The sequence below is a fragment of the Medicago truncatula genome, chromosome 7, assembly GCF_003473485.1.
Source record: "Medicago truncatula cultivar Jemalong A17 chromosome 7, MtrunA17r5.0-ANR, whole genome shotgun sequence".
In the NCBI taxonomy this organism is placed as follows: Eukaryota; Viridiplantae; Streptophyta; class Magnoliopsida; order Fabales; family Fabaceae; genus Medicago; species Medicago truncatula.
In genome coordinates, this window is record NC_053048.1 from 8,942,834 (window position 1) to 9,064,358 (window position 121,525).

Below are 121,525 nucleotides of genomic sequence, written 5' to 3' on the forward strand. Positions count from 1 at the left end.
TCATCATACGATCCACTTGCAACAGAAATACAAAAAAATAATATTAAATATGTAAATTAACTATAAATATTCTACCTAATAAACTTGACATAATAATAAACTATAAATATTCTACGTAAAATAAACTTGACATAATAATAAACTATAAATATTCTAAATAAAATAAACTTGACATAATAATAAATTATATATATATATACATATATATATATATATATATATATATTATACGTTAAAAATAAATCAATTATACTTAAATATGTAAAATAAGCATGACATATTCTACGTAGTTGTACTTAAATTAAATAAACATAACATATTCTACGTAAAATAAACTTGACATAATAGTAAAATATCATTAAATTAAATAAAGCAAATTATACTTATTGTTTTATCGTTCGAAAGCTTGCATGCGCCCACGTGTTTACCGAAGTCCGGTAAAAGAGACAACTCATAAAGCCCCCTTGGAAAGCCCCCATCCTCATCCTCTATAACAGCCTCTGCATGTTGCTGCTCAGGATGCTGCTGCTGAGGAGGCTAAACATACTGCTGCTCAGGCTGATACCCCTGGTGATACTCATATCCCTTCTGATACTGATAACCCGGCTGAAATCCAGGTTGCTCCTGATAAGTTTGCTCCTGATAATGCTGCTCATGCTGGTACTGTGGCGGGTCCACAATCTAGGATGCACCCGTCTGTGACGTCGATCCCTCGCAACATCAACAGTAGCAAGACTTGTGGCCCCCAGTCTCCTTCGACCTCGACCAGTCAGAGGTTGTAATGCTTGCTTCTCCCTCCATGCACTACCAGTAGGGGCAGGCCTCCCTAACCTAAGCCTTCCAGGCCTCTCCTGCTCAGACATATCTGCACAAAAATCAAACAATATTTAACACATTTGCACATAATTTCGTCAGCATCCACAGAAGCGAAAGATATGATTGTATTGACTCAGAAGATCAAAATTTTATCAGAGAAACCAACCAAAAGAGAGAGAGAAAGCTTCTTCAAGAATGGGTGATCAGAATCAAGAACCCATTGATGCGCAAAACCCGTGGAAGTTACAAAAAGCATGGATCGAAGAATATATTTAATTTGCTTTTTTTAATTAATTGTGCCTAAATTTCACCAGCCTAAAGAGGCTGTGCCGGGCTGTGCACTTTCAGCCCATCACATCAAGGTGACAGGATTCGAACCTATGGCCCTCTGTACCCAAAACAGATGCGCTGACCAGACTGTGTCATCTTTAACAATACAACAAGAACACTATAATGTCGACAGTGTCATTTGAATGCATAAACAACCACATTGCAGTCAAATTAACTATAATCAACATTAACAAACATAATTCTATCATTAACAATCCAAAAAAAACAAAAAAAAACATCATTGAAACATTTTACTTAACATGTAGTGCGCAATTTTCAAACAACTATGTAATCTAGCAATTTCTAAACCCTAAACTACCACATTGTACCCTAAACAACATCTAAACAACAATTCCTAAGTTAATTCGTCACTAACCATCATCAAAACTAACATGCAAGCGAAATTTAAAAAAACCTAAAAATGTCCAATTTCTACACAAATTTGAAAATTTCAACCAAAATAATGCAAAGAATTAGGATAATCATCACTTACATGATGTTGTGGACGAAATTTGCTTTGAATGGCGCAAGATTGATGAAATTCGAATTTTGGGGTGCAATTCTCGTGTTTGGAAAAGTTGGAAAATGAGGGAACTCTGCTGTTGTGTTGCTGATAACTGACCTAAGTAACGTAGCGTGGCTTAAGTCACGTGACGCTTATAACTGGCGTGAGTTAACTTGCGTAAGGGTAAAAATGTCATTTACTTTGGAAATGAGCGATAACCTTTGGGTAAAGAGCAGAATTCTTATGATATAGTACTGATTACTGATTGGGCCTTCCAACCTCGACTCATATCTCCGAGATATTTGCTATTACCACCACATTTTTCTTTAATACACCCTACCTTAATATGTTTTTGTTACTTTTTTTTCTTTCCAAATATTTTTTATCACACTTATCTATTATTATTCTATGAAGGGTTGTTACTTTGTCATCTTTGCTTATTGAACTATCTATCTATTATCACACTTTGTCATCTTTGCTTATTGAACTATCTATTATTCTATGTCATCTTTGTCAAAAGGTCAAAAGGATTGTTTTGAATTAGAAAGAAGCATAACTAATGTGCTGTGGATGTTTTTAGATCAAAATCACAACCCTTAGATTTTGTTATTACACAAGTCCTGACTCATCATAATTTTGTCTTTATGACTAGTCAAACTACATTGCATTAGTCCAACTAATAACAGATAACAAACCAAGAGGAATACTTACCGGTCACAATCACAAATAAAACATGTTTAGACACACATACATTAATGGATTTTTTTTTTTAAAGAGAACATAATTAAATGATGTGATTAAATTTTTTTTCATTTGTTTTTCTCCATTTACGTGAATGTGTTTAAACACTTTTTATTTATATTTGTGTCCATTTAAAACTTCCTCCTTAAGCCAAACCAAAACAGATAACAAAGTAGCCAAAAAAATAAATATAGGCACCAACCAAATCAGAAACAACCAAACAAAACCAAATGAAACCAAGTCGAACCAAACAAAATCAAACCAATCATAACCAAACAAACAAAACTAAACTGAAATCAAACCAAACCAACAAAGATAGGAGCAGCAGATAGGAGCATGCATATATTGTAGTTCACTTATTAATGTAGCCTGTTTTCTTTTCCATGGTCTTTTTATGAGAACTTCCCATTCCACCCATCTTTTTGGTAGAATATTTACTCTTACAGTTTGAACAAGTTGACAATAATTCATGGTATTCTTATACTTCTATTCTTGCCTCAGTGACGTCATTATTAAGTGAAAAATGTAATTGAGAAGCAGATTTCTCATAGATAATAAGAATGAGGGCGTACACTGCAAAAAAACACAAACTGAAGATATATGAGAGATCTGGAGAGGAAGAGTAGTAGATATGTCTCCCATATTGGCCATTACTCTACTATTGGTGAACATTATTTGATCTTACCTATCCTTTCCTTTTATTTTAGGCTAAATTTCACTTTTCACCCTCTAAGTTTCAAAATTTTGCAATTTTGACCCCCTATTAATAAAAATGGCAAAAATGACCCCCTATGTTTAGGAAAATATGCTCATTTGACCTCCTAACATAAGGGAAATATGCTTTTTGACCCCTATTTTTACAAAAAGTTGCAATTATGGCCCCTTTTTTGAGACACGTGGCATCTTCTCAGCAATTTTGGGATGAAGAGGGCCAAAATTGCCATTTTTTTAATAGGGGGCCAAAATCGCAACATTTTGAAATATAGGGGGCGAAAAGTGCACTTTAGCCTTTATTTTATTATTTTCCTTAACGACATTTTTTTTTCATTAATTGAGATTGCAGCTTTTTTTTCCTTTAGTTTTCATTGCAATGCAAATTGTTGGAACAACAACCAGTACAGAAATATAAAAGAAACGAAAGTCACAAGACTATGAGACACAATTTTTGTTCACACAGGTATATGGTGTCTACTTCTGGGACTATGGAGCAGCTATAATTCTGTTTATTTCTGTGATGACTTGGATTTTACAATGTCACAACGATGACTTTCAAACCAACTTCCTTTGCATCTTATGCGTATATATGAGCTATACTCAACACAACTCTTGAATATAATTCTTAATTTCAATCAACCAATGACATTCAAACCAACTTCCTTAGTCTCTTCAGAATTTTAACCAATTTCCTTCGCCGCTTCTGCCATAGCCTGCTTTCACAGTATTTCTGAACTTCTGAATTCTGATGGTTATCAGCAATGGAAGTCTTTGAGTTGCAGACCATTCACAAACTCTTTCGTCTAATGCCATCATAACTGGGACCCATCACTTGGCTATATTGTTTCTGTACTCTTGTCACTTTGTCCAAAAAAATTAAACTTGAACATGTTCAATTACAGCTTCTGGTTTGTATGTTCTGTTTCCAATGAAAAGGCCAATTGTTAGCTATAGCAGAGGAATATCGAAGGTGAAATGGGTAAATTTACCTCGTAGTTTCAATTTTGTCTAGCAGCAATGGTTTTTATATTACCAGCGACATTGCATCAACTAGTTGCAAAATTTTCATGCCAAATAATACTAATAAAAATGGCACCTTAACCTTGAATAGAGCAGGAAGTCTTGTGTCTTTGAACACCTCAGTGGCCTATTTCGCTTTCCCTTTATGAGAATTACTAAAGGTGAGAAAAAAATAACCCACTACATCAGATACCAAAGTTACTGCTATATGCATTCATTTTTTATTGGAGTCTCTAAAGTTTAGTTTTGTATGATTTTGCTGGTTGTCAACCAATTGGCACACAAAGTGATACCATTTACTGCCTAACATGTTAAGGTGCTGTCAGAGTTTGATTTAGATATGAGTCTACACTAACATCTTTAGTGGTAGTGGCCTCATTTGAAAATCAAGTCATCCAGTTATTATGTTCTAAAATTTGAAGGTATAGCTCAATTCCTGACATTTCTAGTACTTTTCCCACGTTGGATCAGATTCTAGGACGGCAACGGCAGTGAACAAATAACATTTTCGGCGTTTGGTTTGTGACACGACAGGCTTGATCTTTCTATGTGTTGGTATGGTCTAATATAGTTCAACTCATTTAGTATAATCTTGTTCAACGTAAAACACATCAAAAGACACGTCCTACAATTCAACGTAAAACAAAAAAGATAAAGTAATGCCTCATGTGAAAATCAATCTTATCTGTACATCTGAAATACAATCTTGTTCAGCACAACTAAAAGCAAGCATAAAAGCAAATATCTAACTCCATGATATGCACAAATAAAAGCTCTACTAGGCAACATAACCTGCCTCTGAATGTTAAAAAATTTAAATAAACGATAACTAGTTTTTCGTATACCCCATTAACAGCTCTAGTAGGTGATTTTCATATTCCTTTGCAGCTGAATCTCATGTTCCTTTCCTGAAAGAAACACAGTAAAGTCCTTGTCAAAATAGACCAGTTTGATGCAAAACCCCTATATTTCTCGAGGCTGAAGTAGTAGTTCAGTATAGTATACTTTTTGACATGGTTAACAGTTCTGACATGCAAAATCACTATCTCAATAAACAAACAGACAGACTTCAGATGGTAAAAAAAAATATCGAGAAAATTTAATACAACAAACCTCATGATGTCGATTTCTTGAGCAAACTCTATCTGCATTTCTAAACTTACATGCTCAGCCTTGAGAACTTTGATGTCTACTCCCTTGCTTCCATAGGTCAGCTCGGAAGGGACAATTAACAGTTGCTGCATAAAACTAAATAAATTAAAGTTTATGGAGCATATGATCCAATCCAAATCTAAAACTAAACAATTTTCACCCATTTTATGCAAAAGTATAGGTGCAAATGCTAATAGTGTACTAAAATATTTGTCTAAAGGTATAAAGGTAAAATACTTGAATAATTATACAGCAGTTAACTAAACGAAATGAAGTAAAACAAAACCAAAATCTTGAGCAAGATAAATTCCAATTCAATGCAGTTGCCCATTAGTATCACAAGTGAAGCTTCCATTTACTAATTGTAAGGATTTCATTGAAATTTGTAACAGAACAGAGAGACATGCTTGCTGCTATAATCACTTCTCACCTGGCCGTCAACTCGCATGCCTCCTACTCCCTTACTCCTAAATCCAAACCCTTTTAGGACATCTACTCTCTCAGATTAGCCTATATTAAATCCATAAGGCTGCATTAATTTAAGAATTTCCTCATTAATCAATCAACAACAAAATTTTACTTAATTAGGAACCTTGAAAAGAAAATAAATGTAAAGTATTAGTGTTATATTTATCAGAGTTAATCCTAATTATCAGCAGACAAATAATAATTATCAGCCTCTCAGAATGCCAAAGAGATATTAATATATTTGAAAAGCAGGTATATGGAAAGTACCAGTGTTATAGAAGAGATGAGTTAAATCTGCAGATCTACTGCAGCACATGAAAAGGAAAGGATAAGTAATCTAGATTCTAGGTCACTGTTCAAAGATATTTTCAAGGGCTAGGCATAAAATAAAAAAGCAAAACATTAGTGAATAAGACAAACTTTGAGCATCGCCTTTCAAATGGCACTCCTTCCCAATGTACCGTTTGAAGCTCAAACAAATTTTGCACTATAAAACTGAACTTAAAATGCAACAATCACTAACAAATCAACAATGCATATTACAAGATCTAAAACTTACCAAATAAAAATAACACTGATCAACTTTCAAAGTCCAGTAAAACTCATCATGTTTTCTACTAGTGTTTACAAGCCATATCTTCTTGTGGTTACTCTATAATGTCTTTGTCTGCACCATAAATAAAAGAAAAGAATAGAATAACGTCATCAATTGCATTCTAACAAATAACTCAATAAATCAATGTTAGCGGTGTATAAACAACAAATAGGTGATTCACTTTGTTAGTAGCAATATTTGAATTCCAAAGAAAGAACACTTTATTAAGAACTATGATAGAAAAGAGAGAATCTCTCATCCAAAGGTTTCCCCTTCACAATAGAGTTGATACTCTATTCCCAAACTTTACAATATTCAAAATATGCTCTACTCTATGAGTTCTCTTATTTATACACATCTCTCTAACTAATCCAAATAACTAACTACCTCTTTACAACATTAACTACTCTAATTGGCCATGATTCTATATCATAACAAACTTGCTTTGGCATCTCAAGCTATATTGAATAGGTGAAGCTAATTAAGTAAAACGATGTGAATGTGGGAACACTCCAACTGGGTTGCACAACACAACACTACCAATATACATTGCACAATAAAATCGCAAACTGAATCTCAATTCTCTTTGTTCGTAGAAATGATCATACCAACATATGGATCTCAATTCTCATGTAAATAATAGGTGAATATATAAATAAATGGTGTTTTAGAATATTAAACATTTTTCATGTGCAATATTCCCTCTACGACAGCATACCTAAATCTGTATTCATTATTCAAACTACTCTTACATGTAACAAAAAAAGTATAAAAGCTAAAAGGGGGCTGAAACGTTCAAATTGATAAAAGCATATAGTTGCATTCTTGCTTACGTTGACTCTTAGCTAAGGATCTATTAGCTCTTCAACTGTTATTTGTCTTTTAGCTGTTACAGATAATCTATCGTTCTTGCTTATATACTGTCTCTTTGGTAAAGGTCTATCACTATGGGATGTTGAATCAGATATCATGCATAGCCCAAAATCCTTCATGAGAAATACTGACGGCCCAATCTGTTAGGTGACGTCACTGGGCCTTAGCCCCAACCCATTGGTTTGCTTTCCATCTTTTACCCTGGTTTTTTTTCCATCCCCTACAACTCTCCATTCAGCCGTCCCACTCTTCAACCTTCTTCTTTTTCACAAGCGGCTGTATCACAGTTCAGTTTTGCTTTGCTGCTTGTCTGTAAGAAATACAAATGCATATAAATCACGATTATCTTCATCTTCGACATTCTTCTTCATAGATCTTTACTTCTTTCATTTCTTCTCCTTCTTCTCTTCGACCGTGAAAAATGTAGCAGCTGTTTTGTCCCCTGCACCGTCCGAATCTGTCACAGCAATAGCGGCCGCAACCACCACGTCACCCATCTGCGCTGCTCTGACGCGGATGGGCGCAGGGAATTCATTTTTTCTGTGCCGCGCCGCTATATTGGCCGCACAAAGTGCTTTTGATAACAGTGTGAAGGAGATGAGAAAAAATAAACCACTACATCGGATACCACAGTTACGGCTACATGCATTCATTTTAGCTGGAGAATCTAAAGCTTTATAGTGTAATATGATTTGCTGATTGTCATCCAGATATAGACACCAATTGGCATACAAAGTGATACCATTGTCTGCCCAACAACATGTTAAGGTGCTGTCAGTGTTTGACTCAGATATATGAGTTTACACCTAACCTCTTTAGTGGTTTTGGTCTCTTTTGAAAATCAAGTCATCCAGTTATAATGCTCTAAATTTTGAAGATATAACTCAATTCCTAAGATTTCTAGTATTTTTCCAATGTTGGATTAGATTCTAGGACATCAATGGCTGTGAACCTAATAACATTATCAGCCTTCGGGTTCTGACATGACAGGCTTGATCTTTAACTTCAAATGGGTTGGTATGGTCTGAAATAGTTAAACTATTTCTAAATCTTATTTTGAACATGCCTATCTTCTTAGAAACAACAAGCTCAAAGAATTTTGCATGAACAGATTACAGATGGGTCGCTATTCTTAAACTTCAGGTATTGATTCTTATGGAAAGAGTTGTTTTCATTACCAAAAGTAGTTTTCATCTTTGAAACAAAATTATTATATATTCATAATAACAAAATAAAAGAAGCTTATATAGCCAGAGCAAATTACCACTAGTGATTACTTTAATAACTTATCATACATACGTGCTAAAAATATCAACAGCATAGAACTTACCAAAGAACCACTAAGGAGGCCCTTTTCTTGGAAACCATAGCTTAATGCATCAAGTTACTTGAAGCTCGCCACTGCTTAACTCGGCTGTCGTTTACCTAAAACCAAAAACCTATCAGCAGACCAGGTGGAGTTTAGAAAGGTTTTCACTAGAGACAGGAACAGCGAAAACAAAATCACTTCCAGGAATGGAAAGTAAAGATTGCTAGGTATCGGGTGTGACAGAGAATATAACCTCTTGAGATGGTTCCTTCATGCTTTAATCATCTTTGTCATTGGATATGGGTCCACCATCACATGGACAGCATGGAAGTAGCAACATCTTGGGAATTAGGATACTGATCTAATCAGAAAGGAGGCAAACATTCATGGGATACGAACCTTCCTTCCTTATAGAGTAACCTAATTAACAAAATTTAACACAGAAGCCTATTAATCCATGATGTGAAACAAACTTGAAATTTTGAGGCTTATTGTAAATCAAAGTAATGTACAGTACATACTATCAAACTTACCATGATATGTTCAAACTCTGGAGTTCCAATCAAACATGTCCTTGAAATCAGCCACCACTAAATCAATGTGTGCAATCTTGCAAAAACCAGACCAAAAACAATGGCAAACAATAAGGGGTAGAAACACAGGATACATGAAGACACAGGCACTCCAACAGATTATTAGCCGGAAAATAATAATATGTATCCCTCCTTGCTGAAAAAATACAAATTAAGAATACAAGACATTATAAGTGATAACTAGTACCAGTTTGTGGATAGCTTGCTGAGTTTTATGATATACGGATTGAATGAACCTTCAATCGGACGTCGACTACAACATAGTAACAATAAGAGCTCAACAAACTGACACAGCTACATCTGACATATCTTCAGAACTGGAGTTGCATTCTGTATCAACTTCAGCACAATGTTTAGAATTTGCTTTTACATTTTCAGTATGCAACACCTTGGAAGATAATAAACCCAAATCTCTCATCTCAGTCAACAAATTCCAATTGCATTGAAATTTACGCAAGTTGAAGAAATTTCTGTCACTCAACTTGATCCTTGAATCAATCATATCTTGCAGCAACTGTTTAACCATTTGAAGGTCTTTTACTTCAAGCGAACGGAAAAGAATCATATTAAATGTCTGAAAATTAGGTTCCAGACCATTTTTCTTCATCTGGTCATACAATGTTCTGGCCTCTAAAGTTCTTCCACTTCTAAGATGTGCATCGATGCCAACACCATATGCTATACTGTCAAGAGGATATTTCTTAACTGCTTCGGATATAAAAACATCAGAAGCCTGTTCATACTGACCAGCCTTTTTAAGCTCATTCGATATCACAGTATGGATGTGAACATCATCTGTGTGATCCATCGTAACAGCACGCCACACTTTAACTGCTTCATCATTTCTGTTTTCAGCACAAAGTGCACTTAGTAGCCCAGCAAAAGTATATTTATCCGGCTTAAAACCTTCAGAAATCATACGTTCATAGAGTTCAAGAGCACGAGAAGAATACCCAGCCTTAACATAGGAGATTAAAAGAGCATTGCAGAACACTAAATCACGACTTATATGTTTGCAATGTTGAACTAATTTGGGTAAGAGATCAAACTGTTCAGACCGACAGATTGCAGACAATAATGAAGTAAATGTATACTTATCAGGTTTAAAGTTTTTTTGCTCAAATACTCTAATTGCCTCCTCGTGCATTCCGGACTTTGAAAGACAATCAATTAACATATTATAAAACACTAAATCAGGGACTATACCAACAGAGTTCATTTTTTGCTCCAAACGTAAGGCAAGAGTCACATCGTCGGATTCCATTACCGCCTTAATTAAAGGCGTATAAGTAACAGAATTAGGAGAACAACAGCTTTGAATCATTTTGTCGAACAAATCGTCAGCAACATCAAGCTTACCCAATTTACAGAAGTGATGAATCAGTACAGTCCAAACATTAACAGACAATTCAATCCCTAAACCAATCATTAAACCCAAAATCTGATAAACTTGCCGAAACGCATTCATCTTACAAAACGCATTCAGAACCGCACTAAAAGTAGACGCATTAGGACAATAACGCAACCTTAACATTTCTCTAAGAACATACTTAACATTAACAATGTCATTGAAATTGGAAAGGTGAAAAAGCGCAATGTTGAAAGTAAGGAAATTAGGCGATCTCGTTTCTCCGAAAATCTTAAAAGCGTTTTTCGGTTGAGAAGCTTTAAACAGAGACTCCATGAGTAAATTCGAAGCAAAGGTTTTACTCGAGATTTGAAAACCGTGAAACTCAACCATGTAATCACAAGTTTTGATAAGTAATTCGTGGTTACCTGAACGGGAGAAAATTCTTAATAAGTTTATAAATGGATTAGGGTTTATGTTTATTGTAGAGAGGTTTATTGAACCAATTGATACTAACTTGGAGAGGATTGTTTGATGGGTTTTATAGTGATGAATGACGCGGGCGAAGACCGGAAGCATTTGATTGATGGCGAATGAGTTGGGTTTGGAGGAACGAAGGAAACTGCCGAGTGTTATTAAATCAAAGGGGAGTTTTGGATTGACATTAGTTTGGAGAGGGTGTGTTGATAGCATTTTGAAGAAGAGTGGAATGAAACGGTGGTGTTGTGGCCGTAATGCTATTGAGAAAATGGTGTTCATAAGAGGGAATGAAAAAAAATGAAGAATAACAAGTTTGTAACTAACTAACTGCTGGTAATGACGAGGTCCGGAGGTGTTTTCCGGAAAGTGCGGTCCACGGCCAACGCATGACAGATTGGATGGACGGCGGTAGACAGTGGTCGACACACGACGTAAATGGCGGCGGCGGTGGCCACAACCAGGGGTTTAATTATTTGAGAGAAGGGGGTTTAGGAGACGATCTGCGGACTTGGATCCCCTCCCTTCTCTACTGCTCTCTCTCCTGTACAATTTTTATAATAGGATTTAAAACTATATGTTAATGAAATTGTGAATAAAAAATAAAGAAAGATATGTGTTCAAAATTTGATTATATTAAAATGAACCCGCAATGCTATTTTTTTTAAGCGTGTTAGATTATTTTTTTGCTAGATTTTTAGAAATAAAAAAAACTATTGAGGGACTAAAGCGTAGATTTTAATTTAAGAGGGGAGTGAAATGAAATATTTTCTAATATGTTTTGAATAAGAGGGGAGTGGAGTATATATTTTAACATAAAAGGGGAGGGGAGTGTAATTCAAACATCTTTGACGGGAGGGGAGTGTAATTTACTCAAATATTAACTCATAACTTATCACATTTTATCTAAATTTTACACATGTAATCTCAATTGAAAAAATAATTATGAATTAAATACAATTTTTTGTATGTCATTCCATATATTTGTTTGAGTGGATGAGAAAGTCTAAGTTGATCACTTGAATAAGAAATGTTTAAAGATAAAAGTAAAAAAATGGTGTGATTAATTTATTTCTCTTTTAATTTTTGTGTGTGTCCAAATACTTTTAGTTTGGTGTTGTGATTATGTTAGATTTTTCATTTTATCAAAACCATGAAATTGGTTTTATATATTCATATATGGTGAATTTCATATCAACCAATCTAGACTTATAGTGATTGATTGATCAATTGTAACAAATCTTTATATTGAACATAAGTTTAATATCAGGAGGGTTAACAGATGAAGGGCATAGCATAACGTCCCATGTTTGATTTTTCTCTTTTCCCCTAGTTATAGAAGTTTGGGTTTTATAGTTTCTTGCCAACGTTATGCTGTATAGCCTGTTTATATGAATAAGGATTGAGAACATATGCTAAAGTTGCTTTCAGAGATAAGGGTTTAGAATAATCATACTTCTCTGGTGGTTTACGATCAGAAGTACTGCGAGGTAAGATGGTTGGTTCTTGTTGAAATGTCGGATCAACATCTAGAGAATGATCGGGAGGAGGTGGTGGAACAAATGAATGTCTTTGATAGACCAACAGAGGTTGACATGTTTGTTCTCTTGTAAGACTATTAAAAAATAACGGCGAAAGAGATTTGGATATAGAAAAATGACCGTCTTGGTTAATAGAAAAAAAAAAATTATTTTAATGTAAGATGGCATTTCTTGAAACTCCAATCCTATGGAGATTAGGATCATAGCATAAAAATCATTTTTGATGGAAATTAGGATGGTCTGTACAAAATGGATTAATTTTCTGCAATTATAATCATGGAGTGTGCATCTGCAAATGAGTCGATTTGTACAGAACGATGCATGAACATTTTTATGCCTCAATTCGGTTTTTTCTGATAAAATATTACTATATGATTATGAATTCAAACATGGTCATGCCTAATTAATTAGCTTCATATACTCTATGCAAAATTATTACGAGAGTATAGCCTTTGGGATGATTCCTACCAAGGAACATTAGACAATGCCAATTGTCAACATTCAAAAATCAAAATCTCATCATGCAGACCAAGAACACTGTTGTCGAACTCTATTTCGGATGTAAATAAAATCAAAACCATATAATGAGATCCATAACATCAAATAGAATTCGGTTAGTTTGAAGATCAATCTCAAGTTTAATGATACTCAAAATAACAAAAGATAAACTAGCCCACTATAGCATATTTTACCAAAATGATAAAATATGTAATCAAAGAAACAAAATAAGTAGGTCCACAGTTATAGAAACGGATGCAAAGAAAATTGGTAAAAAACTACTAACTATAACTAAAACAGTATCTTAATCAACCTAACCATTTTTTTTCATGCCCAAAGTAGATTCAGTGATGCTCTCAAGCTTCTTCAACATGTTCACAAACACATATGTTTCTTCATTCTTGTCACCATCAAGCAAATATTCACATTTTGTAATTAGGGAAGTGATCTTATTTTTGCTTTGCGTGGGAAGCAAAGAACTAACATTCGTATCCTTCATAACTTTCTTCACATTGTAGAGATAGTCATCCAAAGCATTTATTGCCTCAGATTTCTTCTTGAACTTTATGTCTTCTGCTTTGAAATTCTCAGCTTCTTGAATTATTCTCTTAATTTCATCAGTTGATAATCTTCCAATTTCATTAGTTATGGTAATATCTTTCTTATTCCCAGAGGTTTCATCCTCACAAGAGACGTTCAAAATTCCATCAGCATCTATTGTAAAGCATACTTTGTGAGGAAGGCCTCGAGGTGCACGAGGAACTGAGAGATTAAAAAAACCCAACAAGTTGTTCTCACTGGCTTTCATTCTCTCACCCTCATAAACCTCATTCAAGACATAGCTTTGGTAATCATCACAAGTTACATATGTTTGAGTCCTTTTGACAGGAATGGAAGTGTTCCTTGGAATCAGTATATCCATGATATCTCCACTAACTGAGGTACCAAGAGACAGAGGTATAACATCTCGCAGCACCAAGTTCGGAACAGTCTTAATGCCTCCGCTCAACAAAGCAGCCTGGACAGCAGCACCATAAGCAACAGCTTCATCAGGGTTGATGCTTTTAAAAATATCCTTCCCCCTGAAAAAGTTTTGCAGCAGACTCTGCACTTTGGGAATCCTAGAAGAGCCACCAACTAGTACAACATCATCCATACTACTACTGTCCATCTTAGCATCATTAAAACAACTCTTAACAGTTTTCATACACTTTTCAAAGAGGTCCATGTTGAGTTGCTCAAACTTGGCCCGAGTGATTGATGAACAGAAATCAACACCCTGACATATAGCATCTATATCAATTGTGGCTTCAGTGTCGTAAGAAAGCGACCTTTTTGCCCTCTCGCATGCAGTTCTCAACTTCCTCAGAGCTTTTGAATTTCCACTAATGTCAACTTTGTTTTTCCTCTTCAATTCATTCACAAAATGATTCACCAACCGATTATCAAAGTCCTCTCCTCCAAGGTGAGTATCTCCGGCAGTGGCCTTGACTGTAAAGGCATTATTCTTCAATGTAAGGAGAGATACATCAAAAGTTCCACCACCAAGATCAAAGATGAAAACTTTTCTCTCTTCAACACAATTAGCTCTCTTTTGAAGGCCGTATGCAAGAGCAGCAGCTGTAGGTTCATTGATTATCCGCATTACATTGAGGCCAGCAATGACACCAGCATCTTTGGTGGCTCTTCGCTGTGAATCATTGAAATAAGCAGGTACTGTAATCACTGCATTTTTGACAGGTGACTCCAAAAATACTTCAGCGAACTCCCGCATCTTTGTGAGGACCATAGCTGATATTTCTTCAGCAAAAAAGTGTTTCTCTTCCCCCTTACACGTCACGACAATCATGGGTTTATCATTAGCATCAGCATTTACCTTGAAGGGCCACAACAGTAAATCATTCTGAATAACAGAATCACTATATTTTCTTCCAACCAACCTCTTAGCATCTGCATTAAATTTCGTAAATTTTAGGAAATAGAAACGAGTACAATAATTAAAAAGAACAAAAATGTAAACGTTATAGAGAACAAGAACATATTTAACGCTAACTAAAGAAGATTAAACAGTGCTGGAACAAAAGAATAAATGAATTACCAAAGACAGTGTTTGTTGGGTTAGAGGAAGCTTGATTTTTGGCAGCATCACCAATCAATCGTTGAGAATTACTAAAACCAACACAAGAAGGTGTGGTTTTGTTTCCTTGATCGTTGTGTATGATCTCCACACGATCGTTTTGCTCCTGCCACACTCCAACACATGAGTAGGTCGTGCCAAGGTCAATTCCGATAGCAGCTCCCTCATATTTTTTTGCCATTGTTTCAAGTGAATCAAACTGTTTGTACAGAAGATTTGAATTAAATTCATACTTTGGAAAAGATATAGCACTGTTTTTCTAATTGGTTTTGAATCTGTGGTATATGAACATTAGCTATGTGCATATGTGACAGGTGAATGTATCTTGTTTATATAAAACGAATTTAATCTTCCTATCAGAACTGAAAGCCTTCAAGTGATAGCTAATGTGATATGTCCTATCCATTAATTTTCCTTCTTCAATGCGACTAGTTTTTTTTTTCTTTTGAAAATGTTATTTTGACACAAAAAGTTGATGGTCGACATGGAATATTAAACGATTTTGAAATTTTATATTAGTTTCTTCTATCTCCTTCAATCAAATACACACTCTAGTCACTATTATAAGCAAAAATGTACACACTTAGATGAAAATGTTGATTTTTGCTTATAATAGTGACCAGATGGTGTACACACTTGGATTGCGTATTTTTTCATATACCGTGTATGACCACAATATGAATTTTTCTGATTAAATCATTGCTCATCATAGTTCTTACTAAAATGGTAAATTATACCAAAACTAGAGAGTAAACTGTTATTTCGATCCATGAATGTGTGAGGTGATGTCATGATGATATATGAATGTATCAAAATTGCAAGTACATTCAGAGTGTCTCCTTTGTTTGTAATTTTCCGAACTAAATAGACTAACTAAAGACGCGTTATATAACTAAAATTACTAACTAAAAAGATATCTGAGGACGTGTTAGCAATTTTGATACATTCAAAGAACTTTCAACACGTCACACATTCAAGGATCAATACGACGGTTTACCTAAAACAAGATCATCAATTTCAAACACGAGTTCACCAAATGAAAGTGACATATCAAAATAATACCTAGGTCAACCAGAGTTGCTTAAAATTCCAAAATAAATAAGAAATGATACAAAAAACTACCACAGACAGATTTAATGTATAATATGCATATTCTATTTAATCACGGCAATTTCGGTTTCTTGGAAGAAAAAAAGAATTTATTAAAATTCTTCGCTAATAACGTATGAAGAACTCTAGTAAGAGTGAAAGGAAGAAGAAAGGGTTTACCTTTTTCTTGTTGATTTCAACTCACGCTGAAGAGTGAAGGGTCAAAAATGTTGTTTTCTTGAACTTATGTGCACTTTGTTATGTTGTACGAAAAATGCGCAATCGTGACGCGCCGTGCCAGATTTTGATTTTAATTGTTTAGACTTTTTCAACACTCTTTTTAACGATTACTTTTTATTAGATGAAATTAATGTATGTTCCACCATTTAAGTCGAATTCATTTTTAAAGTGGAAGACTCACCTTTTTAACCAATAAAGAAGTGAGTGTTAGAAAAGAGTGTTGCTAGCACTTCTCATTCAACATTTTTATCTTATTTAGTCGTGCTAATCGGTACCTCAAACATTCGTTAAACATACCAAAAAAAGAAAACATTATTAATAAAGATTTTTTTTGACTTTTTATGAATTAATTACACCATTTTCAAAGCATTAATTACTATAAAATTTGATTTCTTTTTTATTATCTTCGGGGCACTGGTTAGCATTATTATTTTTTTCTTTCTAATTTGCTCCTATAACTATTTTTTTTTTTTTATTACAAAAGTTTCAATTTGATTCTTAATATCTATTTTTTGTCAATCATTTTGGTCCTAGTTAATTTTAACTTCTTCAAAAAGAAGATTGTTGGATAAATGACGTCTACGAGATCTGATGGTGTATCATCAACACTTAATTAATTTTTTTTTTTCCATCTTATTTCCTCATCTTCATTTTTATATAACCTTTATCATCTTCATAAAAAAAAAAAAAAACCAATTTTTTATCTCTTAAAAATTCATCAATTTAACTTTAACAAAAACCATATAATCAAACTCTTAAAACTAGAGTTGACACTACCACCATCATCTAACTCTGAATCAAAACTACCATACCACTTTCTTCAAAAAAAAAAAAAAAAAACTACCATACCACCATACATCATTATCAACACCATGTGGAACTTGAGCTAACTCGTAAGCAACCCCATTATCTTACCTCCTATTAAACTTGACATGAGAGTTATAAAATCTACTTTAAAACAACTATTTACACGCAAATATGATACAATCAAACTCACTAATATCATCTACGCATGTTCTAAAAGCATCTACAACCTTTAATAGTGAATAGTAGCCTTTAATGACAAAGATCTCAGACATTATCCTTAAAAAAAGCGATGATAATTCTAAGGCGATGATAATTCTAAGTTGTTTGGTTAAGAGTAGACGGAGGAATAATGTTATCTTAAGCATTGCAATTAACGAAGAAAGGGTGGAAAGGATGAATGAAATTAAAGTTGAGGTCTTCAACCAAATTAACAATTAGTTTGAGAAGAAACATTTGCATAGTCCTGATCATGTGTGAGATATTCTTTTATGGTCACAAGACCAAATCAATAATGTTTGAACACACACGTAAAAAGATTCTCCTCAAAATATTCAATCATTATTTTTTATCAATTTCCTCCTTATTATTAAAAAAATACTTCTTTATGTGTGTGACCAAACACTATTTCTTTGATCCTATAACCATATTAAAATTTCTCATCATGTATACTACATATTTCAAAAGTATATCAAAGACAAATGGAGTCTCTTTAACTCAACAATTTTTAATGGAGGAAATTAAACAAGCAGTGTGGGATTGTGATAACTTGGGAAGCTTAGGTCTTGTTAAAATGTGCTGCATATTTCTAGAATTCTCTAGAATGCATTAGTAGTTTATAGAATGCTAAGAATTGATGTACATGTCTAGATCTCTCTAGAATAGTTTAGTATGTTTTAGAATTAATTAATACTACACATGTAGTAGGAAATGTCATGAAGAATCTAGAAAGAACTATATAGAACATGACATCCACACTATAAATAGGCAAGCATGTACTCATTTGTAATCAATCCAAATCAATCCAATTTGGAGAGCAATGCAATCTATTCTTGCTCCAAGTCCTCACACTACTTACTATTATATTTCAACTATCAACTAAAGCCTTCTTCACTATCCAACTACACTCTTAAGTATCACTACTATTTAAACTACCAACAAGTCTGGATGAGATTAATTTTGGATTCTTAAAATATTTTTGGGTTCTTTATGGATTTTTCATATCCAAGGAAGGTTAGTCCATGATTTGAATAATGTTTTTATTGCTCTGATTTCTAAGGAGATGAATTCACACTCTTTGAACGTGAATTTTCATAAAAGTTTGCTGATGAGTGGGTATTAACGTCGATAATTCTTGATTGAATGACACTGCTTTAATGTTGAATTGTGTGGGTATGAATTCTTTTAAATATTCCGGGTTGTCAATTGGAGATAATCCTCATAAATTATCGTTTTGGAATCATTTGGTTGATTGTATAACATACATGTTGACTTTCAGAGAGTGTTGTAATTTATCTATTGGAAGTTGCCTTATTTTCTTGAAAATTGTAGGCTAAATTACCTTTTTCGTCTTCTAACTATTTAGTTGGTATCGGATTGGTCCTCTAACTAAAAATTGATTTATTTCAGTCCTCTAAGTTTCTCACCGTTACTACATTTAGTCCTTTCTGTTAGTTTTATTCAAATAAACGTCAGAGTTTGTGTTGTGTGGGTCTTCTAACTTTATTTATTAGCATCATTTTGGTCATATTCCTTGTTAAGGTATTATGATTAAATATTGACGGATATTACTGGTAACTGTTATGGTTCATATGTATGTGTGAAATAGGAGGTCAGATATCCATATAACACAAACCCTAACATTTATTTGAATAAAACTACAGAAAGGATTAAATGTAGTCACAGTGAGAAACTTAGAGGACCAAAATAAATCAATTTTTAGTTAGAGGATCAATCCGATACCAACTAAATAGTTAGAGGACCAAAAATGTAATTAAGTCAAAATTGTATTAACCTCATTGTCAATGTATTTTCTCTCCTTTTCAAAACTCCTTTAGATACCATCTTTAAAATTGAATCTTTATTTAAATCTTTTTTATAGTTTGGGAGTGAGTAGGCTCATAAAATTCATTGGGACAAAGTGTGTATAGCATAAAAAAAAAAAATAATAAAAAAAAAAAACGGGGTTTAGGTGTTAGAAATTTAAGAGCTTTTAGTTTAGTTCACTTAGAAAACCGGTGTTGGAGGAGGTTAAGGAAAGAAAATGATAGTCTTTGGCGTAAAATCAATATGGATGACTTGTTTGTGGATTATTTAAAAGTTGCGAAATCAAATTATTTTTGGTAATCATGAGAGATTTAAAGGTTCTCTTGTTGATTGATTTGGTGAAGCTTTTGGCATGGTCTTAGATTGTAACTCAAACTAAGGATCACTCCTACAATTTCTATCAACGGAGTACTCAAATGCTTAGCTACTTAAGTGTTACTATTTTTTAACTTTTTGTGGTTTGATTGTTCAGGATTACATATTCCCTTTTTGGGCTTTAAATAAAATATACAAAGGAAATATTGGTATGATTCACTTTAAAATTATTTTAAGAAATTAGTCTCACCAATATTATCCTTGTTTTCCATATCTCGGATGAACAAGCACGAATCTAGTGTGGGGATAATGGGTCAAGCGACCCCACTTGCCTTCATATTGTATTGTATTTTTAACCCAAAATAAGATATATATCGTTTGATCCCTTTTTATATAGGATTATTGTCTTCACATAGTCTATTTATTCGCTATAAAAAATTACAAAACTAAAAAGGATCCTAATTAGTGTTCTAAGAACACTAGTTAATAAATCAAAAGAAGTAGTTTTTTTTTTTTTTTTTTTTTATGAAAAGTTGTTATAATTATTATGTTGATACAAATAATGCTTATTTTTAAGATAAAATTTTCTTTTATGAAATCTTTAATCAATTATCTCAGAGCATATCGTTGGCAAGACCATACAACTACTATTATAATATAAACTATTCTTATATTTGTTGAAAAAGGTTGTGACTGACGCTACGTTGATGGTGAAAAAATAATTGATTATGGTTATATTTTTTATACTCTGCTAGAAATGGACAAATACTTTTCGTATGCTTACGTGTTTATAAAATTTTATATAAATTTTTATGATATAACTTGACCCCACTTATTAAAATTTCTGGACCGTCAATGCGGATGAATGAAACTCATAAGCAAGGGATTAGAAAGAGAAGGTAATTTAATTAATGGGAGAAACTCAATTTGTTAGAGTTTAGTAGTGATATTTTGAGGTTACTGTATGAGTTTTATAGTAATCCATAACATTAATTTTGGTATATACTTCAATGCTTAAAATTTATATATACATTATACCGCCATTCAAGATTTTTGGATCCGTCACTGCTCATAAGGGTATATCCCTAAGGTAATTGTTACAGGAAAGATGTGCAATTAGTGGCCAAGTAAGAAAATTAGGAGCAATATGAAAGATTTAAGTATCAAAATGTGACATCAGAAATTCAAAACAAGCAGAAGCAACTCCAACATTATACACAAGGAAACAAATCAAATAGCAAAAAATAACTAAAGAATCCAAATCACTTTCCCCATCAGATTAACCTTGGTTGATCTTGTTCATGGAAGATTCAAAGATGCTCTCAAGCTCCTTCAAAAAGTCCACAAACACAAATGCATCTTCCTGTTGGTTGTTATCAATCAAACTTTTTCCCTTTATCATTGCAGAATTGATATTCATTTTGTCTACAGGGGCGAGCTTGGAATTAACACAATCATCCTTCATTACTTTCCTCACATTGTAAAGATAATACTCCAAAGCATTTCTTGCTTCAACTTTTTTTCTGAACTTCATGTCTTGAGCCTTGAAATTGTCAGCTTCCTGGATCATTCTCTCAATTTCTTCCCTTGATAATCTTCCATTTTCAATAGTTATTGTAATTTCATTCTTACTACCACTGGTTTCTTCTGTTGCAGAGACGTTTAATAAACCATTAGCATCTATAGCAAAGCATACTGTAAAAGGAAGGCGACGGGGAGCAAGAGGAACTTTGAGATAAAATAAACCAAGCAAGTTGTTCTCACTCGCAATAATTCTCTCACCCTCATAAACATTAATTTGGACTGAAGATATATTATCTTCACCGGTAGAATAAACTTGTGTCTTCTTGAATGGTACAGAAGTATTCCAAGGAATCACCACACTCATAATATTTCCGTGTATAAAGATACCAAGTGACAAAGGGGTAACATCTCGTAGCACCATGTTTGGGACATTCTTATTGTCTTCACTCAGCAAAGCAGCCTGGACAGCTGCACCATAAGCAACAGCCTCATCAGGGTTAATGCTCTTGCATAATTCCTTCCCCTTAAAAAACTCCTGTAATAGCTGTCTCACTTTAGGAATCCTAGAAGAACCGCCAACAAGGACAACATCATCTACACTACCCTTGTCCATCTTAGCATCAACAAGACAACAATTAACAGTGTCCATACACTTTTCAAAGAGGTCCATATTCAATTGCTCAAACTTGGCCCGAGTGATGCATGAACAAAAGTCAATACCTTGATATAAAGCATCTAGGTCAATTGTGGCCTCAGTGTCGTATGAAAGTGTCCTTTTTGCCTTCTCACAGGCAGTTCTCAACCTCCTCAAGGCTTCTGGGTTCCGACTAATATCCTCATTGTTCTTCCTCTTGAACTCCTTCACAAAGTAATTCACCATTCTGTTATCAAAGTCTTCACCGCCTAGGTAAGTGTCTCCAGCAGTGGCCTTGACATCAAAGACCTTATTTTTAATTGTAAGAATAGACACATCAAAAGTTCCACCGCCAAGGTCAAAGATAAAAATATTTCTCTTATCAACCAATTAGCTCTCTTTTGAAGGCCATATGCAAGAGCCGCCGCAGTCGGTTCATTGATTATCCGCATGACATTTAGACCGGCAATTTCACCTGCATCTTTTGTGGATCTTTGTTGTGAATCATTAAAATAAGCAGGTACAGTAATCACTGCATTCTTAACAGGTGACTCCAAAAATGCCTCTGCAATCTCTCGCATCTGTGAGAGGATCACAGATGATATTTCTTCAGCAACAAAGTGCTTTTCCTCACCCTTGTAGTTCACAAGAATTGTCGGTTTGTCATTAACACCGGAAATGACCTTAAAGGGCCACAACAGTAGATCATTCTGAACAAAGGAATCACTATATTTCCTTCCAATTAACCTCTTTGCATCTGCAAAAAAAAAAGGGCACATTTACTTCCTATTTTCATTTTCATATCAACTAATAAACACATGAGAGCATAGATTCAATATTTCACTTGTCATTCTCTTCTACAATTTTTGTAACATATTTGACATTTTTGGAAGTTTTGAAAATGGTAAAACATAGTTGTTATGGTTTCTGAAAAAACATTTTTTCTAGTTTGCCTTCTATCTTTTATCTAGCACAATTATTAACTATGAGTATATCAAACCCATGTTAGCAATTTAAAATGAATACCAAATATATGTTTTTAGAAAGTAAACAAGCCCTAAAATGGTGATCTATAATATGTTGTACTAATTAAAGTAAAGAACAACACACAAAAAATCAAAATTATAATAATAACTAAAAAAGTTTAAACAGTGCTGGAACAAAAGAATAAGTAAATTACCAAATACAGTGTTGATTGGGTTAGAAGAAGCCTGATTTTTGGCAGCATCACCAATCAGCCTTTGGGAATTTGTGAAAGCAACACAAGAAGGTGTTGTTTTGTTTCCTTGATCATTGTGAATGATTTCCACACGATCGTTCTGCTCCTGCCATACTCCAACACATGAGTAAGTCGTGCCAAGGTCAATTCCGATCGCAACTCCCTCATATTTTTTTGCCATTGTGCTTCAAGTGAATGAAACCGTTTGTAGAGAAGATTTGAATTGGCTTCAAAATTTGGAAGATATATAGCACTGTAGTGTATAGTAGTATTTTGGAAAGGTTTTGAATCTGTAAAATCTGAATATTAGCTGAATCTGAATGTGCAAACATGAATGTATCTTCGTTACATAAAATGAATTTTTATCTTCCTGTCAGAAGCCATGACTTCAGTTCACCAAAATAAACTCATACACAATACATATACCAAATTAATACCCAGGTTAACCAGTTTACATAAATAAAATTCCAAATAGGAGAAGACTCCCCAAGATAATATGATACAAAAACTCTTCAAAAAAATGTGAAAGACTTCTCGATATTTTCATTTATTCCCCTTCCCCAAACTCCCAAAGAGTGCCTAGGAGACCTTAACACAAGTACTTTAACCAAAACTTAAATCATTAGGAATAAGGGTCACGTCTCTGATATATCCAACATTTTCTCCATTTTTAGTTGATGTGAACTAACCACTCAACTTTAATTCCAACACCCTACTCATCAAAAAATCCAAATCCACTCCGATGAATTTTTAATCCTTTTCAAAATCAACTTTAAAAAGATCAATGTCTTCTTCTTTTTTAAGCATTGCTTCAAAAATCAATCAAGTCATTTTTTTCCCCATGTAATTTAAATTTCTATTCCAGTATAATTTTACCCTAACATTTACATGCTTAACTAATAAGTGTAAATTTAATAGTTCCGTGACTTCTCGCTCTCCTTTTATTGCAATAATATATCTTTGATATCAACTGAATATCGACTGCGCGCAACCACAAAGAACAATCTTTCGTTCTAGATAGGACCGTAATAGATGGTAAAACATGGTATAATACTATTCTCGGGGTTAGATTCGAACTAGAATGTTTGATTAGGATGGAAAAAATTATTTACCATATCACTCTCCTAATAATTTATACACAGAAATGAAAAGAAAAAAAAAAACTATAGAATTTATTCAACATTCCGCGCTTTGGTTTTGCGTTGAAAATAAATATCATCAGATTGAGGAATACTAAGAACTCAAGTAACGGTAAAAGGAAGAAGCATGTTTTTCTTGGTTTTTTACTTGAGTGTGAATGAATGTGAAAACGAAAGTTTTGGATTTTTGTTCTTGATTTCAACTCACACGGACTGAAGTGTCAAAATGTAGTTTTCTTTGAAATCTTGCGCTCTTTGTGGTGTTGTAAGAATGCGCTCAAAACAATTCTTTATAAACAAGATTTTGTAGCAAAAATAAAAGAGTGAATTGGCTTTTTGTTATTCGTAAAAGATCATTAATTTGAATAAGAGTTTTGATGTAAATTAATTATTTATTTATGTGAAAAATTTTATTTGCGATATTTTAGACGATCTCAGTTATCTTATGTCTTTTAGGTGATAGACAGTTTAATATCATTGTAAAATTGAAGCGAAGTGATATTCTAAATGTATAAACGTTAAACCTTATTTTGGCAATTACAAAGTTTTTGTTGGAAATGGGCAAGCTTTACCTATAACGCATAAAGGTAAAAAATTTCTTAAAACTACACAAGGTAAGCTTCATCTAAACAATACTTTGGTAGTGCCTAATCTTAAAAAGAACTTATTATCAGTGAGTCAACTTACTAATGATAATGATTGTATTTTTGAATTTAAGTCTAATTAATGGTTTTGTTATTAACGATCAGAAACAAAGGATCTTAGCCGAAGGACATAAACAAGGAAACTTTTGAAGCTCTTACTACTGTTAAAGAAGCATCTCCCTAGATTTGGCATGCTCGCTTAGGACACCCAAATTTTAAGTTCTTGCAAACTTTAGACAACAAGCAAGTCATCAACGTTTCAAATTGGTGAACAAAAAATACTTTATGTACCAGTTGTCAATTTGGAAAACGTTGTAAACTTCCATTTAATAAATCAAATTCAACTTCACATTTTCCTTTAGAAAAAATTCAGTGATTTATGGGGACCAGCCCCCACAATTTCCTCTCAAAAGTTTCAGTATTATGTAATTTTTATTGATAATTTTACTTGATAGTCTTGAAAGTGCTCTCAGTCAGGATGAGAAATGAGAATGATTTCTTGTACATGGTTGACAGGTAATGGGCGAACATCTGGATATAGTTTCAATTGGATCTTGTGTTTTAATTTTGCTTCTTCATGGTAATGATTTGTATACACTTAATCTCGGTGACCGTAGAGCAGTATTGGCGACGTGCAGTGAGAAAGTCAATGCGATACGACTTACAGATAGTCACACCGTTGATAACGAAGCTGAAAGATTACCTGAAAAAGGTTTGTATTCTCTTTCACCTTTTAGAGTTTTTAGAGTGTATTTGGATAAACCGTTTATCTACAAACTCTTTCTTTAATCAAAGGGGAGATGCGGTTAAACGATTTTCACATGATTTTCATTTGCAATTATGAACAGTTTATGGAATATGTCATAAGGTATTTTCATAAACTCGTTCAAACACTTGTGCAAGTGTTTATGTCATAAAGTTATTCTGAATCTTTGTCCTGCCAAACATAGATTTGAATTTTATTATTATTTCGTCGCAGAAAAATCTGAATGATGCGTTGATGGAAATCCTTAGAGTTTGCAATCTTTCAAGCCCACCATATATTTCCTCTCAACCATCACTGAATGTCCATAAAATCTCAAATTCTGATCAATTTGTTATAGTAGGGAGTGATGGTTTATTTGACTTCTTCAGCAATGAAGAAGCAGTGAAGCTTGTAGAGTCTTGTATCTTGAACAATCCTTTTGGTGATCCTGCAAGGTTTCTCATAGAGCAGCCGATTCCGCTGGTTAACTTTTCTATATCTCATGCCAAATTTAATTTTATATGTATGGACATAGATTGTTATGGGTTGTATTGATGAGTAAAGCTCTTGCAGGTTACAACATGGAAGTATTGATGAATGTTCCGGACATGAGGAGAAGAAAGTACCATGATCATGTCACTGTAATAGTGATCATGCTTGGGATGAATAAGCGGAATGGGTGGGCAAAAATATCCAAAAACTGCAGTTAACCGAACCGAACCAAGCTCAATTAACTGAACCGAACCATTATTTTGTGACCCCAGCATAGGAACCTAAATTTTTGAAAATAACTTAACCATCACAAACAAACGCAACACACATGTTTCGTTTCACTGCACGCACAACACAACACAAATAAGCTGAACTGAAAAGTGCTTTTACTCTTTCTTCTTCTTCTCAAACAAACAAACCATTACGATGGCTTCTTCTTCACTACTTCCTTTTGCCTCTGGTTCTTAACCTTTCTTCCCCATTCTCTTCTATTTTTCATCATTTTTTCACTTTTTTTCTTTTTCAAATGTTTGGATTGTTGTGTAAATTTTTACAGCTTTCATGCATATGCAGTACCGTTTTATTTTATTATTGCGTTGCGATGTGTGGAATATATGTATATAGATATCGATTCACAGATGAAATTATTCTTCACAAATTTATTTACATATGCCACTTAGGGATACTTTTGATTTCATTGACCAATTGAATTATTCTTCAGTCTTCACAAACTGAACCGACTCAATAATTAAAGATGAGTGGTACTTTTGATTTCATTGACTAATTGAATTATTCTTCACAAATTTATTGGAATACTTACCTAAAATAGCTTATGAATATGATGTTATAATTTATAATTTTGGTTCGGTTAATATGGTTACATAAAATAGCTTAATTTTGGTTTTGGTTCGGTTTGGTAAATAGGCAAACAAACGGTTAACCGAACCATAACTTTGGTTCAGTTCGGTTAGTTTCAAACCTTAAACGGTTCGGTTCGGTTATTTCAAACCATTTCAACACTTCGGTTCGGTTCAGTTCGATTAATATGGTTAACCGAACCACACCCAACCCTAATCAGCGGACTTCAAAAGCTTCAACTTGTGGGATCTGCCGCAGTAAGACGGATACACAATTTTTGATCTTGGCCGTTAATATGAGATCAGACAGTTTAAATTACACGATAACATAATCAATTTAAAACGATATTTACCACTAATCTAAGATCGAAAAATTGCGTGACACACTTATTGCACCAAATCCAAATCCATCTAAGACTGCCCAAGGAACTTGGTATGTAAGTAACTTTTCAATGGATGCCCTTTGCCAAATATCGTTTTCTAGGATAAACTTGTAGTATTGAAAGTGTATATATGCCCTTTGTTTTCACCTGGCAATACCTTTTTATCTTCTCGGGCTTCAAGCTTCTGATAATGGACTACACTTGACACTTTATTTCATTGATGTTCACAATAGTTTAGGTCCACAAGCTGAATCTCTCACAATAGCTTATCACCCATTTATTATAAAACTATGAATGAATTTGTATATAAAGTACCAGCAACTAGAAATATTGATTAATGCAAGGGCTAGCTGCTTTATTCAAAGCAAACAAGTTGAGTTCAGGAATCAGGATTAGACTCAGTCAACAACAAAAAAGAATCAGTACAAGCAAAATACCATATATCCTTACATATGATTCTATTTTCACCAAAATGAATAATGTCAACAAAGGATAAGTCCTTTTGGCATGATAATGAAATATTAAACCATGACTACCAAATTTTGTAGTAAAAACAATTCAGTGTCAAGACTAAGATCTTCTAAATGTAAAACCAGCACCTACAAAACCAGCATATAAAAAAATTTATACGGTTTATTGGTTCACATCCATGAACTTTGATTAGCCTCACAAATCAACAAAAAAGGATGCACCCTCTTTTTAAGTTGTAATATCAAATCTCTAAGTAAACATGTTTATCACATGATCACAATAGCATTAAAATTCTAGTCTAAAGCTAATATCAGGAGTTGAAGAAATTGAAGACGATTCTAACAAGGTTTTAAAATCAACATTCTCATCAATTTTCATTGAGTGTGCGACTTTCAAATTCTTCAAGCCATGCCACCAACAATTGGTATCACTAGAGCTGCAAAAGCAGTCGTCTTTTCTTCTCATCAGAGTCTCATAGAAAAACTGTAGTTTTGGACAATTAATAAAATAGCGTTATAACTCAGAAGCTCCACATAACATTTGTGTTGATAGAAAAGTATAACAACAACAACAACCTAGCCTTAACCCACTAAGCGGCAATAAAGAAAACTTAACGTAAACATTTTAAATATACATGCAATGATTTTTCCCTATGTTATGAAATAGTTTCAATGACAACTTGAAATCAAGGAAACATGGGAGACAATGGAATACCTCGATGAATTCTCTGCTGCAAAAACAAGGATGCATGCGCATAGATATAGTTGCAAAGCAACAACTTGAAAGTAAGATACTTAGAAGAGACGAATACAAAGTTTCTTTTTTTGGGAAAGTGTGTAGATGCAAGTGTTTGACGCTTGGTGGAGGGGATGAAACTTGAAATACTGCTGGGTTGAATTCATCCTACGCAATACAGGACAATTACACAAATTAAATATGGAATTATGTAAATATGAAAATTGAATGAATGAAATAAGTAGCTATAATTCATACTCACCTCCGTTAGCTCAAAGATGAATAGAGATAGTGATGTCAAAACATTTTCAGGTTTGATGTTTTGGAGAAATTCCTTCAAGTTACCAAGATCCAAATAATCAATGTAGATTTGAACATCAACTTTCAGTTTACTAGAACTTCTTACAAAAGAAATAATAGGTTCTAAATGTTGAGTATCAATGATATATTCACATGACAATAGATTTGGAGCATCAATGTTGACCTCTTTCATGTTATGGCAACCAGATAACTCCAACACCTTAAGTTGAACACTTGAAATATTAATCGTCTCAGACATTGTGCATTTGACAAATTTCAATCTCTCAAGGAAAGGGAATTTCGAAAACAATTCAAGAAACCATTTGTCTGTGATAGTATTACCTTCCAAAGAGAACAAGTCTAACCCTTTCAAATTTCTGCAACTATCAAAATGAATCTTATATGGTGCGTTCAAAACATCATGACAATAATATAGATACTCAAGACTTGGGACATCTATATATACCTCTTGTATTCCATGAACATCAACTGTCTTGAGCTTTGGTAGACCATGCATGCTCAAAGACTTCATGAGTTTTACGCCGCCTCCCGGGCTCAAAACTGAACAATGCTTCAAAGTTATATGTTCAATGAAAGGACAACAAGAAATGAGATGCTCAATTGCATGTTCATCTTCCAAAAGAACAATCCACAATGACAATACTCTCAATGAAAAAAACTTAATTGACTGATTCATGAATGCTTGATCAACTCTAATCCCGCCCTTCAACACCACCTTGGTAAGTGATTTTGCTTCGATTACACCTGTCGGTAAAACATAGCATTTGCCATGACCTTCCTCAATGTAGTTGGGACCACATGGCAAACAAAGCTCTACTACTTCAACACCACTTCCACTTGCCGACTTCAACCAAAGATCAACATGCTTTGACATGTAATGAAGCTCAAAACGGTTCAATATAATCTTACATTCTTTGATAGCCAATCCTTGATCGCAAAACCTCGACAATGTTCTCGTCACATAATCAATGAACTTTTTTCTCTTCCTTTTAACATCATCTATTGATAGGGGAAACCAACCCGTGAATTTATTATCAGAAATAGATAATATAGGAAAAGTAAACCATGTATCTGCCCAAGCTTTCGACAAAACACTTGTCCTAGCAGCATCTTTCTCTGGCAACCTTGACAAAATGTGATGAAGAATGATTTTCGGTAGAATCGATAATCGGTCCTCCTGCTTCATTTCTGTAGTGAAAGCAACTAGAACAGCTGATAAACTAATCATAAATGTTCAGCAAAGGTTAATAACATACTATGAATCACCGATAATAATTTAAGAAAATCGAAGTGGTTGAATGTTACTAACTACATGTTTAGGTGTCAAATCTAAAGGGGATTGAAGAAGCACACAATTGAGATTATAACGAAATTTAATCAACAATTTTGTATGCAAATAATTAGATTAGATCAAACAACTAAATTCAATCAACAACGTATCACTTACAATTATTCAGCAGTGACCTATTCATTCAATCACAATGATTTTAACATCCCGATTTCTGTCAAACAGTTCTACACTGACCCTTCTCCCTCAGCGTGAATCTCAATCCCTAAAATAAAACACCCTATATTGCATTCACTTATGTACATGTGGGCTAGGCCCAGAAGATTTTGGGCTAGTCCATAGTTGGGCCCAACTACCACAGCCCAATATTCTTACACCCTGTTTATTCTGTGTCATCCTTCCATCAAATTTGTTTTTTAAGTTGTTTTTTTGGGTAAATTCATTTCTTTATTTATCTTGTTATGTATATATCTACTTTGGTTTCCTTTCTTTAAGTTGTTAATAGAAATGTGAAGTTTAGTATGTACTGCAAGATGGGCGCTACTGCTAAGAGGAGTTGGGGTAAAATTTGTTTCCCCTTTATTTTGAATCTGCAGTAGCACTTTGATGTTAATGTGACATATCATTACCAGATTTCTATGTTCTATTTAATGTTATGAAAGAAAAATTGTTTTCTTTTCCTAGCAGCACACACACGCTATATTACTTACGTTTGAGGATTATGAGAAATGTATGTATTCCAGCTTTTCTCTTGCTAGGAATTTCATTTGCACCAATATTTTGATTGCCTCTGTCTCTCACATGCCCTACCTATAATGAAAAAATCTTCTACGATTAAACTATAATAATCATGTAGGCTTTTCAAAAATGAGAAAAAAAATCTTTGTAATGGTATTGGAAGTGATAAAAATCATCAAATGTAAAATATTTAGTCGTCTAAACTCTCCTTTGTACACCCCATGTCACTCTACCTAATGCAAACTATATATGTTTAGTGCCACGACCCTCTCTAAGGTCATGACCGGCGCACAAGATAACACTCACTCAACATATGATTAGCCTGGCAAGCCTAACATATAATGCACTCATGTTGACAAATGAAAGAGCTAATGAAAATTTGGCAGTTTTTTTTCATTGTTCTATTCAATCTTGCAATAACTACCAGTTCTCACCAAATTCCATAATCATCAAAATTACGTTCTTGTTATTGAAAATGAAGAAAATAATTAAATCTTATTTTTGAATGAAAATGAGATTCTTTTCTCAAAAATTTATTTGCTTTTCCCATAAAACAAATTTGCAACTTAAAAAACTTGCCACAAGGTAAATTAGCTACTCACAACAATGTCGATTTAACTCTGTTTCAAGCAATGCCTTCTGGAGCAATTTCCACTGAATCTGAACATCAACAATCATATCATGAGAAAACTTATTTAAAGCTAACCTAACAATAGATAAAAGAATTAGACAAAACCCCAAATTTTCTATACTTAGGGTTTAAAGGAACTCATGAAAAATTTTAAGATTATACAATCTACACTAGTTTCCACTACTCATCAAAGCTAAATACAATCTCTAAATTCAATTAAAGTTTTACCTCAAAGAACACCAAATAGTAAATTCGGCGTGACTGGTTATTTCCACTTCTCGCTAAAGCGTGAACGTCGTGAGAAAAATGAAAGGAAAAGGTGGAATGGAAGAATTAGAGATGGGGTAAAGGGAATTTTTCGGGGAAGGTGGGGGAATGGGTTCACGCTAGAGAGACCTTTCTGTCTATTTTAGTTTTTAAACTACTGCCCCAGGGCACACGCAAGACCCTTGTTTTATTTATTTATTTATTTATTTTAGGCTAAAATATAGTTTTAGTTTCTGCAAATATGACTTGTTTTGGTTTTAATTCTTGTAAAAAAAAATTGTTTTTTGTGAGGGACTATTTTAAAAAACAAAAAATTTTGCAGGGACCAAAAACAATTTTTGTTTTTTACAGGGATTAAAACCAAAACGAGGCATATTTGCAGGGACTAAAACCATATTTTAGCCTTTATTTTAAAATATCATTCATTCCATAAACAATACTATTTTATACTTGAATTCATGATAACTATATACAATCCCATGATAGATATATGTATTGTCAGCGTAAATCTTTTTACTCTATCAACCAATCAGAAACCACTATTTGTATGAATTTTAAGGTAGATATGATCAAGGTCATTATTTTTTATAAATTTTTCAGTGTCAGTACATGTCAATATTTATATGATATCGTGTCGTAATTTTATGGGTTGCTTACTTGTATGTTATTTGATTACTTGGAAAGTAGAGGAAACATGTATAATTTGAATAGCATTGAATCAAATACATCACCAATGCACTGAGTTACTTCTACCTTTCTGGTATTAGGAGGAATGTTTGACGCAGAGGTTTGTGTGACAAAAACTTTGTTCATGATCATAATCATAAATCATATACTTTAATTTGACTTGGTTAAAGGTTTCTTAAGCACATTTTGGCTTAACTGAAGGTTTTTGTAGAAGATCAACCTGTGACTAACAGGAAACATTTCATCTTGTTTTCCTCCTTGCATTTTGTCGTTTTCATTTTTATTTGTGTAACTTATGTAATGTGTGAACACATGTTTTAAGATTTAGTGCTACATGTTCTCATATATCATACTAAACAAAATTTATGAGTAAACTAATAAATATTGGGTGACTGTCTTTTTTCGCCAGCAGACCATATATGTGCTACTGAGTAGGAAGTCAGAGCAAGAGCGAAGATTACTTTCTGCGCTTGTTAATAAAGTGAATTAACACTAAGCTATGACTTATTTAAAACATATTTGATATTTCATTCGATGGTGTTATAGGTTAAAAAGCACTTGCACAGATGCATAATAATTTAAGAAAGTGAAAATGATTTAGTGTAATATGTGTCAGTGTTGGATACCGACTTGTGTCGGACTCCAGACACTCTTCAATTTGTAGTGTCGGTACTCCGTAGGTTTTAGGAGCTGGTAAGTACGCTTCCCAGAAATCCAATTGGGGGAAAGTACCCTTGAAGAGCAAAATGGGTATCCAATTTCTTTCTAAGTTTGAACAATTTAGTCCCTTAGCATGGAGTTGACTTACATTTGAACTTGCCACTTACGCAGTTAACGTCCACATCACACCTTCTAACGGCATAAGTTAAGTAGAAGGACAAATTTATTTGACGTCATACAAATTCAGATACATTTTGTATATTCGCAAATTTTGGGGGGTAAAAAGATAGCCCCCTATCAACCGGCAAAATCCGTTGAGCACACCTTCCTTGCCTCGAAAAGCATAACTTACAAAATGTATTATCATATTAAGCACAATATGAATGTGAACAAACCCTGCTCACAAAACTATTATGTCACCGCACACAAGATGATCTAAAGTGTCCTGAGGTATATACAGCAATGAACAAGTGTTTCAAGGGAATGACAAAACAATAAGGAAGTTGAGTCAACAAAATTTGATTATTAAGTTACACAATCAAGTAAAATCACACTACTAAGTGTCATCCTTGTTATCTGCAACTGCAAGTTTAATTATTTCGTCGGTAGAACATTTCATAAACTTCTAGTTGACGCAAGATTCAGAATGTTAGGATAGTCATCTAAGTATATTGTTCTTAAAACATAAGAAAAAATTCTGTAGGAAATGGTAATCTCATAAGAAATAGCATTTGTTGAAAACTAGCAACCATGATTGAGAAGTTACACGCTTCATGAAGGCTTCTTCTCCATGCTATTTGCAAGATTAATTTTTTCCTGATATAGCTTCAACAAATGAGTAGAGTCCTCCTTAAACCATTTCACAAACTTGTCCAGAAACAACTTTTCTGACATAGCAAATGGTGTACTTAGTGCCGCATCCTTTCTTCTCAAACCTTTTGATAGAGGGAACTTCAAAACTGCAGCCCTTGGAATCACCCGCTTCTCGAGTCTCAATAGAAAGATTCCCAGAACCCCATATGATCCGGGTCTTGGGTTTGTCAGACCCAATCCACGTACACCCCGGCTCACGGCAACATAACACTAACAATTATTTTTTTTTCAAACTTTAAAAAAAAATATAATCAAGTGATTAATTATACTTTTTTGCTAAATTTATTAGTTATGTTTACTAAATTAATTTGTATCAAAAAGTAGTAAGTGAATTATTTTTTTTTTATGAAAAGTAGCAAGTGAAATTAGTGCACGAGATATCAGTACCAACCTTCTCTTGAAGTAATTAACTTTCTAAAAAAATTAATTTGTTGATCCCTCTACATCCAGTTTGATCACAATAGATTTCTCATTGTGTGTGAGTGGCATTATTATAAGACAATAATATGATATTTGGGAGATGATATTGATATTTTTTTTTTTTATTAAACTAGTGTGCCTAAGGAGGGCAACACTTAAAATATATTAAAGAAAAAGTGGAGTACAAAAAGGAGGGGGGGTCGAGCCAAACCCTCAAAAGCTATACAAATCTATAGAAGGGAAGGCCAAGTCTATTCTTGATCAAATCCTCTCTAATGTCCACAGGAGGAGAATTCCACCAAAGAAAACCATCTAAAGCTAACCCTAACCTAGCTAGCTTGTCTGCACAGTGATTTCCTTCCCTATAGATGTGAGTGATCATACAATTCATATTACTCATCAAGTGAACACAGTTGAGCCATCTATTCTTTAACTGCCAAGGAACAATATTAGGTGATTTAACTGCCAAGTTAGCAAGCTTTGAGTCACTTTCAATCCAAAGATTATTCCAATTTCTATCAATTGCGCATTCAACTGCCAGGATGACACCCATAAGCTCTGCATAGAAAGAATTAGAGATGCCTAGGTTTGATGATATTGATATTAATTAAAGTGATAACAATCATTGACCATGAATTAGAGAAATAGTTACCATTTTTGCGCTATTACCAAGCATAGGACTTTCAATTCCAGCTAAGACTCTAGCTCTTCTCATGCTGCTTTACACACCATGCGCATCACAACAATGTTGTCGAAAGCAGATCGCAAAAAATAGTAGTTTGTTCAAATTCCGCTATGCTACAATGTTATAGCTCCGCAATAGCCGTATTTTACAGCTTGCAACCATTTGCTCCAATTACTGAAACTACTTTGAATGGTACAGAAGTATTCCTAGGAATCACCACACTCATAATATCTCCGGTCACTTCAATACCAAGGGACAAAGGGGTAACATCTCTCAGCACCATGTTTGGAACATTCTTAGTGTCTTCACTAAGCAAAACAGCCTGGACAGCTGCACCATAAGCAAGGTTAATGCTCTTGCATAATTCCTTCCCTTTGAACCACCAACAAGGAATACATCATCGACACTATTCTTGTCCATCTTAGCATCTGCAAGGCAACTCTTGGCAATCTCCATACACTTTTCAAAGAGATCCATATTCAGTTGCTCAAACTTAGCCCGTGTGATTGATGAACACAAGTCAATGCCCTGACATATAGCATCTATGTCAATTGTGGCCTTAGTGATGTAAGAAAGTTCTCTTTTTGCCCTTTCGCAAGAATTCCGCAACCTTCTCAGGGATTTTGGGTCACCACTAATGTCAACTTTAATTTGTTCTTCCTCTCAAACTCTTTTACAAAGTGTTTCACCATTCTGTTATCAAAGTCCTCTCCTCCGAGGTGTGTGTCTCCGGAAGTGGCCTTGACTTCAAAGAGATTATTCTTAATTGTGAGAAGAGAAACATCAAAAGTTCCACCACCGAGATCAAAGATGAAAATATTTCTCTCTTTAACACAATTAGATCTCTTTTGAAGTCCATATGCAAGAGCAGCTGCAGTTGGTTCATTGATTATCTGCATTACATTAAGACCAGCAATTTCACCTGCATCTTTGGTGGCTCTTCTTTGAGAATCATTAAAATAAGCAGGTACGGTAATCACAGCATTCTCAACCGTCGACTCCAAAAATGCTTCTGCAATCTCTCGCATCTGTGTGAGAATCATAGCTGATATTTCTTCGGCAACAAGATGCTTTTCCTTGCCCCTGTATTTCACAAGGACCGTTGGTTTGTCATTATCGCCAGCGATGACCTTAAAGGGCCACAACAGTACATCACTTTGGACTATGGAATCACTGTATTTCCTTCCAATTAACCTCTTTGCATCTGCAAAAATTAAAATGGTCATGCATGTATTATTTGTTTTTCAAATGTAACAATAGGAAAATAAAATATAACAATAACAATTATAAAAGTATCTAAAAGAGCTAAATATGCTTGTAGATTATAATCATCTCAAATTTGACTGAATTTTGTTTTTAGTCTTTGTACTCTCACTATCTAGTCCTTACAAATTTTGAAATAGAAATAATATTTGTACAATCATTTTTTTGACAACTTTTATGACAACCAAAGTTTTAAATAAAGGTGTGGTCATGGTCGCAGTCGCGTTAAGATTTTCGTGGTTTCAGCTGTAATGGATGTTGCGGTACAAACAACAGTCTTCGTGGTGTTAATTATCACAATGTTGCACATATCTTATTAAAATTATTTATATTAACATATAAAGTATAATAACTTAGATTTTTTTTTTTTTTCCCATTGTTATAACATGTTTAAAGTAAATATTATAATTATAAAACTAGGCTACATTCCAAATTAAAAAAACCATGACCTCGTCCTATATTATCAAAACGCACAGAGCACATACAATCTAATTTTTCCAACACCACACATGTACAACAACACAAAACACACGCAGCAAACGTTAAACAACAGAGTTACAAACGGCAAAATAATGAAGCACACAACAACACAATGAGGTCACTCATTCATTCTCTAACTCTATCAATCACTAGTCATTTATTCTCTATTTTTCTTTCCCATCATTAATAGAGTCATATCACAATCAAAAGTTGTCCCTTATATTTTAAAAGTTTTAAGTTGGTCCCCTACATTTTAAAAGTTTCATGTTGGTCCAAAACGTTACTCACATTGTAATAAGTTAGTCCCTTTTGATCATTGTGTATGATTTCCACACGATTGTTTTGCTCCTGCCATACTCCAACACATGAGTAGGTTGTTCCAAGGTCAATTCCAATTTGCTGGACCTTCGTATTTTTTCAAGTGATTGAAGACTGTTTTGGAGAATATCTAAATTCAGAATCTGTAAATTAGGAAATAGATATAGCTGTGCTTATTATTACGGGCTGGTACTTGAGTATGAAAATTAGTGAAAATTAGTTGTATCCTTTTTTTCTTTTTCTTGAAGAACTAATTTAATAACTTCTCGGGGCTACCTCGGCACTAGGAGTACATAGAAAGAAAGAAAATTATGTTACATACATACACCCTACCGTCACTAATGTAACCAAAAGTTTGATTTTTAGGTTCATTAATTAAATGACGTATGTAGTCTATAATAAAGACTACATACATTATTTAATAAATGAATTTAAAAATCAAATTTTTATTTATATTAGTGACAGGAGGGTGTACATACACTCACGATGGTTTGGCTTCTTGGCAAGAGAATCGTTAAGTCCCCATTGCTCTTGTCAAATGTCTCATTTGTTGGAATTTTAGTTGTTTCATTATTTATTTTAAATATAGTATTTATTATTTTATCATACTCCCTCCGTTCTTAAAATAAGAAAATTTTCAAAAAAGAAAATTAAATCCTAATTATTAAAAGGGTTTGTTTAATATTTGCAACATTGTGCATGTTATAACAACTAATAAAAGTAACTTTTACTTTAAAAACAACAATTATTTATTCAAAAGTTTAATATTTAATTATAAATGTAAAAGTTCAAATACAAAATTTCTATTTTAAACGTCTTAACATGTCAAATTTGCACATGATAAAAAAACCCTTATAATAAAATGTTACAATTTTCAAGGCGGAGTCTTTGATTTTTTTTTTTCCACCTTTCATTTAATATTTGTCTTTTCACATTTTTTTACGAGGATATATTTATAAAAATATTTAAAAATTTAACATTAATTAATGATTGTATTGATTTTAATATTTTTTAGTTTTAAAAATATCTCGGATGAGCCGTTAAAATAAACAATGAAGTACAATATAATTTATTTTGGCGAATATTTTATCGTTTTATTTTAATTGTCTTCAACAAGAAATGTAATATAGTTAACCCACATATTCCTAACAATATAAAAATGTACTTTATCATTAATATAAGTAATTGGAATATATATAGAAAATGTCGTTTTTTTAAAATTTATAAATACCAAATTATTTGGCCACTTTGTTTTTACTTTCTTGAAACACTTCATCCTGTTCAAATAAATGAAAAACAAAAAAGAAAGGAAAAAACATCAAGAGTTAGCTGAAACATTTATCTTCTGTTGTATCCTTAATTATATTCTCATTTTGTTTCGTTACCAAAAGTTAAGAAATTAGTTTGCACTTTGCAATCAAGGTAAGTGAGAATAGATTAATCAAATTAGATATTCTAATGAAGGATGTTCGAAACAACAATGACGACGACGAAAAAGTAAATCAACAAAGACATGGATATACAACAACAAAACACCTATCAATTCAAAAATCAACAACAAACAAGAAATTAACTTTCAAATTCGAAGTGAAAAACCTAAGACAGAGAGTGAGAGAGACTGCGACAGGGGCTTTCACCTCGCCTACAACAACACGGATTGAATAGATAGAGAGTGAAACGGGAAGCGACATTAAAAGAGCTGAAGAGGGAAGTTGAAGTTTGAAATTTTGTGCGTTAGAAGGAAGGGAGTGCTTGAGTAGTGGAGAGGGTCAGTCATTTTTGTATTTTTCTTTAATAGCAAGGGTGTTTTTGTAATTTCCTAATAGAAAAAATTGTTTTGTTTTTCGGATGGGTGGGTCGTGGCCCACCTTAGCCCATACAAAGCCCTGCCACTAACCGCAGGGAGTATTAAATGTAACAGTCCAATTTTCGCTAAATTTAATTTTAATTTTTTTAATGTGTGTTTATTATGCTCGTATGTGATTAATTGCTTAAGTGTGTATTTTAAGGAGTTTTTGTGTTAGAAGGGTATTTTGGTCATTTGGTGAGTAAGGGTAAATTATTAATTTCATGGTGAGGATTATTTTAGTGCTTATTGTGAATTATTGTTTTACTAAGTTACTAGTGTGGTAATTAGTTGTGAGCCGGTAAGTGATCATTATTATTATTTTTACCGTTAAGTGAGTAGAAACATTATGAATTGGTTAATGAGTGTGTTGAACCCATTAAGACATTAAGGGTTAAGCCCAATAGTCGTGAGCCTATTTAAACCTTAGTTTTTGAGGAATTTAGGTCACCTAGTATCATTTATTAATTTCATAAGAATCTTGAGAGAGGTAGAGAGAGAAAACTCAAAAGAAGGAGCAAAAGGGTTAGAAGGAAGAAAGCTTGAAGAACCAAGACGTGATAGAGATTCTAGGAGCTAAATTGAAGCTTTTGCTAGGATTATTGCTTATTGAGGTAAGGGGGTTATATTTCATTCATAATCTCTTAGTTTATTTTCTTCCCTAATTCTATGCATAAGTGCTTATTTGATATAAGTGATTATTGTGAACTCAGTTGTTGAAATTTGTGCTCTTGTTATGATGATATGTTTGAGTATATGAATTTGATGATAATTGAATTGTTGTTGATGAAATTGCATGTTCATGATATATATAAATGAGTATATTGTGAGTTATGCTCAAATGGATGAATTGTGTTAGGTTGTTGTTGATTTGTGATTGAATATATGTTTAATTGATGTTGTTGTTGTTATGAGATGTTGTTGTTGATGATTCACACCTTGGGTGTTCATAATTTCATAATTGTAGTATGAATTGAGTTGTTTTTGAGGGTTTTTGTAAAAATGGGTTGATTTGATGAATTGTGTTGAAATGGTATTTGATTTCATGTTTGATGTGTTTTTTAAAGCCCCTTTGAGTATATGAACCTGTAAACAATTTTTGGGACGAGTTTGGACATTTGGGAGATCAAAATTTGGGTTTTTGGGTGAAAAATGGTTTAAACTCGTGAAAAATTCTGCATAACTGATGACTGTACGCTTAACCGTGCTCCAAGCGTACATCTACTGTTAGCTTCTGGAGTCAGTACGCTTAAGCGTACATGTGGAAGCTTAAGCGTACTACTCTTTGACTGCATACCCTGTTTCGGGTTCTCGCGTCTTTTTCACACGTTTCTATTTTGAATTGACCTTTGGTGTACACATGAAAGTTTTAGATAATTGTGTTAGCTTTTCAATGGTTTTCGTGTGATGTGAAGATGATTTTTAGATTTTAAGTTATGATGAAAATACTCCAAGTGGGTCTTGGTAAAACTTTATGAAAATTCAGCATAACCGTTTCTAAGTCAACCCAAAGCTAATGGTTTGTTTCCAAACTCCAAAAATTGTGTACTATGATTTCAATTAAGGTGTTTAAGAGTATTTAACCTATGTTGTAATGGATTTAACTTTGTTTTGAAAATGATTTGGTTTTGCATTATGAGTAAAGCGATGCGAACTTTGCGAATTTTTAAGATTTGAGTGAGTTGGCCTATGAAACGTTGATGTATACACTACTGTACTCATATGTGATTTGTGTATATACTTAGTTGAGGTTTCCCAACTTGTTTGTCGGATAATTTGGAAAATGGTAAAATGATACGAACTTGTCGCAACTTTGTGATTTTGATGATTTTGTCGTAGTCGGCCGGTGAAATGCACATGTACATTCAACTACACTCATATGTGATCTAAGTTTATACATAGTCGAGGCCCTAGAGTTTATTTTCTTAGTTTTGGTTCAATTGTCTCAATTATTTTAAAGTTGTAATATGAGAGACGAATTTTGTCAAAAATAATCTTTAAGTCCAAATACTTGGAAAATCTTATGTGGATAGTTTGCTATGATTATATGAAGATATGTGAATGCTTTCTAAGTGCTGAATATGATGTTTATCATTGTGTGTTGTATGTTCTCCTTTACTTGAATTGTGAGAAATCGTATGGAGTTGTTGAACTATATGATATAGTTGATGTTGATTAATGCATATATGTTAATTGATTGTGATATTGTCGGTGAATGCATATATGTTAAGTGATGGTGATTGCATATATGCTAAATGATTGATGAGGATGTGGTGATGACTCTTAATTGATTTATGACTTGATTGATTGTTTGGACGTAAATACTTGATAATGCAATTGTTGTTGAAGTGGTCAATATAAATGGAGGTTATCCTTTATATTGTTGTTGAATATTATGAGGTAATTTTGCATTGTCGACTCTTTGCTTGTATGTTCATGGATCATAGTCATGTTGAGACTTGATGTTGTAAAAGAGGGTTACTCTTTTACTTCGGTGATAATGTAAGACGGGTGTGAAATCTTACATATGATGTTTTTATTGCATCATGGGTGACGACCTTGAGGTGATTTGGTACCACATGCATATATTTGTCGGGATTAGGCGCATATCATATTGGCATAAGTCTTAATTGTTGCATGTGAATGATGATTGTTGATGATAAGTGTGTTTGATGAATACATACTTGTGACATTTGGAATCGATTGGTTGATGAATTATGTCATAATTGAATATGTGACTTGATGAATTTGTGCATTGGTGAAATTTGTTGAATGTTGTGATCTATGTGGATTGGTGTATATGTACAATTGTGGACCTTGTTGATGGTTGTAAATAATTGAGCTATGCTCTAGTTGCATTCCTTACTTTTTTTTGCTTATATACTTGGTGAATCAATTTGATGATAATTATTTTGATAATAATGATGAGGTGAGAATTGTATATGTATATATTTATGATTCAGTGATTCCTTTGATGATGATGATTGCTTGCTTATAACTTGAAATGAAGAATAAGGTGGGTAATCCTTTCTTTGATTGATATTGATAAATGATGAGCTTATGTCGATGACTTGATTAGAGATTGAATATGTTTGTCTCACTTTCTTTTTTAACAAACAAAAATGATAAAGGTTACTCCCTCCATCCCAAATTGTATGACGTTTTGTGTATTTTACACGTATTAAGAAATACAATTAATATTGTGTAGAAAAGATATATTATTAGTTGTTTTACAAAATTGTCCTTAATAAATAATATGGGAAAAATAAATGAAAGAATTGAAAGAAGAGAGTAATAAACGGCTAAAATTATAATAGAAAAAATAACATTAATTATGCATTGATATTGTAAAACGACATATAATTTAGGACAATTTTTTTTTCCCGTAAATCGACATACAATTTGGGACGGAGGGAGTATAAACTAACTCTCACTTTAATTATGAGTCTTGCTAACAAGTATCATACTTCCTATAAGAAACATTTAACTTTTTTGATTCATTGCATAAATGATGTATTTGGTCTATATTCTAGACAAGATACATCAATTACTCAATGAATCTAAAAAATCAAATTTTTCTTATAAATAGGACCGAAGGTACACTTAAGATATTTGTTGAAGATTTAAGAATATAAATAATTGATAAATTTTATGTAGAAAAATTAATTTTTTAAAGTTTCAATGCATGAACCATTTCTACGACAAAATTTCTTCTTTAAACTTAACAAATGCCCAATTTCTCTTATTATATTAGTGTGTGCTAAGGAATAGGCAAATAGCCATGACGGTCTTTGAATATTAAGACACTCAATTTGTAAGGACAATCTTCAACAGAAATTAAAATTATAATACTACTTATGTCATAAGGATTTACGTTATATATCAATCACAACTTCAAGTCTACTCAAACAAAAACAAGACTATAAATAAATAAAGTACCAGAAAAGAGCAGCTCCAATGTTTTTTTTGAAAAGACTAAAATGAGATATATATTACCACGACACAGGCCTTCCTTGGCTCAAGATGAGCCAAGGAAGTAATACCTTAAAGAGAGACGCCGAATATACAAAAATTACACAAACTAAAGTCAGCACCATAAAACAAAACTAGAACTAACCAGTTAAGTTAGCCTATGCCTAGAATAGAAAACGGACTTAGCCGCCAACCATTATAGTTAAAAGGAAGATTGGAAAACTTCACCTTTAACCAATGGAAAGTTAGCAACTTAATCCTATCCACCACCTGATTAAGAGAATTACTTAACGCGTTAAAAATCATGCTATTTCTTTCCTTCCAAATTTCCCAAACTGTAGCAAACCAGATAACCTGTAAAATAGATTGCCTCGATTTAGAGACGCCACCAAGATTTTGAAACTGGTGCAAATGACGAAAACCATCTTGAGGTAATGCCGTTGCAATTCCAAGCCACTGAAGAATATGATTCCAAACCGAGCTAAAGAAAGAACAATGAAAAAATAAATAAATGGGTGATGGATAATAAATAAGGATGCAAATCAAATAACAAAATTATCATTAATCAATTATAATCACTTCAACATCTGAAAAACCTTTGTCGACAAAATGTTTTGGACGATTATATCACTTTGAATGACATAATCACTATATTTTCTTCCAGTTAACCTCTTTGCATCTGCAAAAATTAAAATAGTGATGGATAATTTGTTGTTCACATGTTCATTAAAACAATTATAACAATTCACCAAAACATTAGTTACTTGTTCAAAAACATATTTTACTGATTATATATAACACCCTTAAAATATGTTTTTGTTATAATCAGTAAAATTTCATTTATAATCAATAAAATATGTTTTTGGTCTCTATACTCATTTTTTTTTTTTGAACAAGCAAAAATGAGATGTATTACCACAAGAAAAGGTTCTACCTTCTAGCATAAGATGTGCCTAGAAGGTTAGAACAAGAAACACCAAGTATCCTAAATATTTACAAAAAAGACAGTCAACCGATGTCCAAACAAGCAAAGGGTTGCTGCCACCACAAATGATAACCAAAGGGAAAAACAACTTTTTTTGCTTTAAGCCATTCAAGGAAGTAATTTTGATCTTTTCCATGAGCTGCATAATAGGATTTAATTTATTAGAAAACAGTCTATTATTCTTTTCGATCCAGTGCACATAAACTGTACATAACCAAATCAACATAAACTGTGCATAACCAAATCAGCTGCAAAAACATACGTCGGGGTTTGTAACTTCCCATGGAGTAAGCAAATTGGTGAAAGTGATCCATAATATGTTGGTCTCTATAATCCTTTTGAATTTTAGTGAATTATGTTTTTCACCTTAATAGGATGATATGGTTCACGGAAACTGTAATAGGGTGTTTAAAACTGAACAAATCCAAAAGAAAAATTGCAAACCGAACAAATTCAAATCGAAACTGTAAAAAATCGCATTTGGTTCGGATGTATTCGGATCATTTTTTTCTCAACCGAATGGTTTTGCTTGGTTTGCGGTTTAAATTTTACCAGCCGAACCAAACCAAACCAAACCGCAATATAAGAAAAACACTAATTAAATATATATCATCAAGACCAATGCTCATAGAAATTCAATGGAAACTTTAATAAAATGACATAATTTTTTTTTCTTGTTAAGTTTTTCTTCTTTGCTTTTTCTGTAAAAAAAATGTATTTATGTACAACTAGAACTTTTAGAGAATGATTAAAATTTCAGTCTTTTGTATTTCTTACAAAATAAGATTACTTTTTGCCCACGTTTTAATTTGTTGGGAACATTGTTGATGGAAATAAAATTGTAATGTTGGATGAAATTTAAAAAATTGTTTAAAATTTGTTGTGTTTTAGCTATTTAATTTGATATTAAAGTTGAAAACAATAAAAAAAATATTGTCTAAAAAAACCGCACCAACCGATCCAATCCAAACCGCATTAGTTTGATTTCATTTAGTTCGGATTTTATTTTAAAAGTCAACCGAACCGAACCAAACCGCATACTTATTTATCTTGCGGTTCGGATGACTTTTAACCTCAAAACCGAACCAAACCGCACCGCGAACACTCTTATGTACATATACTAAATAGTTAGTACAAAAATATTTAACCCTAACAAATACTTTGATATATTTATACGTAATAAAAAAAATTAAACTATGCTGGACAAAAAGAAAAAATGAATTACCAAAGGTAGTGTTGGTTGGATTAGAAGCAGCTTGATTTTTGGCAGCATCACCAATCAATCTTTGAGATTTAGTGAAAGCAACACAAGAAGGTGTTGTGTAATTAAGAAAACTACGAGCAACATAAAAAATTTCATTCCAGCAAAGACAGTTTACCCTATAAAGCTTGCAATTATTTGAATCCATATACTGCAATTACTTGGTAGGTAAAGCCATGATGAAATCTGTGAATTATTAGTGATGACTCTTCTTATGAGCATATAGTAAGACATTCAATTTCAAAAAGTCAAACAGCAACACATTAAAATTGGAAAATATCAAAAAGATTTAAGTACCAAATATAGCATACTATATCAAAATGTGTCATCAGAAAATCAAAACAACCAGATCCAACATTATGCTAAGAATCAAATAACAAAAAATTATTGCTAAGAATCCGAATCACTTTTCTCATCAGAGTCACCTTTGTTGATCTTGTTCATAGCAGATTCAAAGATGCTCTCAAGCTCCTTCAGAAAGTCCACAAACACAAAGGTATCTTCTTGCTGGCTATCACCAATCAAACTTTTTCCCTTGGTCATTGCTGAGTTGATCTTCTCTTTGTCTACAGGAGTGAGCTTTGAGCTAGTACTATCGTTCTTCATTACTTTTCTTACTTTGTAAAGATAATCATCCAAAGCATTTCTTGCTTCAACTTTCTTTTTGAACTTCATGTCTTGAGCCTTGAAATTCTCAGCTTCCTGGATCATTCTCTCAATTTGTCCCCTTGATAATCTTCCCTTCTCATTAGTTATTGTAATTTCATTTTTATTGCCACTGGTTTCTTCCACTGCAGAGACGTTCAAAATTCCATCAGCATCTATTGTAAAGCATACTTTGTGAGGATGACCTCGAGGTGCGAGAGGAAGTGAAAGAGAAAACAAACCAAGCAAGTTGTTGTCACTATCTTTTAATCTCTCACCCTCATAAACCTTAATCAGGACAGTGCTTTGGTCATCTTCAGTAGTAACATATTCGTTAGTCCTTTTGACAGGAATGGAAGTGTTCCTTGGAATCACCACACTCATAATATCTCCCCTAATTGAGACACCAAGTGACAATGGTGTAACATCTCGCAAAACCAAGTTTGGAACACTCTTAACGCTTTCACTATGCAAAACAGCCTGAATAGCTGCACCGTAAGCAACAGCCTCATCAGGGTTAATGCTGTTGCATAATTCCTTCCCCTGGAAAAACTCTTGTAATAGCTGCCTCACTTTAGGAATCCTAGAAGAACCACCAACAAGGACAACATCATCTACACTATTCTTTTCCATCTTAGCATCAGCAAGACAACTATTAACAGTTTCCATACACTTTTCAAAGAGGTTCATATTCATTTCCTCAAACTTGGCCCGGGTTATTGATGAACTGAAGTCAATTCCCTTATATATAGCATCTAGCTCAATTGTGGCCTCAGTATCATATGAAAGTGTCCTTTTTGCCCTCTCACAAGCTGTTCTTAACCTCCTCAAGGCTTTTGGGTTCCTACTAATATCCTCGTTGTTCTTCTTCTTGAACTTCTTCACAAAGTGAGTCAACATTCTGTTATCAAAATCTTCACCTCCCAGGTGAGTGTCTCCAGCAGTGGCCTTGACTTCATAGTTGTTATCCTTAACTGTGAGAATAGACACATCAAAAGTTCCACCGCCAAGGTCAAAGATAAAAATATTTCTCTTATCAACAAAATTAGCTCTCTTTTGAAGGCCATATGCAAGAGCTGCCGCAGTCGGTTCATTGATTATCCGCATTACATTGAGACCAGCAATTTCACCTGCATCTTTAGTGGCTCTTCGTTGTGAATCATTAAAATAAGCAGGTACAGTAATCACTGCATTCTTAACAGGAGACTCCAAAAATGCTTCTGCAATCTCTCGCATCTTTGAGAGAATCACAGATGATATTTCTTCAGCTACAAAACGTTTTTCCTTACCCATGTACTTCACAATGATTGTTGGTTTGTTGTTAGCACCGGAGATGACCTTAAAGGGCCACAAAAGTCGATCCATCTGAACGATGGAATCACTATACTTCCTTCCAATTAACCTCTTTACATCTGCAAAAATTAAAATAGTGATGAATCATTTCTTGTTCAGATGTTCAAAATAAAAATAACAACTATAATAAGAAGTAAAAGAGCTAAATATGTTTTTGGTCTCTATAAACAATTTGAATTTTAGTGAATTTTGTTTTTGACCTTAATAGGATGATATGCTTCCAGGCCAGTAATAGTAGCTGTACTCATTTATTGAATTTTGTTTAGTAGTTAGTACAAAGATATTTAACCCTAACCAATACTTTGATAAATTATAGGTAATAAAAAAAAATTAAAGAATGCTGGACAAAAAAATAAAAAAAGAGTTACCAAATATACTAAAAAGTGAGTACTGTGAAACATAGTTCTCAAAATCCCGACTTAAATCATAAAATCCAGGATTTTGCGACTTTCTTCACCTTTAACGACTCAAATCCATAGTAGAATCCTAAAATAGAGAAAAACCATCGATTTTGATTGCGATTTCTTATAAACTACACCCTCCGGTCACTAATATAAGCAAAAGTTTGATTTTTAGATTCATTCATTAAATGACATATGTAGTCTATAATAAAGTCTACATACATCATTTAATGAATGAATTTAAAAATCAAATTTTTGCTTATATTAGTGACCGGAGGGTGTAAGTCATTTATGACTATATACCATATACTAGACTGCGATGCACGGGTTTTTTAGAGTTTCATGTATAGGTATCAAATTAATTATATTATTATAAACATTTAATGGAATACAGTAGTGTTTTAAAAAACTAAATCCATTCATTAATTAACTATATGATGTATATATTCCATACAAAAAAAAAAAAAGAATAAAAATGAAATCAGACATATATATTCCCTAACTTGAAATGAGACATATATATTATTACTTATAGAAATGCTATAAGTGGTTATCTTAAAATAATGATCAATAACATATACAATTTGTCAAAATAATTTGTCGTTCACTCATTACCTGTTCAAATTCTTTTACAAAATGATAATGATAACACCCATATAATCCACATTGGAAGTTATTAACTTGACATTAGGTCTCCAAGAAGTCTAATCTACAACACCAATTTTCTGCAAGAATTGAAAGAATCATGTGTGGGTTGTGATAGTAGAAATTAACAGGTGGTTAGTGGATTTTGGATAATGTGATAGTGGAAAACGAAAAAGGGATTTAATGGTTTGTTAAAAAGGGCAATTGATATTGGATATCAATTAATGGAAACAAAATTAATTAAAAAATTGCTAGTGGCTTAGTGGTCAAAATGTTGAGAGGAAGCCATTAGGTCTCATGTTTGAATCCTAGCAAAGGGTTTTTCATAAATATTTTTTTAGCTAATAATAAAAAAAGGCGGAATTAGGGTTAATGAGGGCAACTTGGAGACAATCTAACATTTAGATATATAAAGATAAAGATTTGGTATTTTTTATTTTTTTTTGGGTAAAATCCATTGATTTTGATTGCAATTTTATAATTTCTATATCAATTCTACAAATGTCCTTGATTAACATCTTTCGATTTTGATTGCGATTTAAGAGTCCCAATATTACTATTCCCTTTCGACTTGAGATAAAGTCCCAATTTTGACAACCTTGCACTGTAAACATATCTTTTGTTACCCTAACTAAAATTTAAACGATACAGAGAATAAAATAAAAGAATTACCAAAGATAGTATTGGATGGATTAGTAGCAGCTTGATTTTTGGCAGCATCACCGATCAATCTTTGAGAATTAGTAAAAGCAACACAAGAGGGAGTTGTTCTGTTTCCTTGGTCATTGTGTATGATTTCAACACGATCATTTTGCTCCTGCCACACTCCAACACATGAGTAAGTCGTGCCAAGGTCAATTCCGATCGCAACTCCCTCATATTTTTCTGTCATTATGCTTGATTCAAGTCAAAGAAACAGTGAATTCAAACTTGGAAAAGGAATAACAGCTCAGTGTGCTGTCCGTTGACGTTAGATGCGTATGGAAATTGGGTAAAACTGGAGTCGAAATTGTGAACTGTAACTAGGGAGGGAATCGTGATCAAGGTGGAAATAGGGCAAGTAGGCCAAACTTGTCAGACTTAGACCTAGCTAGGTCAAACTCTTTCTTTATATAGAAGTTTGGGCTTTTTTTTAGACTATTTAATTAAAAAAAGTTAGGTTTATGTCATACTTTTTTTTTTTTTGAGAATTTCTTTTTTGACCCCACCAGCTTTTCACACGTCATTCGAATTTCCGATTTTATTCTTGTTCAAATTATGTAATCTGAACTACTTACTATATTTCGGAATATATAATCCGCATACACAAAAAAAAAAAAAAAAAAAAATCAGAAAACACCTACAAATTTCTCTACTTCCACCAATTCTTGAACAAACATGCTTCAATAAATATAATATGAAATCTCATAATAGTTGTTCGGATAATATAAACCGAAACGTGCACAACCCTCTCATCAGTTTAATTTCAAAGATCAATTGTAGTTTATAAGTTGAAACAGTTCGAATTATATATGGTGAACTCGTAGAATACAAGTTTAGATAATATAATTTGAATTTTGTCAGCACAGATATAGATCTTGTATTCACAAGCTAACATAAATATAATGGAATCAATATCCTGAAGTTACAACACAAGATCCAAACACAAATTAAAAATACAAATTAGGGAAAAATTCGAAAACTTCTAGAACGGGGGAGGATTTTGGGTTTTTCTTATATATAATCCGGACTGTGTTTTTAAGGTTCGGATTATATTTTTCGAACGGTAGGGTGGGAAATGAAGTTCTTAAATTTTTTTACAGCTAGAAGACTTGCTTACTTAGGCCCGTTTGTGGAATTTTTTTTTTAAATTTCCTAAAACCAAATTCAATTTCGAACATAATATAAAAATAAATAATATATTATATATCTTTAACATATTTTAATCCAAATAATTTATTTCATTAGGTTTGAAAAATACTTATTTAGTAGGTAATTTTTTTAATAATGGTAAAAAGTGGTGGTTGTCGGTAGACGCATGATAGAGTGGTCATTTTCGATGGTCGTAGTAGTGGTTAAAATGGTTGTCAGTGGTTTGAGCAATGGTGGTTAGAATGGCGGCTTTTGGTGGTCGAAATAGTGGAAAAAATGATAGTCCATAGTGGTTAGACTGGTAATTGAAGGTGGATGAATTGATGATCGACGTTGATTAGTGTAGTGAATGAAGTGGTGGTTAATGGCAGGCGAAGTGTTGGTTGGCGATGGTCAAGTGGTAGTCGACGGTGAGCAGATTGGTGACCAAATGTGGATGAAGTAGTGGTTGGCAGTGCTCGAAGTGATAAACATTGGTGGTCATAGTGGTAATCGGTGTGCGGCATTGATTCTTCTGATTGATTATTTCCCCCATTGATTCTTCTATTTGATTGTTTCACTCCATATAGTTTATTTTGATTGATCGTTTCTCCTCCTATTGATTATTCTGATCGATTGCTTCTCCATATTGATTCTTTTGTTTAATTGTTTCTCATCCTATTGATTTTGCTGATTGATTGCTTCTCTATTGATTCTTCTAATTGATTGCTTCTCTCCCTTTTGATTATTCTGTTTGATTGCTCCTCTATATGTTGATTAATATTTGTTTGTTTGGTCTTCTCCCTATTGGTCTTTTTCATTTGATTGTCTCTCTCTATTGGTTTTGTTTTTCTTTTAACGGTTGATCTATTTTGGCGGGTCTTCTCTTTCTCTTGGTTACGATATTTGTTGTTCTGGATTTTATGTGTGTAAGTTGATTTGTTAATTGATATTAACAGACAAGAGCTAAAGTTTAACTCCTATCATCATACATTACATTTTGGACAACTATAGCTACTACACTTTAAATTCCACTTTACATTTTGGATAAGATACATTTCCATCTCACCTATCTCCTTTTCTTTTCAACTTGGCAACTACTAAGATCATACAACTTGCAATTATATGTTCTATTACTGCAATTATTTTGAATGCTAAAAACATAAAGCAGTTTTATGTGCTAACAGAACAGAATGTCTCTTATTTGGTGCATGGCTTATCAAACATGAAATAAACAACACAACCAACAAAATCAAGGACCTACTAAGGCAAAGCCATTATGGACTTTACGAATTTTTAGTTACGAATTTATGAGTATATAATAAGACTCTCAATTTTAAAGACCGATCTCTAACTGAAATAAAATGAAAAGTTCAAGTTTACTGACTCAAACAATAACAAGATTAAAATGAAACAAAGTACCAAACATAGCATAGTTTATTAAAACATAGCCCCAACATTTTGCATGAGAAAGCTAATCAAATGAAATAACTAAAAAGTCATCAACTAGAACCCAATCACTTTCCTCATCAGAGTAGCCTTTGTTAATCTTGTTCTTAGAAGATTCAAAGATGCTCTCAAGCTCCTTTAGCAAGTCTACAAAAACAGACATATCTTCCTGCTGGTTACCATCGATCAAACTTTCTCCCTTTATCATTGCTGAATTAATCTTCTCTTTGTCGACAGGGGTGAGCTTTGAACCAACACCATCATCCTTCATTAATTTCCTCGCATTGTGAAGATAATCGTCCAATGCATTTATTGCTGTAACTTTCTTCTTGAACTCCATGTCTTGAGCCTTGAAAATTTCAGCTTCTTGAATCATTCTCGCAATTTCTTGAGTCGATAGTCTACAGTATTGATTCGTCATTGCAATACCTTTCTTATAACCACTTGTTTCTTCCTTTGCCGAGACATTTAATATACCATCAACATCTATTGAAAAGGATAAATGGATAAGATGGCCTCGAGGTGTAAGTTGACCTTTGATAGGAGGAACAGAGAAATTAAACAAACCGAGCAACTTGTTATCATAAGCTGTAATTCTCTCACCCTGGTACACCTTAACCGTGACACTGTATTTGTTATAGTAATCATAACACTCATAGTATGTTTTTGTCTTTTCGACAGTAACAGGAATGGAAGTGTTCCGAGGAATCATAACACTCATGAGATTTCCTAGCTCTGATACACCAAACGACAACGGTGTAACATCTCGTAACACCAAGTTTGGAACATTCTTACTGCCTTCACTCAACAAAGCAGCTTGGACAACAGCACCATAAGCAACAGCCTCATCAGGGTTGATGCTCTTACATAATTCCTTCCCCTTGAAAACCTCCTGTAATAGCTGTCTCACTTTAGGAATCCTAGAAGAACCACCAACAAGGACAACATCATCTACACTATTCTTGTCCATCTTAGCATCAGCAAGACAAATATTAACAGTATTCATACACTTTTCAAAGAGGTTCATATTCATTTCCTCAAACTTGGCCCGGGTTATTGAGGAACAGAAGTCAATACCTTTATATATAGCATCTAGTTCAATTGTGGCATCAGTGTCATATGAAAGTGTCCTTTTTGCCTTTTCACAAGCAGTTCTCAACCTCCTTAAGGCTTTTGAATTCTCACTAATATCCTCTTTGTACTTGTTCCTGAACTCCTTAACAAAGTGATCCACCATTATGTTATCAAAGTCTTGGCCTCCTAGGTGAGTGTCTCCGGCAGTGGCCTTGACTTCGAAGACATTGTTCTTAACTGTGAGAATAGACACATCAAAAGTTCCACCGCCAAGGTCAAAGATAAAAATATTTCTTTTATCAACACAATTAGCTCTCTTTTGAAGGCCATACGCAAGAGCTGCCGCAGTCGGTTCATTGATTATCTGCATGACATTGAGACCAGCAATTGCACCTGCATCTTTAGTGGCTCTTCGTTGGGAATCATTAAAATAAGCAGGCACAGAAATCACTGCATTCTTAACAGGTGTCTGCAGAAAAGCCTCTGCAATCTCTCGCATCTTTGAGAGAATCACAGATGATATTTCTTCAGCAACAAAGCGTTTTTCCTCACCTTTGTAGTTCACAACGATTGTCGGTTTGTCATTAGTACCGGCAATGACCTTAAAGGGCCACAAAAGACAATCCTTCTGAACAATGGAATCACTATATTTCCTTCCAATTAACCTCTTTGTATCTGTAAAAATTAACATGGTGATGTATTTTTTGCTGTTCAGATATTCATAAAATAACACAATTATAATTTTAACTAAAAGAGTTAAATATGTTCTTCGTCTCTATAATCAATTCGAATTTTGTTTTTAGTATCTATACTCACTTTTCAGTTCCAACAAATTTCCAAAGCATGTATTTATGTACAAATACTAAAAGTGAGTACTCTATACAAATATGTTTTGTTGGTTACAGTAAAAAATTCTTAAACCCTAACTAAAAGTATGAAAATTATAGGTAATATAAAGATATATAACCCTAACTAGAAATTAAACAATACAGGAAAGAGAAAAAAATAAAAGAAGTACCAAAAATAGTATTGGATGGATTAGTAGCAGCTTGATTTTTGGCAGCATCGCCAATCAATCTTTGAGAATTGGTAAAAGCAACACAAGAAGGAGTGGTTCTGTTTCCTTGATCATTGTGTATAATTTCTACACGATCGTTTTGTTCATGCCATACTCCAACACATGAGTAAGTCGTGCCAAGGTCAATTCCAATGGCAACTCCCTCGTATTTTTCTTCCATTGAGCTTGCTTCAAGTGAATGAAAATTAGCAAAACCTAGGTCAAACTTTTCTTTTAGTAGAGCAGACTAGGATTTTCTTTTATAAAACGAAAATTGGGCTTTATTTAACTAAAAAAATTAAAAGGAAAACTGGGCTTTATTTAACTAAAAAAAGTCACGCTAATGTTATTACACAACAAATCTCGTTACATATCTACTCCTCCTTCGCACGACCTATTTATATACAAAAAAAACTGTCCCAAAATTCTTTACCTTCTCAAATTTTCAAGCAAAATTTTATAAGTTTCCCCTAATAGATGCTTGTAGACTTTTGTGGTCTCCATGTAAAAAGTATATGTCATTAATTTTTTATTTTTTTTAGAAAAGAGGAAACTATAGTTAACATTTTGTCTTGTGGTCTCGTAAAACTAATCCAATGTCAATAGAAATAACCAATAGAATAGGGAAACTTCTATGGTACACCTCATAAATTGAGGTGTACCAATACTCTTACTTCATAAATTTATAAATTAACGATCATTTTATAAAATAAATAGGTATTTGTCAATATTATATTTTAAAAAATATCATTTCATAAGAAAAAAAAAACGTCATTTCATTGTTATAAGAGTCATATTAAATTTTGAGTTAATTAAGTTGTTGGTCCCTATAAAATTTTGTAGAAAAATTTATAATATTACAAGAATCTCTCCCAATTTTTTTTTTTTTAATAAAACATTAATTAAATATGTTTATATTTTTCGTGGTTAAATATTCATATTTTTTTGGGAGTGATTTTTACAATATTCAACACATACTTAAACTTGTAAAAAAAAAAACACATATTTAACCTTTTTTTCTTAAAAGTATTATTTATAACGGCATTTTTTTTAAGTAAACATTTGTTTAAACTTTGAAGTAGTATTTTTCTTGGTCAAATTTAAAGTAGTATTTATAACGGCATTTTTTTTTCTAGTCCATTTTCAATTGTTTTGGTCCAAAATATGACATATTTCGTAAAATACGTAACTTTTTTTTTTAAGGAGTAAAATACATAACTTTTATTAAATATATTTAAATTTATATATATATATATATATATATATGAATGACATTGTTTTATGAGAATGAATAATAACCTTCAGATTAAAAGGAAGGGATGAAATTAAAACATAACTTAAGTTAGTCATGTGTCATTCTCATTTCCATTTGACCCCCCCCCCCCCCCCCCCCCCCCCCCCCCCCCACACACACACACACACACACACAATCAGTGCTCATTACGCGCGCTTCTGCCCATCTCTTCTTTCATGCGGCCATCTCTCTTTCTGGCTCTCTCTCAACATATAAAAAATAATATTGGAATACAGTGTGACGTGCTTAATGATGGATCGAAAAAATAATAATTTGAACCCCATAAACTAGGCTCCTGGCAACATCACAGTGAATGAGAAACCTCGCAACTATGCTAATCATCTAGGAAGACACAACTCCAATTTCTTTTGTCTATGGATGCCTTAAATGATGTTTGTATCCTCTCTTCAAGTGGCATCCAAATAATAATGTTCACATGATTATTTCCAAGATGATAGATAATGGTGTAGTTTTGTCAAAGAAAAAAAGATAATGGTGTAGCTAATGTTGATTGATGCCTTGCATTAGCGTTGGTGGGAGTCATCTGAAGAATTTGTTTCAACGTCAAATCGGTTTTGTGGGGTTGTGTTAGTTCTAACCACAATTGTGGGGTTTTGTGAGCCTTCTCTAAGATTTGTTGGTCCACTTGCTATCAGGTTTCTCCTATAGGGGCACGCACCATATGTACCCTCCTGGGCGTGAGGGGGTGTGTTCAAGAGTCCCAGATCGGCCGAGAGATCTTATCCTTAGTGGATTTTTTAGGGTTGTGTTAAACTCAACCACGATATCAAAGAAGCACAACAAGTAATCCAGCATGCTCGAAGAGCTTGAAATTCTTCAATTAACAACCCGGTTTCTTCTTTAAAATCAGTTTTACAGAAGTCCATCAAATTTAACCATGATTTCTTTGGAAACATTTTTAAAAAAAATAGACACACACATCGAATCCAAACTTAAGGAATTCAAAAATTACAAAAAAAATAGACACACACATCGAATCCAAACTTAAGAGAATTCTAAAATATCTCAGAAAGAGTTGGCTCCCTTTCTCATGATCAGCTTGAATATTGCCTTCAGAGAGATTACAACTACATCCTCTACCAGGCGGAGATTCATTGGTATAAAAAAATTACCTGAACAATGGGTCAAATTTTGTGAACAAAATAGTGTATTTTTTCATGCTCAAATCGTCATCCGGAGGATGAGAAATCAAATTCACAAAATCAAATTGAAAATTCCCAAGATCAAATGACGTTAAATGGCCAATGGACGTTAATATGGCGCACGACGAGGTGATGAGAGAGGAAGAGGAACATGAATCTGTGCTGCAATGAGAGGAACAAAGATGAGTGGTTACGTCAAGCAAGGAAGAGGGAGGGTGATTTTTTTATAGAACAAATAGTTGTTTTTGGTTTAATTAAACTCCCAACCCTTGGACGTGTGTTTGCCAAATATCTGACACCCACAACTCTAAATGGACTAAATGAAGCATTCTAACTGGAGCATACATGTGATAAATCCAAAAACAGGACAAGCCAAATGAAAACAAACACGGATTTGTACCGTTGCTGGAACAAATGGACAATGGTACGGATGACATAGTAGAAGTCAAAAGTTATAATAAAACTTTCATTATAACGAGGTGGGAGCATGGAGTATTTCCTCGCTCCCTTCTTTTATAATGATTGTTATTCTTCAACCAAGAGATCTTTTTTTTTTGTCAACCTGCCAAAACTACTAAGATCAAGTTTACGTTATACAGCTTGCAATTATATGTTCCAATTACTGTAATTTCTTCCATTGCTAAAAACACAATGTCTCTTATTTGGTGCATGGCTTATCAAACAAGATAATAACAACACAACTTACAAAATCAAGGACTCCAGGAATTATTATTGACGAGCTTATGAGTATAAATAAGGTTCAATTTTAAAGGCAAACTGCAACAGCAGAAAATAAAATAAAGTAAAATAAACAACTTCAAGTCTAATCACTTAAACAATAACAGGAATAAAAAAAAAAATAAAGTACCAAACATAGAATACTTTATCAAGTAGAATCTAATCACTTTCCTTTCTTGATCTTGTTCATGGAAGATTCAAAGATGCTCTCAAGCTCCTTCAGAAAGTCCACAAACACAAATGCATCTTCCTGTTGGTTGTTATCAATCAAACTTTTTCCCTTTATCATTGCAGAATTAATCTTTTCTTTGTCTACAGTGGTGAGCTTTGAACTAACACAATTATCCTCCATTACTTTCCTCACTTTGTAAAGATAATCGTCCAAAGCATTTATTGCTTTAACTTTCTTCTTGAACTCCATGTCTTGAGCCTTAAAAATTTCAGCTTGTAAAATCATTTTCTCAATTTCCTCTCTTGAAAGTCTTCCATTTTCATTCGTTATTGTAATAGCCTTCTTACTAGCATTTGTTTCTTCCTCTGCAGAGACATTTAATATACCATCAGAATCTATAGAAAAGCATTCTTTGATAGGAATGCTACATCGAGGAGCAGGAGGAACAGAGAAATCAAACAAACCCAGCAAGTTGTTATCACTTGCTCTTGTTCTCTCACCCTCGTACACCTTAATCGTGACATAGGATTGGTTATCATATACTGTATGGTACGATTTTGTCTTTTTAACAGGAATGGACGTATTCCTAGGAATCACGACACTCATGAGATTTCCTTGTAATTCTACACCAAGTGACAATGGTGTAACATCTCGCAAAATCAAGTTTGGAACACTCTTAATGCCTTCACTAACCAAAGCAGCCTGAATAGCAGCACCATAAGCAACAGCCTCATCAGGGTTGATGCTCTTGCATAATTCCTTCCCCTGGAAAAACTCCTGTAATAGCTGTCTCACTTTAGGAATCCTAGAAGAACCACCAACAAGGACAACATCATCTACACTACCCCTGTCCATCTTAGCATCGGCAAGACAACTATTAACAGTGTCCATACACTTTTCAAAGAGGTTCATATTCATTTGCTCAAACTTGGCCCGAGTTATTGACGAATAGAAGTCAATACCTTGATGTATAGAATCTAGGTCAATTGTGGCCTCAGTGTCATATGAAAGTGTCCTTTTCGCTCTCTCACAAGCAGTCCTCAACCTTCTAATGGCTTTTGGATTTCCAATAATCTCCTCTTTATGTTTTCTCTTGAACTCCGACACAAAGTGATTCACCATTCTGTTATCAAAATCTTCCCCTCCCAGGTGAGTGTCTCCAGCAGTGGCCTTGACTTCATAGTCGTTATTCTTAACTGTGAGAATAGACACATCAAAAGTTCCACCTCCAAGGTCAAAGATAAAAATATTTCTCTTATCAACACAATTAGCTCTCTTTTGAAGGCCATATGCAAGAGCTGCCGCAGTCGGTTCATTGATTATCCGCATTACATTGAGACCTGCAATTTCACCTGCATCTTTAGTGGCTCTTCGTTGTGAATCATTAAAATAAGCAGGTACAGTAATCACTGCATTCTTAACAGGTGACTCCAAAAATGCCTCTGCAATCTCTCGCATCTGTGTCAGAATAACAGATGATATTTCTTCAGCAAGAAAGTGTTTTTCCTTACCCTTGTAGTTCACAACGATTGTCGGTTTGTCATTAGCACCTGCGGTGACCTTGAAGGGCCACAACTTGATATCCTTTTGAACAATGGAATCACTATATTTCCTTCCAATTAACCTCTTTGCATCTGAAAAAATTAAAATGGTGATATATCATTTGTTGTTCAGATATCAAAATAAAAATAACAATTATAATAATAAGTAAAAGAGCGAAATATGTTTTTGGTTTCTAAATATTTTGAATTTTGTTTTTGATCTAGTAGGAGGATATGCTTCCCTATAATAGTAGCTGTACTCTTTTACTGAATTTTATCGAATTTCATTGAATATTGTTTTGTAGTTATGTACATATACACTAAAAACTGAGTATACAGATATTAAACCCTAACCAAAGCTTTGATAAATTAATAGGTAATAACAAAATATTAAACAATGCTGGAAACAAAAAATAGAATAAAACAAAAGAATTACCATAGATAGTGTTGGTTGGGTTAGAAGCAGCTTGATTTTTGGCAGCATCACCAATCAATCTTTGAGAATTAGTAAAAGCAACACAAGAAGGTGTTGTTTTGTTTCCTTGATCATTGTGTATGATTTCCACACGATCGTTTTGCTCCTGCCACACTCCAACACATGAGTAGGTTGTACCAAGGTCAATTCCGATTGCAAATCCCTTATATTTTTCTTCCATTAGGCTAAGAGAATGAAACCATGAATTCAACTTTGGAAGAGATACCAAACTAGTGAGACATAGGTCAAACTTTATACTATTTTTATTATTTTTTCTATTTTTTAATACCGATATTTTATTTGTTCTAAATATCTTACTTTGATTTGATTCTTTTTTTTGTTGTACAAAGCTGAAACAAAATAAGAAAAGGTAAAACAAAAAAAAAGAAATAAAAAAGAGCTACTCTATCAAATAAAAAGTTCTTGTAGAATCACTTTGGAGGAGAATTTTGAGGTTTATCGGAGAAAACTCATGACGAAGAAACTCAATATTAGCACAGATATCTTTTTTCTAACAAATTAATTATTCGAGAACTACATTACATCAACGTGTAACTCTTAAATCCTTTTTTTTTATTTTTAAAATAATACAAAGATAAAATAGATATTATTTTCAACCATAAATCTATCAACGCCAAGGAAAACCATGATTTTTGCCATCCTTGCTTGATGTTAAATATTTAGTTCTTCAAGAACTATATATATATATATATATATATATATATCAAACCTTCATAAACAATGATAAAAATTGATTGTTTGCAACTTTTGATCTTCATATATATATATTTAGTTGTTCATAAATTATATTACACATGATCTTCATCATGATCAAGAACAATTCGTTTGCGCAATCCTTCAGGGATACTTGAATTATTCAAAAATTTATCAAAAATATCAAACATGCTAATGTGTTAACTGAATACAATTCAATAAAAAAAATCATTAAAAATATAAATTCAGTAGATGTTAACAAAGATCTAGTTCTTCAGTAATTTACCACATTGAGAATAACAAAGAAAAATCACAATATTTTTATTTTGCAATTTTTTACGGATATTTAATATTAAATTATTAGCTCTTTTAGAACTATATCTCAAATCAATGAAAAAATATACGTTCGTTCTTTGAGCAATCCTCCAAGGTTGCTTTAAAATTAAAAGGAAAAATTAGTTCTTCACTATATTATAAAATATCTTCATTGTTTGAATTTAGGAATGATTCGTTGTTAAATTCTTCTGGAATTTAACAAAAAATAAAGGAAAATATATATGATGATTATAAGTTAAAGAAACATTTTGTACATACTTAATTCGATTTTAAAAGACAAATTTTATTTGAAAAATGTTAACAAATGCTCTAAGGGGATTGTTTAAGCAACTAAAATAGCAACTTTTGCATTGGAAATTGTTTGGTTATAACTTTTTTTTTTTTTGGTAAGGTTGTTCGGTTATAACTTCAACAAGTGTTTAACTTATATTTTCAAGATATAATTTATTTTTATGGATTCCTTAAACAGTGCCGTTAGATATTTGTTAACGAGATCCATTTTATTTTATCATTTTAAAAAATGCTAAAATAGTAATTAGTGCCTTGGCAATGTGTATAGGCGTGCAGTGCAGTTGTGTTGTGTAACGTTTAGCAGTTAAAATAAAAACCCCGCTTATAGATGACACGCTGTGAACATAAAGAAGAAGAAGAAAGGGTTTCATTCAAGCTTCAAAGTCAGGTTGAGTTTTAGTAAATAAGCTTTACTTTTTTGCTTGAACGATCATGGCGAGGATATACGACGGAAATGCTGTGGGAATAGACCTTGGAACAACCTATTCTTGTGTTGGTGTTTGGTTGGAAGAAAAGAACAGAGTTGAGATTATTCACAACGATGAAGGCAATAAAATCACACCTTCCTTTGTTGCTTTTACCGATGATCAAAGGTTGGTTGGTGGTGCTGCTAAGGATCAGGCTGCTATCAACCCAGAGAACACTGTCTTTGGTATATTTCTATCTCTATTTTCCAATCTTTTAATATTTACTGTTGCTACAGCCAAGGTTTTTAAATTGTGAGTAGGCAAATGGTTGTTGTCACCAGATTTAAGCCGTGTACTGACACAAAACCAAAATGATTACGTTTAATTGTTTGATTTTTTGTTTCTATCAAATTACTACCGGATTCGACGAGTGCGTGAGTTTCATATCCGTTTATGTTCCAGTGCATCAAATAATTGGAATGATACGGCCACAATTGAACTTGTGTTGCGGTAGTAGTAAAAAAAAAACCTTATGTCATAGCTTAGATCGTTGTCACATAGATTTATTTATTTATGATGGAAATTCCACCTTAATTGCGGTCCGCCCCTAGTCATCTGCAACCTTTGGTTAGCTTTAATTGCAGCCTTCATTGTGTTGGCTTTGAAGGGGTGGATTTAGTCCCACATCGGATAGATAGCACTATTAAGAGGAGTTTATAAAGAGGGAGCACTCCTCACCTTACAAGCTGGTTTTGTAAGGATGAGTTAGACCCCAAATTTCAACAATTTATATTTATGATTATAGCTATGATAGCAGGATAAATGAGTTATGCTAAATAACTTTTTTTTTTTTTTTTTCAGATGCCAAGAGGTTAATTGGTAGGAAGTTTAGTGATCCCGTTGTTCAAAATGATATAATGTTGTGGCCATTCAAGGTTATCTCTGGTGTTAATGACAAACCTATGATTACTGTTAAGTACAAGGGTCAAGAAAAGAACCTATGTGCTGAGGAAATATCATCTATCATCCTCACAAACATGAAGAAGATTGCAGAGACATATTTGAAATCACCTGTTCAAAATGCAGTTGTGACTGTGCCTGCTTATTTCAATGATTCTCAGCGAAAAGCCACCATGGATGCTGGTGCCATTGCTGGCCTTAATGTTATGAGGATAATCAATGAACCCACTGCTGCAGCTATTGCATATGGCCTTGACAACAAAGGTAACTGTGATGGTGAACGAAATATTTTTGTGTTTGATCTTGGTGGTGGGACTTTTGATGTGTCTCTCCTCACAATTAAAGGTGATGTCTTTGAAGTTAAAGCAACCGCTGGAAATACTCACCTTGGGGGAGGGGACTTTGATAACAGAATGTTGAACTACTTTGTTGAGGAATTTAAGAGAAAGAACAATGTGGATATTACTAAGAACCCAAGAGCTTTGAGGCGGTTAAGAACGGCATGTGAAAAGGCAAAAAGGACACTTTCTTTCAAATTGGTCACTACTATTGAAATTGATTATTTATGTGAGGGCGTCGATTTCTCTTCATCAATCACGCGTGTCAAGTTTGAGGAAATCAATATGGACCTTTTTAATGAGTGTATAAATACTGTTGAGAGTTGTCTTACCGATTCTAAGATAGAGAAGAATGGTGTAGACGATATTGTCCTTGTCGGTGGCTCGTCCAGAATTCCCAAAGTACAGGAACTATTGAGTGACTTCTTCAATGGGAAAGATTTATGCAAGAACATCAATCCTGATGAGGCTGTTGCTAGTGGGGCTGCAGTTCAGGCTTCTTTGCTGTGTAAAGACTTTAAGAAAGTTCCAAACTTGGTGCTGCGAGATGTTACCCCTCTGTCACTTGGTATCTCAGGCCATGGAGATATTATGGCTGTGGTTATTCCTAGGAATACTACTGTACCTGTCAAAAGGCCACATGAATGTGGTACTGCTAAAGATAACCAATCCTCAGCCCGAATTAAGGTTTATGAGGGTGAGAGAGCAAGAGCTAGTGACAACAATCTGCTTGGCTTTTTTAATCTTTCGTGCGTCCCGGGTGCTCCTCGTGGGCATCCCTTTGAGGTATGCTTCACCATCGATGAAAATGGTATCCTAACTGTTTCTGCGAAGGAAATATCCTCTGGCAATACAAACGAAATAACGATAACCAATGACAAAGAAAGGTTATCGGCTGATGAAATTAAAAGACTGATTCAAGAAGCAGAGGTGTACCTCGCTGAGGATCAGAAATTCCTAAGGAAGGCTAAGGTAATGAATTCATTAGATGATTGTGTTTACAAGTTAAGGAATGCTCTAAAGAATAAGGATATTAAACTAAAGTGCTCTTCTCAAAAAGTTAAAAAGATCAATCATGCAATTACAATGGCTACAAATTTGCTTGATAAGAATAACCAGGAGAATGACATAGATGTTCTTGTGGATCATCTGAAGGAGCTTGAGAGCATGTTGGAAGACCTTTTGGTCAAGAGTGGCTAGTTTTCTTTCCAAGAAGTTAGATTTTTAAATGTTGTCTTGCTCTTTTTATGTGGTGAATGGAAACCTTTATGACAATTATCTGTTATATCTATTAGTTTTTTGAAGGTTGACTTGATAAAAAAAAGTATTTGAAGGTCGGATAAAATTTGCAGTGGCTATGTTTGCTGAGCTGTTACCATTACCATGACTTTTGAACATTCATGTTACCAATTCATTTAATTTATTTTTATTCGATTTCTTTACAAGTTTCTTTCATTAGTTTGCAAAGCCAACCACTTGTGCTCTGGTTAACTTATTTGATTTGGTTGAGAAAATCGTCAGCATGTTAAAAGGGTTTACAAGGGGTGAGAGTGTAGTAAAGCTAGATATTCCTCATGATTCAAGAATTGAAATGCCTTGAAATGTTGATATGCTTAATTAGAAAAAGAAAAAAAATGTTAAGTTAGTATCTTAATTATACAAAACTAATTCATAGAGTTGGTGTTTTGATTGTTGGCTACCCTTTGTTGCTGTGTTAATGCAAAAGGTTTGAGTGATTAGTTTATCAACATAAGAAAATATTTGTCGTTTGAGAGTTGATTGCAGCTTGAATTCAAAACATAACTCCAACACTATACAGCAGGCTGTCGGGGTTGTTGTGGGCTGTATTCTTGCATTCTTCTCTTTTATAATCAAGGCAGGCTGACCACAGCAACAAACAAAGAAATTTCTCCTTGTGGAGGCATGAATTTAATAGTCATCTGTTCATCGTTCTCCATGAAAAAATCGGAAAGTCCTGCATTGTAACTCTCCACGTTTTGAAACAAGTTTCTGCATTGTAACTCTCTTCATGTTATTTTATATATTTCAGAATTCAAATTCTCACCAGAAGAATTATCTTCTTCATTTGATTCATATTTAAAAAAAGTTAGTTGTTTGGTGAGAGAAGATGTTGTGGGAATTTTTAGTGAAGCTTGCGCACAGAACATTTATATTATATTAAGATCAAATCGGGGTTGGGTATGACAATCCATGTCAGTGTTGTGAAATATCGGCCATGGCGTTTCTACGAGGCTTAAAATGGAGGAATTTGACTTTCACTGATAACATTGCTCTTTGTATCATTTTGAAGTAGTGGCCACAACATCATATCATTTTGAACAATGGAATAACTAAACTTCCCACAGACCAACCTCTTTGCATCTGAAAAAGCAACATTAATAATTATATTTGATCACTCATTGGTCCTAAACCATAAAAATGCAATGGGAGCAACTAATATATAGAGTAGAGAAAAAAATCACCTTAGAATTATACGCAGGGTGAGTAAAATGATAAAATGATCTTGTATTGTATACAGTCATAAAACAAAGTTTATGCACAAAGGCTGACTCAACCAATTAAAGAACCGGTACTAACTAATTCAACATATTACTAATAAGTAACTAACTTGACTCATAGTGCACAAATCTTAATTATCTGATCCTGTATGCTCCAATATAATTTTATTATTCATTTTTGCACATGTAAATAATTTGCAGAATCTGATCTTTTGACCTAGATACTGAAATTCTAATATCACTTACCTAATTATATAAGTCCACTAGTTGAAGCCGTCACATACAGAAAATATTGAACTCTTACTGAAAAATCTCCTCAACTGTCGTCAACCTTGATTAATTCTTTCAATGTTTGACGATAGAGCCAAATTTCAATATACCATAAATCAATCACTTTGAAGAAGAGCTCAACCTATAAGAGAGGTAATCGTTACTGGATCATGACGAAATTGCAAGATAAAGGTTTTGTTTCCAAACAATTTCTTCTGTGCTTTAGTTTTCTTGCGGTTTCTGGTTAAATCACAGTCGATTTTGTTCTGTGCTCTACCTTTTTCCATTATTTGACGCTGGATTCTTTGATCATGTTATACACATCTTAAAGTTCATGAATACAAATCTTCTTAAAGTTCTGTACTTCTTTCCATTTATAGGAAATTAGCAATTGATTGTGTGAATCAGGAAATTCTCTTCAATAATACAGATGTTAGATTAGTTTATGATAAAAACAAATCAATTTTAACTAAGGTAAGAAATTTGTCTGTATTTGCACAAGGGCTTCATTTTTGGATTTCAATATCCTGGTTCTATCTTAAACAATTTATGTATAACTTTCTGTTACCTAATCTTAAGTATCTTTACTAATTTGATACCTCAATTTCTGTCACAAAAATTTTCTTTTTATCCGCACAAGTTTTATGTATATATAAATTACTTTTAATTAATTGTATCCAAATAAGAATCGTAGAGCGGGAATGCCATTGCTAAAAATATATTGCAGTTCTGTGTGCTAAGAAAAACATTTTGATTATTTTTTTTGGTATGTATGTATGGCTGAGAAAACATACAGGAGCATGCTACAGCGTAATTTTGAAAGGTAAATACCATTAATACAAGTTTTTAGTATTCTACAAATATATAAAATTTCAGTGTATTTCACGCTTAATCTCAAATCTACAACTACCTTGCAACAAATAAGATTAAAAGAAAACAAGCCCATAATTTCAGATTTTATCAAAATACATAACCAATAAACAAAACAAACAGCTCCAACATGTATACATATGAGGAACCCAAATTCATAAACACAAATAACTAAAAATTGATGGTAGGAATTATTCAGATTCACTCTCCTCATAGTAACCTATTTGAACTTGTTCAAAGCAGAATCAAATGTGTTCTTAAGCTCCCTCAAGAAGTCCACAAACACATATGTCTCCTTTGGCTGGTTGTCGTCAATTAATTTTTTCCCCTTTATCATTGCAGAATTGATTCTCACTTTGTCAACAGAAGTAAGCTTGGAAGCTACACTGTCATCCTTCATTACTTTCCTCATGTCGTAAAGATAATCATCTAAAGCATTCATTGCTCTAACTTTCTTCACATGCTTCATGTCTTCAGCCTTGAAGTGCTCAGCTTCCTGGATCATTCTCTCAATTTCTTCGCTTGTCAGTCTTCCATTTTCATTGGTTATTGTAATATTTTTTTTATTACCACTGCTTTCTTCCTCAGCAGACACGTTTAATATACCATCAGCATCTATAGAAAAGCATACCTGGATAGGAAGCCCACGAGGTGCACGGCGAACTTTGAGATTAAACAAACCAAGCAAGTTGTTCTCAATCGCAACCATTCTCTCACCCTCATAAACATCAATGTTGACACTGGATTGATCATCATAACATGTGACGTATTCTTGCTTTTTCCTTATAGGAATAGAAGTGTTCTTAGGAATCACTACATCCATGATATCATCATATATTGACGTACCAAGAGACAATGGAGTAACATCTTGTAGCACCAAATTAGGAACATTCTTAATCCCATCACAAAGCAAAGCAGCTTGAACAGCTGCACCATAAGCAACAGCCTCATCTGGATTGATGCTATTGTAAAGATCCTTCCCCATAAAAAAGTCTTGCAATAGCTGCTGCACTTTGGGAATCCTAGAAGAACCACCAACAAGTACAACATCATCTACAATGTTCTTGTCCATCTTAGCATTAGCCAAACAATTCTTGACAATCTCCAAACACTTTTCAAAGAGATCCCTGTTAAGTTGTTCAAACTTGGCCCGAGTGACTAATAAATGGAAGTCAACTCCCTCATATATAGCATCTATGCCGATTGTTGCCTCAGTATCATATGACAGTGTCCTTTTAGCCCTCTCACAAGCTGTTTTCAACCTCCTAAGAGCCCTTGCGTTCCCACTTAAATCCACTTTATTCTTCCTCCTAAACTCCTTCACCAAATGGTGAACCATTCTGTTATCAAAGTCCTCTCCTCCTAGGTGGGTATCTCCGGAAGTGGCTTTTACATCAAAGCTATCACCTTTGAGTGTGAGAAGAGACACATCAAAAGTGCCACCACCAAGATCAAAGATGAACACATTTCGTTTTCCGATGTTACTTTCTCTCTTTTGAAGGCCATATGCAAGGCCAGCGGCAGTTGGTTCATTAATTATCCGCATTACATTCAAGCCAGCAATGACACCAGCATCTTTGGTAGCTTTCCTCTGAGAATCATTAAAATAAGCTGGCACAGTAACAACTGCATTCTTGACAGGTGACTCCAAAAACTTTTCAGCAATCTCTCGCATCTTTGTGAGAACCATGGATGAGATTTCCTCCGCACAAAGACGCTTTTCCTCACCCTTGTACTTAACAATGATTTCAGGCTTGTCATCAAAACCGGAAACAACCTTAAATGGCCACAATTCCATGTCATTCTGAATTACAGAATCACTGAATTTCCTTCCAATCAACCTCTTTGCATCTGCAGCAGAAAAAGTGTTACTGATCTAAACATTGTTTTGTTCTCATCATTTCATGAAACCATAGACAAACTAAATATAATAACTACCACTACGAATTACTAATAAATAAACCATGCAGGAAGATAAAAAGATAAATTACCGAAGACAGTGTTTGCTGGGTTAGAAGCAGCCTGGTTTTTTGCAGCATCACCAATCAACCTTTGATCATTAGTAAAAGCAACAAAAGAAGGTGTAATTCTATTTCCTTGATCATTGTGAATAATCTCTGCTGTATTGTTTTGGTCCTGCCAAACTGCTACACATGAATACGTTGTGCCAAGGTCAATTCCAATTGCTGGACCCTTGTGTTTTTTGGCCATCCTCTCTCAAGTGATTCAAGTCTTTTCTTGAAGAATTATAATAATAATCTGAATTTATAAATGAAAGAGATATAGAAGTGTTTTATATTTCGGGTTGGTTGGTTCTTATAGATGCATGTATATTCTATAAAATTAATTTAGTTAGATATCTACAAGAGTATTAATTTGATTAATTTCGTGACTCCTCATTACTCTAGGAACATAGAGGAAAATAATATCCGTTACATGCACTCAGACGGTTTGGCTTCTTGGCAGGAGATTCGTTAAGTGCGCTCCTCTCTCTTTTTTCTTTGAAGGAAAGTGCACTTCATTTATTTAGCATTTCTTCCTTTGGTGTAAAATGAAATAATTCTCTGATTGTGAGCCTTCATTGTACATTATTTTATTTTGTAAAAAAATAAGTTTTATAGAATTTTAAATAAATTTTTAATAGAGTGCTAGTAATCATAATAAACTGTCTACAAAAAAATTAAATAATAAACTATAATTCGCATAAAAAATAATATAAACTATTGGAAATAATGATGTTCGTATTTGTTATCAATAAATACCAGGGAAACTTGACATTGCGCTAACAACGTATTGTAGTTGAAAAAAATTAAAAAGAACAGAAATACTAAATTCAATTTGAGGAAACTCCGAGAGATCTGTCTAGTGGTAAAAAGACAAGTCTTAAATTTTAGAGATCTTAGGTTTCAACTTCTCTTCTTTTTTTGAAGTGAGATAAATATAAATACATTTGTAATATTCTTTCAGCTGTTTTGGACTGGACACCATCCTTTCATCCTAAATTTTATGTAGCCAAAGGAATACTTCATCCGTCTCACAATATTAGCCGTTTAAGGTTTGTGCATGATTATTAAAGAAATGATTAATTGTGTTGATTTCAATGGTTAAATTAGTAGTATTTAATAAAACACCCTTATTAATTGTAGTTAGTGGAGTAGTAAAGTTAGATGAAATTTAATAAATAAGAGTATAATAGTAGGAAAAAATAATAAATGCTGCATTGATATTGTAAAATGAAAATTATTTTGAGAAAAAGAAAAAAATGCTAAAGAGACAATAATTGTAAGATGAATAGAGTATCAATTTGACAAAAAATCAATGATATGAATTGTATACCGTTAAAGGCTCTATGAAACATTCTCAGTCTCGGTGCATGATTATACTTTTTCTTTCTAAGAAAAGGTTTTAAAAATAGTTCTTTTAAAAAATATGTATTTATAAGTATTTATGAATTCACACTTCCGCTTTAAAAAATAATTCATGCCCCAGTTAATTATACTTTTTCTTTCTAAGAAAAGGTTTTAAAAGTAATTCTTTCTAGTTATTGGGAGCAGTGTTGAACTGATTCAGCAGTTCAAGGATGATATGATGCAAGTGTTTGAGATGTCAGACTTGGGAGAAATGTCTTATTTCCTTGTCATAGAAGTTGAGCAGAAAAATGGAGATATATTCATCTGTCAAAGGAAGTATGCAAACGAGATGTTAAAGAAATTCAATATGGAGAACCGTAAAAGCATGAGCACTCCTATGTGTCCAAAGGAGAGGCTATGCAAGGATGTTGAAGAACAAGTGGATGAAACACTATACCAAAGTTTAATTGGCTGCTTAATGTATCTTACAACTACTAGATCAGATATTTTGTATGATGTAAATGTTCTTTCAAGATTCATGAATTGTGCTAAAGAATCTCTTTTCAAAGGAGCAAAGAGAGTGTTGAGGTATGTTAAGGGAACCTTAAATTTTGGCATTAAGTTATGTCGATCGGAAAATTTCAAGTTACGAGGTTACTCAGATAGTGATTGGGACATGAAAAGCACTTCAGGCTACTGTTTTAGTTATGGAACAGGGATATTCTCGTGGAGTTAAAAAAAAAACAAGATATGGTTGCACAATCAACAGCTGAAGCAGAGTTCTTGCAGCCACAACAGCTGTTAATCAGGCATTGTGGCTAAGAAAAGTTCTAACTGATTTGCACTTAGAGCAAAGGGAAACTACTGAGGTAATGGTGGACAACCATGCAACCATTGCCATCTCCAAAAATCATGTCTTTCATGGTAAAACAAAGCATTTTAGCATCAAATTATTTTTCCTCCGAGATGTCCAAAAGGATGGGGATGTGTGTTTGAAGTACTGCAAGACTGAAGACCAGTTGTCATATATCTTTACAAAAGCTCTTCCAACAGGAAGGTTTGAGTTATTAAGGGAGAAATTTTGAATATCCAACTGCTGATTAGGAGTTAGTTACTCAGTATTTTTTATTTATTTAAGTTACAACTTTGTATTTGACAGTAGTTTTGCAACTAAAAAAAAGCTTTAGTTCTTCCCGTCCTATTTTATGAGTTACGTATAAACACCAACATATTGTTCTTTTAAAAATGGTGGTTTACCGGTGAGGGACTTAATTAATTCCCTCACCCTAGAATCCACCTTATATGTATTTATGAATTCACACTCCCGCTTTAAAAAATAATTGGCTTAATTAGTGACTTGGTTATTTGTTGATTATATTTTGGTCCCATAAGTTCTTAACATTACGTTTTGGTCCCTTAACTTGTAATTTGTTAGCCAATTAAATCCTATCTTTTAACTTTGGTCAGAAAAACGTTAATATTCATCATCAATCCAGAAATTCATCACATTCATCATCAAATCCAGAAAATTCATCATTTTCATTAACCTTCATCAATTAACCCAGAAAAATTAAAAAACTCAACAAATCCAATAATCCAATTTAAACATCAATATTCATTTTTCTCCCAAATTCCCCAAATTCATCTCACCATCACTAGTAGCGATGTCGTCAGCTTCCAAATCCACTATCGAAGGTGGAACATTGCATCTTATGATTCTAACCAGAAGTAGATAAAATAAAAATAATCCACTTCTAGTTCGTTCTCCATCTTATGATTTAACCCATAATCTGTTATAAACCTGGCATTTCTATAACTATGTCAATTTGATTCCCTTTTTCTTCTATAAGCCATGAAAGAATCAGAAAGACCAATCAAACTTTTTCTTTTTGTCTTGAATATGAACAGTTCAGAAAGAAAGTTGGATAGAGAAAGAAGGGGAGAGTGTCACGTGATTGCTTTAAGTGATGTTTAAATCCGAGTCATTATTTTAATTTAAGGGCTGCAATTTCTAATCCAATGGTTCATGTTTATTCATACTTTTTTTTTAAAGTTTCTTGAATTTTTATGGATTTGTTAATGAAGTTAAGGAAAATGATGAATTTTCTAAGTTTGGTGATGAATGCGATGAATTCTGGGTTCGATGATGAAGATTAACGATTTTTTCACAAAATTTAAAAGAAAGGATTTAATTGGTGAGATTTAAAACTAAATCTCCTTTTTAAATAATGGTTTGTCTAACATGTGCAATATAAAAAACACATGTCACTATAAAAAACACAAGTTCCAAGTTAAAGTCACTATTTAAACTTCTTAACATGTGTAAATTTGCACATGATAGAAAAACTCTTTAAAAAAAAGCATGAAAGGCCAACGTTAACCAAAAGTGTTTTAATGGTGTAATCATGCAAAATACACCCTCCGGTCACAAATATAAGAAAAAATTTATTTTTTAGATTCATTCATTAAATGATGTATGTAGTCTATAATAAATGCTACATACATCATTTAATGAATGAATTCAAAAATCAAATTTTTGCTTATATTAGTGACCGGAGGGTGTATATAGTTATTTGGCTCAATTGAAACACGGTCAACTTGTACCGAATAGAAGGATGAAGTGATTTCAAATGTCAAAATATAGTTGTACATTTTTCATAATAAATTATGGCTTTTCATGAAAAATATTTTCATGCAAAATCACTTTTAAATAAAAACCATTGAGTGTGTGATTTATTTTAATGAGAGCTTTTTCTACTACTTACAAATAGTCCTAAAACAAATAAAAATAAAATCCAAGACTTGAAGGCTTGAATCTTCTTTTCCGCTTTTTGCATTTTTGATCTTCTAGGACTTCTTTTGTCAATCATCAAAACCATTCTATTCATGTCAAGGCAGATATTCACATTCTCCACCTTTTTGATGATGACAAACATCTCATAGAGGGATTTGCTCAATGAAAGGGTTAGATCAATAATAATCAATAATAAAATATATGACAGAGATAAGCGCAGATTTAGCTTTCCCTCACTATATGCAAACAACTAAAATCTACTGCCCCTTAAACATGCAAATCACATAACTCTCCCCCATTTGGCATTATCAAAAAGCGGGAAAGAAATAATCATGGCAAGATAAATATTCAAGAAAATTGAAAGCATAAGCAGAAAAGGAATTAAGTGAAAAGAGTAAACCATGTTTGCTTCTCTTTAATTTAAAATTTCATTTTTGAGAAGAACTTTTGATAAGGTCGCCATATGATGCACATAGCCAATATTCTTGTAATAATAGGAGAACTTCTTTTTCTCCCCCTTTCATGTGCTTTGAATAGCCTCCATAATTTTGGTTCTTGGCCTTCAAGCGTACCATATTATTTTGGGTCCTTGTGAGTTAGTTATTTTGGCAAAGTGCCCTTTGGAATCCACTTACATTTATATCCAAAAATAATATGGGTACCAATAGCAGTGACGGAGGTGTACATGAGGGACTAAACGGAATTTTTTTAGAATTATGAAATCAAATTGAAAACAACAATTAAGTTATGGAACCAAACATTCAATTAAGCCAAATAGTTACTTCATAGATCTCATGACCAGTTTTTTTTTCTTCTTTTCCCCTTACATATCTTCGGTGGATTGTCAAATACAGTCAAGTCCACAATTCAACCGCTGTCTATATGAACAAACACAATGCTTCCCTTAATTTCCCCCGCATATATGGCTTTTTGTCTGTCTTACCTTACCCACTAGACTTCCCCAGATACGGATAAATCCTCTTCCGATTTTGCTGCAATCGATTCAATTTGAAGGCGACACCTTTTTCTCTCCTTTTTTGTTCGACTTCTTTTCGAGCTCACTTTGAGTAAAGTTCACCTTAATTTTCTTCCTGCATCCAAAAGCCTAGCAACACTGTTGTATCACACTTTTTATTATAAACTAATTTTTAAAATTTAAACAATCATATGAATACTTAATATAAAAATACAAGATCCTGTTTCATTAAATAAATCATATATGGTACCTGAATAGATAGATAGTCAAGAACAAATATTTCCACAATCATGCAACCCAACTTTGTGGCATTGCTTTCATAATCCTCTTCAGTAGGTGTAATTACCGTTATAGGTTTATACTCAGTACAAACAACCCTTTTAAATAGGGATGGAACAGAAGCTGCAAATATTGAAAAATCATATTAATTAGTTAATTAGCAAACAAAAAATTTTAGGGAGAGTTTGATACCCGTGTTTTTTGTTGAATAACAAAACATGGGTTCCAAAATTTCATTTCTCATAAATTAAGAGTATCACATTTAAATTCACAACATTTGCACAGTTAAGTTTCTCTAGCTCTAAGGAAGATAACTTTCTTTTTTATGTTATAACATATCAACAAGAATTGCACAGTTATTACTAATGACATGGGTGACAATTTTATACTGGTGAAATCAATTTAGATGTTATCAAGATATATTGAGATAGTGTATTATGCTTAGGTTGGTTTCATGGTATTGTTGAGGTCTGCTGTATTGCAGAATCCTATTGTACAGCTTGTAATTTCGCATAACTTATGCTCATAGTTTCTATTAATCAAAACAGTGAGTTACCTTAACATACAATTGATAATCCTATTGATGTCTGCAATCAATGCCAAAGCCTCTTTCAAAATGTGGACACTAGTTATTTAAATGTGGACATTACCATGAGCAAGATAACATTCTGCAAAATGCAATCAGAGGCAGAAGTGAATTAACATGCTGCACATTTAAAGCCAGAGGCACTTTTAGTCACTTTTGAATTAATTTTAATTTAGTCACTTCTCTTGAATTAGTCACTTTTGAATTACTTTTGATTTAGTCACTTTTGTGTCCTGGTTGCATTTTGGAGAATTAACTTGCATTTTGTATGAAACTGTAGGTCAGATCTGCTAGTTTTGTTTTGCTTAGAGTCCTGTTTTATGATACTTCACATCTCATTCGTCATGTTCATGGGATATACATATATTAAATTAACAATATCACGTAAGTTTGTGACTCTTTTGTCAACTCCATAATAATAAATAAAATATCATTTTCAACTTACTTGTAGAAAACAAAAGTAAAAAAAAAAATTAAAAAAAATACCTTGACCACTTATTTTTATCTTGAATCAGGCTCTTCAAATTTCCTCTCGTGTTCTCAATAAATCTAGAAAAAATTTTGTGCACAAGATCCATACGCGTCAAAAAAAGCTGCAGTCGATGCTTCTTTTTACAATGAGAGGCGGGAAGACATTTAGTCTGTGCATTTAGAACAATCATACAATGAGTTGCATGGAATTCAATGGCACCCATTGACTGTTATTGGTCAATATACTTAGTAATATGGTAAAAATTATATGAGTATATTATTGACCAACAACAGTAGAATGAGATTGAGATTTCTAATGCATAAATAACGACTTACCCAAACATCTGAAACTGCAATTCTACTTCAAGATTGCCCTTAGCATCAAGAAAACCATTTTCACAGGCACGCTCAAAATCATATACATACCCCGGGTGAGTCTTACAAACTGAGTGGAATCGATCTGATTAAACTCAAATGAAATACTAGTTAGTATTAGCAATTCTTTTTTAAAAACAAAAATTTTATTTTTGAAGAAGTTAAATTAGCCGACCCAAATTGGTACGAGGGAATCGACATAGACCACGAGGAGAAACACATTCCCACTCAGGTTCCAAGCCAATACCGCCAATCCTACCCAAGTGGGTTTAAAAAACAATAACTTTATTAAAAAAAAAAAACCTACCAAAACATACAGTTAGCTCGGAGTGAAGGGAGTGAATTATCGCTAATGTGTTCAGTCCATAAAATTCCAACCTTGGAATGTTGTCTTTGTCAGCAAATAACTCAAAATGCAACGAGGTTCTGAAGCGACCAACTTTGAAAGTCCTGCATAGGCATATCAATCTTTACTTATATCTTTAACACTCTTGAATATATAAAATAGAAAATAAAGAAAGTTGCATACCATTTATACTCTCCAAGTCCAAAGACAAATGAATCGTCAAATCCAGAAATCGGCTTTACTGTGAACGATTTTTTTGGATATAGTTTTGACGCATCATTACCATCTTCAACAACGTTACGAAAATATGAGAGAGAGAGAGGACAATAAGTATGATTATAAAAAGGAGATTTTGTTGCTGTGTTTAAAGAGATGCTTACAATTTTCTTTTTCCGCCTCCATCTTTCTATCAAAATCAAAAAATATTATGAAATTTTCTCCTGTTGAAACAAAACCCTATCTTATACCACCAATACGATACACATAAACACTATAACATGAAATTGATTAATAGAGATTATAATGAGATTCAATTCAAGAGCTCAATACCTACCTGGCTTCTCTCTCTACTCTTACGATCGGATTTGTTAAAAAAAAAACTAGTATTAGGTTTTAGGTGGATTTATTTATTTGTTTTATAATTTGGACTGGGCTACGAAAAAAAAAGTGTAATTATGGTGAAGAATGTTACGGAGTAAATGAAACAAAGTGAAACACGAGAAGAGACTGAACACCTTGACTCCGCCGCCACAGTATTCTTGTTCTGTTTCTATTTTTAAGGTTCTTAACAACAAACGGTTACAAATAGCAAAAATCATCTAGGGTGTCTGTCAAGTGCTTCTAATACAAAATATTTTCATAGAAGGCGAGTTCTTGGTCAAAATTCGATGGTGTGTGTGTGTGAGCGTGGCAAGGGGGGATTAATCGTGTCTCGATTTTTCTTTGAATGCCCTGTTTACACAAGGTATGGTATGAGATTTGTGTTTGGCTTAGAACATTGACGGCATTTCAGATAGACACATTAGTGCACACTTCGGTTTTGTTCCCTTATGTTTGGATAATTTAGAAGACAGGAAATGAGAAGTAAATCTAGTCACGTTCATTCTTGTGTTTCGTCACTCAGTGTTTCCGGGAAAAAGAGCATTTCCCTTTCTGTTAATATTTTCATTTTCTTCTCCAACACACACAAAAAAAGATATACTATTGAAACACTGAAAGTATCAAATTCTGTAAGTATGCAAACATTTGAAGAAAAAGAAAATATCAGATGAATGCTTTCTAACAACATTCTTAGAACCAACAACAATCACACTAATGTAGGTGAAAAAGAAAAATTTAAATAATTGTACAAATAGCTACGTATAGCTTAGTAAATTCCAGCAGATGAACCCATCAAATATAAAAATAGAACCAAGATATTGAAATCTTAAAATGAAACCCTTGCGCACATGCAGTCGATCAGGTATTAAAATTACTTACCGGAATTTTAATCTCAAACTGAAATCTCTAATCTTGAACAATATATTGAGCATTTTTTATTATAAACCTAATCCAAACACCATATTATAGTTTAAGACAAAAATTGAGAGATCAACCAATTGCAAACTTGCTATAAATGAACAGAATAAAATGTCCGGAAGATTCATATAGTGAAGAAATTGCAGATGTGTAACAAGATCAAAGAATCCAGCGAGAGTTTGGCAGCACAGAAGGAATTGCTTAGAAACAAAACCTTCATTTTGAAATCTGGTCATATGATCAAACAACGAGTATTTCAATGTGAGCATTATAGAAATTAGAAGTCACATGTGGTTGAGCTCAGAAACAAATATTAAGCTCCTCAGTTGAGATCGGCACCACTATCATAAATTGAAATTTCTATCACCTAATTGTATTTTCTTACGTCAGAAATTGATCAAGCTCAAATTCACCGATTACATTTCTTGTAAATATTTGTATCCAACTCCTACAATTACTTGTTAGATTAGATTACATTTCCTTGAAGAGCTATATTAAACGTTGTGTGCTAAGAAAAAACATTTTGATTGCAAAATTTGTATAAACATGCTACAGGATAGAAGTCATGATGGTTCGGTTCTGTGAAATAATGGTTCCCTCAACATAAAGTTTTCAATTTTGGAAAGTAAATCGTTAATAAAAATGGTTAATATTCTACTATTTTATAAAGATTTCAGTGTATTTCATTCTCAATCTGAAATCAGCTGGTACTTCGGGGAAAAGGAAGATTAATAGAAACAAACCCAAAATCTCATTTTTCCAAAATCAAAGAAGCAAAACAAACATCTCCAACATTATAATTGAGGAGGCTGAAATTCATATAAAACAGAATTGAAATAACTAAAAATTAACAATCAGAATCACTTTACTCATCAGAGAAACCTTTATTGGTCTTCTTCTCAAGCTCCCTCAGAAAGTCCTCAAAAATGCTTCATGATGCTGTTTTTCATCAATCAATTTCATTCCCTTTATCATTGCAGAGTTGATCTTCATTCTTTCTATTGAAGTAAGCATGGAACTAACACTATCATCCTTCATTACTTTTCTCATAGTGTAAAGATAATCATCCAGATCATTCATTGCTTTAACTTTCTTCTTGAACTTCATGTCTTCATCTTTGAAATTCTCAGCTTCTTGGATCATTCTCTCAATTTCTTCGGTTGATAGTCTTCCCTTTTCATTCGTTATTGTAATTTCTTGCCTATTCCCACAGGTATCTTCCGTCGCGGATACGTTTAAAATACCATCAAAATCTATGGAAAAGCATACTTTGATAGGAATTTGGCCCCGAGGAGCAGGAGGAATTGAGAATCTAAACTTACCCAACAAGTTGTTCTCACTTGCTTTTAATCTCTCGCCTTCATAAACCCTAACCGACACATATGACAAGTCATCTTTAGTTGTATAATAATTTTTTGTTTTCTTGACAGGAATGGGTGTGTTTCTAGGAATCACAACACTCAGAAGATCTCCTCTTACCAACGTACCTAAAGATAATGGGGTGACATCTCGCAAAACCAAGTTTAGAGACTTCTCAGTGGCTTCACAAAGCAAAGCAGCTTGAACTGCTGCGCCATAGGCAACTGCCTCATCAGGATTGATGCTCACGCAAATGTCCTTCCAATTGAAAAATTCTTTCAGTAATTGTTGCACTTTGGGAATCCTAGAAGAACCGCCAACAAGGACAGCATCATCCACACTACTCTTTTCGATCTGAGCATCACTAAGACAACTTTCAACAGTCTCTATACACTTCTTAAAGAGGTCCACATTGAGTTGCTCAAACTTGGCCCGAGTGATTGATGAATGGAAATCAATACCCTCAAATAAGGAATCTATGTCAATTGTCGCATTGGTATCAAATGAAAGTGTCCTTTTTGTCCTCTCGCAGGCCGTTCTTAACCTTCTAAGCACCCTCGGGCTCCCACTAATGTCCTTCATATACTTCCTGTTGAACTCCATAACAAAGTGGTTCACCATTCGGTTATCAAAGTCCTCTCCTCCAAGGTGTGTGTCTCCGGAAGTGGCCTTGACTTCAAAGAGATTATTCTTAATTGTGAGAAGAGAAACATCAAAAGTTCCACCACCAAGATCAAATATGAAAATATTTCTCTCTTCAACACAATTAGCTCTCTTTTGAAGGCCATATGCAAGAGCAGCTGCAGTTGGCTCATTGATTATCCGCATTACATTGAGACCAGCAATGGCACCAGCATCTTTTGTGGCTTTTCGCTGAGAATCATTAAAATAAGCCGGCACAGTAACAACTGCATTCTTGACAGGTGACTCCAGAAACTTCTCTGCAATTTCACGCATCTTTGTAAGGACCATTGATGAGATTTCCTCAGCACAGAAGTGCTTTTCCCCACCCTTATACTTAACAATGATCTCAGGTTTGTCATCATTGCCAGGAACAACCTTAAATGGCCACAACCGTATGTCATTCTGAATGACAGAATCACTATATTTCCTTCCAATTAACCTCTTTGCATCTGTAACAATAGAAGTGTTGGTGATATATAAATTTTTTTGTTTATTAATGAAAACAGAGAAATAAATAAAAATAACTATAACTATATAAAAATAACTAAACTAAATTAGTATGCAGGAAGAGAAAAAAAAGATAAATTACCAAAGATAGTGTTGACTGGGTTAGAAGCAGCCTGATTTTTGGCAGCATCACCGATCAACCTTTTATCATCAGTAAAAGCAACAAAAGAAGGAGTAGTTCTGTTTCCTTGATCATTGTGAATAATCTCTGCCCTGTTGTTTTGGTCCTGCCAAACAGCTACACATGAATAGGTTGTTCCAAGGTCAATACCAATCGCTGGACCCTTGAATTTTTTTGCCATTCTGTTTGAAGTGATTGATAACTGTTTTGAAGAGACTATCTGAATTGAAATAGCATTTTGTTAAGTACTTTGGGTTGGTTGGTTTTTATGCATGTATGTATCTTGATTCCATAAAATGAAATTAATTATATTTTCCTACCTATGACTTTTCACTATCAAATTAAATTTACAAGTGTGTTAATTTCGTGACTTCTCAGTACTTTCTTCTCACTTACTGTCATAATTGGTTACGTGCACTCCCAACGTTTGGCTTCTTATTATTGAAAAAGCAAAAGAATTTTTAACAAGACATACTTTGAGTTTGAGGTGGAAAAAATGTTTACAAGTAAAACAGTTTGGTTTCTTGGCAGGAGAATCGTTAAGTGAAAAAGATAAGTTACTGGTTGTCGGTCGCCATTAAATATTTTGGTAAAAGGAGTGCTATGAAGTAGAAACACTCTTTCCTATATCTTCCGAAAAAAAATAAAAACTCTCTTTTCAATAGACTCTTTTATTTTTTGAAATTAACGCCGGTCTAATATTTCGAAATTGGATCCCATACGATGTGATGAGCCTAGATAGACTTTATCCAGTTAAAAAAGGGTAAATGGTGTTTTACCCTTGTAATATAGGTCATTTTTAGTTTTTCCTCCTATAAAATATTTTTTTTGATTTACCTCCCTGTAAATTTTTTTTTTTTTTTTTTGGAATACCTCTTTTATAGGTCATAAAAAAATGAAAAAATTCTGAAAAAAATAAATAAAGTCGTTTTTTTATGACCTATTAGGGGGTATTCCAAAAAAAAAAATTTTACAAGGGGGTAAATCAAAAAAAATATTTTACAGGGGAAAAACAAAAAATGACCTATATTACAGGGGGGTAAAGCATCATTAACCCATTAAAAAATGGTCTTGTTAACAAGTGTTCAAAATTTATTTTTTAAAAAACGCATAAAAAAGAATTTTGTCATGAAAATACAAGTTAAAAACATATCTAAGTCATACTACTCCTAAGAGCATTTGTTACTCTCTCCGTTTTAAAATGAGTGTCGTTTTAGCCATAAAAATATTGTTTTAAAATGAACGTCACTTTCAATTTCCAATGCAATAATAACTTTTTCTTTTCAATGATACCCTTCAATTAATACTATATACACTACTTCCAAAGTATTATTTTTTCTTTTCAATGATACCATTCAATTAATACTATATACACAATTCACAAGTGTAACAAATTTGACCGTTGACGCTAACAAGTGGTTCTCTTTTTATCGTACACAGGATCGTTCCTAGAGTTCTAGGGGCTTTAGACATAATATGAGAAAAAGGCCCCTTAGATAATAGTACATCATAAAATTTGTTAAAGCATTTGTTTTCCGCTTTCGACTACCAAATAAATATTTCTTTTAGGCAACATCTGAAAATAAATCAAATGCTCCATAGACACCAACATGGACGGATCCAAATTTTTTGAGTAATGAGGGCCGTATTTAAAATAATGAATAAATAAATTCAATTTAAGTTCAAAAATATTAGACAAAGTTTGTTTTAAAAAGCGAAACCAAATAAGAGAAAAATAAAATATGAAAAACAAGATTATATGCAATCATTTAAATCAATTCAAGAAATTTGACATTACTTATTGATGTAATTTAATTTTTTGGAACCTTTGAAAGACAAGATTAAGATTAACTTATCTAGTAGGTCAATTTTCAAATAAAATATAATTTATTTAGTTATAAAAAATTTCCCAGTTTATTGGATAATAATTATGACCAATATTATTAATATTAGTGAAGCACATTATTAGGAACATTATAGTAAATTATCACCAATTTCTTCGATAATAATTTTTCTGGCACATTATTAAGAACAACCAAATTTTTTATAAGGAGGTGTACATAGAAATCTTTGTGCTATACGAGGCACATATAGTAAATCGTGCCAACTCTTCATAATGTTAATGTTTAGGGCCTTTATGTGAAATTTGCTATATATACCACCCCCGTAAACAAAATAATTCTATATACACCCCCTCCGTAAAAAAAATACAAATGATTGGGCTCCCAACCGGCAAGGGGCCCTAGGTCGTCGCACCCCCCGCTTACAGCCTATGGCCTAGGGCCGGCCCTGATCGTACAAAGTCAACCGCTACAAATTGTACCCTTTGGTCATCTTCCTTTGAGTTGTCCTTGTCTTCTTTCTTCTGTTCTGCACCGACAAGATTGTTCAGGGATGGTTCTTCTTGAGCTTGCTTCTCCATGCCTTTTTCATTCTCCCCAGGTTATCCTTGCTTGTCTTTCCCTTTTCTCTTGCATGTAGTTGTTGCTTTCGTATATGTTGTAGGTTTTGAAGGAACTCCTTGTTGGCTTTCTGACCCAGGAGAAGCTTGCTGAACCTTGAGTTTCGGAATGTGATTTGGGAACACATGGAAGTCTTCCAATGGGTAGATTGAAAAGTCATGACATATTTTCTTCCATGCTTCTCCACATCCCCTCATAAACCTCCAGAATTCATGACTCACCACCTTACGTTCTTCAAATTCTTTTATGGAGATCAAGTCTCGTGGTTGGGAGCTATAGCTTCCTATAGCTCCAACTGTCTTGGGAGAAACCAAACTTCTATTGGTTTGCATAAACCTTCTATTGGCGTACCTGTCTATCTTTCCTTTGTTAGTAATGATTTTGTCGGTTTTAAGCCCTTTGACACCATCCTCTTGCACAAGCTGGTGATTAGACAATGGCAGAACAACACACTTTTAGTGGTTAGTGTGCAACTTTTAATCTCCTACTCAATCACTCGACAAATGCTGATTTTCTTTTTGTTGAGCACACACTAAAGTAGCACCATCCTTGCTACTATGTTTTTTTTTTGTTTGTTGAAGTGGTCAATAGGCATGTAAAAATCATCTTGTACCCAATCTTTGCTTCTCCTCTTAAAATCATCATGTTGATGCTTGTTGGTTCTTCTCGTGAACCATACTTCTAGTCATCAATGTTCTTGTAGGCTAAGAACTCCTTGGTTGCTTCCTTCTCCTCGTGTGCCAGGTTAGCCAGCTTCTTTTAAAAATCATCTTTCAGTTCTTCATGAGGGCTATTTGATGATGGAATAACATATGATGTTTTAGCTATGTTTTTAGTTATTTTATTTGCGTTTAAAGGAAAATTAGAAATCAATTAGAGGAGTTTTCAATGGTTTGAGGAACTTTTGGCATTGTTTTCATTCGAGTCGTTGTAAATCAGTTCGAACTCTTGAAAAAGGGTCGAAAACTGCATATTTCACGCATGAGGTGCTATCTCATGAACCCTTGCGCTTCAGACCATGCGCCCTACGCATGGACACACGAAGGAAATGTTGTTTGCTTGTTTTCCAAACCGTTTTTGGTGGAAAACTCTATTTTCACTCTCTTAACCCCTATGTATTCATGCACTATAATTAGCTAATGTGTCTTTACAGGATTCTAGACCGAATGTTTGGCTTTGGCGTCCAAATGCAGGAGATAGCTATAATGTTCATGGTGTGTATCAAATGCTCATGAGGTAGGAGATGAATGTTCACGATGACATGTTGGATGCAGTGTGGCATAATAGTGTTCCTTTAAAGGTCTCTATCTGTGTGTGGCAACTATTCCGCAATAGGTGGCCTACAAAGGACAACTTGTGGCGTCGTGGCGTTATTCCCCTAGATTTTCAACTATGTGTTTCAGGGTGTGGTCAAAATGAAATAGCATCACATCTAATTATTCATTGTCTTACTTTTGATTCTCTTTGGCAACATGTGAAGAAATGGATTGGTGTGTACTATGTGGATCCCCAACATGTTATGGATCATTTTCATCAATTCATTTATTCTTCTGGTGGTTATACTACTCGCCGTTCTTTCCTCCATATGATTTGGCTCTGTTGTATTTGAGTTCTTTGGAGTGAACGGAACCATAGGCCGTTCTCTAATAAAGTTAAATCGGTTATGTAGCTTGTGGAAAAGGTAAAAATTACTTCTCTTACCTGGTTGAAAGCTAAAAATGCTTGCTTTCCTTTTGGTTACCATATGTGGTGGGAGCAACCCCTTGTTTGTTTGGGGATTTGGCTGACCGTTGTTCATTATTATTTTGACTTATAAGGACTTGTTATTGTAATATTTCTCTTCTTCTTTTTCTACTCCTTGTGCTAGGAGGCAGAGTTATTTGTTTATATATTTTATTTTGCCTTGTTCAAAAAAAAATTGTGAAACATTAAATAAACTTCCACTAATTCATCACGGGGTTATGGGTTATGTATTACTTTCTTAAATTCAAGCATAAGACAAGTTATAAACTAATGATTTCTCGATTTAATTTCTAAATAAGACGAAAGGGGATTCAAGAATTTCCTAATCACCGTTACATTTCTTAATCAACCAAACATAATCTCAAATAAATCATTATTATGATATTTGCCCTTTCAAAGACATAAACTTGTAATTTATAATACAAAAGTGATCACGTTATTTTTAGAAAAGCCACTATCAATAAGTTTAGGAAAATGCTAACCATTGATTTAGAGACACATTTGCGAAAGTCGCTGAATCACTAGTTGTCGTTGCTAAATCACTAGCCACTAATGTTAGTGACAACTTTAAAATTTGTTATCTAAATCGATCGATAAATCATAGGAATGATGCATGGATAGTTAGGATATTGCATAAGGTGTAGTGGTAAGCAGAAAAAATATGGTTTCTAATTTTAAGGAGCCTTGCCTCTGGGTGTTTTGTATTGAAGTTTTGTATAGATAGTTTTCTCTCTTTTATTCGCATTCCTTTTCCCAAAAGCATGAGGCGACGAAGAAGGCATTGTTGGTCGAGATTCATTGATTAATGAGAAGCACGACTTGTATGAGACGACCTCGCCCACTTTAGATGAATTTCATCTTTCAGTCAAGTAGTCTGAGCTTCCATCTTTCGATGTTGACAATCCAGTAGCATGGATTACGCGTCCATAAACTTATTTCGAGGTTCAACATATACCTGAAGAGATTGTATGAAACTAAAAATGCTCAGCATGGAAGGTCGATCAAACCGAGTTAAGATCCTCTCCATTTATAACTTTCTCCATTTGTTCCATTTGGAAAGATAGAGACACAAAAATTAAAAAATAATTAATGATGGTGGAACTAACATCGTGGTAGGACTCATTACCTAATTTTGGTGTCTGTCTTTCTAAATTGCATCTTCCGTTTATTTTTGTAAATGGAGAGGATCTTTACTCGATCAAACCATGCATTGATTTAATTTATGGAAGGACTGGAGTAGCATACTAAAGATAACCTCGAGAAAGCATGGAGGACTAGATTTGAAGGAGGTTGTTGGGATGATTGATTCGAAGAATTATTCTAAGATATACTTATCAATAGTCACTGGTGAGAGTGTTACCAGCCACAGCCAGTACCACTACTTTTCTGTAGAAGGGAGTAACTTATCTGATATTTCTGATTCAATTGAACAGAAATTTGAAAACAACCCTTATGACGAACTCCTTTACAAAGCATAAAATGGTGAAGGATAGTACTTATTTGATACTATACCTTCATTTCAGTCGTCAAATTGTTCTTGTTTTAATGCTACAACTTGGCTAAAGTTTTATTGTATAAACTGCTAGTAATAATTATTTTACTTAAATTTCTTCAATTAATAAGTATGTAACATCTAATGTTTTTGCATATAATATAAAAAACACGTTTCCAACTAAACATAGGACAGAACTGGAATACTAAAAGCATTTAGCACAACCACAAGCATGCTTCAAGGTAAAGGTTATGATAGATTATATGAAATAGTAATAGTTATACTGGCAAATAACAAGTTCAAAATGTCATATTTTCTGAAAACTTGTAACGAAACTAGCAAAATAAACAGCACCAACATAAGAAACTGAAATTCATAAACAAATTGAATAAGTAAAAGGTTTTCAATCAGAATCACTTTCCTCATCAGAGTAACCTTTATTAATCTTGTTCAAAGCAGATTCAAATATCTTCTCAAGCTCCTTCAGAAAGTCCACAAACACAAATGTTTCATGTTGCTCTTTGTCATCAATCAAATTCTTTCCTTTTATCATTGCAGCATTGAGCTTCATTTTGTCAGTAGAGGTAAGCATGGAAGTAACACTCCCATCCTTCATTACTTTCCGCATGTTGTAAAGGTAATCATCCAAAACATTCATTGCTTTAACTTTCTTTTTAAACTTCAAGTCTTCCTCTTTGAAATTCTCAGCTTCTTGAATCATTCTCTCAATTTCTTCAGTTGAAAGTCGACCATTTTCCTTTGTTATAGTAATATCTTTCTTATTACCACTGGTTTCTTCCTCTGCAGAGACATTTAATATACCATCAGCATCTATAGCAAAGCATACTTGGATAGGAAGTCCACGAGGCGCAAGAGGTACTTTGAGTTCAAATAAACCAAGCAAATTGTTCTCACTAGCAACAGATCTCTCACCCTCGTAAACATCAACTGAGACACCTGGTTGGTCGTCATCACATGTGTGGTATACTTGTTTCTTCTTTACAGGAATGATAGAATTTCTTGGAATCAATACACTCATCACATCTCCTTTTATCGATATACCAAGTGACAAAGGTGTAACATCTCGCAGCACCAAGTTTGGAACTGATTTGATGCCTTCACCCAACAAAGCAGCCTGGACAGCAGCACCATAAGCAACCGCCTCATCAGGGTTGATGCTCATACACAAATCCTTTCCATTGAAAAAGTCTTGCAGTAGCTGCTTCACTTTCGGAATCCTAGAAGAACCTCCAACAAGAACAACATCATCTACGGTTTTCTTATCCATTTCAGCATCAGTAAGACATCTTTCAACCGTCTCCATACACTTTTCAAAGAGGTCCATGTTAAGTTGCTCAAACTTCGCACGAGTGATTGATGAACAAAAATCAATACCCTCAGATATAGCATCAATATCAATTGTGGCCTCCGTGTCAAATGAAAGTGTCCTCTTTGCCCTCTCACAAGCAGTCCTCAACCTCCTAAGAGCCCTCGAGTTCCCACTGATATCTTTTGAATGCTTCCTTTTGAACTCCTTCACAAAGTGATTAACCATTCTGTGATCAAAGTCCTCTCCTCCAAGGTGAGTATCTCCAGCAGTAGCCTTGACATCGAAAGCATTGTTTTTAATTGTGAGAACAGACACATCGAAAGTCCCACCACCAAGATCAAAGATAAAAATATTTCTATTTTCCACACAATTAGCTCTCTTCTGAAGACCATATGCAAGAGCCGCAGCCGTTGGTTCATTGATAATCCGGATTACATTAAGGCCAGAAATGACACCAGCATCTTTTGTGGCTTTCCGCTGAGAATCATTAAAATAAGCAGGCACAGTGATCACTGCATCTTTAACCTTTGACTCCAAAAATTTCTCGGCTATCTCTTTCATTTTTGCAAGGATCATAGATGAAATTTCCTCCGCAACAAAGTGCTTTTCCTCTTCCTTAAAATGAACAACAATCACAGGATTGTCTTCAGTGCCAGCAATTACCTTAAAGGGCCACAACTGAAGATCGTTTTTTATAACAGAATCGCTATATTTCCTTCCAATCAACCTCTTTGCATCTGAAAAAATTATAAATTTTGCATTGTGTAATTTTATATTTTTCATAAAAAGCATAGCAGATAAACTATAGTATCTAAATCAATTTAAAAAACCATGCAAGAAAGAAAAAAAAGATAAATTAGTTACCAAAGACTGTGTTAGCTGGGTTTGAAGCAGCTTGATTTTTAGCAGCATCACCTATCAACCTTTGATCACCAGAGAAAGCAACAAAAGAAGGAGTGGTTCTGTTTCCTTGCTCATTATGGATTATCTCAGCTCTGTTGTTTTGTTCCTGCCATACAGCAACACATGAATAGGTTGTTCCAAGATCAATTCCAATAGCAGGTCCCTCATATTTTTTGGCCATTCTCTTTCTAGTGAATGAATAATGATTCAGATTCACACCTTAGAAAATATCGAAGTGATATAGATTTCTGAGTACTACTATCTCTGGTTGGTTTTTATATTCTCGGAATAAAAAATAGATTAGGTGAATAATGTTAATATTAAAGCTGCACGCATGTATGTTAACTTAATTACATAAAATGAAGGAAATTATATCTTCCTATCAGAAGCCACACACACATGTTAGTAGTATTATTGTTCTAGTAAGTAGTGTGTATTAATGTTTCGTATGGAAATTTGAAAGAAGAAGAAACTGAAGGGTTTAACTCTTCAACTTCATTTAGGTAGTACAACGTGCACATTATACTTATGTCCTATAAGTTTCCTTCTTTATGGAAGTTACTAAAGATTTTATTATTAATTTTAATTTATTATTATTATTATTATTATTTTTTGACAAAATAAAAGATATTCATTCATTCAAATTGAAAGAGTACATCGATATAATGCAAATACGCTAAGAACAAAAAGGATGAATATGTGAGCCTGGCTCACAACATCCATGTTAATAGCATAAAACGGCAAAGTACAAATACCTACACATATGACTATATTTAAATCTCTGGAATAACCATGTTTCCGGATCTGCAACGTGGATGACGCCAAAGTTATTGATTGGATCTGCACTGGATCGAAGCTGATATGACAATCTGAAGCGATCAAACACCTGAGAGAAACAAGAAAAACAAACAACGTCGCACAAAGACGACTAACAACCAACGTCGCACGAAGACGACGAAATCACAAAATAAAAAACAAAATAGATGTGAAATCACTTATTTCAATAAAAGGGAAATAGAAAAACGAGTTAGAGGGGTGATATTGGGTCAAAAATTGACCCTAAATCACCCCTCTTTCGTGGATGAAGGAGAAGAAACTAGGGTTTGTGTGACGACTCACAGGAGAGAAAGGAAAATAATACTTCCTCCGTCCCAAATTGTATGTCACTTTAGAAAAAATATTTGTCCCAAATTATATGTCGCTTTACAATACCAATGAAAAATTAATGTTACTTTTCCTATTATATCCTTAACTATTTATTACTCTCTCTTCTTTCAATTCCTTTATTTATCTTTCTCATATCATTTATTGAGGATAATTTTGTAAAACAACTTATAATATCTCTTTCCCACACAATATTAATTACATTTTTTAATATGTGTGAAATGCCCAAAACGTCATACAATTTGGGACGGAAGGAGTAAAAGATAAGTGTGATTTATTATTATTATTATTATCTTGTAAAACAAAAAAGAGTTTATCATATGCATACTCTTTGGCTCCATATCAGAGGAGAATCCACACTACTCCGGTCCTTTTTTTTTTATATACAAATGACATAAATCATCAAAATCAATTAAACACAATGAAAATAATTATCTTCATTTAATACTCCTATTAATTCAAATTTATTTTATAGTACTCCTTCCGTCCCTATATATAAGACCCTTTTGCCAAAATCACGGGAATTAAGATAGTGGATATTTGTATTAAAGTTGTTTGTAATCACTATTGTTTTTACAATTTTATCCTTTAAGAAAGAAGGTTAGTTTATGTTTTCAACATGTTATTTATTGTTGATTGAAGAAAAAGATGTATAATAAATAGGGGCATGTATGTCAAGAAATAATTAATGTAGTTGGAAATAACAAAGAGGTCTTATAAAAAGGGACAAAAAAATTTCTCAAAAGGGTCTTATAATTAATAAGGACGGAGGGAGTAGTAGATTTTTTTTATGATAAGGCAAGAAGTAGGTTAGGCATCAAGGAGCGCCAGAAACATCCCAACTAGGTTGACACCCAACCGAAGCTCCTATCCTCTACCGCTTACTCCATATATATTATTAAAAAAGGGAAAAAATATATATACAAGAGTGGAACTAGGCCAAAACCCTCATAAAAAGATGCAGAAAACGAAAACAGAAAGATACAACGAAAATTCAAGGGAGACGATAGATAGGCAAGTTAATCCTATCCCTAAAGAAATCTAAAGAAGAAAAATATTGCATCGTGTCAAACAAAATAGAGCAGTTACCCTCTCGATAAATATGTGAACATCATCATTTGGGAGGTGACGGGGGCGAACCCTTAGAACGGGTTAGGTATGTCGCCTTAACTACTTTTTTCTTCTGTGCCTTCGTCAAATGGAGAGTAAATGGAACTTCTATTGTGGCACTATTCGCTAATAAATCTTTCACCAAATTCATTTCCTTTTGTAATACCGGATCCATTGGGTCGTTAGGACCTGCCATTATCTTTTGAGTATCTGGTTCAGAAGCCAACGTGAGTATCAGTTGAACATCATGTACTTGAGACTATGGACTCACTGTCTCATCGGAAACATTATGCAACGACATATGAAAGGTTGTCCAGAACTTTTCCATATGTTGTGGGGCTTTCTCAACAAGCTGACTCTCTAAATGTGCATCTAAGTTATCTGCAATAACAACCTGCTCTGTCTCTACTGGCTGCGCAAGTTGAGTGCTAAGAACCTCGACTCTCTCTTGATGAATGGCGGTAATCTGAAGGACCTTCTCTACGTGTGACTCCTTTTGTTGTTGGGGAGCCATAACTTCAAAAGCCTTCTGGATTATCTTGTGGCTTCCAACCTTGTGTTGTACTGTTTCTGTGAGTTTACCAGCTTCTTCCCTTTCTCAACTAGATTTTCTTGTTTGTCTGCTTTTTTCGGATGTAACCATTTATTTTATAGATACTCTTATATTAATTACTCTTAATTCCACTAATTTATACTTATTTTAAATATTTTCTCTCATAATAAATAGGTGTATAAATGAAGAGAAGTCTAAATAGTGAGTATAGATAGTAACTAGAGCTGTCAAAACGGGTCGGCCCATGCCGGTCCGTTTAGCCCGAATAAATATAGGGCTTGGGCCTAAAATATTGAGCCCGAATTTTAATAGGGCTTTTTAGCCCGGCCCTTAAAAGCCCGGTACCCGTTAGGGCTAGCTCGAATGGGCTGCGGGTAGCCCGTTAGCCCGCATAACAAAAAAAATTCTATAAATTATATATATTTTTCAAATAATTATTTACTTAGTTGATTATCAAAGTAAAAAACAAAAGTGAAAAGTCAATGAATTAACACAAATATAAATGTAATATAAAATTATATTTTTTCATTTCGTTATTTATAGTTTTAAAGATCGAATATATAAATATCTATAACCATAACATATCTAATTTATTTAAAATAATTTTCCTCGTCGTTTTAGTTTACAACGTTTGTACGAAAATGATTACAATTTACTTTTGTGCTAGACATTATTTAAACATATTAAAAATATTATTTATAAAAAAATTATAGCAGTGTTTTATAGTACTTTTTTAAAATATAAAAATATATAATTTTTAATACGGACCGGTCCGTTTAGCCTGCGGCCCGTGTAGGGCCGGACTCGGGTAGTATATTTCAAACCCGTTTTGTCAACCGGGTTTTTCGGCCCGGCCCGCTAGGGCCGCCCCGTTTAGGGCCGGACCGCCCGTTTTGACAACTCTAATAGTAACTAAGATAAAATTGAATTAGTTAGTTAGGAGTTACGGAGTTAACTTGTGTTACAAGTTAACTCGGGTTAGTTAGAAAGTTGTTTTCATGTTTGTTATGCGTTGTACTACTCCTTCAATTCCGATTTTTTAGAAAATTAACATGAAAGTCTGTATTTTAGCACATTTGCTTTTTATTATACCTTCATTTTAATCCACCAATAAATTCCTCTTTTTTTTGCACACACTTTATCTTTCTAATAAATTAATATATTATCTTTCTCTCGTAACAAACAATTGTCAGTTATTATCTTTTTCTCCAACAAAATACTATTTTTTTGTGCACTCATCTTATTTATAGAATTTAACTTTTCTTAAAACCCTTATTTGTAACAAAATTTTGTTTAAATTTGAAGATAACAAGAAACAAATTTTGTTTTAAAAAAAAAACATTTAGTTTTTCAAATAGATAACAATAATTAGTTTTATTAAAAAAATAAGAGTAATTGACAAGGGTATAATTGAAAAATCGTACCCCTAAAATACCAAAAGACACTTAAATATGAACGAATTCCTCCTAAAAATACACTTAAAAAGGAACGAAGGGAGTAGTATATAAAGTTTATGTCTTTGTGAGCTTAGCTCAGTTGGTAAGGACAATGCATAATATATGCAAGGTCCGAGAAGCAAACCATGACCCTCGACAAAAACAAAAAGTATATAAAGTTTATATTATAAACACACAATGTATAGTTACTTGAATAATAAGAAATTTAATAAAATATGATTCATCCAATTTTCTTCCATATTTCTCAAACCCTTTCTTCTTAAAACACCTTCGATCTCTCTTTTCCCTATCAATTTATTATTTATTAAATATTCTTTAATTTTTTTTTTCATATCTATAAGCTACTCGAATTTCACCAAACGCTAAGGGTTTATTTGATGGTCACGATAGGATAAAGACAAGATATGAACAGGGCCGAATCTAAACATTTGGTTCATACGGGGCTAAAAATTATTCATCCTATAAAACATAACAATGACTTTGTGAGCATAACAAACAAACAATTCAATGGCCAATTAAGAGTTACTCCTTCCATCAAGGAAACTTGTACACTAATCAAATAAAACCTAAATTAATTGAAAAGCTAAAAATAGTTAATCATCATAAAATACTAGCAGATATAATAGATAATTATCACAAAATAAAAGGTTTCCATTCATAACATACAAAAGAAAGGCAACACTTAAAAAACTAATTGCTGAAAAAGGAAACTAGCTTAGTCTTAAATACAAGGTCTTCCAACATACTTTTGAGCTCCTTCAGATGATCTTCGAGAACTTCTACTTCACTCTGCTGGTTATTCCTATCAAGCAAATTTGTAGCCACAGTAATTGCATTGTTGATATTTTCAACTTTTTGAGATGATAGCTTTAAAGCAACATCCTTATTCTTTAGAGCATTCCTCAACTTGTAAATGCAGTCATCTAATTCATTCATTACCTTGGCCTTCCTTAGGAATTTTTCATCTTCAGCGCGGTACTCCTCTGCTTCTTGAATCAGTTTTTTAATTTCATCAGCCGATAACCTTTCTTTGTCATTGGTTATCGTTATTTCATTTGTATTGCCAGTAGATTTTTCCTTCGCAGATACAGTAAGGATACCATTATCGTCGATGGTGAAGCATACCTCCAAGGGATGGTCACAAGGAGCACCAGGAGTGCACGAAAGATAAAAAAATCCAAGCAGATTGTTGTCACTAGCTCTTGATCTCTCACCCTCATAAAACTTAATCGTTGTGTCGTTTTGACAGGTACAGAAGTATTCCTAGGAATCACCACACTCATAATATCTCCTTTGACTAAGATACCAAGTGACAGAGGGGTAACATCTCGCAGCGCCAAGTTTGGAACATTCTTAAAGTCTGTAGTACCCAACAAAGCAGCCTGAACTGCTGCCCCACTAGCAACAGCCTCATCAGGATTGATGTTCTTGCACAAATCCTTCCCATCGAAAAAGTCACTCAATAGTTCCTGCACTTTAGGAATCCTAGACGAGCCACCGACAAGAACAATATCATCTACACTACTCTTCTCTATCTTAGAATCATTAAAACAACTCTCAACAGTCTTTATACACTCGTTAAAAAGGTCCATATTGATTTCCTCAAACTTAACACGAGTGATTGATGAAGAGAAATCGATGCCCTCACATAAATAATCAATCTCAATAGTAGTGACCAATTTGAATGAAAGCATCCGTTTCGCCTTTTCGCATGCAGTTTTCAACCGCCTCAACGATCTTGGGTTCCTAGTAATATCCACATTGTTCTTCCTCTTAAAATCCTCAACAAAGTAGTTCAACATTCTGAAGGTGAAAAACATAAGAAGTGGGGGGGGGGGGGGGGGTTGAATTGTGTTTTCTTTTTCTCTTAAAAAATACTTCTTCTGATAAAACTTCAGAAGCAGTTTGATTGCTTCTGATGAAATGATCAGAGTCAGATTGCAGCGGAAAAGAACAGAGCAGAGAAAAGAAAGACAAAGACACAAGCAGTTATCCTGGTTCCTTCCACAACACGGAAGTAGTCCAGTCCCCCTTGCACTTCCAAGGAGATTTCACTATAATCACAAAGATTACAACTGCTCAATACTTTCTAAGTATGAGACTTCACAAAAAATTCTCAAGCACACACGCAAGAGTCTTCCAATGCTCAAGCACTAAGCAAGAGACTTCTAATGCTCAATCACGCAGGCAAGAGACTTCTAATCAAACAAAAATACAGAGAATTGAGTTTGAATTGAACACTTGATATACAATCAGTGGTGTTCACAATACAATACAGAAAAGACTCTAGACTTTGAATTTCTAAGATGTATCAAATCAGTGCAGAAATTCAGTGTGCTTTGTAGAATCAAATTGACAGAGTTTTGGCGCTTTTGAACTTATGTATCTCTATCTGCAATCTTCAAGTCTTCACTCCTTTATATAGAGGCGTGAAAGAGACGTTGAGATAATCAGCACGTCTAAAGAGTCGTTTGAAATCCTTTGATTATCCACCAGTGATCCTTTGCCTGATTTGGGTGTAGTCCTTTGAAGAATAAGCTTCAAATTCATTCCCATCTTGAGTGTACAAATTCTGCAGGCATGGCTGTTGTTTTGTCTTGTAGCGTAGACAGAAAACAGAGTAGTGGAGGTAGTGGTTGTACACTTGTACTTTGTCAACTCTATTAATGAGAGACAAGTGCTCAGTGCTATCCATATATCCGTTGATACCTCCCTTTCAATTCTTCGTTCTTCTTTGATAAGACTGAATTGAGAATCAGCTACTTTGAATCTTCAGTTTGATTAAAGGATCAAACGTAGCTTCTGGTGAAGATATTGCTTCTGATGAAAACTTTTGCTTCTGATGACCTTCTGCTTCTGATGACGTCATCTCTTCAGAAGCACTTCAGCTTCAGGAGCAGTTTTCTTCAGATGCTCAGAATTTCTTTTTCTTTCCATTGTTCTTCCAAGACCTATTGAAATAACTTGAGTAGCCTTTGGTCCTGTACACTTGAACAATTATTAGTAATAACCAATTGACAATTTTTAATACCTTGTTATCATCAAAACATAATAAGGTTCATTGTGAAACACATTTTGTTCCAACAATCTCCCCCTTTTTGATGATGACAAACAATAGTATTTAAAATGTTCAATTGTTGTTGATCTAATTAATAAGTTGACCACTGGGATAGAGGTTTGTAAGCTCCCCCTGAGTCTAATAGATCTTTAAGGTGAGGTTTGTAAGCTCCCCCTAAGTTCTATTCTTATTAATTAAATTTCAATAAAATACTCATAAAATCAAATCAGAAGTATTTAAAAGAAATTTAGAAGTGGTTGTAGTGGGGCTCAGTGCCTTAAAAATACTATACATTTACTCCCCCTTTTGTCATCAACAAAAAGAATAGAAACAAAAGAAAGAGTATCAGAGCAAAACAAAAACAAAAGAATAAACATATAACCTTTAAAAATAGTATTTCAGAGCAAGCAGCATTAAATATCATCAGAGTTAAAGCTTGTAAAACATATTGAAGGTGAAAAAGCACAAGATTCAGAAACAATGATAATATATATATATATAGAAAAGTTGAGATACAAATGCAGTGCAACTAAAGTACTTAGAACAAAAATTAAAACAAGCAAAAAAAATGCAACTAAGGTTGGGTTTGCTTGTACATCTGTTCCAATAGATACTTGATTTGCTCATCCTTCTTTTTGAGTAGCTCATCCTTTTCCCTCATTCTTATTTTGTACCCAGCATGAATTCTTGTTGCCCTTGAGATGTACTCTTCTTCTGGATAGAAAGGAGTGATGTCCAGCAGAGGCACGTAATTCAGCTCTTTCACTCTAGCTGCTTCATGCATATCATCCAACACCTTTTGCAGCATGGCAGAGTGAGATGAGACACACTTAGAACTTAGCTTATCCAGCAGGTCATCAAAACTCTTTTTCAGATCCATCCATTGATCAAGATAGTGAATAGGAGGTACAGGAACTGTTCTGCGAAGAATCAGTGTCTGAATCTCATCACTAAGCTTGATTAACTGTTCATCTATATACTCAGATTCAAGGATATAGTCAGGGATGGTTGAAGGTTCAGATTGAGTTGTATGAGATATGGAGGGTTGGTCAGAGGCTGTTTGTTGGTCAGAAGAAGTTAGGTCAATTATTGGTGGTTTTGGTTGATGTTCTGGTTCTGTTGATTGATGGTCAGAAGCAACTTGTTCAGAAGCATCTTGTTCAGGAACAGTTTGTTGGTTTTCTAACACAGTCTTTCCAGGGACTGTCTTAGAGGCCTTTGTAGGTGTAGGTTGCATTTCACCACCTAAGTGTTTTTCTAAATTGTGAATGGTTGAGGATTCTTGTTGTTGGGGGATTTCTGAAGTAGTTGCTTCTGAAACTACTTCAGAGGCTCTTTGTGGAGTTTGATTATTTGGTGAGTTTGTTTGGGTAGGTTCAGGTTGTTGTATACTAACAGGTTCTGGAATATCTGGATATAGTGGATGAGTAGTAGGCAAATTGAATTTCTCACACAGTTTAATCCTATTTTTGGAAAATTCTATTTGAGTGCTCTCATAGTCAAGTGTTCCAAATTCTGTTAGTTTGGTAGGTTTGGTTTTTAGAAGCTTGTCTATGTGTTGGCTAAGGGGTTGGTCATGTGATTCTGTTGATGATGAAGAGGGTGAAGAGGGTAGAGATGGAATCTGAGTATAGATGTCAGGTTTGGATGAATTACTTGAAGATTGAGCTTCTGGATGAACTGCTTCTGGAGCTTTTGAAACTGGTTCTGATGAAGTTGCTCCTGAAGCTTGCTTATTCTTCAAGGCTTGAGAAAGCAGAGTTGCTCCATACTGAACAGTTTCTTGCTCTAACTCAGACGCTAAAGCAGCAATGTCAGGAGTAGGCACATACCATGCAGCCTTGAGACGCTCATCCCTTTCTTTCTCAAACACTTCCTTCAACCTTTTCTTCTCTGCTATCTTGGATGCAGAGTACTCCTTAGCATACTGCTTTAATTCTTCAGTCATTTCAAAACTGGGCATGACTATAGGCTCTGAAGTTATAGTCCTTTTTGCCTTCTTGGGGCTTGAGTCTTCATCCCAGTTTTCTTCCAATTCTTCCAACATTTCTTCCCTTCGTCCTTCAGCTGTCTTCAGATTCCTTGAAGATCTCTTCCTTTTGATGGTCTTAAGAGCAGCTTCTCTTTTCTTCTTGGGACTTAGAGGCTCTTCAGAAGCAGCTTGCTCAGAACCTGTTTGTTCAGAAGCAGGCTGTTCTGCTGTTTCTTGAGCATTCCTTGTCCTTTTTGTGATAAGAGGGACATCATCCAAATCCTCCACTTCCTCAAGAATGGTGGACATAGCAGATTTTTCCTTCTTGGCTTTCTTATGCTTCTGAGCACCCTCCTCAGTAGCATCTTCAGCAAGGTATTCTTCCTTGGTGATCTGCTTCTTCTTAGATTTTCTGCCTTTGGCCACAGGCAGATCACCACCATACATTTCTTCAGGGACATCTTTCAAGCTGATCTTCAGATTGTAGGTTTTGTAGAAGTCCAAGATGTAGGCTCTCTGCACATCCAGGGGATCCTTCTTGCAGATGGGGATGTGATGAGTGACTAGATCAGATATTGCATCTGATTCACGCATATCAAAATCTAGTTTCTTGTGAGCATTTGCTGGAATCAGTTTCATCTTTACAAGAGTTGATGCATTGATTATCTTCCCAGTTACTGCTCCCAGCTTCTGGTTATCATAGATGCCCACATCCTTCAAGGCACTTAGAAGTCCTCCTTCTTGAAAGATTACAGAGAGTAGTCTTCCATAAGGAACAAACTTTCTGTTTTCCATTTGACTCTTCTTTAGTTCCTTGATCATGTATTTGAACATGTACTTTGGAACATTCATCGTTGTTTCCTAAGTGATGGTGTGATGCAGAAAGACTTTGTGACCAAGAGAGGGTTGATCACTTCCTCCACCTTTGGGAAAGATGTTTTCATTCTGGATCTTCAGCAGCATTTTCTTCTCAATGCTCAAAGTGCTGTAAGGTTGAGCAACCTTAGACCCATAGATGGTCTCATTGACAATTTCCTTCCAAGAGCTGGTTCTTGGATTAGGAATTTCTTCTCCAAAGTATTTGCCAGAAGTATCCCTTCCCATGGCTTGAGCAATAATCTGCTCATTTATGGTTACAGGAATACCCATGACATTTGATCTAATCTCTGTGCCGGTGAAGGAGAGTAGACCCATTTCTTCTCTGGTTTTTCCCTTTAGAGTAGGATCAACCAGAATCAGTTGAGCTTCTTCCTGTCTAGCAGCTTCAATGTCAAAGACTGAAGCCCTTACCCAGAATTGTCTGACCAGAACTTCATAAGTTGGACCATTGAGAAGACTGAAGTAACCCATCATCTTCTGCTTCTTGTAGAATCTTACCAAGTCGCACCCATGGTGAGTTAGAGAAGCGAAATCCACTGGATTTTCCGCTTGAATGATTAACTCCCATTCCTCAATAGACATAGTTCTTCCTTTGATTTCATATGCTGGAGTATCTATATCCATATTTGATGAAGAACCACCAGCAGAACTTGAAGATGCCATAGATTTGAAGTAGTTTTAGGGTTCTAAGGTGTTTTGAGAGGATGAGTGAATGCGCTTACTTTCGCAGAGGGTTGAGAAGAAAATAGAAAGTGTTTGTTGTGAAGTGAGTAGTGTGTGAATTGACTTAGTGTTTTTAATAAAACGTTTGCAATTCAGAAGGGACAAACAAACACAGCATTAATGACAAATTGGGGGCGCGTGTAAGTATGTTAAAAAGCGAATAAAACATCATTGCCCTTTTTTTGTTATACTCCAATACAAATAGACCACGTCAGAGACTCTTCAGAAAACTACCTTTTGGGTAATGGGACAGCTGTTACATAAAGTAACTACCAACGTTCCCACTAACCATGCTATTCAGAAGCAAAGAATAACACTTCTGAAGTTTTAGTGCTGACGTCATCTTCAGAAGCACATTTTCCTCAGAACCTCAGTTAAGAGCTTCTGATGAACCAAATGCTTCTGAATAAACTTCAGAACCAAACTTCTTATTCAGAGGCAAGCAATTTTTCAATCAGACACAAAATGCATGTTCAAATTTTTCTTAATAAAATCAAATCTTTCAACAGATAAAGGTTTTGTAAATATATCAGCCCATTGATGTTCAATATCAATGAATTGTATATCTAAAATCCCTTTTTGAACATAGTCTCTGATAAAATGGTGTTTGATTTCAATATGCTTGGCTCTTGAATGTAGAATTGGATTCTTTGACAAACAAATAGCAGCAGTATTATCACAATAAATGGGAATACTGTTAGCATTAATCTGATAGTCTTCCAACTGATGTTTCATCCAAAGTAGTTGTGTGCAACAACTTGCAGCTGAAATGTATTCTGCTTCTGCTGTAGACATAGCAATAGTTGCTTGTCTTTTGCTTGCCCAGGATATCAGATTCTCTCCCAGGAATTGACAATTTCCACTGGTTGATTTTCTTTCAATCCTATCACCAGCATAATCAGCATCACAGAATCCAATCAACTTATAATCTAGGGATTTCCTATACAGGAGTCCAAGATTAGTTGTTCCTTTCAGATACCTGAAGATTCTCTTAACTGCAGTTAAATGAGATTCTCTAGGATCTGATTGAAATCTTGCACACAAGCATACACTGAATAAAATAGCAGGTCTAGATGCAGTGAGGTATAACAGAGAACCAATCATACCTCTGTATAGCTTCTGGTCTACTACTGTTCCAGTATCTTCTTTGCTTAAGGTGCAGGTTGGATGCATTGGAGTGTTCATCACTTTACAATCTTCTAGCTTGAACTTCTTCAGAAGCTCCTTTGTATATTTTGTTTGATGAACATATACTCCTTCTTTACTTTGGTTGATTTGAATTCCAAGAAAGAATTTCAATTCTCCCATCATACTCATTTCAAATTCATCCTGCATTAACTTAGAAAATTATTTGCAAAGAGATGCATTAGTAGAACCAAATATTATATCATCAACATATATTTGCACAATCAAAATATCTTTCTTAAGAGTCCTTCTGAAGAGTGTTGTGTCAACTTGTCCTCTTTCAAAATCATTTTTAATTAAGAAATTACTTAGTCTATCATACCAAGCTCTGGGAGCTTGTTTCAAGCCATATAGTGATTTCTTAAGTTTATAAACATGGTCAGGATGCTTAAGATCCTCAAACCCAGGAGGTTGTTTAACATACACTTCTTCTTCAATGACACCATTAAGAAAGGCACTTTTGACATCCATTTGATATAATATTATGCCATGATTAATTGCGTAGGATAGAAGTAACCTGATTGCTTCCAATCTTGCAACTGGAGCAAATGTTTCAGTGTAATCAATGCCTTCTTGTTGACTGTAGCCTTGAGCAACAAAGTCTGGCTTTGTTTCTGGTTACTTCTCCTTGTTCATTCAGCTTGTTTCTGAATACCCATTTTGTTCCAATAATGTTCTTCTGAAAGGGTATGGATACCAGATCCCACACATCATTCCTTTGAAATTGATTTAGCTCTTCTTGCATAGCTAATATCCATCCATCATCTGAGAGAGCTTCTTCAACAGTTTTAGGCTCAATTATTGAAAGCAGTCCTATTAATGACTCTTCTTGTCTAAAATGTGATCTTGTTCTTCTAGGACTATCTTTGCTTCCAATGATTAGCTCCTCAGGATGTGAAGATTTGTGCTTGAATTTAGGTTGAATAACCTGCTGAGTGTTATCTTGAAAGTCCTCAGAAGCACTTTCATTCTGTACTTTTGGGCTAGGTTCTGCTTCTGAATTATACTCAGCTTCTGGACTAGATTCAACTTCTGTATACTTTTCAGAATCAGAAGGTTGATCAGATTCTGATGCATCTTCAGAATCAGTTGTACCTGCATTACTTTCACTTTGCTCTGAAGTTTTACTTCCAGGCTCTCTATCATCAAATTTTACATGCATAGATTCTTCAACACATTGTGTTTCTGAATTATACACTCTGTATGCCTTTGACCTTTCAGAGTAACCTAAAAAGATTCCTCTTTGAGCCTTGGCATCAAATTTCTTCAGATAGTCTTTAGTGTTTAAGATGTAACAAGTACATCCAAACTGATGAAAGTAAGAGATATTGGGTCTTCTTCCTTTAAAGAGTTCATATGTTGTTTTCTCCAACATAGGTCTGATATAGATCCTATTTTGAATATAACATGAAGTATTGACTGCTTCTGCCCAAAAATGTTTAGCTAAGTTGTTTTCATGGATCATGGTTCTGGCCATTTCTTGTAATGTTCTGTTCTTTCTCTCTACAACCCCATTTTGTTGTGGAGTTCTAGGAGAGGAAAACTCATGGAGAATCCCATGTTTTTCACAAAAAAGTTCAAATGGCTCATTTTCAAATTCTCCACCATAATCACTTCTGACTTTCAAAATTTTCAATTCTTTTTCAGATTGTATTTGAGTGCAGAAGCTGCTAAACACTTCACATGCATAGTCTTTACTTTTAATGAATTTTACCCAAGTCCATCTGCTGTAATCATCAACAATGACTAATCCATATTTACTTCCATATAAAGATGCAGTGTTAACTGGACCAAAAAGATCAATATGGAGTAATTCTAAGGGTCTGGAGGTTGATACAATGTCTTTAGATTTGAAAGAACTTTTCACAATTTTCCCTTTCTGACATGCACCACAAAGTGCATCTGAATGATAATCAATGTTAGGCAATCCTTTGACCAGTTGTAACTTGCTAATTTTAGAAATTAATCTCCAATTAGCATGTCCCAACCTTTTATGCCATACCCATTTTTTATCATTCATTGACAGAAGGCAAACTACCTTCTGATCAGCCAGATCAGAGAAATTTATTTTATAGACATTCTCAACTCTCTTTCCCTTGAATGTAATGGATTTGTCATCCTTGTTGACTAGTGTGCAGTTGGTCTTACTGAACGTTACATCATACCCATTGTCACAAAATTGACTAATGCTCAATAGGTTATGCTTCAGACCATCTACTAGCCACACATTATTAATTGAGATGGAGGAATTACCAATAGTACCTGTACCAATGATCTTTCCAGTTTGGTTGCCACCAAACTTCACTTCTCCTCCATCTTTCATTGTAAGGGTAAGGAACAAAGCTTTCTCTCCAGTCATGTGCCTTGAACATCCGCTGTCTAGGTACCATGACCTTTGTTTCTCTCTTGCCCTTAAGCACACCTGCATTTTTGGCCAATTCAGATTTAGGTACCCATATCTTCATGGGTCCTTTTGGGTTAATTTTGGAGGTTTTACTTTTCCTCCCTTGTACCTTAGGGTGAATGCTGAGTGGCTTCTGATCATTCAATACTTTAGGTTTGACACCTTTTGGTATTGTTTTCTCAGAAGCAGTAGCTGCTTTGTTCTTCTGATCCTTTTGTTTTGGGATTTTAGATTCTGGTTTAATCAGATTCTGATGAACAGGTTCTGATCTTTTCAGAATTTTAATCTTTTGACTCTTAGGATCAGATTTTGTCATTACCTTGATCTTAAGGTTTTCTGGCTTTGATGTGATCTTAGCCTGTGAACCAGAAGCTTCAGGTTTTGACTGAACAGCAGTTATAGCATTTGTACCTTCAGGCACAAAGGTGGATTTCAATCCATCCTTGATACAATCACAGTAGCTCTTGAGACTGTATTCTTTGGATTTCTCCTCAGAATATCCAATCCCTTTGCCTTTGTTCTTGTATGTGCTGTAGATCATAGAAGCAACTTTGCTTCTGTCTATTCCAGCCATAATAAAATCATCCAAGGCAATCTCATGTTTATTGCCTGAACCTTTATCACATTTTTCTTGTAGCTTCTGACAAAGACTCTTGAGTCTATCTTCATATGTTGTTGATATGAGGTTAAACCCTTTGAGTTCTTCTTCAGAAGCTTTCAGTTCCAATAGAGTTGACTTTTGTTGTTTCATCAAATCAACATATTTTTCTTTTAAATCTGTCAACTCATTGGTTCTGTGTTCAAACAGTGATAAAAGTTCTTTTAGAGAATCAACAAGTTCTTGTCTAGGGATTTTGGAATATACCTCATTTTCATCTTCTGAATCTGATTCAGCTTCTGATACTGCTTCTGATGATACTGTTGCCACTAACCCCACGGCTGCCTTAGCATCATCATCAGCTTCTTCTTTATCAGAACCAGATTCACTATCCAAATCTTCCCAGGTCGCCATCAAGCTCTTTTTGATTTGCTTTCTGAATTTACTGGAGTTGAAGCTTGATTTCTTGGATTTGCCTTTAAACTTCTCCTTCTGAAGATCAGGGCAATCAGCAATGAAATGACCAGGCTTCTTACAATTGAAGCATCCCTTCTGATCTTCATTCTTGGAGTTCTTGTAGCTACCTCTCTTGCTCAAAAATTTCTTCTGCTTCCTTGCCAGATACTCAAGCTTGTTGGACAGCATAGCCATTTTTACAGATTGATCTTCATCAGAATCTCCATCAGGTGATTCTTCTTCAGATTCACTGGCTTTGTAGGCTTTGGAAGATTTTGAGATCTTTCCTTTAGATGGTAAAGCAATGGATTTACTCTTCTTAGAGGTTTCATGCTCATTTAAACTCATTTCATGCACTTTGAGTGAGCTAACAAGATCTTCAACACTTAAAGTATTTAGATCCTTAGCTTCCTCAATAGCAGTTACTTTGGGTCTCCATCTTGAAGGTAAGCTTCTCAAAATCTTACTAACATGATCAGAAGCAACATAGCTTTTCTTCAGTATTTGCAATCCAGAAACTAAAGTTTGAAATCTTGAGTACATTTCTTCTATACTCTCATCATCCTTCATTCTGAAAAGTTCATACTGATGAACTAGCATCAAAGCTTTAGCCTCTTTTACTTTCTTGCTGCCTTCAAAGTTTGCACATAGAGAAGCAAACATAGCCTTCGCAGTAGATTTGTCACTCATTTTCATGTATTCGGTGCGAGGTATAGAAGCCACAATGATTCCTCTTATCTTGTGGTGTTTCTTATAAAGCTTCTTCTGAGCAGGAGTATGTATTCTTCTGTCTATAGCAGCTCCTTCTTCATCCAAATCCAGATCATCAACTCCATCTTCCAGTATGTCCCATAACTCTTCATCCAATCTCATGATAAAGCTGTACATATTAGTTTTCCACCATGAAAACTCTTCTGGATCTCCATTAAACTTTGGAGCTTTTCCAGAGTCTGTTTTCTTGTCAGCAGTATCATAGTCATGCTTGACACTTGTGTATTTTGTAGTAACTGATTCCTCATCTCCATACATGTTTTTCTAATAGATCTTGAACTGTAACACGGTTAAGTGCTGTGATAACAGAGCAGGCTCTGATACCAATTGAAGGTGAAAAACACAAGAAGGGGGGGGGGGTTGAATTGTGTTTTCTTTTTCTCTTAAAAAATACTTCTTCTGATAAAACTTCAGAAGCAGTTTGATTGCTTCTGATGAAATGATCAGAGTCAGATTGCAGCGGAAAAGAACAGAGCAGAGAAAAGAAAGACAAAGACACAAGCAGTTATCCTGGTTCCTTCCACAACACGGAAGTAGTCCAGTCCCCCTTGCACTTCCAAGGAGATTTCACTATAATCACAAAGATTACAACTGCTCAATACTTTCTAAGTATGAGACTTCACAAAAAATTCTCAAGCACACACGCAAGAGTCTTCCAATGCTCAAGCACTAAGCAAGAGACTTCTAATGCTCAAGCACGCAGGCAAGAGACTTCTAATCAAACAAAAATACAGAGAATTGAGTTTGAATTGAACACTTGATATACAATCAGTGGTGTTCACAATACAATACAGAAAAGACTCTAGACTTTGAATTTCTAAGATGTATCAAATCAGTGCAGAAATTCAGTGTGCTTTGTAGAATCAAATTGACAGAGTTTTGGCGCTTTTGAACTTATGTATCTCTATCTTCAATCTTCAAGTCTTCACTCCTTTATATAGAGGCGTGAAAGAGACGTTGAGATAATCAGCACGTCTAAAGAGTCGTTTGAAATCCTTTGATTATCCACCAGTGATCCTTTGCCTGATTTGGGTGTAGTCCTTTGAAGAATAAGCTTCAAATTCATTCCCATCTTGAGTGTACAAATTCTGCAGGCATGGCTGTTGTTTTGTCTTGTAGCGTAGACAGAAAACAGAGTAGTGGAGGTAGTGGTTGTACACTTGTACTTTGTCAACTCTATTAATGAGAGACAAGTGCTCAGTGCTATCCATATATCCGTTGATACCTCCCTTTCAATTCTTCGTTCTTCTTTGATAGGACTGAATTGAGAATCAGCTACTTTGAATCTTCAGTTTGATTAAAGGATCAAACGTAGCTTCTGGTGAAGATATTGCTTCTGATGAAAACTTTTGCTTCTGATGACCTTCTGCTTCTGATGACGTCATCTCTTCAGAAGCACTTCAGCTTCAGGAGCAGTTTTCTTCAGATGCTCAGAATTTCTTTTTCTTTCCATTGTTCTTCCAAGACCTATTGAAATAACTTGAGTAGCCTTTGGTCCTGTACACTTGAACAATTATTAGTAATAACCAATTGACAATTTTTAATACCTTGTTATCATCAAAACTTAATAAGGTTCATTGTGAAACACATTTTGTTCCAACACATTCTGTTATCAAAGTCCTCTCCACCAAGGTGAGTATTTCCAGCAGTGGCTTTAACTTCAAAGACATCACCTTTAATTGTGAGGAGAGACACATCAAAAGTCCCACCACCAAGATCAAACACAAAAATATTTCGTTCACCATCACACCTACCTTTGTTGTCAAGGCCATATGCAATAGCTGCAGCAGTGGGGTCATTGATTATCCTCATAACATTAAGGCCAGCAATGGCACCAGCATTCATGGTGGCTTTTCGCTGAGAATCATTGAAATAAGCAGGCACGGTGACAACTGCATTTTTTACAGGTGATTTCAAATAAGCCTCTGCAATCTTCTTCATATTTGCAAGGATAATAGATGATATTTCCTCAGCACATAGGTTCTTCTCTTGACCCTTGTACTTAACAGCAATCATAGGCTTGTCATTAAGACCAGAAATAACCTTGAATGGCCAGAACATGATATCCTTTTGAACAACAGGATCACTAAACTTCCTACCAATTAACCTCTTGGCATCTGAAAATATAACTCAAATTGTTAAGTGTTAACACTCTCGTCATTCATTTGTTCTGCTAACATAGATATAAGCATTAATATAAATTAATGTTTGCAAATGTGATATAAGTTCGAAAATTAGGATTTTTGATGTTATTGATACTAACTACAGGTATAACAAATTTGATGGAGGTTGCATCCTCCGCATTTTACCACAGTTCTAAGTTGCAGTCTGAAACCATTAAATGAGGCCACAATATCATGATTATAAAAGTCTCTGCTGCGGCATCGCCGCCGCAATTTCAAACATATTTCCGTATATCTTTTGACACAATATCAAAGTTAGCTGCTCAGTGGCAACCACTACTTCAACGAGAATTTCGAACTATGCATTAAACTCATTGTTATAAAAATCGGGACTTCACTTTAGGTTGAAAGGGAATAGTAAAATTGGGACTCATAAAAACGCAATCACAATCAGAGAGTTTTACTCAAGGAATTTTGTAGAATCGATACAGGATAGTAAAATCATAAATCGTAAAATCGCAATCAAAACCGAGGATTCTACCAAAACAAAAATAATGCTAAATATATGTTATAAATTGCATAGTCATAAATATCTTAAATTCAAAGTCCACAAAATACATATACATAAATGAGTTAAAGTGATGTCAAATACCTAAACAACCTATACAAAATACTTAAAGAAAATATTCTTAATGTTAAGTGAATGAATGAAAAAACTTGGTCTTTTTGGTATTTATAGAACCGGATCATGGGTACAAATCGGGTCAAAAATTGACACGTATAAAAAAATGAACAAACTACTCTATAATCCTGCAAATTTGAACGGATTTCAAGATTTTGTATGATTTTGATAGAATTTTGTGGTTTTTAAGATTCTACTATGGATTTGAGTCGTTGAAGTTAAGTAAAGTTGCAAAATCCTAGATTTTGGGACTTAAGTCGCGATTTTGACAACAATGATTAAACTGTAATTTTACGCAATATAATGAATCACAAAGTAATCAAACTCTAAAACTTTGCGAAAATAACATTAAATAATAAAAGTTTGCAGAATAGGTTTAGAAATATACCAAAGACAGTGTTTTGTGGGTTGATGGCAGCCTGATCCTTAGCAGCACCACCAACCAACCTTTGATCATCGGTAAAAGCAACGAAGGAAGGTGTGATTTTATTGCCTTCATCATTGTGAATAATCTCAACTCTGTTCTTTTCTTCCAACCAAACACCAACACAAGAATAGGTTGTTCCAAGGTCTATTCCCACAGCATGTCCATCGTGTTTTCTTGCCATGATCCTTCAAGTAAACAAAGGAAGCTTGAATGAAAAGAAAAATTTGTTGGGTTAGTCTCTTAGGGTTTATTATAGTTCTGTACTCATACACTCGGAAGGAAACCCTTTCTTAGCTCGGAAGGAAACCCTTTCTATTTTTTGATCAAGTAAAGGAAACACTTTCTTTAATACAGAAAATAAAAATATGGTTTAAACCCTATTATTATTTATTTTTATTTTTGCACAAGCTAAAATGATATATATCAGCCCCGTTTGGATTTGTTTATTTTGAGGTTATGTGGGTTGATCTACTCCCATAAGCCTTTTTAAAGGTGTTCGGGTAAATAAATAAAAATAGTTTATCATAGTTTCATAAGCTGCTTATGCCATATTTTAATAAGCCTAAATTTTCAACTTACCCTCCGGCTTAACAAAGAGCTTATGAATTTATGTAATCCCCTTCGATTCTCTCTGGATCAACTTTTTCAAAACATATTTTTTTTTTTGTTAGTTATCTTTGCGTGAGTAACAAAATTGCTATACTTATCTTACTAAAGTACAACACGTAAATAAGATTTTTATTATTTTTTTAAGGAAGAATTTTATTATTTTTTTGTTACGTAACAAATTGAACTGAATAAAAAAGACAAACTTAACTTGTCTTTTTTTGGTAACAAACTGTACACTGATATCTATTTTATTTTATTTTTGTTTTTAACTATTATTTATAAAGATTTTTCAACAATGGTGTAAGACTATTAAACTTTTACATACATGATTATTTCTTACTATTATATTTATATTATTATAATTTTTTTAAAAAGAAAGCTTATCATATATTATTATATTTGTGTATGATGATGTTTAGACTATTTATTTACATCTTTAATGTTAATTTTGTCTTATATGAATATTGATATTTTTTTAAGGACGAATATTGATTATACTATATATATAATTATAATTAATATATTATAATATTGTTTTTTACATCTTGATTAATTTTATCAAAAAAAAATTTGATAATTGTGGTTCGATTGTTTGATTTTTTTGTTAAATTAAAATATTTAAAATTTTGATAATTGCTTATGTAATGTCACATCCAAACACTTCAATTTATTTAAGTACTTTTCAGTGTACATATCCAAACATAAATAGCTTATCAAGTATAAGAACTTATGTTGTAAGCTCTAATGCTATAAACATCTATATAAGTTGTTTATCCAAGCGGGGCCTAAAATTGCAGATGAAACGCCTTGCACAAGGCATGCAAAAAGCAAGACACTATTATTTTAATTCCCCGTTTCTAAACCCATTATTTTCATCCCCCTATTATAAGTTTCTTGAGTTTTTTTAGTCCCCTTTTGGGCAGGGTACTATAGTATCATCCCCATACCCGTGTTTCTAAACAATTCGTTTGTTGCCCATCTCCAAATCTTATGGGTTTTTTTTTTTTGTGGTAGCCGGAGTTTGAACTCTGGACCTTGCATATATTTGCTTAAGCTCACACGTCCATTAATTACCCACATTTTCACAACAAAAAGATAATAAATAACAAAAAATATCACAATATAATTAAAATATGATCTAATTCTTTTAAATCAACATGTAAAATATTATGCATCATATTATTTAGCCAAACAAGAAGCATCTAAAATATAAAAAAAACAAGTGCAAGTTACAATAAATATCAAAGATATGGGAATAATTAACTAACTTTATTATTAAATAAAATTATTTCTATACTCTATAAGTTAATTTGTACTATATATAAAGAAAATAACATGTTTTTGTTTTTTATGACTGACTTTTTCTCTTTTCAAAATTACGCTTAACTTTTTTTTAATAATAAATTACTCTTAATTTTCAATATATACCAATAACACATATAACAAATAGATAAGAATAAATTCAAATAAAAATGTAATAAATACGATATGAATATATATATATATATATATATATATATATATATATATATATATATATATGTCCAATTTTGTTTTCATTATTCTTTCAAAAGTGCTACAGATGGAGAGAGTAGTATGTTCGGAATAATTAGAATAAGAAAAAGTAGTATTATTAGTAGTAATTAAGTTTCATAGTTTTTTTGGTCAAATAGTCTAGTGACTAGAAATTCACCATTTTAAGGTGAATAAATGGAACGTCCGAGAATCAAACACTAACCCCTACATATATTATGGAATGAACCTAACGCGAGTTAAGCTCATAGAGAGATAGTTTATTTTCATTGTTAGAGGTATAAGATTATTACTGAGAAGTTATTTTTATGTTATTTTCTTTGTTCCTAATTCTTTGGATTACAGTTGTTAAAACGGGCTGGTTCGTATGGGCAAACACGTTTAACCTAATTAATTATAGGGTTTGGGCCTTAAATTTTAAGCCCGAATTTTTATAGGGATTTTTAGCCCGAGATTGAAAAGCCTGGTACCCGTTAGGGCTAGCCCGAACGGGCCGCGGGTAACCCGTTACCTCGCATAACAAAAAAAAATCCTATATATTATATATATTTTTTAAATAATTCTTTACTTAGTTGATTATCAAAGTAAAAAAAATAAAAGTGAAAATTCAATGAATTTACAAACAAATATAAAAGTAATATAAAATTATATTAACTAATATCGTTACTTATAATTTTAAAGATCGAATATATAAATATCTATAACCATAACGTATGTAATTTATTTATACTTTATTCTACGTTTTAGTTTACGACGTTTGTACGAAAATGTTTACAATTTTTTTGTGTTAAACATTATTTAAACATATTAAAAATATTAGTTATAGGAGTATCTTATAGTACCTTTTTATTTATTTTTTTAAAAAGTAATTTTTAACAGGGGCCGGCCAGTTTAGTCCGTTGCCGTGTAGGGTCTAGTTCTCGGGTAGTATTTTTAACAGCTGGATGTTTGAAATGTTTTATGCATAAATATGAAGAATATTGTAAAAAATAAACCATTTTAACAGCTCTACTTTGGATGTTTGAAATTGGGAAGTGACCTATTATAGGTAAAACACGAAGTCCTTTAGGGCCGACCCCAAATGGACCGGATAGTCCGTTTTAACAGCTCTACTTTGGATGTTTGAAATTGGGAAGTGACTTATTACAGGTAAAAAAAAAATTTATTTGTATTTTTTTACGAAAATTCAAATCGTAAACATAGAAATAATGAATGAAAGTTTATAGGAAAAATACACAAAAGGATAAAATATTGTTCAATTATCAAATAATTAAAATGATCAGTTTTATTATAGAAAAATGCTAATAAGTGATACTTGAAAATAAGTGTAAAATAGAAATGACAATTGTTAGCAAGACGCTTTATTAGATACAAAATATTAGTGTTCTTACGACATTGTTTAAGCATCTAAAATTTAGTAAGTTTTACCTTGAAAATTGTGTAGTTATGACTTTTACATATATTTAACTTAGGGTTAAATTTATTTTTTATCCCTATAAATATATCAATTTTTATTTTTAGTCTCTATAAAATTTTCAATCACAATTTTTTGTCCTTATTTTTAAGTTAATTTTTATATTATTTAATGAGATTTTGCATAAATGTGAAGAATATTGTAAAAAATAAACAAAATTGAATCCTACATATGAGTTTACTTTAAAGTAGGGACCAAAATTGAATATGGAAAATTTTTTAGGAACTGAAAGTTGAAGAAAATTTTAGATGGATTAAAACAAAAAATTGACATATTTATAAGGATAAAAAACATATTTAACCCTTTAACTTATACATCGTCAAACTTTTTTTTCGTGGGTTTCTTAAAAAACGTTATTAGGGTCCATTAACTTATATATTCATCAAACTTTCTTTTCGTGCGTTTCTTAAAATACATTCTTATAGTAAAACCCTTATTAAATTAGTAGTAACATACTTCAAAAAATACATATATCAGCTTTTAGCAGTAGAACCTAAACGTTTCCGCCGTCTTTTCAGCCCTTCATACTTTCTCACTCTTTCAACAAACAAGACTTCATAAACCTTACTCCACGTCAACTCTTCTCTTCACGCAGGTAACTCTCTCAGCAAGAACCTATTTCTTTGCAATTTACAGATTACTTCTCTTTTTTCTTTTTCTTTTTTCTCTATTGTCTCTTCAATTAATGTCTTTTCTCTTTTTTATTTGCTCGTTTTCTTTTGAGTTTCTCTTCAACTTAGGGTTTCTATTTCTTTCAACTTAGATTTTGAACAGGGTTAAATAAGTGTTTTGTCTCTAAAAAAATTACCAAATTTTGATTTTCTTCTTTACAAATTTTTATTTTTTGCACACAATTTTAGTCACAGTTGATAAGTCAATGCTTGTTTTTGAATGTTTTTTGTTTCAATATGTTTAAAACGTTATAAAAAATTCATCCGAAAAAAGAGCTCAAAATTTGATCAGGGTTGAAATTTTCGATACTTTTATCTTAAACTTTTGAACTTTAAACATATTTGATTCATTTTGAAAAATTCTAAATTTTTGTAAAGAAACTTGTTATGTTGTTTTAAACATGTCTATAAATATTATTCAGAAAATTTAAACATTTAAGGATAAAAACATGCCACTTTTGAAAAGAAAACTGTAAATAAAACACTATGCTGGGAAATTTATAGGGATAAAAACATGCCACTTAATTTTTTTATGGGACAAAAAACTTGATAACTTTTTAAGGATGAAAAACTTATTTAACCTTTGAAATTTTTCAAGTATAAAAAATATTATAAGGGAAAATTGCAACTACAATGCTATGAACATATCCATTTAGGTGGGAATTTGGTTATTTGTAATCTGTTGTTGTTTTCCGTATGCCGCTATCTTTCTGCTGCCGATGTTGTTCTATTGTTTCATTTTCCGCATCTGAAGCTGAAAACTGCATCTGATTTTTATGCTGTTGTTGTTGTTTTCTCATTATTTTACGTGTCTCTCACTCTTCCTAAGTGTAGGAATTTAAACCCTTTCAACGATATACTTCATTCCCTTGAAAAAGGAAATGGCCAAAAAATACGAGGGACCTGCAATTGGAATCGACCTTGGCACAACATATTCATGTGTAGCAGTTTGGGATAGTCAAATTAATCGGGCTGAGATCATCCACAATGAGCAAGGGAACAGAATCACACCTTCTTGTGTTGCTTTCACTGACGCACAAAGGTTGATTGGTGATGCTGCCAAAAACCAGGCTTCCTCTAACCCATCCAATACTGTCTTTGGTAACTTATCCTCTTTTACTCCTGCCTGGATTATAAACTACTTTAGTTAGTATTATTTCTCTGCTGCGTTTTTGGCCTATAGAGCACATGCAAATGACATGGCACCGACACTTACACGTATACATTAAGTATTTTAACGTTGCTTCATGCCTCGGTGTCATGTTTGTATTGGACTGGACATTGACATGTGTTAATTATTGCACATGCCTTTGATGTAAAGTGCAAGTGCTTCGTAACTTTTAGCTGAAGAAAACAAAATATATGTTACCGCTATTTTTATTTATTTGCAGATGTAAAAAGGTTGATTGGAAGGAATTATAGTGATCCAATAATTCAGAATGATCTAAATATGTGGCCCTTTAAGGTAATTGCTGGTCGTGATGACAAACCCATGATTGTTGTGAAATACAAGGGTGAACAAAAGCAACTTTTTCCTGAGGAAATATCGTCTATGGTCCTGACAAAGATGCGAGAGATTGCTGAGGCATATCTGGAATCATCTGTCAAGAATGCAGTCATTACTGTGCCCGCTTATTTCAATGATTCTCAGCGTAAATCCACCAAAGATGCTGGTGCCATTGCCGGCCTTAATGTAATTCGGATAATCAATGAACCAACTGCTGCAGCTTTTGCGTATGGACTTCAAAAGAGAGGTAACTGTGTTAAAGAGAGAAACATTTTCGTATTTGATCTTGGTGGTGGTACATTCGACGTGTCTATACTCAAAATTAAAGGTGAAGTCTTTGAAGTTAAAGCCACTGCCGGAGACACACACCTTGGAGGAGAGGACTTTGATAACAGAATGGTGGAATATTTTGTAGAGGAAATCAAGAGGAAGAACAAGGTAGACATTAGCGGGAACGCTAAGAGTCTTAGAAGGTTAAGAACCTCTTGCGAAAGAGCAAAAAGAACACTCTCATTTGCAGTTGATACCACAATTGAGGTAGATGGTTTATTTGAAAACTTCGATTTTTGTTCATTGATAACTCGTGCGAGGTTTGAGGAACTCAATATGGACCTCTTTATGAAGTGTGTGGAGACGGTGAATACGTGTCTTAAAGATTCAAATATGGATAAGAGCAATATAGATGATGTTGTCCTTGTTGGTGGCTCCTCTAGGATTCCAAAGGTGCAGCAACTATTACAGGACATTTTTAAGGCGAAGGAACTGTGTAAGAGCATCAACGCTGATGAGGCTGTTGCTTATGGAGCAGCAGTCCAGGCTGCATTGTTGTGTAAGGGTGTTTCTCCAAACTTGGTGATATTAGATGTTACACCACTTTCACTTGGAATATTAATAAATGGAGATCTGATGAGTGTTGTGATTCCTAAGAACACTACCATTCCTGTAAAGAAGACAGAAGATTTTGAAAAAAGTGAAGACAACCAATCCTCTATCCCGATTAAGGTTTGTGAGGGTGAAAGGACAAGGGCTAGTGATAACAACTTGTTGGGTTTGTTTTATCTTGATTGCAACCCTTCTAATCCTCGAGGCCATTCTTTGAATGTTTGTTTTGACATAGATGCTGATGGTATCTTAATTGTATCTGCTGAGGAAGAATGTACTGGAAATAAGAAAGAGATTACTATAGCAAATAATACGCGGAGATTGTCACCTGAGCAGATTATGCGAATGATTCGAGAAGCCGAGAAGTACAAGGCCGAAGATGAAGAGTACCAGAAGAAAGTTAATGCAGTGAATGCTTTGGATGATTATGTTTACAAGATAAACAAGGCTTTGAAGAATATTGATAGAAGTGCAAAGCTTTGTCCTGAAGAAAAAATGAAGATCAATTTGGAATGTTCAAAGGCAAAAGATATACTTGATTCAATCAAAGAGAAGGAGACAGCGGTGTTCGTGAATTGTTTGAATAAGTTGAAGAGTGTGGTAAAGCCCATTCTCCAGATTGACTAGCTAGTTATTATTTTCTGCTTTATGTGTGTGAAATTTGCAAAAATTATGAAACATATTATCTAATATAGTTTAATGTTAGTTTACTTTCTGTTATTGATCCGATCCTTGCACTAATTAGTTATATATCTCTCTTCCACTGATTGCTAAATGGAGAGTGCTGTTCATTGTTCATTTGTTTAGATTACCGGTTTCTAGGATTCGTTTAGGAAGCCAACCTCTGCAGCAATAAATATATTGGGGACTTTTGTTACCTCCTGGGACTGTGGAATTGGCTTGTAATGTTAACTACGAAACTATTCAAAAGGTTGTGGCATAGTCACAAGTACATTCGTGGTACGAAACATGTAAAGAATTCGGTATGTATGGGGTATATAGGTTTGGTACGCGTCGTTCTGTGGTATCAATACTGCCTAGATAAGTATAGTAAGCTATAAAGAAATTTTAAAGAAAGAGATCTTTTTCGGTATTCACTTGACACAATCTTTTTTTATATTCACTTTTCTTTCACCATTTTTTTCTTTTTCTATCGATATATTTTTGGAAGAGACATTGTATTTTCTTCAAGCTTCAAAGATATTTTATGCAAAATTTCTTTGCATCACCAAAGGTTTTCCTTTATCTCATACTCAACCTTGTCTTCCTCTTTCTTCGATCTTCATTTATCGCAGTTCACCGATTCAATGATTTCAAGGAATTATAGAAAAATTTGTTCGAACCAATTCACAAAAGTACCACAAACCTATACGCAAGTACCAATTTGCGGTTCACAACAGGTCAAGAGAATTATATGACTATGAGTTGTGGGAATTTTGGGTTGACTTGTAATACCCCACAATATGTTTTGCATTACGCTCTTGTTCAGTCAAGAAAGACCGAGTAAAAGATTATCTCAACCATAACTATTATTTTAATTTGTTTTTTACCCTGCTCTTGTAAAGTAGTTAATTTGACCATTGGGGTTTTTATACATTGAGCGGAAGTGAAGTAGTAAATCTTCATCAGAAGCATTCACTTCTTCACACTAAATAAAATTCAATATTGTTGAAAGCCCGCGAGAAAGAATTGTTACCAACAAGATCAACGACGTGTGGTTTAATTACTTGATGATATGTTATACCGAACAAGAGATATTCAAGTCATTTGATGATATCGATATTATTCGAACATTCAACGCAAAGAGGGTCTCGGAAAGGGCATTTACCTCCTAATTTTATTTAGCACACTATCGGCAAGTTATGTTTCCATCTCTCTTATTTCAAATTGTACTTTTGACAATAATGCCTTTTTACATGGAGACCTCCACGAGGAAGTCTACATGTCTTTGCCTCCTGGTCTTAAATTTCCTCATGATAATAATGGTTTTACCAAAGTGTGTAAGCTTCATAAATCCATTTATGGTCGTAAACAAGCAAGCAGACAGTGGTATTCCAAATTGTCTGAGTCTCTTATTTCTCTTGGATATACTCATTCTATTGCTGATTATTCATTGTTTACTACGCAACATGACGTTCATTTCACTGCTTTACTAGTTTATGTTGATGACATAGTACTCACAGGTAATAATTATTCTGAAATTCAACAGGTAAAATCTTTTCTGCATAATAAGTTTAAAATGAAAAACCTTGGTTCTCTTAGATATTTCCTAGGTATTGAAGTTGCTAGATCTCCTAGTGGCATCATGATAAATCAGAGGAAATACACCCTAGAATTATTGGATGACACTGGCTATCTAGCAACAAAACCTTCCAACACTCCATATGATTCATCCTTAAAGCTTCACTGTTCTGATTCAAAATTATTTGAGGATGAATCATAGTTTAGGAGACTTGTTGGAAGGTTACTTTATTTAAACATAACTAGACCGGAGATAGCTTTTGCTGTCCAGCAAATAAGTCAGTTTGTTTCTAAGCCCAAACAAGTTCATTATAAGGCTGCAACTCGCATCCTCCAATATTTAAAATCTTGTCCTGCTAAAGGACTGTTTTATTCTTCTTCTGCTGATTTATCTTTATCAGGTTTTGCAGATTCCGACTGGGCTACTTATCCTACTTCGAGGAAATCTGCCAGTGGCTATGCTGTATTCATTGGATCCTCTCTGATTTCGTGGAAATCAAAGAAGCAGAACACCGTATCGCGATCTAGCTCGGAGGCTGAATACAGAGCCTTAGCCAGCCTTACTTGTGAGATTCAATGGCTTCATTACATCTTCAAAGATCTTCACATCACTTTTACCAAACCGACATCGGTGATGCTGCTAAGAATCAGGCTTCTTCTAACCCTACCAACACTGTCTTTGGTAAATTTCTATTCTCTAGTATATACATACTTTAGTTGATTAATGTTATTATCATGGTTTTAAAAGCGGTTGCAGTTATGCCGCAAATTTTTATATTGTTGATAATTGTGGTCAAATAAAGTTGTTGTAGTATCAAGTATGTGTATATTATGATTAAGACCACATCAGAAGTATTATGTTGTCACGGCCTAGGTTCAAATTGTAATCACACCCTATATAATTGTTATTTTAATTAGCTGGAAAAAAAGAAGTGTTATGGGAAATAATTATTAATGTTTTCTTTCAGATGCTAAGGTTAATTGGTAGGAAGGTTTTTTGTTTCTGTTGTTCAAAATGATATGAAGTTGTGGCCATTCAAGGTCATTGGGGTGAATGACAAACCCACGATTATTGTTAAATACAAGGGTGAAGAGAAGCGTTTTTGTGCCGAGGAAATATCATCTATGATCCTTTCGAAGATGCGAGAGGTTGCAGAGAAATATTTAATGTCCCCCCGTAAAGAATGCAGTTGTTACTATGCCTGCTTACTTCAATGATTATCAGCAAAAAGCCACCATAGATGCCGGGGCCATTGCTGGCCTTAATATACCCCGGATATGGCCTTGACAAGAGGACAAATTGTGCTGAAGAACGAAATATATTCATCTTCGACTAGAGGTATGCTTTGACATCAATGAAAATGGCATCTTAATCATTTCTGCTAGTGAAAAGTCTACTGGTAATAGGACTGAGATTCCAATAACTAATGATAAAGAAAGATTGTCATCTCAACAAATTAAAGAAATGACTAGAGACGCTGAAAATTACCGTATTGAAGCTGAGAAATTCCTAAGGAAGGCCAATTTAATGAATGGATTAGACTATTGCATTTACAAGATGAAGAATGCTCTAAAGAATAAGGATATTAAACTAAAGCTCTCTTCTCAAAGAAAATGACAAGATCAATCATACAATTACGAAGGCCACAAATTTGCTTGACTGTGACAAACAAAGTGAAATATATGTTCTGGAAAATCATCTGAAGGAGCTTGAGAGTATATTCCAACAAATACTAGGCGAGTAAATAGTCAATTTCCCCCCTGAAATTGTAAGTTTCATCAATTACCCCCCTGAAATTAACAAAACTTCAATTACCTCCCTAAAATTTCACAATGTTAGTCAATTTACCCCCTCCGTCAAATTTTTCTGTTAGTGAACATAACGTTTTGCAAATACCCCCCTGAAGTTTTGCACTTATGTGCAAAATGCCCCTCAAACTTAAAAATTTATATTATTTTTTTCTTAAAAACAAACAATTAATAGTTAAATATTAAAGCTAACTATTAATTTTGGAGTTTGGAAAAACTACATACATATATACATCAAAATAGGGAAAAATGTGTATTTTTAAAGTGACAATAATGGTTATTTCTAATAGACAAATTATTATTTTTAGAGGTTTATAAACAAATTAATAATCAGATTTAAATTTATATTTTCTCCTTCACCATCTTAGTCTTTTAACTCCTCCAACTCCTTCAACAATTTGCTCAAACCATTTAAACTACACAACCCTCAATATTAATCCACAAATCATCCTATTATTGTCACTTTAAAAAATACATATTTTTTCCCATTTTTGAGCCTATTTTGATGTATATATGCATGTAGTTTTCTCAAATTCCAAAATTAATAGTTAGTTTTAATATTTAACTATTAATTGTTTGTTTTTAAGAAAAAAATAATATAAATTTTTAAGTTTGGGGGCATTTTGCACATAAGTGCAAAACTTCAGGGGGGTATTTGCAAAACGTCATGTTCACTAACAGAAAAATTTGACGGAGGGGGTAAATTGACTAACGTTGTGAAATTTCAGGGGGGTAATTGAAGTTTTGTTAATTTCAGGAGGGTAATTGATTAAACTTACAATTTTAGGAAGGAAATTGACTATTTACTCAATAATAGGCAGATATGTTTAGTTTTTAGTTTTGACAATTGCTTTTTAAAATTGTTGCGTTGAAACCATCACTTAGGTACTTCTGGCTTCATAAATTGAGTGGAGAAATACATTTTTAAAAGTTGATCTAAATTTCTGAATTGAAGATAAGATGAGCACTGATTCTATCACTGATAAGCCACTCTCTGTACCATTCTGTACTTGCCAAACATTTATCTGGTGTCTTCATGTATACTGTCTATTATAGTTGTGTCTGCTTCAAGTTGAAAATGCCTCAACCAAATTAAGTTAGGTAAATAATCAATTTGGTCACTCAAATTAAGCACTCGTATCAACTTAATCCCTTATTTTGTAAACATTTTAGAATAGTTTCTGACTTATCTATATATTGATCAAGTTAGTCCCTTTGTTACTTTTATTCTGCGAAATAATGATATCTTATGTTAAGGGACATACACACAAATTTTATTATATGTTAAGGAACATACACACTGAATCTGAGCATATGGATTTCAACCGAAAATACAGTGCCTTTAGTACCACTTGCTAATTTAAACACATTATGATCAAAATGTGTTATTATAACAAGTGATATTTGGATTCAAATGGTGCATATTGTACAATCTATTATTGGACAAATGGCCTAACCTAAAATGTCATAAAGCTGAATTGGAATGACATAATGAGATTGTACATTGCTGGAATTACAAGAATATTGTACAAGATTTATTGATGAAACATAAAGTGCTAAACTAATAGGAGAAGAATGGACTTTCAAGTTTCAACCTGTAAAGTTCATCAACCAGCTTATGGAAACCAATCATCCTCTGAGAATTCACACCCTAAATCACACAGTTTTGATCAGTGAAGTTAACATGACATTTCAAGGAATTACACGGCTTAGAAACTGATATCAAATTTAGTTTGAAAAGTAGAGAATATATTACATGCATAATGAACTAAGACAAAATACCATTTGGTAAAATTTGATAGGTTTAATTTTGTAAACGGAACTAAACAGATGAATGGAAGAACATATATGATCATTGGCACCTGAGTCAATGATCCAAAATTCAGAATTAGAGTTTAAAGAAAATGAAATAGCACTTTGGATACCTGAAGTGGATAGATCAACATATGAAGAACCTTGATCAAAGGAGAAGTAACCTGATTTAAACTGGATGTAGCAGGAGGAGCATGTAAACTTGCTTGTTCGAACAAGGATAAAAGATGGTCATACTTCTCTTGATAAAAACTAGAATTTGGAATTGTTGATACAACTTCACCAGCACCAAGTGTATGAGATGCTTCATAAACTTCACCACTAGAAGCATTCACAGAACACTACTTTTGGATGTCCGCGCTTCTAGTAACATTATTCCAAGTGTATTGAACTTAGAAACATTTGGATGTCCATGCTTCGAGTAACATTATTCCACGTGGCCATGTCTATTGCAAAAGGTACGAAACCTTGAACCATTTTTGTTACTAGAAGAACCTTTACCCCGACCATAGGTTTTTCTTGATTTAGAGCATCAATAAGAACATTGGATTCATCAAGAGATGAAGGGTGAATAACTGCAACATTTTTGTTTTCTTCTTGAATCACTAGAGAGTAAACCTTGTTAAGAAAAGGTCAAGGATCCATCAAAAGAACTTGGCTTTTGGCAATAGAAAACTGATCATTTAAACCAGTAAGAAATTGAATGACTTGATTGAAACCTACATTGTGGTAAGCAAGTGAAAGAAGGCATAAGACGGTGTAAATGTAATTTTTCCCTTTTTTTTTTTTGGTCACCAATTTTTTTTCCCTTTCTTTTAATTTCCAAAATCAATTTTTTGTTTTTTAAAAATTATATTTACACACGTGGCAAAAATTAAATGAAGACATGTCATCAAAATCAAACACATCATCGCTAAAACACATAGGGGCCTTCAAATCAGAAAGGGGGAAAAAGATGGGGTGCAAAATCGCTCGTTTAATAACATGGGGTGCAAAATCGCACAATTGGTAAAAGATAGGGATGAAAAGTGCAATTAAGCCTAAATTTTTTCTCACTTGCGATCATTGTGTCACCCTCATAAACTTCAATTGAGACACTGAGTTGGTCATCATAGCATGTTCGGTATACGTCTTTCTTTTTTACAGAAATGATCGAATTCTTGGGAATCTTTACACTCATGATATCTCCTTTACTGTCGTACCAAGAGACAATGAAGTAACATCTTCCAGCACCAAATTAGGTACATTCTTAATACCTTCGCAAAGCAAAGAAGCCTGAACAGCTGCATCAATATCATTTGTTTTTTAGAGGACCAAGGTACTTAAAAAATTGGTTTTTCAAAATTACGTACAAACATTGCCTAAACAACCGAATACTTGGGTCCGTCCCCGACTAAAGATTAGTCATACCAACTAGATTGGCATCAATAACCCAAAATGACAAACCACAGGTATATATATCCGGCAAAGAAAACAACCTTACAACCAGTTTTTCACATTTGAATTCAGTGAACAAGTGAATGCTTCTAAATGATGAGCATTTCAATTCAGATATATTATTTAACCTGAAAATTTATCCCTCCACTTCTTCTTAAAGTATTAAGCAATTGGATAAATTTACTATTTCCTTTCACAATGCTTAATTTGTTTCGAAAACATGGTTTAAAAGGTGAAGAGAGTGCAAAACTGTTATGAACAAGGTCACTAGCAACAATGAAGCAACAAATACGAGGCCCAAGAGAGCAATGGTCAAAATAATTGTAAAAATTATCATTAAAAATTGGAATCACTATGTTGCCATTAAGTAGTCTAGAATGATCTTGCCTATATAAGATTTAGTACTTTATCTATTACAATCATCAACGAAATTAAGTCTAGAAATAAGAGTGAGTTTATCCTTATCAAGAACTTTCTGATTAGGATGTACCAGCTAACAGGTGATAACTGATAACTTGATCATTCATTGACTAAATAAGAGCAGAGTGGAAGAATACATTTTGAGACATTATAATGCAGACTACAATTCCAAAAAACATGTTCTATATATGTATGTAGTTTTGAAGCTAAAGTTTTAGAACCTAAATAGCTATAAAGACAAATCAGGCTTCCAACTATGTTTAAAGCTAGAGGGACAACCAAAAAAATCTTTGTTAGTGATTTTAAATTTGCACACTATGAAATCTTGAAAATAGTTACGATAGAGAGGTCGAGGAGATTATTCGATGACATAAATTATCATCTGTCCTCTGTACTAACACATTTTGCCCATAATATGTATAAATTATCGAGTGGTACTAAAGGCGCTGTATTTTGAATCTCAACTAGAATCTGAAGTTTTCAAAGGTACATAAATTTCTCAAGATTTCATAGAATAAGAGAGGAACAACACATCTATTGTAAATTTTTAATTTGAAATCCTAGCTCAGATCAGTGTGTAT

At 33.7% G+C, this 121,525-nt stretch overlaps 12 protein-coding genes and 3 pseudogenes across 23 annotated transcripts; 4 read left to right on the forward strand and 11 right to left on the reverse strand.

The window, feature by feature from the left end:
* Positions 1-3,518: 3,518 nt before the first annotated feature.
* Positions 3,519-11,477, reverse strand: LOC11445878 (putative pentatricopeptide repeat-containing protein At1g16830). 10 transcript variants are annotated; one of them, XM_024771515.2, is made up of 10 exons: positions 9,304-11,477; positions 9,057-9,132; positions 8,777-8,943; positions 8,545-8,639; positions 6,306-6,413; positions 6,014-6,051; positions 5,709-5,807; positions 5,240-5,364; positions 4,972-5,034; positions 3,519-4,025 (listed from the first exon to the last, which is right to left on the reverse strand). In XM_024771515.2, exon 1 carries the CDS (start codon positions 11,221-11,223, stop codon positions 9,394-9,396), a length of 1,830 nt encoding a protein of 609 aa, XP_024627283.1. In that variant the 5' UTR covers positions 11,224-11,477; the 3' UTR covers positions 3,519-4,025; positions 4,972-5,034; positions 5,240-5,364; positions 5,709-5,807; positions 6,014-6,051; positions 6,306-6,413; positions 8,545-8,639; positions 8,777-8,943; positions 9,057-9,132; positions 9,304-9,393. The 10 variants fall into 10 exon arrangements, with proteins under 10 accessions (XP_024627283.1, XP_024627280.1, XP_024627285.1 ...); XM_024771512.2 differs by having other exon boundaries at positions 4,209-5,034; XM_024771517.2 differs by having other exon boundaries at positions 3,519-5,034; positions 5,709-5,788; positions 6,014-6,048.
* A 1,599-nt stretch (positions 11,478-13,076) lies between these two features.
* LOC11440833 (heat shock 70 kDa protein 4) lies at positions 13,077-15,456 on the reverse strand. Its single transcript, XM_003621914.4, has 2 exons — positions 15,079-15,456; positions 13,077-14,930 (listed from the first exon to the last, which is right to left on the reverse strand). Exons 1-2 carry the CDS (start codon positions 15,296-15,298, stop codon positions 13,294-13,296), a joined length of 1,857 nt encoding a protein of 618 aa, XP_003621962.2. The 5' UTR covers positions 15,299-15,456; the 3' UTR covers positions 13,077-13,293.
* Positions 15,457-20,884: 5,428 nt separating this feature from the next.
* On the reverse strand, positions 20,885-23,371 carry LOC11437819 (heat shock cognate 70 kDa protein-like; annotated as a pseudogene).
* Positions 23,372-25,290: 1,919 nt separating this feature from the next.
* On the forward strand, positions 25,291-26,147 carry LOC11440834 (probable protein phosphatase 2C 40). The gene is made up of 4 exons (XM_024770786.1): positions 25,291-25,483; positions 25,620-25,639; positions 25,751-25,971; positions 26,090-26,147. Exons 1-4 carry the CDS (start codon positions 25,291-25,293, stop codon positions 26,145-26,147), a joined length of 492 nt encoding a protein of 163 aa, XP_024626554.1.
* Positions 26,148-27,733: 1,586 nt separating this feature from the next.
* On the reverse strand, positions 27,734-31,455 carry LOC120576940 (F-box/FBD/LRR-repeat protein At5g53840). 2 transcript variants are annotated; one of them, XM_039827765.1, is made up of 4 exons: positions 31,404-31,455; positions 28,717-29,963; positions 28,434-28,622; positions 27,734-28,202 (listed from the first exon to the last, which is right to left on the reverse strand). In XM_039827765.1, the coding sequence occupies exons 2-4, from the start codon at positions 29,959-29,961 to the stop codon at positions 28,005-28,007; spliced, it is 1,632 nt and encodes a 543-aa protein (XP_039683699.1). In that variant the 5' UTR covers positions 29,962-29,963; positions 31,404-31,455; the 3' UTR covers positions 27,734-28,004. The 2 variants fall into 2 exon arrangements, with proteins under 2 accessions (XP_039683699.1, XP_039683698.1); XM_039827764.1 differs by lacking the exon at positions 31,404-31,455 and having other exon boundaries at positions 28,717-30,166.
* Positions 31,456-33,817: 2,362 nt separating this feature from the next.
* Positions 33,818-45,327, reverse strand: LOC120576952 (heat shock cognate 70 kDa protein-like; annotated as a pseudogene).
* Positions 45,328-45,522: 195 nt separating this feature from the next.
* On the reverse strand, positions 45,523-49,141 carry LOC11442942 (heat shock 70 kDa protein 4). 2 transcript variants are annotated; one of them, XM_039827763.1, is made up of 3 exons: positions 48,866-49,140; positions 46,272-47,206; positions 45,523-45,890 (listed from the first exon to the last, which is right to left on the reverse strand). In XM_039827763.1, the coding sequence occupies exons 1-3, from the start codon at positions 49,083-49,085 to the stop codon at positions 45,540-45,542; spliced, it is 1,506 nt and encodes a 501-aa protein (XP_039683697.1). In that variant the 5' UTR covers positions 49,086-49,140; the 3' UTR covers positions 45,523-45,539. The 2 variants fall into 2 exon arrangements, with proteins under 2 accessions (XP_039683697.1, XP_003621972.1); XM_003621924.2 differs by having other exon boundaries at positions 45,523-47,206; positions 48,866-49,141.
* A 2,356-nt stretch (positions 49,142-51,497) lies between these two features.
* On the reverse strand, positions 51,498-53,784 carry LOC11438873 (heat shock 70 kDa protein 4). Its single transcript, XM_003621926.1, has 2 exons — positions 53,565-53,784; positions 51,498-53,221 (listed from the first exon to the last, which is right to left on the reverse strand). Exons 1-2 carry the CDS (start codon positions 53,782-53,784, stop codon positions 51,498-51,500), a joined length of 1,944 nt encoding a protein of 647 aa, XP_003621974.1.
* Positions 53,785-56,961: 3,177 nt separating this feature from the next.
* LOC11440835 (heat shock cognate 70 kDa protein) lies at positions 56,962-67,902 on the reverse strand. Its single transcript, XM_003621931.2, has 3 exons — positions 67,683-67,902; positions 66,954-67,542; positions 56,962-58,015 (listed from the first exon to the last, which is right to left on the reverse strand). The coding sequence occupies exons 1-3, from the start codon at positions 67,900-67,902 to the stop codon at positions 56,962-56,964; spliced, it is 1,863 nt and encodes a 620-aa protein (XP_003621979.2).
* Positions 60,760-63,273, forward strand: LOC11439796 (heat shock cognate 70 kDa protein). The gene is made up of 2 exons (XM_003621929.2): positions 60,760-60,979; positions 61,596-63,273. The coding sequence occupies exons 1-2, from the start codon at positions 60,760-60,762 to the stop codon at positions 63,230-63,232; spliced, it is 1,857 nt and encodes a 618-aa protein (XP_003621977.1). The 3' UTR covers positions 63,233-63,273.
* A 1,392-nt stretch (positions 67,903-69,294) lies between the features above and the next one.
* LOC112416558 (uncharacterized mitochondrial protein AtMg00810-like) lies at positions 69,295-69,777 on the forward strand. Its single transcript, XM_024770787.1, has one exon. The coding sequence runs from the start codon at positions 69,295-69,297 to the stop codon at positions 69,775-69,777; it is 483 nt and encodes a 160-aa protein (XP_024626555.1).
* Positions 69,778-77,227: 7,450 nt separating this feature from the next.
* On the reverse strand, positions 77,228-82,208 carry LOC11440836 (heat shock cognate 70 kDa protein). The gene is made up of 3 exons (XM_003621933.3): positions 82,173-82,208; positions 79,019-79,259; positions 77,228-78,878 (listed from the first exon to the last, which is right to left on the reverse strand). The coding sequence occupies exons 1-3, from the start codon at positions 82,206-82,208 to the stop codon at positions 77,296-77,298; spliced, it is 1,860 nt and encodes a 619-aa protein (XP_003621981.2). The 3' UTR covers positions 77,228-77,295.
* Positions 82,209-85,157: 2,949 nt separating this feature from the next.
* LOC11440351 (heat shock cognate 70 kDa protein) lies at positions 85,158-87,224 on the reverse strand. The gene is made up of 2 exons (XM_003621953.2): positions 86,949-87,224; positions 85,158-86,821 (listed from the first exon to the last, which is right to left on the reverse strand). The coding sequence occupies exons 1-2, from the start codon at positions 87,166-87,168 to the stop codon at positions 85,158-85,160; spliced, it is 1,884 nt and encodes a 627-aa protein (XP_003622001.1). The 5' UTR covers positions 87,169-87,224.
* Positions 87,225-91,961: 4,737 nt separating this feature from the next.
* Positions 91,962-106,740, reverse strand: LOC11443350 (heat shock 70 kDa protein 4-like; annotated as a pseudogene).
* Positions 106,741-111,702: 4,962 nt separating this feature from the next.
* Positions 111,703-113,852, forward strand: LOC11443351 (heat shock 70 kDa protein 4). Its single transcript, XM_003621957.4, has 2 exons — positions 111,703-111,937; positions 112,228-113,852. The coding sequence occupies exons 1-2, from the start codon at positions 111,718-111,720 to the stop codon at positions 113,850-113,852; spliced, it is 1,845 nt and encodes a 614-aa protein (XP_003622005.2). The 5' UTR covers positions 111,703-111,717.
* Positions 113,853-121,525: the final 7,673 nt, after the last annotated feature.

Excerpts from the sequence above, each read along its gene's own strand:
- LOC11438873 (XM_003621926.1), bottom strand. The coding sequence starts at position 53,784 with ATGGAAGAAAAATACGAGGGAGTTGCCATTGGAATTGACCTTGGCACG. Across the intron at positions 53,222-53,564 it reads TCCATCCAATACTATTTTTG|ATACAAAGAGGTTAATTGGA; the intron begins GTACTTCTTTTA and ends TAATTTTTACAG.
- LOC120576940 (XM_039827764.1), bottom strand. The coding sequence starts at position 30,003 with ATGATTAGTTTATCAGCTGTTCTAGTTGCTTTCACTACAGAAATGAAG. Across the intron at positions 28,623-28,716 it reads TCATCTTTGAGCTAACGGAG|GATGAATTCAACCCAGCAGT; the intron begins GTGAGTATGAAT and ends TGTATTGCGTAG. Across the intron at positions 28,203-28,433 it reads GCAGCAGAGAATTCATCGAG|TTTTTCTATGAGACTCTGAT; the intron begins GTATTCCATTGT and ends CCAAAACTACAG.
- LOC11440836 (XM_003621933.3), bottom strand. The coding sequence starts at position 82,208 with ATGACTAGAAGTATGGTTCACGAGAAGAACCAACAA. Across the intron at positions 79,260-82,172 it reads TTCACGAGAAGAACCAACAA|TTATCAATCACTTCAAACAG; the intron begins GCATCAACATGA and ends TCTTCAAAACAG. Across the intron at positions 78,879-79,018 it reads CCCAGTCAACACTATCTTTG|ATGCAAAGAGGTTAATTGGA; the intron begins GTAATTTATCTT and ends CTATTGTTACAG.
- LOC112416558 (XM_024770787.1), top strand. The coding sequence starts at position 69,295 with ATGTCAGACTTGGGAGAAATGTCTTATTTCCTTGTCATAGAAGTTGAG.
- LOC11445878 (XM_024771522.2), bottom strand. The coding sequence starts at position 11,223 with ATGAACACCATTTTCTCAATAGCATTACGGCCACAACACCACCGTTTC.
- LOC11440833 (XM_003621914.4), bottom strand. The coding sequence starts at position 15,298 with ATGGCAAAAAAATATGAGGGAGCTGCTATCGGAATTGACCTTGGCACG. Across the intron at positions 14,931-15,078 it reads CCCAACAAACACTGTCTTTG|ATGCTAAGAGGTTGGTTGGA; the intron begins GTAATTCATTTA and ends AATTTAATGCAG.
- LOC11440834 (XM_024770786.1), top strand. The coding sequence starts at position 25,291 with ATGGGCGAACATCTGGATATAGTTTCAATTGGATCTTGTGTTTTAATT. Across the intron at positions 25,640-25,750 it reads TTTATGGAATATGTCATAAG|AAAAATCTGAATGATGCGTT; the intron begins GTATTTTCATAA and ends ATTTCGTCGCAG. Across the intron at positions 25,972-26,089 it reads CCTTTTGGTGATCCTGCAAG|GTTACAACATGGAAGTATTG; the intron begins GTTTCTCATAGA and ends AAGCTCTTGCAG.
- LOC11439796 (XM_003621929.2), top strand. The coding sequence starts at position 60,760 with ATGGCGAGGATATACGACGGAAATGCTGTGGGAATAGACCTTGGAACA. Across the intron at positions 60,980-61,595 it reads CCCAGAGAACACTGTCTTTG|ATGCCAAGAGGTTAATTGGT; the intron begins GTATATTTCTAT and ends TTTTTTTTTCAG.
- LOC11440835 (XM_003621931.2), bottom strand. The coding sequence starts at position 67,902 with ATGGCCAAAAAACACAAGGGTCCAGCAATTGGAATTGACCTTGGCACA. Across the intron at positions 67,543-67,682 it reads CCCAGCAAACACTGTCTTCG|ATGCAAAGAGGTTGATTGGA; the intron begins GTAATTTATCTT and ends TTTCTGCTGCAG. Across the intron at positions 58,016-66,953 it reads AACGCAAGGGCTCTTAGGAG|GTTGAGGACTGCTTGTGAGA; the intron begins GTTGAAAACAGC and ends AGCCATTAGAAG.
- LOC11440351 (XM_003621953.2), bottom strand. The coding sequence starts at position 87,168 with ATGGCCAAAAAATATGAGGGACCTGCTATTGGAATTGATCTTGGAACA. Across the intron at positions 86,822-86,948 it reads CCCAGCTAACACAGTCTTTG|ATGCAAAGAGGTTGATTGGA; the intron begins GTAACTAATTTA and ends TAATTTTTTCAG.
- LOC11443351 (XM_003621957.4), top strand. The coding sequence starts at position 111,718 with ATGGCCAAAAAATACGAGGGACCTGCAATTGGAATCGACCTTGGCACA. Across the intron at positions 111,938-112,227 it reads CCCATCCAATACTGTCTTTG|ATGTAAAAAGGTTGATTGGA; the intron begins GTAACTTATCCT and ends ATTTATTTGCAG.
- LOC11442942 (XM_003621924.2), bottom strand. The coding sequence starts at position 49,085 with ATGACAGAAAAATATGAGGGAGTTGCGATCGGAATTGACCTTGGCACG. Across the intron at positions 47,207-48,865 it reads TCCATCCAATACTATCTTTG|ATGTAAAGAGGTTAATTGGA; the intron begins GTAATTCTTTTA and ends TAATTTTTGCAG.